This window comes from Lepeophtheirus salmonis, chromosome 8, assembly GCF_016086655.4.
Source record: "Lepeophtheirus salmonis chromosome 8, UVic_Lsal_1.4, whole genome shotgun sequence".
NCBI classification, from domain to species: domain Eukaryota; kingdom Metazoa; phylum Arthropoda; class Copepoda; order Siphonostomatoida; family Caligidae; genus Lepeophtheirus; species Lepeophtheirus salmonis.
Genome location: NC_052138.2, coordinates 16,773,105 through 16,917,283, shown reverse-complemented (window position 1 = coordinate 16,917,283; position 144,179 = coordinate 16,773,105). Strand labels below are relative to the sequence as shown.

At 30.6% G+C, this 144,179-nt stretch overlaps 9 protein-coding genes and 2 long non-coding RNA genes across 23 annotated transcripts in view; 7 read left to right on the top strand and 4 right to left on the bottom strand.

Moving 5' to 3' along the window:
- The first annotated feature begins 25,238 nt into the window (after positions 1-25,238).
- On the top strand, positions 25,239-39,480 carry LOC121121516 (outer dynein arm-docking complex subunit 4). Of its 8 annotated transcripts, none has more exons than XM_071890382.1 (9): positions 25,240-25,744; positions 25,811-25,882; positions 26,002-26,050; positions 26,217-26,486; positions 35,955-36,094; positions 36,173-36,273; positions 36,342-36,495; positions 37,747-38,067; positions 38,412-39,480. In XM_071890382.1, the coding sequence occupies exons 4-9, from the start codon at positions 26,396-26,398 to the stop codon at positions 38,487-38,489; spliced, it is 885 nt and encodes a 294-aa protein (XP_071746483.1). In that variant the 5' UTR covers positions 25,240-25,744; positions 25,811-25,882; positions 26,002-26,050; positions 26,217-26,395; the 3' UTR covers positions 38,490-39,480. The 8 variants fall into 8 exon arrangements, with proteins under 8 accessions (XP_040572402.1, XP_071746483.1, XP_071746484.1 ...); XM_071890383.1 differs by having other exon boundaries at positions 25,994-26,050; XM_040716472.2 differs by having other exon boundaries at positions 25,950-26,050.
- Positions 39,481-53,902: 14,422 nt separating this feature from the next.
- Positions 53,903-59,290, top strand: LOC121122048 (uncharacterized). Its single transcript, XM_040717056.2, has 3 exons — positions 53,903-54,356; positions 54,413-54,638; positions 58,391-59,290. The coding sequence occupies exons 1-3, from the start codon at positions 54,137-54,139 to the stop codon at positions 58,758-58,760; spliced, it is 816 nt and encodes a 271-aa protein (XP_040572990.1). The 5' UTR covers positions 53,903-54,136; the 3' UTR covers positions 58,761-59,290.
- A 9,517-nt stretch (positions 59,291-68,807) lies between these two features.
- On the bottom strand, positions 68,808-71,386 carry LOC121121714 (acyl-coenzyme A thioesterase 9, mitochondrial). The gene is made up of 4 exons (XM_071890349.1): positions 71,348-71,386; positions 70,515-71,130; positions 69,785-70,452; positions 68,808-69,714 (listed from the first exon to the last, which is right to left on the bottom strand). The coding sequence occupies exons 2-4, from the start codon at positions 70,717-70,719 to the stop codon at positions 69,514-69,516; spliced, it is 1,074 nt and encodes a 357-aa protein (XP_071746450.1). The 5' UTR covers positions 70,720-71,130; positions 71,348-71,386; the 3' UTR covers positions 68,808-69,513.
- A 1,076-nt stretch (positions 71,387-72,462) lies between these two features.
- On the top strand, positions 72,463-75,047 carry gol (ring finger protein goliath). 6 transcript variants are annotated; one of them, XM_071890755.1, is made up of 4 exons: positions 72,584-72,714; positions 72,794-72,982; positions 73,073-73,497; positions 73,566-75,047. In XM_071890755.1, the coding sequence occupies exons 3-4, from the start codon at positions 73,119-73,121 to the stop codon at positions 74,294-74,296; spliced, it is 1,110 nt and encodes a 369-aa protein (XP_071746856.1). In that variant the 5' UTR covers positions 72,584-72,714; positions 72,794-72,982; positions 73,073-73,118; the 3' UTR covers positions 74,297-75,047. The 6 variants fall into 6 exon arrangements, with proteins under 6 accessions (XP_071746855.1, XP_040572053.1, XP_071746854.1 ...); XM_071890754.1 differs by having other exon boundaries at positions 72,463-72,982; XM_040716119.2 differs by having other exon boundaries at positions 72,463-73,008; positions 73,069-73,497.
- Positions 75,048-76,041: 994 nt separating this feature from the next.
- On the top strand, positions 76,042-77,464 carry LOC121121235 (erlin-1). The gene has a single exon (XM_040716121.2). It carries the CDS (start codon positions 76,159-76,161, stop codon positions 77,143-77,145), a length of 987 nt encoding a protein of 328 aa, XP_040572055.1. The 5' UTR covers positions 76,042-76,158; the 3' UTR covers positions 77,146-77,464.
- Positions 77,465-78,484: 1,020 nt separating this feature from the next.
- Positions 78,485-79,934, bottom strand: LOC121122184 (uncharacterized). The gene is made up of 4 exons (XM_040717190.2): positions 79,795-79,934; positions 79,541-79,714; positions 78,995-79,476; positions 78,485-78,912 (listed from the first exon to the last, which is right to left on the bottom strand). The coding sequence occupies exons 1-4, from the start codon at positions 79,834-79,836 to the stop codon at positions 78,732-78,734; spliced, it is 879 nt and encodes a 292-aa protein (XP_040573124.1). The 5' UTR covers positions 79,837-79,934; the 3' UTR covers positions 78,485-78,731.
- A 14,026-nt stretch (positions 79,935-93,960) lies between these two features.
- On the bottom strand, positions 93,961-94,996 carry LOC121121524 (uncharacterized). Its single transcript, XM_040716481.2, has 3 exons — positions 94,708-94,996; positions 94,461-94,656; positions 93,961-94,399 (listed from the first exon to the last, which is right to left on the bottom strand). The coding sequence occupies exons 1-3, from the start codon at positions 94,972-94,974 to the stop codon at positions 94,080-94,082; spliced, it is 783 nt and encodes a 260-aa protein (XP_040572415.1). The 5' UTR covers positions 94,975-94,996; the 3' UTR covers positions 93,961-94,079.
- A 7,049-nt stretch (positions 94,997-102,045) lies between these two features.
- On the top strand, positions 102,046-103,486 carry LOC139906230 (uncharacterized). The gene is made up of 2 exons (XR_011781595.1): positions 102,046-103,200; positions 103,263-103,486. It is a non-coding gene; the product is annotated as an uncharacterized lncRNA (long non-coding RNA).
- A 2,800-nt stretch (positions 103,487-106,286) lies between these two features.
- On the bottom strand, positions 106,287-107,723 carry LOC121122147 (uncharacterized). The gene is made up of 3 exons (XM_040717152.1): positions 107,028-107,723; positions 106,781-106,976; positions 106,287-106,719 (listed from the first exon to the last, which is right to left on the bottom strand). The coding sequence occupies exons 1-3, from the start codon at positions 107,292-107,294 to the stop codon at positions 106,400-106,402; spliced, it is 783 nt and encodes a 260-aa protein (XP_040573086.1). The 5' UTR covers positions 107,295-107,723; the 3' UTR covers positions 106,287-106,399.
- Positions 107,724-117,185: 9,462 nt separating this feature from the next.
- Positions 117,186-120,102, top strand: LOC121122198 (uncharacterized). Its single transcript, XR_005865735.2, has 2 exons — positions 117,186-117,359; positions 117,422-120,102. It is a non-coding gene; the product is annotated as an uncharacterized lncRNA (long non-coding RNA).
- A 17,852-nt stretch (positions 120,103-137,954) lies between these two features.
- Positions 137,955-144,179, top strand: part of LOC121122256 (ionotropic receptor 21a) — a 16,343-nt gene continuing 10,118 nt past the window's right edge. Inside the window, exons 1-3 of the mRNA XM_071890551.1 lie at positions 137,955-138,118; positions 142,096-142,243; positions 142,299-142,422. Of these exons, the coding sequence (XP_071746652.1) occupies positions 138,034-138,118; positions 142,096-142,243; positions 142,299-142,422 (357 nt within the window). The 5' untranslated portion in view covers positions 137,955-138,033. The remainder of the gene's footprint in view (positions 138,119-142,095; positions 142,244-142,298; positions 142,423-144,179) is intronic.

Genomic DNA, 144,179 nt, shown 5'->3' with positions numbered 1-144,179 from the left:
CCTATTTTATATATATGTGGTTCATTACATTTTGAATGAGGGAAATAACGGGTTGTGAGTCTATGTATTTAACATGATCTCCCATAAATACCGTAAGCTGAGAGGAGGTCATTATTGCAAATATATTAGGCATAGTTGTAGAGGGTTCTATTGTTTAATTAATTATCTATGTATGTATTTTTACAGAGTGATTGTTCCATTCAAAGTGATGCTGAAAGAGATAACATTTTTTGCAATTGTGCAAATTGTTTGTGTAGCATCAACCTTTACAAAAGACCTAAATAATGTGTATGTGGAAGTTGATAGTTTCCATGCGTAGATTTTGAGGTTCGAGTGCCAAATTGTTGTATTCAAAAATCCCAAATATCTGTGTATTTGCTAGTATGTCATCTAGAGATCTAATATTTAATGATCATATTTTTTTTAAACAAAGAAATTGAACCTGAGGAAACGAATTTATCCGATACATTTTATTATAAAACACTATTATTCATAGTGATGCGTTAGTTCTCATTTAAGACTGCAGTCCCGTTCAATTCAGTCTCAGTCCAGTCCTGCATATAAGTCCTAAAACTTATAAAGTTTGGTCCTTGATGACGTCATTCAACTTTATTTCTTTTCTTAGTTATATCTGACAGTCCGTAGGACCTACAGTCTTAAGGATGGGTCCCAAAGACCGATATGACCAGTCTTAATACAGGATTGTACAGAATAAATAAGCACTGACAAAATACCATTATTCATTATGAAGGCATGGAGTTGTCAAACTCAGTTATGTAAAATAAATATTTGAGTTATTACAGTTTGGCCCTCACCATACGATTTGATTCTTATAAAATAATTATACAAGTATTGAGTCGAGGGATATACGGATATACAATTTGTCAGATTACTGATGACATTTGTATTTGTTATTTTTTTAGTAAATACCAAGTCCAGTTAAAACAAGTACAACCATTGTCTATTATAACTAGTGATGTCCAAATAATGCATAAAAGTGAAGCTAAATATGCAAAAAAAAAAAAAAAAAAAAAATGCAGGAAAAAAAATCCAAAATGCAAATAAATCCAGTAAATACATCAAATTATATATATTTTTTTAATTCTAGCAAGCTCTTATTCCACTGAATAATCATCTGATTCTTCATGTGGTCCTCCTTTAGCCTTATTAACTCTTATTGGGGGAAAGGTCCTTGAAAGAGAAATATTTGAGCTCCTTGTTGTTGATCTTGTCCAGAGGGATGTTTGCAGAGACCAAGGCTTTCACTAAGTCAGTATTAAAGATGTCATCGCTTTGTTTGTTGGAAAAAATGACGGTGAGCAGCTTCTGTGTAGCCTTGTCCCCCTTCATGGGCAAATCAACATTCTTTTTGTGCCTAGTACCAATAAGATACACTTCCTGTTGGCTTTGGTATAGTCAGACACTGTGTACTGTAATCTTAATATTTAATAAAAGACGGTAAAAAATGAAAAAAAAGGGTAAATAAAGATCGAAAATGCAAATAAATCTTATTTACATAATTTGGAAATTACTAGTTATAACACTGTAAAATCTCACTGACAGCATCAGTGAGATGCCAGCGGGGGGTGAGGAGTTGTGTGACCCTCCCCATAGAAAATCAGAGTCAGAAAAAAAAGAGGATATCACTTTGATTATCCCTGTAGTGACAAAATAGAAATGAAGGCCTGTTTGAAAAAAATAAAAAATACTTTTTTTCAAGAATATAGATAAAAATATCAATTTCTAACAAAATCATTAGACTAATTATCAAATTAGTCTGTACAAAATAATTCAAAAAGGGTAAAAAAAGGTCATTAAAAAATAAAAATCAACAATTACTCCTTAAAAAAAAGGTAATTCGATTAAAAATGAAATTATTTATCTAAAAGGTCTTTTATTATTTTAAACAAATATTGAAGGGGTATCTTTTTATTATTTTTTTAAAAGTCATTTCAAATCAGGGTCAGAAAAAATAAAATGTCTGTGGGAAATTTTGTTATAAATATTCAACTCCTCCCTTAAAAAAAAAAAGAATAATTACTATTATTGCAATGGCTCTGGGCAGCACTGACCTAGCCTTGCACATACTGCCTTATCCCTAACTACACTTCAATTAAATGAAATTATTACAATGTTTTTTATTATACATCATGTTAATAGATTCTCCTTAAAGTAAAGGCTCTAAATCAGTGCTATTTTTGTATGATTTTTCTGTTTCTTTTATTTTTAATATACCAGCAGGTGATATTTTATACAACTCTAAGTATCTTCCCTTGAATAAAGCGTTGTTGCATGACTTATTCTTCTAAAAGTTGACCATTTTGTAATACAGCATCTCACAAACACAAAAATAGGTTCTTAACCAGTAGTGGCTAAACTACAGCAAAAACTAAATTGGCTATATTTGCCGATTAATGAGCAAAGTAGCCAATTATTGATTACTCGATGCATCCCAAGTTCTGTCATTCTTGGTATTCTTATGGAAGAGAATTCAGAGAGTTCAAGGCATATTTAATGTTGTCATTGTAATTGGTGAATATTTTGATGCCGATACGTTCCATAAATTATTCATCTTATATAACAAACATGATGAACTCCCTCTGACCACCAAAGAATTGTTTTTTTTGTTTTTTTTGTGTTTGAGCTTTTTCACTTAAATGTCGTACAAAGTGACCACAAAATAACAGACAACTTTATTCAAAAATAATAATAATAAGGTGGGGGATGTCTTCAAATCAAGGTCATATTCTAATTTTTGGTATACATTAAATATGTATAATATCTATTTTATAAGAGTTCAATCATGGATCTAGAATTTGGTTACCATAATTTATGAGGGATATAGTATCATCGTATGATTGGTTCAATATGTACCTAAATAAATTTTGAAAACAATTATAGGACTTTAAATCAGGGAATACATATAATGTCGTATGGGCACAGGGATTGTATTGATCTCTATTCTTGTGACGGTCTGGATTCCTCAAAGTCTTGGACTTGATCCTTTAAATTCTTGCTGTCAAAATCAAGGCTAAATAAACCAAATCAATACTAAATCAATTCCTTGCCCCTTTGGTCTTGTATAAGATGGTCTTGACTATCAAAACATTAGGTAATGACTTAAAGCCAATCTTTTTATGGTAGATTTGATACTAAGTCATTCTAACAAAACTTGCATTAAAAGTAACCTAAGCATATGATTGGTCACCTGTTGTTTCATTATCTGATATTAAATTTATAATCATCAGCCAACCGTTATTATTTACCCATTTTAACACATAAAGTATTGAAGTCCGTGGCAGGATCAATAATGATTGATTGTTGAATTGAATTATAGTCAGAGTAATCTCCCAAGTCTAACATTAATATTTTGAAAGGTTAAATAAAATTATTTCAAATTTAAACTTGGAATAAAATAATCTGTTCAAAATATTTTATAAACCTAATTAATCTCTAAATTTATATAATTATGGGAATACATTATTATTATTAAATAAGCATTAAAAAAAAAATTGAAGCGCCTTTATATTTTTATATTTAGCTATTTCTTCACATCATCACTCCATGTATTTCATTTCTTTGGGCACTACCTTTGAGTTTGCTCATGAAAACCGGAAATTTATAACAATAATTTGTTGGGGAGTTACCTTCTATATTATAGAAGCCAAATTTGCAGCTATGGGCATGTACTAGTATTTAATAATAGAAAAATATATTAAAAATGATGATATAAATTAATGATGGCAAATAACTTTTATATAAAAAAGTAAAACATTTTAAAGCTTAGTTTCTAAAAATCCTTTCCTCTAACAAAAATATCATGTACTCAAATAATACTTTAAGTTTAGTCGATGATGTCTTATAAGTTATAACTGGCTATGAAGGGAGGAAGATTTATTAAAGGTTTCCATATAACAGTTGCGAAGAAATACAAAATGTGTGACCCAGCAGCACGCCTTGTTCCAAATGCTTTAACTTTATTTTGAAACGGATATTTTAATAAAAAAATAACGAGGAAAGCAACAATAGGAACACCAATTCCTTCTTATAATGCAATGGAAGACGCCAATGTCATGCAAATTCGACGGGAGGTAAAAAGAAAACATAAGAGAGATGGGGAATTTTGAATTTATTCAATGAACAATACTTAATTTCTTTATCAAATTTCAAAAATTAATGATATATGGATTTCAAACTATAAAAATTATTAAATGTTATCTCCATTGCGTTAGATTATGCATATCTTTTTTTAATAATAACTGTATTAATTTAGTCCATATACAGTCAAATCTGGATGAAGAACTTCCTTGACAGATGAAAAGTTAACTATATCCGTATTTTATTGTGAACGGAAAATTTCCCTTGAGAAAATTGCCACTGCAGAAATATTCTAATCATTTACTAACAAAATCACAATTCCTTGGCCCAAAACTTGCTTTGTGCAATGTCAGGGCCACCAAGCAGGCTAAAAATCCCCACTGCCACTTCACAAAGTATTTAATTCTCCCTCCAAATACTTCAAAATGAACCACAAGCCACAAGGTTGTTTCAGACTACGGCAGGTACACAATGTAGGTTTAAAACCACCGGCGCTGCTTCACAAAGTATATTTATCCATTGCAAAAGCTCCAAAACAAACCCCGTGTCCATAGTCTGATTAAGACTGCGGGAGTACCATCAAACAGGTTAAACCCCACAGCAACCACTACACAAAACATTTAGGGACCTTCCAAATGCTCCAAAGTGAATCCTTGCCACATGGTTAGATTAAGACTACGGCAGGGCCACCAAGCTGGTTAAAGTTATCTGCCAACACTTCACAAAGATTTTAGAGCCTCTCTAAATACTTGAAAATGAACCCCAAGCCCATGGGCTCATTAAAGCTACTGCAAAGATACCAAGCAATTTAAAAACTACCGCTAACTCTTTACGAAGCATTTAAGACCCTTCCAAATATTTAAAAATGAACCCCAGGTCCATGGTTTTTAACCTTTATGGGTTTTTGTCGTAGCCTTTATCAGCCCATGGGCTCGGGGTTTATTTTGGATCTTTTGGAAGGGATAAAGGTAATATGTATATACACTGTGAAGCAGCCGCGGGAGTTTTCACCCTGCATGGTGTATCTGCTATAGTCTTAAACAACCCATGGGCTCGGGGTTCATTTTGAAGTATTTGGAAGGGGGCCTAAATGCTGTGGGATGTGGCAAGGGGTTTTTTAACCTACTTGGTGGGCCTGCAACTGCACAAAACAAGTTTTGGAACGAGGTGTTGTGATTTTGTTCGTAAATATCGGTAAATTTTCCAAATGGCAATTTTGTCCAAACCATATTTTATTTATATTCGAAGTATATACAAAAACCACAATTTTTGGATACTTATGAAAATAGGAAATTTTGAAACTCCCTATTTCGAGGCAACAGGTGTTTGATTACACAGATCTTAATCATTTTATTTCATAAAGAAAATTTTAAACTTCCATAAACGGTCCCAGAGCTAATTACAACAACCTGGTCTAAATCAACTGCACCAATTTAAAATTATTGAATGACAGGAGATCATTATAGCATCAATTAATTATAGCACTTTAGCAACGTTTATTCTGGAGTTATTTGTGCAAAACCTATATGAACTATAATGTTCATTTATGTTTTTTAAACGTAATTGTCCTCTTGGTTTTTATTTATATAAATAAATTATTTTAATCAAAAAAACCTAAACAGTTAATCTTTCTAACGCGTATATCATTATATTTGCCAATGAGCATTTTTAGCCAACTTAGGTTTAGATTCTTCCAACAGAGTTATGTTTAGAACGAACCCAGTCCTTAGCTATAGCGTAAGGTAATAAGAAGGTTATTGGAGATATATTGGCGTTTTTCTACCTAGACAAGGTATTTTTTGAGACACTCTATTTTCTGATATATGTTTTACAAAACAGGGTGTATCTAAAACAGAAGATGGACAATTTGGGGAATGACCAGTTTGTTCCAGAATCGGAAGTTTTATAATTTTATAATATTCAAAGAAATACATCTGTTGACTTCCTTTGTCACTTTCTTCACAATTTTTTCGTAATTCTCTTTAATGGAACTTTCTTGGGATATCAAAGATACCGTCACTGTCTCTTCTCTCAAGGAGAGAGCTTAAACATGCGTACCAGAAAAAATAAAAATAAAATAAAATTACGTCTCAAGTTATTTTTTTTAGAGAGTTGACTAATTCTGCTTTAGTTATGTTTATTTTAAGGGTGATGCTCCATCGAATTCGGCAAGTTTATCCATAACGTTTTTAAGAAAAGTTTTATGATTAATTTTTGATGCGATATGTTGTAAAACTACCAGCAAACATCTGACATAATTTTTTACCTTCGTTCATACAGCTTATGCTCTCTTAAGAGTTATCTATCTCACAATAACTTAATTTTTTTCTCACAAAAAGAGAAGGTGAGGGGGGGTAAAGAAAGAACCATATAAGTAGTGATGAATATTGTATGTATTTTGGCATGTTTAAAAAAAGAAACAGAAAATCAATATGGTAACCCGAAAAGTTTGAAGAATGTTTTGTTTATTTGAGCAGCTTATTTGTCATGACGTTTCATTAGATCAGCTACAATCAGCTATGACGATGGCGAGAAGGAAATAAACAAAGTCATAGGCAAGAATTATGCTGATGTCGATCCTTCATTTTTATTCTGACTCCAATAAGGAGTTAAAATTATAACTCCACAAAAAATCATCAGGGTTACCTTCCGTCTTTTATCAGCATACGCAAATGTTGAATCAGGTTTCCCTCAGTAATTAAATAATAATTACAACAGCTTAGGAAAAGAAAATTCACACTTCAGTTTACATCACAAAAAAAACCAAAAAAAAACCCGTGGGAGCTACAAAATACACTCGATTTGGATCACTTTACGTAAGTCCATATGGGGGGGGTGATGACTACGTGTTTTATTAATATGACCGACTTATGCTTATTATAGGGTGTGTTTTTGATTTACTTTAAGCTATCAAGGTTCAATTTGTATTTATAGATTTAATTAAACCCACTGATCAAATCTTAGTAATAATTTGGAAATATTCAATTAATAACTATTACTAATTCAGTGGATTTTTATGTGTGCTGAGGTAGGAAAAGTCCTTATACTAAAAGGCCAAGTCCTTGAATATTTTCATTGAATTCTGTTCAAGTCATCAGAAAATAAAATATACTTTTAATCCATTGAAAAAGTTGAAATGACTTTCGAGTCCAATTCGAACCTTGAGTCCTTCACTGTATGATCAAGTCGATTCTCAAGTACAATTCCCCACCTCTGCCTGAAACCATACCTACATCAAAAAATCAAATTGGTGGGACGGAAACGAGTCTTAACCAATTATTGAAAGGATTTGATGTATTCTCTTGAATCATTTTCGAGGTTTCAATAAAAGATGGCATGGAGTGTATTATTAATGAGCTTTCTACATATATCGACCGAGTTTTTAATCAATAAAATAATTATATATGTTTAGTACTATAATTCAAGCAATTCTTTGTAAAGCATAAGCAAAACATGCAATAGAAAGAGTTTTACATGAAATAAATTTGAAAAAACCTGTAGAAATGGCGTGATTTCTCCACACATATAAGTATATATATTTTTTAATGTCTCTGCATAAAAAATATTTATGTGTATGCTTGTAATAATAATAATCACAATATTATAATTAGTAATACTTTTCTTGTCAAGGATAGTTTTCTACATAGACAGCAGCCAAATGACCAAAATATCCCCGTTAAATACTTCTTTAAGTGTCAAGTATAATTGACACGTTATTAATATATGTAAACATTTTCTGCCAAATTAAAGCCCATGGTAATTTTTCATAAATTAAGTATAATTTCTTCTCTATGTTAATGGTTCCCAAAGTGGGGGTTGCAACCCCTGTGGGGATAGTAGGACACATATGAGGGGTCACCAAATGATTTTTTCAAAAGTAAAAATATAATTTAAACTGGCATCAAAATTTAAATTATGATGAATGAGACCTATTTTTTATAAGTCTCTTTTGGGTCATTTAAAAATGTATTTCCAGAAGATAGTACTTCACAAAAACATAACTGAATACGCCCCTTTAATCCCCTGCTAATCATCTGTCATTTGACACGGAAGATACCTTTATCGAACTTCCATGAGATCCAGCACTAAAAACAGATTTCATTCTAAAACTTTTGAGGAATTTTGGATTTCTGTGATGAATAAGTACACACTGCTGGCTAAACCAACTTTGGATTTACTTATACAATTTGGCTCAACTTATTTATTTGAGAAAATAATTTCCGTATTAACTTAGTTCAAAAGTAAATAGAAATCACGGCTTAACGTGAAGGATGTTCTTTGATTTGTACAAAATTAAGCTTATAATAGAGCTGTTTATCACAATGCATAGTGTACATCCGTCAAATTAAGCCCTTGATTCGTTTATAAACCTATTATTACATCCACAGCCTGTAATGTTATTTACTTGTGAGTCTCAATTTTGACTTTATTTACCACAAAAAAGAGAATATATAGAATATAAATTATTTTAAGTACTGATTTTATACTTACAATATATTCGATTATTTCTTCGTAGTATTTCTTTCTTCTATTTTTCAATATATGAAGAATTAAAATCATATATATTTGATATGTCCCTTAAGTAATCTATTTGTATAAAATGATCTCCTAATTGTATATTCATTTCTCAATGAGAGGTGTAAGGGTTGCAAATTGTCTAGCCACATATTTTAAAAGGTCGAACTCAAATAAGTTTGGGAACCACTGTTCCATGTTTAAGTCAAAAATGGCCACTGTTGAATTTAATATCTATTACATTCATTCTTTAATATATTTTTACCTCTTCCACAAAGCGGAACAGAGGTTATGTTTTTGCCTCTGACTGTTTGTTAGTTTGTTTGTTGGTTACCAGGATTACGGCAAAAGTTACAAATCTATTTTGATCAAACTTAGTACGAAGATTTATATAACCATTACTTTGGAACAAATTGAGAATCACAACTCAATTTGATTTAAGGCAGAGGTTTTTTTTTTCCTCACAGAGTGTCCATTCTTGTATGTATATATATTGTGTGCCACAAAGAGATTATTTCAGCTCTGTATCTCAATTTATTCAAAAAGGACATCTCATCTTGATTTTGGATTTTTTTGCTATAATAAACATCTTTATTAAACTTATATAATGACAAGCTCTGTGCCTCAATATACTTCAAAGGTAGGGTCAATTATGTATTTTAAACGTTTTATTCTATCTTGACCTTGATTTTTGACTTTAACCTTTCAAAATTTAATAGCCCCTTACTTTGACCAAATCAATTGGGATCCAAATCGATCAGTAATTTTCACTGTAGTCGTGGTGACCAACAAATAAACATACAAAGGCAAAAAAATAACCTCCGTTCAACTTTGTTAGTAGAGGTAATGAACAAGTAATATAATTCTGAGATATTTGACACGTCGTAACCGTTATTGTATCTCGCAAATTATCCTCTGAAAATAATTAGAGTCCTCTGAATTCTTAAATATATAGGACTATAGTCATTCATTCGGGTCTATTATCGTTTTGTAATTTTTACCCTTAAAATAATCCCCAAATTAAAAGTAGGATTAATAAAACTTCTTAAAACAATATTCAATGTATAATTGAAAAAAAAGATCAATTTAGAAATGATGCATCTCTTTTGATTTTTTGTTCCATTTTGTATTTTTTAAGTGATCCCATTTCGAAATATTAAAATCATCTACTCATCGTCAATGGATCGCTTTATTGTTTCGATCTTGGTATCCCATTCCCAAGGAAGGAGTCCACTCTACTCCCTTATGAGTTGTGGTAGTTTTCATCGGATTAATTCTCCTACATGTTCCTCTTGGAATTCGGAATTTGAACATCCCCTGAGATTGATGATCAAGTTAGAAGTATCTTTCTTCCTTTGATTGCCTCGATATTTCCTTTACGAGGCATGACGTCATCAAACTGGCATTAAAATCGGGGGAAAAACATGATGATAATGTTAACCTTTTGTTAGTACACCCCCATAAAAAATGGATCACTACAAAACGGAACATAAATCCTTAGTGATGCATATTTTCTAAATTAATCTTTTTTTAAATTATACATTAAATATTTTTCTATAATATATGCTCTGATATTCTTCCTCACTATATATCATTAATAAGTTATAAGGGTCTAAAGAAGAAATTTTTCATCATTTCTCAGCCTATAAATGGAAATAAATCGAGTTCAGAACAAGATACAGAATCAATAAAAACACTTTTTAATCCTTATTACTAGTCTCTAATTACTATAATCCACGACATTTCATAATTCAGATGATTGAGAGAAAAACTGAGATCTGTTTTGGATTCTTCATTCATAGATTAATTCGGTAAATTTCTTCAATTCATTTGTACAAAATTCTCCACCTAATTATTCCCCTGTGGGAAATACTTCACGGTTAAAAAAGAGCAAATTTGAGTGCAGTCAATCAAGAGAAATAACACTGACAAGAGGAAAAGAAGCAGAAAAATCAACAGCCGACAACAAAATAGACAGTAATCCTTTTTTTTTAGTGTCGTAACAACATGTAAAATCCCATTATATTATAGTGTTGTCTTCCTAAGTAATATTAACATTGATGAATGTCTTCATTTCTGTTCAATGAACTACTTAAAATATTGTGCAAAAGATAGTTCTCAAAAATTACATCATTACACATTTATGATTGAAAATGAGCCTTAACATTACCAATGTTTATAATGTTAAAAAATCAAATAACATTTGAAAAATTCACCTCAAAATTGAATTTCACCAACTTATGATAAGAAAAGTATATAATCTTTCAGCAAACATTCCTAAAAACACAATGAAAAAAATAGGAGATAATCTTTTTAATTAAGAACTATTTCATAACTAGAGCTTAACTGATTAGGGTTGATAAATAACCAGAGTTTTGAAAACCTGTTTTGACCGAGTATGAAGCTTAAAAACTTTTTTTCAATTAATCCAATTGTGAAAGTGAATTGATGAATCGACTCTTTGACCTAGTCACGGAAATCCCTGTGTCTGCGACCAGCGGCAGAAGGTATTTTCAAGTGGGGATGCAAATTATATATTGGTAACTTCATCATATAATTGCATCTGCAGACTCTTTTTTTTAAGGGGAGGACTGGGCTATTGATTTTCTTTTTTTTTTTTCGTTTTGACATAATTTTTTTTTTTTTATAAATGCCAAATAATTTTTTGTAGATTTAAAATTAAAATCAGAAGAGTCCCAATTTGAACGACTAACAAATTTAAAAAAAAGAAATAAAAATGGTTGTTTCTTCGTGAAAATTATCCCATAATTTTTTTAATTGTGATAATTATAAAAGTTCTTCAAAAGTGAGGCGGAAAAACTAATAGCCCTTATTGTTGCGGAGCCAATGGTTCTGGGTTAGTTAAATATCTCAATAATGAAATACATTATTCGAGTTCCCCCAATCAATCTTCAGAATACGGATTAGGAGAAAAGAAACAGACTCATCCAACCCTAACAAAGTATAAAATGTAGTGTTAGTGAGATATAACGTAGTCGAAGATGGGTTCTTAAACATTGTATTTACATAATATATAATAGATAAGAATATTTTCCCGACAACTATGGTTTTATGTGACATGAATCGTTGCTTTAGTTATTATGTTTTGAAAGTACCAACATACTTAGGGGAAAAAACAACGAATAATAACTGGGTAAAAAAAATGAAAATAATAAGAGCTATGACAGTTTATGTACTTTGATCGCACGCTTCATGTATGTGGAACAAGACGTTTTATGAAGCTCGTAAAATGTAATATTATTACAATTATTGCATAAGGAAAAGGAGCTGTCATCCAATCCATATCAACAGAATTAAAAAGTTAACAAAGTATTTCAGGTAAGTTAAGTTATGCATGTATCTCCTAAAAACTCATGAAATAACAGAGTTGACCAATAATATTTTTTTCATAAATACATAAGCAAATTGAAAAAGTTGGTCATTGATTAGCAAAGATTTTTTGTTTTTTAAACAACAAACATAGATTATATATATATCCTTCATCACTCAGTGAATAATTTCAATGTTGCCTGGAATTACTTTAATGTACAGGCTAGTTACTTATTTCAAACCACACTGATTTAATAACTAATAGTTTATTTTAATTTGGTAAATACGTTAGAAGCTGTCATCCATATTGGAATGACACTCTTGACAATAAGGTGAATCAAGGACGCGATAGGAAAGTGTTGTTTGTTTAGAACCAAAGTTTTGATTTGTGTTTTGTTTTTGTACATACATAGATTTTGGAGTGTGTTGGATTTTGTTTCTCTAAGAGGAGTCTTGAAACTCGGTTCGCGACCGATATTATCAACACAATTCGTTTTTAGGAATTTTTTAAAGAGCATTTCGGACCGATATTTCTGTCTATATCAAAATTGAAACTGTGGACCAAAATTCAAACTGTAGAAAAAAATGTATATCGTTCACTGAAATTCAAACATTTGAACAATTAAAACCGTTGAGCAAAATTTTCCCAATTTACTTGTTGACCGAATTTTAATACGAAACCAGTTCAGACCAAAGTTGCACCGAATGAGTTTTAGTCTGAGGTATATAAATATGTTTGGAGCGGCTTTTTCTAGTTTGCAATCTGAAGAGGTTTTTTTATATATATATTTTTAAAAACTGATATCCTTATTATAATTAGTATAAACTAATAAGAGGTTCATGAAAGACAGAGAGTAAAATTGAGCTATGGAGCGAGATTTGTGTTTATTTCTTTTCTCTCACGACTGGGTTTATTATCAGTGTGACCACTTTAATTTCGCCTTCTTTTTTTCTTTTTTTTAACATGCAAGTTGATAATATTACTTTAATTTATAATCATTATTGTTACATTCTTGAGAAAGGAACATCTCAGTATAAAGTAATAACTAGTTCTGTGTGCTCATGAAAGACATTTACTCCATCTAACTTAGGAATCTTTTGGTGAATTCCATATCCATAACATATATTTATTTCACTATGAATCACCTGGGTGTGAACGTACACACAATGAATTCAAGAGAGTAACTTCTCCTTAGCGCGTTGTCCATGAGCTACGGCGATTTAATTTTAGGTTTATTTTATTTTTACATGCTGCTATGACATATTATATGCATGATAATTTTTTCTTCTTTTTGACACAATTTTTTTATTTGTAATATTTTTGTGGACTGGGTGTTATTTCTGAGCTTAAAACGTTCCATTATCTTATATTTTAAAAACTTGAAACTTCTTGATTGTTTTTTATTGAATAATCATCTTAAATTCCATGTGCTCTACCTTTCTCCACCAAAAAGAACAAATTTATTATTCATAAAATATATAATTCTATTAAATCTGGAAAGACCATGCTCAAAACTACGTCTACTCAATGTACAATAAATCAGCAAGGACGTATAAAAAGTGGGAAGAACAAAAAATGATCATTTTTTCTCAATATTGGTGTACAATAAATTATTTTGCTCTAAAACCAATTGACAAATGAAGGAGTTATTTATTTTCAAAGAAAATCCTTAATAATAGGCGGTTTTTTACCATTAAATTGCATGTTATCAGAATTGAATTAATTTTAGCAGATAATAAATGTACTTTTATTTGTATTATTGTTTTTTTATTACCCAAAAGTTGGGTGAAATCTATAAAAGGAGTAAATATACACAAAAAAATATGAATTAAAAAATATCGAAAACCATATTGAATACGAAAAAACTACAGATTCGTGATCAGCGGTTCAATTATTATTGTAATTGAAAATTGGAGCAATTATAAAATGATTATATGTAGATAATGTTGAAAATATATAATTATGAAAATATACTACATATTTAGATAAACACCAGGTTGTGTAATTTTGGAACGACATAATTTCTATATGTGGATCTACCAAATCAGTCCTTAATTATTAATTTTAAATATGGAGATAACATGGATCTTATATATGTGATAAAATAATTTAAAAACTGTCAAAAGAAGATTTAAAAAACAAAACCAAAAAAAACGTTAGTTTATCTGTTCTTCACACTAAACCTCCATTTTTTTTTTAAAGAAAGGATTTTTTAAGATGAAATCTAATTCTCTATAGATTGTCTCCATCAAAATAAATAAAGAATATCACGACATTAGCTTAAATAGGTGGAAACGCCTCTTACAAGTCACAAGAAATATGACTGTAATTAATGTAAGTAAATATGTGGAAATTCCAAATTTTCGTAGATTATTTTAAATAAAAAATATTTCTTTTTAAGTAATGACTTTTGTTTGAAGACGTATAAATTATTGATAGACTCGAATTCCATTGATCTAGTTGCTGTTATTATATTAAAAAGATTTCAAGGCTTTTTTGACTTAGAAATTCTAGCTTCTTTTAATATAAAAATTTATAAAAACAGTGAGTAATAATGAACAGTAGTTGGCAGGTTTGGACACGTGAGAGCTAGTGAAGACTTTTAATATTGAATAAATATAAGGATAATCAACAGTGATGAAAATCCTGTGTATAAATGGCGTGCAAAAAAGAAAGAAACTGAGAATCCACATGGTAAGCCTGACCATTTGTGGAATGTTTTGGAGGAGATCAGCATCAATCAGCTGTGACAAGGGAGGGAAATAAATACAAAAGGACATTAATTCATGACATGTTCAATATTGTTGGGACCCAATTTGAGACTGATTTTTTATCCATATTATATTTTTAACTTTCCTTCCATCAGTGAGATGAAGTTGCACAGATTATATATTAGTAAATATTAGAGTATTACAATTACTCCAACTGACCTAGGAATTTTCCTTGAATTCAATATACATATAACATAAGGATAGACAAAACGTAGAAAACAGTTCCTGTTTTAGGATTAAAAAAGGAAATACGGTTTTTTCTATTATTCTTTTTTCTATTTTGTTTATTCTAGAATATATTGTTGTGTCTATTAATTAGTGATGGGACGATTTAAAAAAAAACTCAATACCTATTCAGATGCAATTCTTGTAATAATTCCCTGATGCCGATTCTTTAATATTTTAATTAATAGTTGAAAAATACCATTTTGCTATAAATTTCTAAGAATTACAATTGATAAAATAAATCCTTTATTTAATATAAATAATATTTAGATTAAATAAAGGAAGGCGATTCCTTTGCCCGGCGAGTTTTTCCTAGGGCAATTAATCCCATGGCAAAATTTCAAAAGGCAAACTTTTATGGATCCTTTTTCCAAACTTATTCTTCTGAAATAATAATATTTGTACAAACTGCATGTGTTTAAAACACTTTTGGTACCGTTTAATTTTAATTCTTCATAGTTTTCGAAGAAAAAAAATTCATAAATTATTTTATTACAATATATATACTTAAAAAGTAAGAAATAGCTGAATACCAGTAATACAAAAAAAATGGGAATTGCAAATTAAGCATTATTTTACCGATTCCTGATTCCGATTAATTTCTTCTTCCTTTAAGATCCTCTTACCTACCGATGGTAAGCTCTGGCCACATAAATCATTTGAGCAATTAATTTGAAGTTGTATTGGTCTACTCTCTTTTGCAAGTTAAATTCTCTCCAGGCCTGTAGGGCTGAGAGTTTAGCATTACAAAGTTAGATAAATAAGGTTGATTTCTCTTCCATTTTATTCCCAAAATATTTGCACTTTCAGCTACCTTACATCCTCCAATCATTATGGGAGGCCCAGCGCACCACCTACCAATAGGAAGAATTGAAGTCATTTCCGCATTGATTTTCATCCCCGAAAATACATAAAATTTATCAAAATAGGAGAGTAAAATCTCGATTCTTTTCATTACATGTCTGTCCGAATTTCCCTCTAACATCAGTGTAAGGTCATCTGCATAAAGATCTATCAAATACTTTTTACTTCATATGGAAACACAAAAACCTCCATATTCCCGCCTAAGCATGCAACTTAATTGTTCCATTGCAGCCACAAATAGTAACGGAAATACAGGACATCCTTGTCTACAGGACTATATGGTTACTCTGTAATCCATCAATCACTGGTATTTGCTTTGTTAAGGCAACTATGACTTAATCTACATTTTTTGTTCATATTATATTTATTATTTAGTCTTCCACTTCTATTAGCTGAGTAGTGGGAGCAACAAATATAGATTGACTGCTTTCTGAATTATTAATTAATTTTGGGAGGGATATATATGGTTTTCCATATCTTCATAGAAATTGCTTACAAATAAAACTACTTTATAGAACATTTTTGACATTGCAGAGAGGACATCCTCCTCAACTAAATATTTTAAGGAATTCAACATTATGAGTTTCTTGGTGATAGAAGAATAAGTCTTATGGCTCCTAACTTTTCCAATGGCCTCTATCTCTTTATTTCTTCTTGAGATTCGATGGGAACATCCAGTTTTTTCCAACCCTGGTGGACCTGTTTTTTATCCTGGAGAATACCATGATATGGTAATCTCACTCAAATTAAAATTTAAAGATTAATCAATTTTAAGAGTGAAACAGCTATTAAAAATAATATATTAACTTATCGATTCATAATACTTCGTCAATAAAAAAGTACTCAAGATATTGTGTTGCAGTTGTCGATTCCCTCGTCTCAATTATACGTCATGAGTCATGGCTACTTCATAATTTATTATTTTTGATAGATAAATAAAGTAACAAGTTTTACCATACTTATGACCCTTTTTCAAAAGGACAGGAATATATGTAATTTCTTGTTGAGTCCTTGTGGTATATACCTATATTTATATTGCCCATCTTATTATTTCTATGAAGAAATTTTGACTATAGTATACAAATATAACGCAATATAATAATACAGTATCGAATTAAATACTATGTAGGATTTTGATATTATTAATTATATATATATATATTATTCATTTTAATTATTGTCGAGAAATAATATGACAATGATATTCTAGGAGAATTTCAGAGATAATTAGCAGTTGTTTATCTACCAGATGATTTACACCCTTTTGTCTATTTCTATTTTGGAGAAAAGGTTGCGTTATACAATAAAGCTAACGACGTGTCAAGAGAGTATGCATATTAAGTTAAGTTATAAAAGAAGAAGAGATATGACGACTAATGTAGAGGACAAAAAAAAATCTTTTGGTTGTTTCATCATTTTTTTAAGCTCAAGTTCTTAATTATGCTCATTCACCCTACTATTAACAAATCAAATGAACTCTTTATAAATTTGAACATTTGAAATCCACATACAATTAAATATTTAAGTACTTCTAAAAGAAAAAGAAACACGTACAATATTATTGATGCATAAAAATTACATGAATATGATTATTAAAAAAACAATTTCAACCCTCCCATGTTTAAAATTTTGCGTTTTGTGATTTGCCAAAATTTTAAGAGTCAGTATGTTGTTGTGTTTCTTTTTTTTTTTTTTTTTAGAAAATTGAGGATTGGGAAAAATACATTGCAATCTTTTTTTTATGAATGATAAAAAGTTTAAAGATTAATTAAATAATACTAATGTGAAATTTTTTTGCCTCAAATGATCTAAAAGTTTCATAAAAAAATTAATAGAATAAAATATGTTTCATTATGTTTTTTAACTTTTCATTACGAGAAATTGGAAAAATTATGTAAATAACTAATTGTAAGTTATTTATTTAATAAATTAGTAACTAATTGATTATTCATATATTTTAGTTGTATTATGTGGCATTAGCCGCATGTATTTTGTCTCCATATTTTTTTCGAGTAAAACTTCATATTTATAATAAAACAATTGACAAAAGATACTTGATCTAAAATTAAAGGTCTTCTTTCTCTAGTCTATTATAAATATATTATATATTAAAACTTGGAATAATATCTATCTTTAGGATTTTGTGTATATTGTTAAGAACTTTCATGAATAGTTCAAGATGCGTTATAAGGTTTATTTGGAATATTTTGTTGCAATTCAGATACATATTAATCCCTGACTTTTGATAACAATATTATCTAACATTTTCTATATAAATAATTGTTAATGGAAAAAAAGTACCGGTTGTGAAACTATGGTAGGATGACCATATTTTTGTCCGGATGTAAACAATTAGTTTCATAATTTATTCGTCATTCGTTAATTATTTAAAAAAATACCATTATATATATTTTTATGACCATTAATCAGGAATAAAACAATATTATTTTAAAAATATACTAAAAGAGAAAAAAAGGATCGAGGCTCAAAAATTGTTGTAAATCTTAAGGAACATATTAGAATTTTAAATAATCTGAGTGGGCATATCCTCGTTGCCAATAACGCCCATGATTATAAAAATGAATTATTACATTTATTGTATTATGTATAATCTAGAATTCTGTGGTATAATACAAAATAATTAAGGAATGTCCTTGAAATTATGTTTTAATAAACGGAAAGTTATAATAGATTTCAATCACTCAACTTCTTTTCCTTTCAACTGTACCATTTTCAATTCAAAATGAAAATAGTCTTGTTCAAAAGGGGAATAATCAATTTCAAAATATAACCATCCATTTTGAAATGAAAATGTTCCAATACAACATGGTAAAATCCAATTTATAATGGGAATAGTCCATTTTAAAATGGAAATTGTCCATTTCAAAATGGAATAGTCAGACTCAATTTGAGAAAGATCAAATTTAAAATGAAAACAGTCAAATCCAGCATATATATAATATTGCTTCTTAAATGTATAATAATCCAATCCCACTTATTGGAAATTATGGTGAGTCTGTTGCACTTGAAAACAATCATCCTTCTTGTCATTCGAAAGTGGAAGACATTTTAATGGGAAAATTCGTTTCATGTAAAATAATAATACTGATTGGACCAGTGCTATGCTCAATTCAATTAAAAGTATGTGATTCATTGTGAAGAGTCACATAAAGAGAGATCTTGCCAAGAAGCTTACAGAAATTTTAAACTCCAACCCCAAAATATAATCCAGAGCTGCTGCTGAAAGAACGTAGTTAGTAACTACGTCATTTCAGCTGTTGCAATTGCGATATATGACAAATAAGGACTAGTCCTAGAGTAGAAAAATTTTATTAGGACCGGACTGATAGGAATGCAGTATATTTAGTCTTTTTAGACTTATTCAACACTAATTGGGTGCTATCTATTTTACCACATACCCAGACTGCAAGGTTAGACCATCATGTAATCGGGCATGATGTATCATACCGACTGCTGGCCAAGATAGGCAGATTGTGATATAACACACAACTACTTATAGTCTATGATATAGTGTGGTGGAAGTCAAGCATGAGTCGTACTCACGTTATGGTTTAACTTTGTATTTATATTACCTTTCCACAGACTGTAGGAAAGGCCTTTCCATCACTTCCAACTACTCCTATTCTCATGGCTGATTGAAGATTATTTGACATTCCTATACATCTAGCACTTAGGAGACACCGGCGATGTAGCTGGTGCTCCTGGAGATGCTCACTAAGGCCACAGTAAATATTTTAAATAAAAATGTATTTTTTCTTCCGTAGCTCAGATATTTTAAAATATGTTGACATACATATGAGAATAATTATAGCAAACTATTAAAGCTCTTGAGTCGACAATACATTTTCATATATTTATTGTAAATAATTGATAGAATAAAGAAGTTATTGTTATTTCAAAAAGTGTACGAGCGATATTAAAACATAGTGTACTACTCTGATAAAAAATAAACCGTTATTTTCTAATTCCGAATTCAATTCTCATTAGGTTTTTATATTAATTTTTAGTATGTTATCACACATGTCCAGAACATATGTTGACAATATCAGCCATTTGGCATTGTTAGCTTGTTTTGATAGATTATAAGGTTCGAAGTCCTTTGGCGTACTCTATAATTTTCCCCTATTGAAAAAAATGAAAAGAAAAGATTCATTGAAGTTAAAATTCTTTCAAACTTTTGAAAGATTGTTTATTCTTCTAAAATAGTTATCTTTTTTACAAAATCCAAACTTTTGCGAATAAATAATCTATTAAAAATTTGTAAAGAATTTCCTATCCATTAATTGATTGTTTGTTTCCATTTCTTTTTCAATATTATAAACAAAAGACGTCTAAACTTTTTATGCTACACAGACAAAGTAACTGTGCAAACGTTGTAAACATGTGAACCGACATCATAAAAACGAAATTTGAGAATTGAATGCGGAATTAGAAAATTAACGGTTTCTTTTTGATCAAAAATCCTATGTATTTTATAATTACTCACTGAGGACATTTCACTCATAACTTATTAGTAATGTTCCTTTAAAAAAGTAAAAAACTACATATTTAAAATATCAATCATCTAAAGAAGAATATTATTTATTGCATTATTGTCATCACATGTCTACTCTAAATCATTCTTCATTTAAAATTATTCATCTCATTCTTTTGTTGCAACTTGCACAACTTGCTTATACAAGTCACAATTTTTCAGAACTTACAATGTAAACCTCAGTATGGATATTTATTACCTGGTACTATGCCCATTAAACATACTGACTGACTTTGATTTAGTAATGCCCAAACTTCCTCTTCCTAATTCTATTATCCTACGTATGATAATAAAAAAATATGATTTTAGTGGATTTATTTCCTTTAACTTGAATGCTTGTTTTTATCTGTATACTTATTGTATGTAGGTAGGTATACATTCTACCCCTTGGTGAAGAACCATGTCTGTAGTTATATAAATGACTGAAAGATATATCATAATTTATACACTTCCTTCATAACAATATGTTCCATTTTGCTACTTTGTTAAAGTTTACTTTTAACAGCACAAAGTAATAGAGGAAAGACAGTTTTTTAATAATACTTCTCCCTCTTACTTACACCCCCTTTCCCCCATAACATGTTTCTTCACATGATCAAGAACAGTGATTCCCAACCTTTTCATTTATGTGGAACCCCTAGTCGTATCTTTCTACTAATTTTGGTCGGAGATTTTTTAATGATCTTTTTTCAAAGACAATTGATAATTTTTGATAACGTTTGCAAAGAATAATGTTGGATCGATCCTACTAAAGGACTCAAGGGAAAGAGTGGCCACTCAGTAAAAGAAGAAAATGTTGTTTTCTCTTCTTTGCTGATTGGGTAAAATTGTCAGCTGTCAAAAGGTCTATATTAGACCTTGAAGGCAATTTATGTACTACTTCGTGTGCTTAAAGTAATTGTTTATCATAATTAGCCAATATTTATTAATTGCGATATATTTTTCGTAATGGTATCGTGTAGTGCAGTTTATTGTAATAATAGATCAACTTCGACTTCAAAGTCTCCTGGCTTATCGCCTAAGAAAATAATTATTTTTCTAAAATATATTAATCGAAAGAAGTTGTGGATGAATACAATCAAACGTGCGAATTAAACTCCTGAGAAAGATTCAAGAGTTTGACAAGTAATATAATCAACTATTTTTTTACTATGTGAGGAATATAAAATTAAATGAATGGGTTGTTTATAAGATTGTCATTGGGCCCCATACTCTAATTATTCATAACTTAATATTATTTGAAGAATCAAAGTTTCTGCAGAAATCTCCAGACGGACGCTGGTGTTTGGTACATAATGCAATTCCTACTTTAGTTGAACATTCTAAGATAAAAAATAAACTAAAGCTCCCGTTTAACCGAAACAGAGACGTTCAGAAGAACTTCAAAGGAAGCAAATAATTCTAATGTTAGAACATTCGTATGCTAAAACTCATGGAGCATCAAATAAGGAAGATTATCCTCATCACGAAGTTCAAACCCCACTCTCATTAGATATTTTTATCCGAGAAGTCCCTGGGATTGAAGTTTTAAAATGCGTACCCTGTTCTAATTGTACCAATTTATTAGCGGCAAATAAATGACTATCAGCAAAAATAGAACAATTTCAAGCAAAACTTCACAGGAAAAAGGTTTCAATAATTTAAGCTAAAAAAATCGAAAAAGATATCGAAAAATGTAGTATCTGTAAATTTTGCTCTATTTGAACTTTATATTTACTTTAAAAATTAAATTTTAATTGAATTCTCTAATAAAGATAATATAACAAAATGTTAACAATTATTTTATAAAAAAATAACCATTTTAATTCATGAATAATTATCAGATGTTAACACACCTCCTACTTTAAACTTGAAGTATCTTGTCTCTTAAAAAGAAGCTCTGATAAGACTTCAACAACTGATTTGACAAAGTTAGTAACTACGTCAAATTAGCTCTTAGAGTTACTCTAAAAGACCGATAAGGACCATTCCTAGGACTGACAAATTGTATTGGGAGCGGACTGATATTTTTATTTTAAGACAGATTCAACCCTAGAAAAGACACATTTCTTGATGACATTGATAATCTTGCAAAGCCTTAGATTATGCACTGGTCCCCGGTTGACAATCATGAATCTAGAGAGTAATTCATTTAAAGAAAATTACAAGCTATTTCAAAGTGTTACGTCACGAGTACAAAAATTTAGACAATATGCATTTTTTTGGACATTAGTTCATGTTTCTACTTCTTTCCCCCTTATAAATGTTTTGAATATTGATTGGTTGAATTCGAATTTGCTTGTATTAAGAATTTATAACTATTCCAAAGATGGGAAATATTTGCTTACTACCAACTGAATTTGGGGATTTTTCTGTTTCTTTTGAGAGGAACAATTGCAAGTTAAAATAAAGGTAATGGTGTGATTTACATATATTTTCTACTCAAAATCTCCAAGGAACTCGTAAGCATATCATTTCTTAACATAGGGTCCCTAAACGAATTTATAAATAGGGTAGAGGCTGTCCGTTTTATGGGCATTGTCTTTAGGCCCAAGGGATAAATAAATGGATCTTTTTATATAAAAATGTGAATTAAATTAATCTTATAGACTTATTTATTTATGTTTGCTATGTGTATACTCCAAAACTATTACAAGAACCACTCTAGTATAATTTTGAATGGTATAATTTATTTTTGACAGCTTCCCATATTATACATATTTTTTAAACCTCAAGTATTATCCTTTCAAAATGTAGATGTTGACAGGACATGTTTGATGCATCACTGGTGATAGATGTGGAAGTTCAACTTTAAGACGCTGGGGGCTTAAAAAATACAAATAAAAAGGGAACTGGTAATTCCGTCTTTTGTCCGTGATGTTGCCGATAATTATGGCGACTTATAAAATAGTATGTACATAGATTATATAAATAGGAGCATTGACTTCAAAAATAAATTCCATTATCATCGTTATGTAACTATTAGTTTATAATATGTTTTATGGACATGATTATACCTTTGTAAATGTCAGTGAACAACGAGATATACGAGTATATTATCCCCTTCCGATGAAGTGATATTATTTTATTACTATTACGTAAATTTTAATGCATTTCATTTTATTTCCCGCATGAGCTTCAATCTTTTATATATGTAGGATTCGGCACGACGTAATTGTAAATCATGTTCTTGTAAACTGAATCTCTCAAGGAAAGAGGCCTACATTAAGTTACGGACGATTAATAAGAGCTAATTAAAGTTCAACCAATCAATGTTCATTATACTAATGAGGGATATGACTAAAGAGTAATAGAAAAATCGTCAGCATACAAAAAAATACTGTGTATCGGATGCGTCATTAGTCGTTCAACACTTTAGACTTAGTTCAAAAAATGAATCATATGATACCGAAAATTTATTTTTATTAATATAATTCATGGGAGCAAATCTTACATTTTATTTTTCGAAAACTTCTCCTTTAGCCTCGAAGCATGCCTCCACTTGATGGCGGAAGGCCTTGCAAGATTTCTCAATCTGACTCCTTTTTTTATATTACTCTAATTTGTCAGAAGAAGTTGCACTGATTAAGTGTACGTATTTGCATTATAGTATTACAATTACTCCAACTGACCAAAGAATGGTCCTTTATGTCCATATATGGACATAATCTAATTTTCCTTCTGTATGAGCAACCGAGTATCAAACCTACGCACATTGAGTTCAAGAGAATAATTTCTTTCGATCGTGTTGTTTATTGAGCTACGCCCCTCTTTCATTCATGTCCTTCCTTCTCAACATATTTTTTCAGGGTTGAAATATTGCTGTGTCTGTTTCTTCAGGTTTTCTATTCGATTTTCGTCCATATTTAGTAGTCGAGAGAGTTTTTAGAAGAGTGATTACAAGATAAGATTGGCCACATTTCCTTCCTTCAAAATCTGCTAGATCCCAACTTTTTGCAGATCAATTCATGGGTAGCTATTGTAGGCAATTTTTGGATCTTGTATTTTTGTTAGAAAATGAATTTATGATCAGCTTCATAATTATTTTTTTGACGCCCTAATATGCCTGACTTTTAATTTTTCACTGTTTATCTGTTTTAAATATAATCCTTGAACGATTAGATTCATACAAAATTATTTCATCAGGAGGTATTAATAATTTATTAATATATCGGAGGCAGCTTCTGCAGAGGGCGGGGGAGTCTAAGTTGCACCCCTAAAAAAACAAATTGCGCTGTATATAACTGAATCAGCCAGTCAAAGACAAATAAAAAATAACAAAAAAATGCGGACGGCCTTGTCTTTTTAACTAACTAACTAACAGACCTTCTTTTAGTGTTAACATAATTGTTCAAAATAAGCCCCACAAAAATATATAGATATTTAAGTTAAAAGTAATGTGAAGTCAGCAAATAATATGTGGTTTTTTATTAATTTAAAAAAAATACTTAATTGTCAAGAGACTTATAAACAAAGACTAAACAAACTGTGAAGGAATGCATGGGAGGCAGGCATTTAAGGTTGAATGTAGCAAGGGGATAGGAAATTATTATGTTATATGTAAGTTGAGCAAACATTGTGTACCTAAATATAAAAATACATATATCCAACTTTTTCTTTTGTTCAAGCCGATCACATTCAAAAACATTATAATGATGTTTACTTTTCATTTATTTGAAGCTACCTTACAATTAATACAAATTATGTATGTATGTAGCGTTAATGGGTGGATATTTTGCTTGACTACATTATGTAGATATAAGCCGCTACTAAACAATGCATGCTTTTTTTTTTTTTTTTTTTTTTTGAGTGAGGGAAACGCGAATCTCTACACCTTTTTTCTCCTACGAATATTGCATGCTATAAGATTATTAAGGCACAATTCTGGATTTCTTATAGAATTAGTTTACTTTAGGCAGACTTTGTGAAAGGATGGGATTTCTATCATGAGTTATAAAGCTGTTTAATCGACTCTGAAAGGTAGTATTGGATCGATCCTAGGACTTGATTGCCTAATCAGTCTTTTACTTTATTGGTTCAATCTTTTTTACCATTCAACGGTCCTAAGGTCCGATAACTCATAACTAGAATTGAATAATACCATATAAGAAAGAAGAAAATAATAAATGATAGCCAGAACGTATAATAATATGTTTTAGCAAGACAACTTCTACTTTAAACTTCAGCTATCTCGTCTCTTGTAAGATGTTATGTTGAAGAGCTGAAAGGACATAATGAAGGACTCAGGGGAGTCCTTTGATACTGAGTAACTACGCCATTTTAGCTCTTGTTGTTACCTTAAAAGACGATAAGGACTAGTCCTAGGACTAACAAATTTTATTAGGACTGAACTGATAAGACTATTTAGTTGTTGTTTTTTTTAAACTGATCCAACACTACTGAAAGGTGAACTTCCCTCTTTTTCTTTGTTTTCTTTCACTGAATCAAACAAATTTAACCACCCTCTTTCAGTCATTCATGAGTCTTCCCTAATTTATTCTTCTTCCAATCCTCATCGATTAAACACATGGCTTAAAAAGACTGGTAAAAAAAAAATATATATATAACATTTTAAATGTGATTCCATGGGGATATTTGTTATAATTTTAAGTTTAGCAAGTGTAGAATACACATTTAAGGTTTATTGAGTTAAAGTTTCTTAGGAGTTCACATATCAAAATACATACAAACAGTCCGTAACTACATAAAACAGTATGGACCTCAATATGGGCCTCAATGCATTCCCTACATTATTTTGATCCTTTCAACTTAATGTTTTATTCATGATGCAATGATCTAGAATTTGTTTTTATTCCTCTCAAATTTGCAAGGATCATGGACATACTGTCGGGATATGCATTGACCAACTTTGAAATAGAATCCTATTCTACCTCTGAAGAGACTGCGGAGGAGGAAGAAGATCCAGATGAAGAGGGATTGAGTAGTTTCTCAAAATCAGAGTCTCGTCAGAAAAAAGTGGCATTTGAAAAGGAAAAGTCCAAAGTGGATCTAAGGAACACAAAGACGTTTATAAGAGTAGAAAAAGATATCAAGGACATGCATCGAAGGCGGAAAAGTCGCCAAAATGATCCAAAGGAAGCGCCAGCCATCTATGTGGATAAGGATCGGGCTATTTCAGTTGCTGGAGGTAAGTGTTTCATTTTGCTCTTTATTTACATGTACTTATTTAATGGTACTAGGAAAACTGCTCTCGGGAAAATTGCCCATGAAAGATTGCCATAGAGGAAAATCGCCAGTTGGGAAAATTGCGGGGAGAATATTGCCCATATTTTGTTCAAACTTCATGATGAATAATAACACATTATAAATTCGCTTTATATTATTCATGACAAATATCTAAACATATTTGTTTGTTGCATCCCCAAGGGAGTACCTTCAAGTGTGAGTAATATTATTGCAATTTTTTAAAATTCAATCATCTTCTAAGAAAAGGATCGCAAGGATAGGTCTTAAAATATGATTGAATACCCTCCGCCCTCTGATTGGCCCTTGGGGTAGTTAAGAGGGGTTCCTTAGATGTATACAATGCCTTGGCGGTGGTTTTTAGGGTCCAGGGGTACCCTCAAGTACCCCGCACAAAAAAAAATTGTTTGGAACTATTTTTTGATATTAGAGGGGATTCCTTGAATGTATGTGATGCTTTGGTGGTGGTTTTTAACTATACCACATTACCCCCCGGGACCCCGGCCAACTTAAGGGCTGTGAATTAGTTAATTTTGTTAGAGGGGTTCCTTAGATGTATTGGCCAGTACCTCCGGGACACTGGCCAATCCCATGATGGAGAGTATTCCACGATATTTTAAGAGGTCTTAAGCTTTTTATTCCCCCCACCCTCCTCCTCCTCCTCCTATTTTCCATAATAATACACACACTTGAACATACTCCCTTAGGGGATAGAAAAAAAAATATGTTAAGATATTTATCATAAATAATATTATGCTAATTTATAATGTGTTATTATTCCTTAGGAAGTTTAAACAAAATACGGGCCTGTTTTCCGCGCACGAAATTTAATGTAATATACAGCATGTGGCAACACAACTTCCTTTTTTATAATGCATGACAACCAATCTGTAGAAGTATTCGTGGGGTGAACGTGCCTTCATTCTTGAGGCGAGATCCTAAAGTTTTCTTGAAATACAGTCAGTCGCTATCATTAGTGTTGTGTCAGTCCTTATTTATTTGGTCCAGTCCATTCTTAGGATCGGTCCTTAGGACTGTTAATCATTGGGAACAGTCCTTGGGACCGGTCCTTAACTGTTGGTCCTTGGAATTAGTCATAAAATTATGGTTGGTTTATTGTGCCAAATAAGATATGAAATGTGTATTAAGATTATTTTTGCACATATCTTGATAAAATATTTTTTTTATTATTATACGAACATAGTATATTTTTACTTTGTTATATAAATTATACTTTTTTATAACAGAATAATTAAAAAAAGGAGAAACACTCTCATTGACGTCAGGAGAGATCGATTTTACCTAATTTAAGGACCAACAAGTGGGACAGACTGGACTGGACTGCTGTCCTCGTTCCTAAATAAGGAACAAGACAACAATAGCTGTTACCATGCGTTGGTAAAGTGAGGAACGTGCGTTTACCGTCGAAAATATATATTGCTAAAAAATGGTTCGACAAAATGTTTTATAAAATTAAACTAAATGAAATTCAGCAGCGAAGTTTTTATTAGTGCAATTTATGACATGAGTTAATTGCTTCAATTTTTAATTCTACAAAAATTGATTTTTCAATTCATTTTGCTAATTTAAAATTAGCAAAATTCCTTAAACGTAAATAACTCCCCGTATAATGATGCTGAATAGCTAAAACTAATGGTATCGAATCTGGTTTTGTACAAAAACTTTAAATTGGTTAGATTTGTCCTAATCGAGTAATTGAAAATGGATTTATTTAAATAAAAAAAAAGAATTTTTAAGAAACTTTGCAGGATCACCAATAACTAATAATTATCTAATCATATGAAATAAGATAACTTGTAATTTAAGTTTTATGTATCTTTTTGCGTAAAATTATAATCCCACTAAAAACTTTTCCCAAAAAGTTTGTTTGAAGAGAAATAAAAAAACGAAAAAGTTACACGTTATTAAAATAGGTACTGAAGTCCGGTTTATTCAGTGTATGGGCAAGGGACTACTATCTCATATGATTATCTAATCTTTGTAAAACATAATTGGCTTTTTTCATTATGAAATGAAAGAATTTTTTTTTGATTTATTAAACTTGTTTGATTGTCTATTGGAAAAAAGAAGTTATACTGACGTACTCATTGTATTATCAACCTCAATTCCCTTAGTTACAACAAAAACCATTCGCCTGGCATTTAAATTATGCCAACTTGTCATAGTTTATATAACTTTGTATTTAAACAAATTGAAATACTTTGAAAAATATTCAAATAATATTAATCAGTGGTTCTCAAACTGTAGGTTGTGAACTGCCAATATGTTTTATGTGTATGGGGGATACGATCCCCATGACAATATTATAAATACAGTTTTAAAATGGATCACATCTTAATTAATGCTTAATTAAAGATGTCATGAAATAAATACCGTGTCCTAAAAAAAGTTCATCCTAATTTTTTTTCCATAAAACTCTGTCAAAAAGTTATCCAATTTTTATAATGGCGTCAATTTGAGGCTTTGAAAGTTTTTCACGTGGTATAGAATGTAGAAAGATTAGGAACCACTTAAGTTGAAGATTGTATGTATATAATAAAAAAATACCCTATTTTCTATCTCCATAATAAACAAATTCATGCTTTGTAGTCAACCACATAATATCAATTGTAAGGACTTTGAAATGCAAGAATGCAACATCATTTTCTGATTCATCAAATTTAAAAAAAAAATCGAAATAATTATTCCTCTTTTTCCAAGAATATCAGATGATTTTGTACTTATATCAATTTAAATAAGAACTTACAATTGTGTCCAAAAATATTGTGACCAGTATTGTCTCAGTCCCCATTTCTTTGGTGCGGTCTAATCTTAGGATACATCCTTACAACAGTCAGTCCTTGATTTTATATTCTCAAAAGATGGACTGCATCTTACGTCAAAGAAGAGATTTCAGATATACATTAATGAATATTGGATAATGTACAATATATCTTGTAAAAAATTGCATTTTTTATTACTTAAGTATGTTAAGTACTAGCAGTAGTAACAACATTAACCGAAGTTATTAGGCGTCTACAAACAGACACACTTTACATAAAAAAAATAGTAGATAGCTCCGCAAAAAATCCTCGGTGTTACTCCCCATTTTCAAGAGCACACTCAAACGTAATTACTTAATATTTAGATGATCTCCCATTAAGAAGGAAATAATAATAATTATAGCTCGGGGAAAGAAGTATGACGTGATGAGCCAGTGAGTACTTTAGTCTCTAGAGTGCAAACCTGAATGAGCTTTAGCTCAAAACCCTTGTTGCCAAGCCTCATTTAAGGTCACCTTCAAAATTCTTATACTTCTTTTTTTAATACGAGCTTTAGCTAGTCAGGCTCGATGCTGAAGATGAATCTTCAACTCATATTTTTCTTAAATCAAGTATCTCCGCCGTCCTAAGATACACTCAAAAATGACTTTATAGATTACATAAATATATACGTACATACAGACAAACTTACAAAGGATACGTTATACCTTTTTTAAGAGCTGACAAGTGGGACTGGACTGCAGGTTTCGATCCTAAATAAGGCCCAATACAATACTAATTTGCTCCATCTGATATTTTTTACCATAAAGTTCCAACTTGAGTTTAAAAAAAGGAAAAGAAGTTTGAGTCCATTGGAAGCAATTTTAACTATATTTTCTCAGTCTCTATGACTAATTTATTAAACAGCTTTAACTATAACATCCAAAATATGATTCATATAAGTGAGAGAGACCGGAGACTGTTGCAACACGGAACGGTTGCAACAATTTCCTTTTTTAGACCATAAACAAAAAACTACAACCATTAAATTTACAATATAATTTTAATCCCCTTTTCTTTGAGGCATGGAATAAAAGCAATTTTTTGGAAGACCATTATTATTTTCTAATAATGCAGTCAGTTTTACATTGTTTTTCCTATGACTGATATAATTTGAGTTGTTAATTACTTTGTTATCAGTTGATATCATTTTATCAAAATTCCAAGGTCATTCAGTGAGGAGAAATTTGAGATATTGTAATACTTGGTGCAAGGGGGTAAGTTATAAGCAGGGTTATTTTTTTGATACTCAAACTCCAACTCGACTTATGTAAATTATTCGACTCTGACTCCAACCATTTATATTCATTCACTCCATTTTTTTGAAATCATTGTCCAATCCAATCAAGCAATATGGATTTTAATTATAGAATATAGTCGATCATTATGTAAGCACACCGACTCTGACTTTTAGCAAAAATGTTTGACTCTAACGACTCCACAAACCTGTAACAACAAGTGTAGCAATTTTCCTCTTATTCATTATTATTTTATATAATTGCACTTTACATCAAACATGTTTTTTAAGGCTACAAGTAGGTAACTAAAGAGTTTTTGAGAGTGAATTTCTCCAATCATTTAGAGTGATCTTAAAAGTGTACTAACTCAACGTGAAGATGACAGTGATCTTATTCACATCTATCAAGTATTTGTTGACAGTTACTCACCCATGTTTCAGCCATTTTAGACGCGCAGTTGTCATGTAACAGTCGTTTGAGTGAGTTAATGTGAGTTTTTTTGTAAAAATGGATAAAATCGAGTATGGAGCTATCTTTAAATATTTGTTGTATAAAATGGTTGAAACTTGGATGAGTAACTGTCAACAGATGTTAGATGTAAATAGCTGTTTCAGTTATTTTGGACAAGAAATATTTAATGACAGCTCCATACTCGATTATGTCCATTTTCACAAAAACTCTCACAGAAAAAAAGGTGCTTGATATCTCCACAGTTTTTATTTGCATGTAAAAAAATTGATGCCTTTTTCAATTGAAGAATTTTAGACCTCTAACGACCTGCCTGAGTTTATTAGGATCTAAAAAGTAGCTTCATTAGATTTAGATTTATCACTCATTATTTCCTTCTTAAATCAATAAAATTTTGCCTTCAGTTTCTAAAAATATAAGTTAATAAAACTCAAGCCTGTTGTTGCTAATTATTAAACGTATTGATTTTTGTACTTGATCAAAAATAAATCGAAATTGTTTAGAGAAAAGTTAAAAATATACATAAACAGTATATACATTTATACTCGTATATAAATATGATCAAGTAGTTATTAACAAGTGCAAAAATGAAGAAAAAAAGGAGGTGTGCAAAAACGGGAACCAAGTTGTACCTACTTAATAGGCATACATAAATGTGCATTAAAAAAAAACACAAGTATCAATAAGCAAAATAAGTATAACTAATATTTTAAGCATGAACACTTCTCTATATATACCTATACATTTAATCGGATAAAGTTGTTAGAGAAAGCGCTTTATTTATACACAGAGTGCACACTCGTCAGTTTTGAAATACTTTTCTTATTGTAAATAGGGTGTATTACATAATTAGGCCTTTGAGCTACGGATTATTTCCCCTCCAACGTCCTTACAATAATGATAAAAGGTAATTAAGCAATCTTTTTTTTTTGGTAAATTATATTTTGAAATAAATAAAAAAAAACCAACCATGATCTTTTTATCAATAAGTGGTTCTCAACCTTTTTTGCTTCCCACGTCTCTTGATAATAAAATTTAAAAAAAAAATGCATTGCCTCATAAAAAATCAAATTTCCCTCTTGTAGGGTCTTGGAAACTATTACTGTGCGTAGGGAAAGATAGATTTTTTTTTTGTGTTGACTAATAGATTATAGATCTAAGAAAATTTGTATTCCTAAAAATCATTTTTGATATTTGCATATAGTTGTAAATTCTAAGCATTTTTAGGGAGCAAGTTTTCCTGTCGTTGTACATCTGACATTATTTTTTTAATTTATAATGATGTTATGATTACTCTTTCATTATTGAGGAGAGAACAATTAAGCATAAAATAATAACTCATGAATGACCCGAGAGTAACACTGAGAACTTGTTTGGGAGTTATAAGTCTCTGTAGGACTTAGACGTGGAACTCTATTTGACCTAGAATATAGACGGTATTATTCCTTTTTTTTTTCCAAAAGAGTCATTTTTTTCTTTTATTACATACAATAGTAAAATAATGCCAGAATATATTATGTTTAATATTTTTAAAGTATCAAAAAACAAATTTTAGCAGAAATTGGTCTTCCTCACATTTTTTTAAATTACTAAGCTAGTATTTTGACAAAAAAATATTATTTTTAATTTTCAAAATTTTATACATATAAAAAATATAACGATGATCGTTTAATATGTTTATTTCCAAAGAAAAAAATGTATAAATACAAATTATGCATAGTGCTTGTATAAACTATATATATGTGAAAAAGGACCTATTACTCAAATGGGAAAAAAATGACGTCGATAGAATCCCAAATATCTAGAGTTTTATGACTCAGAGTAGAATTGAGGATTGAGAAAGGAGTAATTTTTGTTTATGTCTTTACTTGACACGGAGTAGTACTTGTTTTTATCTCATGCATCTCACAACCGCTCGCCGCTAATTTAATTAATCGTCTTGGCAACCGTACAAAGAACCGTAAACGTAGGATCCGGTAGTTATTTTTTAGGGAGGCAACTTCAACTGTCAATATTTGAGATTGGAATAGTTAAAAAAAAACATTTATTGATGATCTCTTTCTTTAAAAATGACAAATAATTTTTAGAGAGTTTTTTTTTCTAATTTTCAATTCCGACTTTTTCAAAAAATGTGTTGGTCCTTGTTCTGAACAATTTATGGAGACACCTCGTCACTCATTTGCACCTCTTACCAAGGTTGTGCCCTTATTTTTCTAGCGGTTACGTTTCTTGAACCTTTAAAATACAATATGTATATGTGTCGTGTGAGAGGATAAAATTAGTCCCGAATTACTTGTCTATATTATTGGCTTCAACCCAACCCGAGTGCACTTTTTCGACCAGTTAATAACTGCATATCAACGGTATATATTCGTGCAGTTGTAATATTTTTATTTTGTAACACTTGTCTACAGTTTTACTTTTGTACATAGTTCAATTTCATATTGGCGTAATACATTATTATATATTGGCTATGGATGTTACCTTTTTTAATTATTTATTATATTTGTAGAAGTATTTATATTTTCTCAGAATATACTAAGGCAATTAATATATTCAATTTTGTGTAACAGTATAATATTGAATATACATATTATTCGCTAATATTTTGTATAGGGCGCCAAATGGATTCGGATTGGCCCTATTCGATTGTACAGCTGATCACAATAGGTTATAAATGAAATTTAAATACAAGAAGCAAGAGTAGGGAGAAGCATCAAACGTCATCCATTCGCCTTTTTTTGATTTTTCAACTGGCTTTGCCTGAGGCCTACTGAGTTACTGATCCTAACTAACTCGAAAATAAAGCTATAAAATCAACTAGAAGTATGTACTCACAGACTCGCAACTGCGAATTATAGTTTAAGACAAATTATTTGAATGTAATATTGCAATAATAAATCCTCCACGGCTTACTAGGCCCATTAATCATGCTGTGTATGCTACTGGGCCTTAATTTTTTTTAAATATATTAACATAATTTATCCCTATCTTCAACACCGAGGGCTTTAAAATAGCTTTGAACTTCAAAAAAAGGCCACAAGACTATGAGAGAAAAAATAAGGGCATATTTGGAATCAGGGGATCAAACTCTATTAAATTGAGTATATACTGTTTTTGTAGCATTTTTGTTGTTGGACAGTGTTATTAGTGGGAAACTTCACAAATATACGACAGTTTGATTTCAGAGTGTTTTGGAGCTTCAGTAAATTAATTACCTTGAATTGGAGTTCACGATGAAAATCTATGTGTGTGTACCTAAGTGTAAATTATATATAATACCTTTCCAAAAAATGTTACCAAAATGACGATTTACAGAGAAAAAAAAAATACTTGCAGAAGGCGTGCACGGAAGTGTACGGAGTGTTTTGGGGATTCCCATAGAAATACTGGATTTTATAATTTTATTTATAATCAAATTATTGTCAATTACATTTAATGTAGATAGCTTAATATTTCACCTAGGCTAAAAAAAATTACAATTCATTGCTTTGTTTAATTGCATCATTCGCTGAAAAATAAGTCATCTCAAGATAGCCTTTAAAATTACAAATGAGGTGTGATGAACAAAATATAAGTTATAACGGACTTTAAAACATTTATTTATCTGGTATCTTGGAAAGTTGACAGTTAATTTGTTACTGAGACGTACATTAATTTTAACCCGACATTAGCACCTTTAATCTTTATTACTGTATGTATAACATGAAAGAAATTTATGTTAAATTTTTAACCTCTCTTTTTTTTTTAATAATTCTCATTTATTGTCCGAAGACCATGGGAAGATATTCGTATACTTGAATTTCCTACACCAAAATTTGTGATTTTCGATAAAACAATACAACTTTCTTAAACATCAAGAGAATTGAATTATATTTTCAGGAATTCCCGAGTACAATACTTTGTAAAAGTCAATATTTTTTTAATACCTGCAATTGAATTGTATAATATGAAATTCGATTATATGAATATCTTCCCCATCCTCTCCAGTCAATTAATTATATATATTGAAAAAAGGAGATGTTAAAAATTAAGACAAAATACTTTCATATTGCGCAGTAATAAAGATTGAAGGTGCTAATTTCCGGTTCAAATTTATATACTCCGGATGGACGGATTGAATAATTTTTTTACAAAATACTAGATAAACAAATGCATTAACGTCCATTATACCTTTTATTTGATCCATTACAACAAATTTGTGATTTGAAGGCTATCTTGAGATGACTTATTAACAATTAAACGAAGCAACGGATTAAAAAAAAAAGTCTAAATAAACTATATTTTAGCCACCATCAAAGATAATAGTTATAATTATACCCATAATCAAGAAAAAAAAGATGTAGTAATCTTCGGAAAAAAAATCAAAAAGCTACCTCTTACGGACAATAAGAAAATAAACGGCGTTCATATTTTTTCCCCATCCGTCGTTCATTCGTTCAAAAAATGAACGGAAAGAGGGAACACTGTCGTTTTTACATTCAATGTCCAAGCTTGGCCTACACTGTAATATTTTTTCTGAAAAAATGCATTTGCAATATTTCAAAATTGGATCTAAATTTAATGACATAAATTTGATGGAACTCTAATTCTGGACCACTCTGTAATTGATTTATGGGCCTATTTTTTTAATTGGTCGAAACTCCTTGGTTTTTTAGTCATATGGAAACACATATAATATTCTTAGGTATACACATTTATTTAGGGCCATCTCTCATAACTTACGAACTTTTCTCCAGCATTAGTCCCTTCTAAAAATCCTTTAGATATTTACATATGTTTGGAAAATTACCAATCTATGCAAAAGGGAAGGAACTTTGAGCTATTTATATCAAAACAGTCTCTTAGTCTTAAACAGATGACTGAATTATAAATATTTTTAAGGAGCTGAGGATTTGAAGGGTGACATATTAAAGCATCGAGGAAATTTGATCAAATCCAATCGAAGTGTAGAATGTGAAGCAGCAGAGCTACAAATCATTCTGGATCAAGCACATCATGAAATTCGTCGAGGGGATCCTTGGGTTTGATTCTTTTATTATTTATTCATTTTGATCCAACATTCATGTATTTTTTTATCTCTCTTGATTTTGGTTCCATAGAAGGCCATGTCTTATTTGGAACGTGCTTTTCAAACACGAAATGATGATGTGGAGTGTTTGCATCTTAAAGGGCAGTGTCTTGTTGCTTTAAATCGTCATCAGTAAGTAAAAAACAAATAATAACCATGATTCCCATCCATGTATCCTTATAACCAGTTTCCTACTTCAGAGAGGCTTTGGACACCATGGACTTGGTCTTACTTAAAGAGAGAACAAATCATTCAAGAGCATTTGGGATCAAAGGTGATGCTCTTTATAATTTGGGACAGTTTGAACATGCTCTTCTTAACTATCATCGAGGAATGAGGCATGCCACAGCCAAGGTATGATTTATTTTGTAATTTAACTACCCAGGAAGTCCTAACACATTAGTAGGGATGTTAATAATGGCTAAAGTGCGCTATACGTAAATTTAAAAAAAAGAAGTATATTTTGGTAATAGAAAAATATGAATTCTCTTTTTAATTATCCCTCGCTATTTGGAAAATTCCATCATATCAGCAAGTAAGGATCACTATAGTTTATAGGGATCTCTATCAGGAGATACGAGGGTGGTCTAAAAAGTTTCTGACCTCAACGTGAAGATTGAGGGACTGATAAATAAAAACAGATCACATCAATTTAGCATCTGTTGAGAGTTATTCACCAAAGTTTCGGCAATTTTGGACGTGTAGTTGTTATGTAAGAGTTGTTCAAGTGATTTCATGTGAGTGTATTTATGGAAATGAACAAAATCGATTATCATTCTGTTGGGGCAGTTTAGGCGCAATAAATCCGTGTTTTGGTGCCGATTAATTACTTTAGATGAAACTTGGATACACCATTATGTGTCCGAAACAAATATACTGTCCAAATAATGGACCGCAAAGATTTTTTGTCAATGAAGAACTTCCTGAATAATTATTTTGGAGAGAAAAATGCCGAGTACTATTTGGATGGGTTATAGAGATGGGATCATTTAGAAAAATATAAAATTTAGAAAAAATGTCTTGTACCTTTGTTAGTTTGGAACCTTTTTGGACCGCCCTCGTATGTCCAGAGATTCAAATAGTCTAAAACGCTGCTCAGCTGCCATGACGTTTCATTAAACTAGCTGAGAGCAGCTTTGAGATGAAGGAAATGAACACAAGCCCCACTGTGTGTATAGCAATGATATAGGTATGAATTTTCCGATGTGGAGCCTCAGTTCTACTCCAAGTCCAACAAGGATTTACACGCTGCAACAAATCCTCAGAGTTGCACGCACTAGAGGTTATTTTATATTTATTTCCCTCCCTTTAAGAATACTGAAGACAGCTTTGGTAAATAAAAAAATATTTTTATGTAGTAATAACAAAATGAGCAAATTTCCTTTTTTTAACCACCGGATGTGCCGTCTCTCAAATTGACGATATTTAGTATGATATTCTCTCAAGGGTAGTTTTTATATTAGCAGAAATTTAGCCAATATTCACATTCCTGCATATTAGCACCATTGATGAATGGATTCCAACACCTATGTAGTAGATGATAAACTATTGCCTTAGAGTGTAAGACAAAAATGACTCAATAATCAATTTATCCCATTAATACAGGAGAAAATCAATCTAAATCAAAAAATGAATCGAGTCGAAGCAGCCGTATGGAATGCCCTAGGAGAACCTTCTAATCGCCATTTCTTAAATTTAGAAAAAATATCCCAGACTGACATGAATGAACTTTTAGACCTCAAGGTGAAACAAACCCGATTCGGTCCAAACAAACGCTCTCGTCTTCAAAATAAAACAGTGGATAAGCCTTACAAAGATAAAAAGTTCCTTTCAGAGCTTGCAAAGGACAAAGCGTATTTAGGAGGGATTCTTCAAAAGATTGGACCGGGATGTGGGTCCTCTTACAAGTCCTTTATTCAACATCAAGTATGTTCCTAATACATGTGCTGAAAAGTCCCGGGCATCACACAAAGATGTCAATATTTTTTTTACTCTCCTCATTTTCAGTGTGTACCAACCTTCAAAAGACAGCTGTCCAAATTTCATGACAATCCGTTCTTAAGTTTTTTGAGTGATTCTGCTAGGTTTGACGCTACTTTTGTTACTTGGTAAACAATGAATCAAAAGCAATTTCCCTCTATAAAGATAACAGAAAAAAATGAAACTAAAAAAAACTTATTTTCTTTGTTAAGAACGGTACTTTTCAGCCCATGTGTTACTTATAAAATCTGAAAAACATTTTGCAAGCTCATTTTTCTTTCATTACATAGGCCAACGATGGAATTCAATTTCTAAAGGATCGAAGGGATTTTTGGGAGCAGCAACGTCCTGACTACACAACTTACTAAAAAAAATTGATATGATGGATCCTTTTAATTAAAACAAATTGTATTATAGAATGTTTTTCTTATATGAATCCTTTTTTATATTATATGTATAATAAATAGAACAAGGGAGAAAATATATTGGAGAAAGGGAGAGGAATCTCTGTACGTATGGTTGTTTGCAGAGCTTGAGTCAAAAACCATTAGTTCAAGCTGTTCACTCACATTTCTCCGCTCTTTTTTTACAAGAAAAGAAAAGCTTCAAATAAAACTCTTTCTTTAATAAACCTCCAGAGATATATATATATGTGTATGTATTTATACAAATATAATATTTGTACGTAACATTGTTTTACAAGTTTTAAGTCTATATGTATAACAATTATATTTATGAGCATAAATTATTTTATAAATATGTAGCTTTCAAATTATACATATGTTAAATAAATGGATTCAACTCTATTCAATATATTAGTGTTCAAGCATTACAGAAACTAATATATCTGGAATTAACTGATGCTAACGCAACTGATGGCTGGCTACTATCACCTGGACAGACTGGAGGCTGCTTTGTATTCGTGCAAACGGGTAAGCTATTGTCATCACAAACACATCTATTGTTACGAACGGATTTAACAATCATTCCATTAGAAATAACAGTTCCATCCAGACAGCTCAACTCTCTTGGGTCTTTTGTGGATTCCCCATTGGGTCCACAGCCAGGGATTCCACCATTGGAGCAACCAAAATCTCTCACAGGCTCTTTTTTTCCTGATTTGCAAGTACACTCTTTAGGGAAGCAGGATCGAACAATAAAGAGTGGATTAAAAGGTGGCTTAACTTCTTTGTTGATCCGTGTACATTCACAACTCTGAATTCCACCCTCACTTTGACAAAGATTTAAATTTAATCCAACGCCGGAGTCAGTCAATCCACTTCTTTGAGCCCATGTGGATGATGCTGCTAGAAAGATGAGAGGAAGAATTATAGACTTCATTTTCAATGCAAAACAAAATACGAATTAAGCAATGTTTAAGGTTTTTACATTGGTTTTTATAGGTGTTGTGTATCTACGCACAGAGTAAATATAGCGCTCCAAAGTCAAAGACCGGTTGTAAATTCAAGTGCCTTCTTGTAGTTATTTGCAAATTCAATCTATAAAAAATTATATATGTACTCAACCATTTTATATATATATATATATTGGCGTATATAATTTCACAGTTTATCTACAAAATAGATATTGATGAAATAACATAATTTAATCATAACTTGTCGTGAAGTAATGAGTTAGTTGGTTGGTAACTATACAGCTGATTGAGAGCCAATCTATTTTATTATCCCTCTCATAATAGTTTAGTTTTTTTGTACAAGGTTTGGTGTTTGGGTCTTAAATTAAGTCATAAATTATAGACAATTATTTCATAAAATTACATAATTATAAATATTAGTTAAATAAAATTATTAGAAAGGGGAAATAATTGTGAGCTTATTAAAACCTTAATTTAGAATCTTATAATTATTTGTCAAAGATTTTATGATACATGAGTAACCAAGGCTTGGTTGTACTGGATGTGGTTTGAAAAATTATTTTTAATATTAAGCAATATAGGCCTGGGAATAAATAGTTCCAAAATAAAAAAAACAAAAAAAGTGATATAAAATATAAACAGATTATATAATACTATTATTCATGATTTTTTTGATTTTTTTTTTTTTGCAAAAAGGTAAGCAAGACCGCTTAGCAGTCATAATATCGCCACCTGTCGAAAAAATAACTTGGAAACAGGGGGAAATTCATTTAAATTGTCCCTCTACCATACCACGGGGTTTTCGTCAACTGGGATGTATTTTATCAACTTGTATGTCATTATCTTTTTTTTTGTATAAACAAATACATTTATTATTTCTTATAGATTAGGATGCTTATAATCCTAACTCACTATTTAAATCTATTGATTTAAAAAAAAAAAATAACCAAAATTTTATAATAGCCAAATATTTAATATGTGATTATATATATATATATTTGTACGTACCGCACCGACTGTAAAAAAAGAACCGTACAGTGATACAACCCCGTACCATACCATCCCTTGTACAATATTAATTACACAAGTCTACAAAAAAAAAAAATCTTTTAAGTACCAGATTCAATTTCAGTAGTAGATCTGTAATCTGTATAAAAATTTGGTTTTTGAAGAATATTGATTTGAAACTTTTGAGTATTTTTACCCTTCTTATAGGTTTCATAAAAATTTTGGCCATGAAAAGATCAATAATTTACATAATTTTATGCTGATACATTTGATACTACTATATTTTAGGGGTTTTGTTTGGAAAAGAATAACTCCTCGATTTTTTAGTTGTTTTTTTTACATCCAAGGAGTTCATTTGAAGCATACATAAATAAGATTTTATTTCTAAAAAATAATTGGATTCTAAAAGGTTTAGTTCTGCTGCAATATTGATTTGTTTTTAATTTTTTTTACAATTTAACACATGTTGATGAAATTTTTCATTTTCAAAAACATTTTTTTGTGAAAATGTACAAAATTGAAGATCAAACTGTCATTAAATAATTGTTGTCCAAAATGGCTGAAACAACCAGTCACATCTATTTAGCATCTCTTGATAGTTACTCGCCAAAGTTTCAGCCATTTTATACTCGATTTTGTCCATTTTCATAAAAACAATCACATTAATTCACTCAAACGACTGTTGCATAACAAGTACGCCTCCAAAATGGCTGAAACTTTTGGAAGTAACTGTCAACAGATGTTAGATACATGTGACTAGCTTTTATTTACGGGTGCTGCCATCTTCACTTGGAGGTCAGAAACTTTTCAGACAACCCCCATATATACCAATAGAATAATGAAACATCTAATTGGAGTTGGATATTTTGATGTCCATATGCATTATTTTATCTTTGGGAGGGGGAGGGGGGTACACGGGAGAATGTTTCTATAGTACTGGAACATCCCAATGAACATTTATTCCTCCGAGGATATCTAGGTACTTCCAGCTGGGAGCCCAATGTACAAGGTTTAAAAAAAATTTGAAATTTGAAGATGTAATTGCTACATGAAAATAATTCATTTTTAATTATTCTCGTATTCTTGAAGAGATAAAAATAAGTACAAAATAATCACTACTACGTAAAACACGAAGATTAACCCTCATGATTTGTTGTGTTATAAGTGTAACAACTCCTTTTTGGATTCGGAGTGTAATTGAGAATGAACATCGGAGTAATTGCTGGCCATATCATTTCTAGACACAGAGTGGGGTTTGGTTTATTTCTTTCCTCTCAAGCTGCAGCTAATTTAATGAAGCGTTATAACGCCTTAGCTACTCTCCTCTCCTACTAAACATTCTTCAAATTGTCACAACGTTAATTTTCTGGTTTTTTTTGGTTTTTTTCTTTACATACCGGCATTTTATATCATTTGAATCATCGCCAGTGTATACTTATCTCTCTTGCAGAATCAATCGAGATGATTCCTCTTTTTTCTTTAATACTAACAATCATTCTTGAAGTATATCATAATCAATCTTCCCCTTTAATTACTTCTCAAATCTAATCCACCCCCCAAAAAAGATCAGCAGTTAGCTTATGATGAATGGAGTCTTTCCGCCCCATTTTTATTTTTGATAGAATAAATTACTCCATTTTCACACTCTATTATCTTCGCACGTGCATCTATTTTCATACAACCAATTCATTTGCAGATCCCTCAATGTCGATTATCAACGGTTTATTAGTGTGGAGGGAGTCAAACTTATGTTGACACAACTTGCGGCCAATACTATGTTATACATATATGTACATATTTAGATCCATATTTATCCCAGGGTGTCGGCTGGAGGGGCATTCCCCAAAATTAAGGTAATATACTTTTTTTAGTAGAAAATTTAATTTTTGAAAAGAGCTATGAATTTTTATTTATGAAAATATATTTTAATATTTGGATTTTTTTTCAAAAAAAAATCAAAAAACCAACCCTACCAAAAAAATATATATATAATCCTGCGTACGCCCCTAGATCCATACATATTATTTAGGCACTATTGTTCCAATAAAGGGCCTCCTATTTCTTGTTATTGACAATTAGATCATGTTTAGTAGGGTATATTAATTAATTACGTTATAAAATCTTCATATCTGTTGAATCCGGACAAAGCAATGTATTTAGTATCCATGAATAATGAACAAATCCCGCAGGCCTCACTCGACAGTATGATTCAAGAATCAAATGCTGAGTTTACGATATAATATGTAGGTAATCATACATTTATCTTGCAAAAGTTATTATTAGTACGTAAAGGGAGCTACGGAGATGGGGAGCTGAAAAAGTTCCACCCGAAAGACCTAGAAACTTTTATTTAGTTATATATTTTTTCTAAATCCTTTTCATATGTTTTTTTTTAATTTAATACAAACTTTTGCATTTAATTTTGAAGTTTTTTTTTTTTTTTTTTTTTTTTTTGAGGATCTTTCTTCATCTTTAATAGTTGTTGTCTTTTTGGAAAGGAAAAAAAGAGGAACAAAGAGAGAGAGAGAGAGAGAAAAGGGAGAAAACGGGGGAGGATCGACATAGCAGAAGAGAAGAAAAAGAATAATATACATAAATATTATATGTAAAAGCAAAAGTGGGAACACGCTTTCCCGATTATATTATTTTATTATTTCTTACATATTATTTTATGAAACAATAATGCTAGAAGAAATGAGCTACGATGTGTAGCTCACTACTAGGACTAGGGAGAGAAAGAAAATCCGTCATGGTCATCTGTTCAACAGAGCAACATCATGATGAGGGGTAGAACAGCGATTATGAAATAAAAAGAGACGGAATATACAATGAGGGATTAATAGAATAACAACAAAAACAACACAGTTAAAAAGTCAATCCCCCCTTCACATTGCAGAGTAATGGAGATAAATTGAATTATGAGTGTTTGGTGGTGGTGGGTAGCGGTAGGTAGCTCAGTACTGTTGATCACATCATTAAAATCTGGTTCGTTTTTAAAATTGAAATAAAGCGGATCATTAATTAGGTTTGTTGTCAAAAGTTTATTTATTAACTATTAAAATACCAGGCTAAGTATTTTATCATCATGGATCCCCTCATAGAAAAAACCATTAATAGTAACAAACTTCCTGCGTTTGTGGACTGCCCTACTACCTACTTTGGTCAATATTTTATATCCATCAACCAAAAAAGGTTGATGAAGTGGGAACCGAAATATATTAGATTTGTTTTTTTTTGCTTTTTTTTATAATTTCAAAGAAGAATTTTGAAGCTCATGCTGTAACAAGGGCCCGTGTATTTGCAATTCTTAATTGTAAAGCCCTCATCACCAGTAGACTAACTACCTGTCAGCATATTCTGGAAGATATGTCTCTTTCGCAAATAAAATTCCGAAATCAGGATGTGAGTCATGGAATTGTGCAGGAGAAGAAATCCGGTACCTCGCATCGACGTCCCGTAATCATAGAAATATTTAAAAAAGGGTTTTAACAAATATTTATTGTGGTTGTAAATTTGCTTGTTTTTTGTCTACTTTTGTTTTTAATATTGATTTTTAGAATATTAGTTGAAATTCTACCCCAGAGCAATAAATGTAAACTATAATATGTATTTATGTAATTGTTACGCAATCTCTCTGGTATATTTATATATACAATATACATGTTCTGTATAATATACGAGTATAAACCAGATAAAGAATTAAAAAAAAAAAATACCAGATTATTTATTGGACGTTTATTGAATCACCTGTGTCCATTGGACACATACCTACTCATCGAAACCGTTTTATGCCTTCAATGCAAATGGGTTTTATTACAAGGAACCTTCCCTATAAAAGCATAATCCATAATAAAGTCGATTATATATACGAGTATGTGGATTAACTTATTTATATTCAGAAAAACCAAAAAATTGGGTTATAATTGAATATTCTTTGTTAAGTAGCTAATCAATTAATTGTTGGAGCAGCAAAATCGAAATTAGCTTTTGGAGCTGATTTGAACGACAAAGGTTTAAATTAATTAATCCGTATTCTTTGTAAATATTGGAACATTTAGAGCTCTACGTATTCAATTATAATATGTTTTAGTTCGGTAATAAATAAATAAGCTTTAAATGGGTTCATTTTATCAATTGGTATTATTTTTTTTCACTAGCAAAGGGTATAGATGTGAAATCCATTTATTAAATTTCCAAATCAAAATTTGCCAACAAAAATTTGCACAATTTTTTTGAAAAAGATATCTAATAGAATATTTTTAGAGGAACACAAAACTATCAAGGTTTTTTTCGTACTTGTAAAAGCAAAAAAGTTAGGGAGAATAATGCCATCGAAAAAATAACCTTCGATAACTATGTACTTCATTTGTGCAAGTATTGCAAAATTTATAAAATAAATATATTTTTGATAATAATAAGGTTTTAAATTTTTTTAATCCAAAAGGCAATGTTTTGTGGAATTTCTTCTTAAAAATTGAAAATTAGCTTTTTATGAAAAAAAAAAAAAAAAAAAAAAATATTCGGAAAATGACAGATTTAACTTAAAATCAATTTTTGTGTGTTCAAATTTATATTCAAACAAATTTCTAGACACATTTCTACAAACTTTATTTCATTTACAAATCCAATATTCCATTGGAAATCCATTTTTTTGCACACGAAAAAAACAAAAAACGAAAGTGGAATTTTCACCGATTTCTTATTTTGTCCATAACTTTGTTGATTTGGAATAAAGGTAGGAAACGTCATTTTACTTTTAGTTGTTTTTTGTGAGGCCAGTTACTTTTTTATTTATAATTCAACACCCTATCTAGTCTTCTTGACCTCCAAAAAACAATTGTTGTGCTTTGGTTATAGAATAAGCTCTCCTTAACTTTACCAGGTCCAAAAGTGCCATGCATGAAAAGTTTCAGCCTCATAGCCCAACAGTGCAGACACCCATAAAAAAGGTACACATTGAATTTTATATTTATAAGATTATTTATTATCAATATGTAGAATATGACAAAATGAAGTATAAACTTATGTTTTTTGAGAGAGTAACAATTGGACCAACCAACGTGAGCCTTTTTACATTCCATTGAATAATAAAAAAATGCGCCAATATTTGGAATTATGGGATCAAACTCGGTTTTTTTTAAACCGTCTTACTATACTTAAAACTGATACTACTATAATGTAAAAATATTTTATTACTTTTGAAAATACAATAAGTGTATATAAACTTATTTAGTCAGAAGCAAACAAAGAAAAACAAATCCATAAATCTAGTATCTCATGAAAATAATTTTTTTTATATAATCTCTATTTTTTTATAAAAAAAAGATATCAAAACTTGGCAAAAATAATGACACAAAATAATATGTAATGAATATAATTCCTGAACTTCACCACAAACTCCCTGTTGAATAATAAAAAATATCGGTTTCCCCTTACAAAATCTAAAAGACATCATTTACATTCATTAAGCATTGGCGCTTAAAGATGAGGATTTCGCTTTCATGTGCTGATATATCGTAAGAAAATTGAAACTGCCAGAGTCTTGGGATAACACGATAGGGAATTCTTTGTGTAGAGTTGTCGAAGCAAAAAAATTTAAGTCTCAGTTACAAATTTCCACAGACTGAAATGTTTACTACGATCCCTGTAAAGTTTGTGGAAAGCTTATTAATACTACTTTACAGCGTTTGTCGTATTTTGATGTATTTTTTAATTGAATTTTTTTCACTAAATGTAGGGGGAAACATTAATACCTTAAAGGCAACAATTTTGTTTGGCTTGCCTACAATGCAAAGACGAAAAAGTACAGAAAATCGGGCAATACATAACGCTTTTTTGAGCGTCATAGCTCTTATTGACAATAAATATGTATGTAGAGAACCAATTCTTACAGAAAACTTAAAGAGCAATAGTTTTTTCCTCTGCAGCAAGATATTGTGCTTTCGCATTGAAATACCAAGGATAACTTGGTTATTTTTCGTTAAAGTTACAATAATTTCTTGCTAATACTAAGACTATGATTACTCAAAAATTTACCATTGAAATTTTTTACCTCATATCTTATCTGAACTCTCAACTTATGATATTTTAAACGGCATATGTCAATCCTCTCGAACAATTATGTAACTCAAATGCGAAAATGAACCAGAGCAGACCTAAATGTTGTTAAGTTATGAATAGGATCAGCAGTCAATGCAATTTTGCGACGAAAGCAATGTACAGTGTCGTAACTCTTAAGGTAAGTTACCACACGTATTAGACATGTACAAAACACGATGTGTGGAGAAATATGTTTTTGAACTGTTGGAAATAAAATTCTAAGAAATATACATTTGTAAACTACGACGTTACAATATAAAAACTTGTTGTCAACTGTCTATTTTTTTACTTCTTTTACAAACAAAATTGCCTGAATTTGAAATAACTTTTACTAGAGTATGAGTAATTCACTTTTCGGTTGTGGGTGTGTCTAAGACAGTCTCATAAGGTGTTTGATTACTACAGAGGGAAGACCCAAAACTTGCAGTAAGATGACTAAACCACGAAAAACGTGTTTTTTATGAAATCAAGTCAAGACAACTCAAAACCAATTTGTGATATGTTTAAACACTATATTTTTCTAATAATATTATTTTAATGGGGGTGTGAAGTGTAAACAACGTGATTCAAAATAATTCAAGAGATGTCGCGTTATAATTGGGCTCTAGAAAACTGAATACATATGTCATAAAAATAATATATTCATGAAGAAAGTGTAAATACTATTTTGTTAATCATTGCTATAGAGTAGATTTGAAATAAATTTTATTATTATATATTCAAATTGTTAATAGATGTTACCTTTTATAAGTTGTTCCTATGTATAAATAAAGAATCCAACGTTTCAGTACCACATAGAAAAAATATTTGCATAGTTCCAAAAGCATGAACAATCATATTGATATTCTTATTAATAATAGGATTTTTAAGCGTAAGAATTCAAATATTGATTTTGAATATCTTGTCTATTAAACAGATGTTACGAAAAATGGAACCTCTAAAAATACATTTTTAGTTAAGAAACATAGCTTGAATAACTTTATGATACAGAAAATAGATATATAATTAATATCTTTAACAATAAAATGCACTGAATCATTGCTTATTTCGATACAAATGACAATTTGAAGTAAAAATTACTCGTTTTTTTGAGAATAATTGAACCTTTTAATACTTAGATTTAACTAAAATTTGTTACATGGTTTGTCAATAATCCCGTATGAAGTATTATGTATCACTCTTATTTTTAATTACTTTTACTAAGTTGTCGTAGCGAATCTTTTGAATCATTAATGCACCTTTTACCTATAATTCTTATTTGTATTGATCTTTATTATTCTATGAGTACGTACATATTTTACATTATAGTCCCTTAGAAATATATTTCAATAGTGTATGCTTGTACCCTCAATGAAGTAGTCATTATGGAAAAAATTTCTTCGGTCGTTTCTCTACAATTTTAGGAACACTACATCAAGTAATCTTATATTCATTTTAATTTCTTTTCAAAAACACCGCCATAAATGAGCAACTCTACTATTCAACCTCCAGGAGAAGTATATTGTAATTACTTAAATAAGTATTACTATTTATAAATAAAACAGAAATTATCCATAATTTGATATATTATGGATAAAAAAAATTTCTAGTGGGACAATAAATGAACTCAAGCGAGAACTCGTAAAATAAGGTGCTAGGACTCATCGAGAAAATTACTTCTGATTGAGCGTCTCCAATCATATGATAGAAATGATGATTTTTGAGGCTCAGTAGTTCAGATTCCTGATCTGATTCCGATGGCAAATTGGGAAAATTGAAGACAATTGTTTAATCTGACAAACCGTGTATTGCCCCCCAGTGACGAAGGCCCACATTGTCTAGGAACGACCAAGAATCGAATATACCCAACTTTAATTCAACGAAATAATTTCTCCCGAGCGCATTTCCAAGAGCTACGTCGTTTCATAGGAATTTTGTATGGAATATGTCCTCCTTCTCAAGCAATAGCAACCTCGACACGCTCCCGAACAGATCGGCCATGAATGGCGTATTCATGGCGTATCATAGCGAAGCGAATCCGAATTTGGATTAAAGATGTGACAGACATTCTTCTTCAAGACACTCCAAACTGCAAAGTTTGGAGTCAGGGCTGGATGAGGGATATACAGAGGCAGGCTAGAAGTCAGCCATATTGTTACTGCAGAAGTTTTGGTTCTTCTTGGCAGTAAACACCTTTGACAGGATTCCCATCCTAAGTAGAATTCTTAATGTTGTAGTCAGTCCGATCAGTTTGAACCTTCTCAGCACTAACACCGGTGCAGAGGAGATTGCACACGTTTTACCTTTTTTGTAGTTCCTCCCACATTTGTACACTTACAGACATGGTATAAGAACAAAACTTGTATATTTTTGTTTCACCTGTCGTTTGGTTGCATAATGAAACCTCATAAGTAAAAATAACAGGAATAAAATTGTAGTTAAAAACTACTGTCAGTTTTGGGTTCTAACTCTGTAGAGTAGTGAAAATTTTCACATTTTCACTTCTTTAGGGATTGCCTATTTATCATTGGCATATTGTAGGTATATAATTAGATTAGTATCGGTATCTTAACTCTGGATCTTGAATATAAAAAGAGTCGATATTAGGAACGCAATGTTGATTTTATTAGGTAACTTATAAGAAATCAACTTACAGGTGGATGTTAAATGTTATTGGCAAACTGTTTTTGTTCTGTTTTCTAATGACCATGAAGTTTAAATTAGATTATACATACATATTCTTATAGGAGATTGAAACTGAATGATGTGGAAGCATTGAGCATATGTACTCGTATGTACGTACATATTCATACAAATTCAGGATGGTTCATTTGAATAATCATCCTCTTTTCATACTTTTTACAGACAATGAAAGAAATATGAAAGTTATTTTTTTCATCCTATGTATGTATATGTGTATTTTTGTTTTGTTTTGACTTATCAAAAGAGAGATGAGAGAGGATTAATTTTTGCATCTTTTTAGTGTGTATGTAGAAGGATACAGACAGAAGATATGTACACATAAATACCCATCCCTTACACCCCATCGCATCCTTCAATCTGGAAATTAAAATAAGATTAAGGATCCGATTCATCCACTCCCCAATTGCAGTTTTGATACTTTATTGGGATTTAATCATAATCATATGTAGTAGATATGAAACAAAGGTTTCGTGATTAATTTATTTGTCTTCTTTTTTATTTCAACCCTTGATTCCGTTTGACAAAAAAAAGTAAATAATTAATTAAATTATATTCTAATAACGTACATTTTCCCTTTCTATATTCTTTTTAATCCTTTAACAAAATGGTTACAGATTATCTTCTTCTTTTTTTTTTGTCTCCATTATTTAATGGTGTTTGACAACCCCTCTCTCCCTATCCCTTCTTCTTATGACAAAACATTGAATTTTAAATTTGACAGAATCTTATCACTGAGATTCTCCACACTCCCTTCTCTGGAATTTGAAAAACATTTTTTTTATGTATTCAGGACTTCTACTATTGCTGCTTAAATAAAATTAGTTTCTGTTAAAATATTTTTTAAATAATAAAAATATTACAAAATGTCTTAAAAAAGTGTTTGCTTTTTTAGGGTACAAAAGGCTGAAAATAAGAATTGAGAACAGCTTACTGAAACCATTGCACTCAAGTACACGCCTATAGGTTTTTATGAATGTTTTTCACACTATTTCTACAGAGTGGGGACTCAAAACTTGTATTAGTATCACTAAATTAAAAAAACGTAATTTGTATGGAATCAAGAAAAGACAACTCTAAACCAATTTGTGATATGTTTAAATAATACATTTATGTTATGTATGGTATTGTTTGAATCGATTTAAAGTTTACATTTCGAGAAAAAAAAAAATATTTAATGACAGCTACATACTCGATTTTGCCCATTTTTAGAAAATACGCACATCAACTCACTCAAACGCTTGTTTGTACATCTTTACGTACAAAATTGCTCAAATTTTAGCGAGTAACTGTCAACAGATACTAAATATGTAGATGTGACTAGCTTTTTATTTACGAGTGTTGTCATCTTCATGTTGAGGTCGGAAACTTTTCAGACCATCCTCGAAAGTGTGTCAACTAGCCCCCTCTCCCTATATGTGTCAGTCTATTTGTAAATTATAGTCTTATGTTAGTGGTTCCATGTAGTAGGAATATTTCCCGAGGAAGGAGATTACTATTACAAATGTATAATTTTTCATAAATAAGGGTTGAATTTGAATCAGTTTTAAATCTTATATCTTATTACAATTGTGTCATTTGAAGCCTTAAACCATGAATTATTCACAAACTCATTTCTTCAAAACCTTCCTTGTGACTAAAGGCAGGTTACTACTATTGCAACATCAAACCAATTAATTTTAATGAACACCTTTGAATCTATTTTAGCTTTTTTTTTTTAAATATATTATTCAGTACTCTCTCAGATTACAACTGTGTTAACTCCGTCTTGTTTCATTCCTTTTTGTCCGTCTTCGTCACATTTAGTCTGGTTTTTTTTTAACCAAGAAAATAAAATATTTTAGTCAGATGAAACAATAGAAAAAATTATTTTGCTTTCGTGATCGTCATACAAAAAACATAGGAGGATTTTTTCATTAGGGACGCTTCAATTATGCCATATATATTTTCTTCCTTTGACATTTTGAAACTTCATTAGTATACATTTCATCATGGAGTGATATACACTTGATCAGCGATTGCAAATTAGTTCAATTGTCGCAACTTTATTGATGGCTTTGTTGATAAGGAAATTATGAATTATTAGTCAGATAGCAATCCACAAGAGCTTCACAAGACATGATTGCATCCCGAAAAAATTACTGTTTGGTGTAGACTACATGCTGGAGGGTTCATTGGGCCATATTTTTTTCGTATAATGATGATAATTGCCCCGTTAAATAAATGGAAATCGCTATTGCACCATGATAACTTCTTTTTTTTTTGTCCCACTTGGAAAACATGTGGTTTCAACAAGACTTGTGACACAGCAAACGATCTAATCGATGTTTTGTAAAGCAACTTTGATGAGCGTGATATCTCGAGAAATGGACCATTTGATTGACCACCTCCATAGTGCGATTTAACACCTTTTCACGGTAAGTCATTGGTCTACACCAATAAGCCGGCGACCTTAGAAGAGCTCAGAGAAAATATAAAATTTAAATTGTAGCAATATTGTTCCATTTAATGGAAAAAGTAGTAGAAAATTTAGTTGACCAACTAGACTTCTATAAGTGCTTGTGGTCGTCACGCTAAAGAAATCGATTTTTTTAAATAAACCAATATGTTTATGACTTGCTCAGAAGAAAAATAAATTTAGCAAAATTCTTAACCGTTTGTGTTTTATCAATAAAAAAAGTTGAAGCGCGCTTAATGAAAAACCCCTTTATTTTGTCTAGTTATTGCTGATGATATTAACAGTAGATTACAAATATCATAAGTTTCAGAGAAGTGTTCATTAAACAACAACAAAATTATAAAACTCTTACTATAAAGTAAATTACCTATTAATGTAAAAAAAAAAAAAAAGACTGGTTTTCGTATCTATATCCTAGTCTAATACTGGGGTTATTTGACCCCCCATAATTTGTATAAGTTATCTCGAAAATGTTAAAAATTGCATCATTTATACACCAAAAAAGCCATTTTTTAAACAACATTTGCTCAAAGATGTTCTCATGATGCCAATGATTAATATTAACTTAATGCCAGTGTTTCTATTTTTACATTTAAGCTTTGGGCTCGAAAATTTATCTGTAGGGATCATCTAAATCCAGTTCTAGGTGTTGACGGATGAGGTGAGACTGATTGACCTAAAACATAGAAATTTCCTATCAATGAATCAATACATTACTCATTATCTTAATTACATCAATGCACTTCTTTGTAGACCAAATTCCCACTCATAAAATATATCGCATTAAGAGGTATTATTGTAAATAAAACTTTCATATTTTTAATCTTTTTTATAATTTATTAAAAAGAATCAGTTAATTTGGTATGTTCCCAAAAATTAAAAAAATATAGGTTTTTTTTTACTCCAGAAGTAAACTTTCTGGAACTTTTTATTCTTTTTTTTTAAACATAACTGAGAAAAAAGAGTTTAATATGAGTATTAACTCATATTGATAATTAATAGAAGTTATTAATAAGCCTTTAAAATTGATTTTATTTTCGTTAAAATGAGACAAAAAGATGTGTTACTAGAACATAAAGCTGACCAGTGGTAAATAAGTTAAAAAAGAAGAAAAATTGACTTTTACTTTGATGAAATAATTATGCACCATCTTTAATCTAAAATATTCAATGCAAACGACGTAAATGTTCATGTCCACTTTAAAGGCTTTACAACACTATTGAATTGAATTTTCATTGCAATTAATTTTTACAATTATTGATTCGATGCTGTTATAATTAAAACTTATCACGGTATTTATTATATTTTGTGAAATCAATTATATATTATACAAAATGAGCTACATTTATGAATTGATTTTAAAGAATAGAAATATTACAACTTAGAACTTCGTAGCGTAAATATCGTTTATTTATCTTTTCCGAACAAACACAAAACACAAAAACCGAAAAAAATAATAAATATATTTGAGCATGATTCATTCTCCAATATTATGTAATTATGATTCCTATCAGACAAATTTTAGATGATAAAATGTTCAATTATTGGCCACGAACGGCAATTCTTAAGTAATCATTAATTAATGATTGATTCATTGTGTTATAAGGATGCTTCAACAGTTGACTACAACCACTATTATAACAAAAATTAGGACAACCATCAAGTAATTAAATAAATAAATTAGAAAGACATGTTTAAAGATAAGAAGGAGGCACTAAATCAATCAATGAATCGCATGTGTTAGAGCTCCTGTGTTCTTGGTCAAGTTTTAATTGACATTCCTCAATTTCAAAGTTGTCTTTGAATCTAAAAATGATCAAGATGGGTTTTTCATTGGAATAATCTTGGTAATAATTACATAGTATTGTAGTATTAATCATCATCAAATATATTTATTATTATTTTTGGCAAAGTATTCGTTCGGTAAAGTGGTCCTTCGGTAATTTGTCAGTTCGGCAAACTGGCTTACAGCAATAAAGTTTTTCGGCAAAGTGATCAAACATCATACTTTTTGCTTTAACTATGAGAATAAGCCATAAAACTTGCATATCTGCTTTTTGGTTCCTAAGAAAGTTCAATTTTTATAAGTATATTCCCTTGGTCAGTTTTATATTGAGTACCACATATTTAAAAATATTTATTCAGACTTATCAAAAGGCGGAGTTAAAAAAAAAATAAGGATCCTCAAACTCTCTACGGCGATGCTTTCTAAAATGTATGTTGATACATCCAATAGGAAGTGAAGTTTTTAGGGAAAGGGAGAAACATTGGGAAGGGAGATTTTATTATATCACACTCCGCCAAAGAAAAAAAAAATACAAATAAACCATCCGAAAATATGGCTCATCTTTTAAAACGGAAATCATTTGATCGCTCGGTCTTAACAACTCATCATTATGTCCTCTGCAAACAGTTCAAACGATCGAAGCGTTCAAAGCTCCACCGTTTGCTCTTCCACAACCCCTTCCATTCTCGAATCCTCAAATAACAACAACAACAACAATTACCCAGCACAACATAATGGCAGCGGGAATAACTCTAATGGGCATCCACTATGGGATATAGCATCCCAAGGATCCTCAGAGCTTCCCTATGAACTAGCAGCCTCCTCTGCAGGTATGAATCCTCTATTTAAAAATGTACCAAAAAAAACAACAAATATATATTTATAGCTTGGGGCGTGCATGGAAGTCTGTTGGCAGCGGAGCATCAACGACTCTGGGATCAGCATCAAGCTGCTGCGGCAGCATCTCATCACCACCATCATTATCAGGAGTCCTTCCTCTCGGGTCTTGGGAGTTCTTCTCACTCTGATTTTTGGACTGCTTCCAGTACTTCCATGGGAGCATCTTCCAGTCCGAGTACCACAACGCCCTCTCCAACATCCAAAATGGGAAGGTAAGGCGTACAAATTGTGCAATAGTTGTAATTGGATATAAAACTTGTGTAAAAATAGGGATGAGTGAAAAAAAAAATTAGATAAATAATTTATTAACCCTACAAAATATATTAAAAATATTTGGTGCTAGGTAAATTCGTGGTAAATTTTTTCCATGTCTTTTCATTCCTGGAGATTTCCTTCCCAGTAAATTAATTTCCTGACATTTAATTCCCATATTGAAAAGGTACATTTCCTGATGTCATACGGTTAAAAGGGAGTATGCTTGTTGATTGATGTAAAAGACCAAGAGTAGTAATCAGGGGCGTTAACGGGGGTGCGCTGGAGACCTGTAGCCCCCCCAGAAAAAAATAAGGAAATTTTCCTCTTAACTAGAAAATTGAACATTTCATCATTTTTTTTTTTTTCAAATATTAAATTTTTCGAATTTATATTCCAAAAAATTTGATTCTCTGTGATTAGCATTTGATTTTTGAAATTTTACTCCAAAAATTTTGACATTTGAATTTCCTAATCTAATAAAACGTCATCACAGTTAAACTGTGCCTCAAACGGTATTGGTTACCATATTGATTTTAGACTTCTTTTTTTAGTATTCTCTAAATATACCGCGACAAACTCTATTATGCAAATGTCTCCCATGCATAGGAGACATTGTAAATCATCTTCCTCGAGGCCTCAGTTTGCTCTTAGAAGGCCTTCTGGGATAATCCCGCACGGAGGAGCTCGGCTATCTCAATCCTCTTCTTGTACTGTGTGCTCACGGTGGCGACTAGTCCAATGTTTTCTTAGCAATTGACAGCTAGTTATGTGTTCTACAACCTTTCTCATAGTAAAATTGTAAAAAACAATGACTCTTAACCTCTCAAAATTTGCATAATAGATGAGTAAATAATAACGGTTGGCCTGGTAAGAAAGTACTGCAATTTTATTACTAACACTCCTTGGTTACTCACATTTATTTGATGGGCTAAGTGTGATGACTTGAGATTTTTATAGCTTCATGTTTTCAAAAAAAAATCGTAGGTACATCATGGAATGACGATGTATTTATTAAAAGGGAAAATATAATTCAAAACCCACGAATTTATTTATTTAATTTCCTTGTTAAAAATCCACACATCACCTTAAGAAATAAAATATTAAACAGGTATTTTCTTTCATATTGAGTCCTATTATCTTATCTGAATATTTTTTATTCAAGTATCAAATTTTTAACTAGATTTGAAAAACAAAACAAAAATATTTAACATCACCAAAGAATCATCAAGAAAAAACTTATTTTTACTTAATTTTACCTCACATACAAAATCATACGTGTATTTAAAATTATTAGTAAATTTCATATAATATAAATCCCATTTTGGGTGTTACATGTCATCATTCGTAAAAAAGATTAAAAACAAGGTATAGTTCCGAATTCAATAAATGTAAGAAAATTGTTGAAAATCATACTTCTTAAAAATACGTATATAAACAATTAATTACCTCCACAATGAAGCCATGTTTTTGTCTCTGTTTGTTTGTTACTCACCAGGATTACGGCATAAGTTATAGATCGGTTTTGATCAAACTGGGTGCAAATTCATTTTTGGAGGGGGAGGGGAAGGGCCAATCATACACAAATATGTAGAATAGGGTGGGTTTTTTCATCTGTATTTCAAATTTTGATCATGGCTAGTTCGCAAAAGTTGTCATCTGGTAAGAAAGTAACCCATGCAAAATTTCATTTTTCTTCGATGTCATCTTTAGTTTGCACATCTTGATCAAACTATTTTAAAATACATTTATATAACTTATAAAAAGTATTAATAAGTTTTTACTTTGGTAAAGTAAACCTATGGAGCAAAAAGGAAAGGATATCGTAAGGAAATTTTGATGATGTGCGATGAGTGCACATCTACTTTTTCATTTTAATAAACTAAAGATCGAAATATTGATCAACATTTCCTTATGTAATTTACTCTTTTTATTCCATCGCTGGTGACTTTAGAGGATAAATTTATTAATATTTTAGAAATTACTGATGAATAGGGCGCAAGTATTTTTTACTTATATAAGACTGTAAACAGTGCGAAAGAGAACACCGCCATCTTGCGGTAAAATAAACCAACTCCTTGAATGAGTATGTGTATGTGTATAAATTATTCTAAGCATATACCATTTTTTGAAACAACAAACTACGGACTACCAATATTCCTTGCAGATAATATACATATTTTTGGGTTTGATCATGCTCTATTGGTTCTTTTTCATAGAGTTAAAAGTCGACGTCGTCGTAGTTGACCAAATCCTTCAAATTGTATTAGTAATAAATAAATGTGTTAACAACATAGAAGGCGTTTCAAATATATTTATGATCCATCCTCACTGTATTTCATATTTGATAATATTTTTATAGTAGTATAGAAAGATCTCATTCAAGATTTGGGGGGATTGATGTATAAATAAATATATTTTTAATTTTTTTGGTCAACTAACTTTCTGCTTCAAAAAATTTCACTTGTTTATACTCAACGAAAGCTCTTTATGTATTTTATAGCACTTAAATTTTCAAAATAGCCAATAATTGACTGAATGAAAAATAACTCAGATGATAGGAATATAAAAGGAGTGATTGGTTGAAAAGAAGAGCCTACTTCATTATTTTCTTTACAAGAATAACCCCTTTGGTGCCCTCTATCCATTCAAAGCCTGAACGAAACTAAAATTTTAAAAACTCAGAGAATGTTGAATTTCTGAGGGCAAAATTTAAAATTAATCCGGGTTCTCATTTTCTTTTTAGATATACCTTGCATTGAGTTTGAATTTTTTATACTTCATCTTATTTTGAGTCATACTTATTGTTTAAAATTCTATTGGGTTTTTCCCATTAGCGCTTTGCCTCTGCAAACAAGTCTTACAGGACGTTAAACACTCCCTATGGTGATCCCTAGTACAAACCATATCTGAGAGAATGTCATTAAAACTTGATTACTCTAAGGTACGACATATCTGCAGAAAGACTGCGTATGGATATACGTAAATAGACATGCTGCGTTAAATTTTGACGTGCCTCCGTTAAAGTAGGCCAGAGTAAATGAGAAAAAAAGTTTTGCAACTGTCTCTGGTCCTCCTACATCATCTTAGAAAGTGACATAAGTCTTAGTGTATTCTTTTAGCACTCTCTGATGTGATTTGTAATAATAATGTCTTAGTATAAAACCGTTTCATTTCCCCTCATAATTAATTATCAAATTGAATTATTATTTTAGATCTGTTAATTTAGTGTAAATTTCAAGTGAATTAATGAGACAATATTATTTAAAAAGTGTGCACTAGTATTATATATTCAAAGATCAGGGCCATTTTTAGCGTGAGCAGGGAACTTTTCTTTAATTCCTTTTTAGAAAATAAAATTGAGAGACCCTTCTTTTTCAAATGACGTTTTTTTTTCTTCTAATAAATTTTTTGACAGATCTTTTTTAATTTATTTTTTCCAATATATATCTTATCACAGTGTTTTCTATAAAAGAAGCCAAACCTTCTTATAGTCTTTTTTAAATATTTCCATATTTCAGCTGGGATGTTTTATAAAATATTTGTTTATATTTTTAAAGAATACTGTTTTTATGGTTTTTATATCCAACAAGGAGCCTCCAGTAAAAAGAGACTGAGGCATATACTCCGAGGCCCCCCTAAATCGGCCCTGTATACATAATATCTACATATTTAACGTCTATAAACATTTCTGTTTTATTTATTTATATAGATCAAAATCCGCCAAAAAGCGCAGACGAATTGCATCTATAGCGCAACGTAGAGCAGCCAACATTCGAGAAAGACGTCGAATGTATAATTTGAACGAGGCATTTGATCGACTACGTACCAAAGTACCAACCTTTGCCTATGAAAAACGTCTGAGTAGAATTGAGACACTTCGACTTGCAATCACATACATTTCATTCATGGATGAAATCCTCTCAGGGGATGGAAGAGTCAACAACAATAATAATATCAATAAAGGCCCTTCGCGAAATGGTCTTTCCAATATTAGTAATACAGTATCTCAACTTGGACTTCGATCCTCATCAAGTGCACAGTACATGTATCCCACCTTACATCACAATGTGTGCCACTGAGTCCTTACAATAGCCAATAGGATCAAGTTTGATGACGTTACAACAAAGGGAGGGTTGTTGAGTAAGGAGGGATTCAACCAAGGCAAATTATACTAAATAATGTGAAGCTCCAGTGACATCATTAATAACTGTGATATTATATTCATTTTCCTCCTTCTTTTTTCTCTTTTCTTATCAAATAATACTTACATATCATTCGTAGAGTAGAGCCTCAGATAGGGAACAAAATGGGTTCGCAGACTTTGTTCATAGACCAAATCATTAGTAAATTAAATCTTTCCCAAATGTAGCCCACTGGTTTCCTTATTATACTGATAAAACAACTATTGTGCGATCAATAAATGAGATAAAGAGTACTTTCATAAGTATTCCATTAATTGAGGTTTTACTGTACATACGTTCAAAATTACCAATCCAAATCGTTAGTATATTATGTCTACAGAAATATTGTATACAGTTGTATTAAAATTAATTATTCTTATCCAGTTATTTAAATGATGAATTATAATGATAATATAAATAGTAACTGATGATATAAGTCTTTGTAAATAATCTTTAATTGAAGGGTTTTGTAGAATCATACTTTTTCACATTGATCATGACGTTTTTAAGTGTTTTCCTTTGCCAATTATATTTATTAGATTAATTGGTTAGAAACTGAAACTGATATACATACTTCCAAGTAATTGAAAAACCCTTGATAGTAGGTTTAGCTGAAGAATTTTTTGGTATGAGTTTGAAAGGGCAGATTTTAGAAGGGGGGCATTGGGCTCAAGCTACCAACTCCATAATTAATTGGTTAAAAAAATAGAGACGAAATAAAAAAAGAGGTGGTAAATTGGAAAATGCAATAGGGTGAAGAAATTATTATCTTGCATTCAAAGTTCCTAGGTCCGATATTTGTTGTTCCTTGAGAAGGAAATATACTTATTGTTACATATGGGATTTGTGTAAGAGCGCAAGGAGAAGAGGGGGGGGGGAGACATATGTTGTTACTGAATTATCATTTCCCTATTATATTATTTTGGGGAGAGAAAAATAATTACTGGTATAAAGAAGAGAACCTTTTACATTTAAAATAGCATTAGTACAAGGAAAATATTATAATTACATTTAAATTCATTTGATTATGCTTTTTTTTTAAATAATTTAAGCCAAAGATAGGCGAGAACGCTTACTTCAGAGGGAAAAGTGAACACCACGACGGCCGATTAAATAACGAAAAAAGAAAAAAAAGAGCATTCGCATCAACCGTTTTTCCTTTTCTAATCGCTATACTTAGTTATTTATTTACTCGGATGCCTTCTTTACTAATTGGACATATATAGACTTCAAAAACAATTCTTAGGTCAGATGATATCATTATAATACTCAAGGTGAACAGATATACAAGGTTAGACCATCATATAATCGGGCTTGCTATAGTGTTCAATTTGATGTATCATACCCACTGCTGGGCGAGACAAAATTTTTTTGACAAAACGCGCAACCACTCATACACTATGACGTCACTATTTAATGAATCTTACCAACTGCTGGGTAAGAAAAATAGATTTGACAACAAACACCACCACTCATCTACTATGGCGTCCATATTAAAAGCCTGGTGGAAGTCAAACATCAGTCTTATACACATTATGGTATAACCTTGTATTTCTATTAACTTTTGTAATACTATAATGTTTACTTATACTAAATCATTGTAACTCCATCTGACTAATTAAAGGAATGTTTAAAAAAATTACATTCAAAAAATACCCCCACAGAAAACATTTTTTTAAATAAGCCTTTTCTAAAAAAATCGAAATTAAATACAGCAATAAAAAATGGCCCCGTACATTTATCTTTCCCCTGGGCCCCACTCACTGTAAAATCGGCCCTGAAAATCGTAAGAGAGAGTGAGGAACATATAGTATTATTTATAATACTCAATTTTTTTCAAAGATAACAGTTTTTATAGTTCAATACATTTATCAATAATACATAATAGTGGAAGAGATCGGAAGATCAAAACTTTTCATTTCGACCTTTAATAATAAAAAAATAGTCGATTTAAAAAGTATAGAGCTCAGATTAAAAGTTAAAAGCCTAATTTCAATACTATTAAATTGTTAAAATTTTCCTGGTCTTGCAAAGAGAGTGGGTGGATAATATTCAAATACAAGTTTTTATTGGATGGCAATTTTAACTATTATTGAAAATTGTATATTATTGAATTTTAAGTACATCAAGGATATCCCGTCATAATTTGTGGAGGCCATTGTGTTATTTTTTGTTCCATCAATCGTAAAATGTAGGTCCAAAACATAAATTAAAAGTGGTTCGGCACATTGACAACGCAGACAAAAATTTAGCGTATCTGTCAAATTTGAATAAAGCGTTTTTACTTTATATTTATTGAATAACCTTTAATGTTCCTATCTTGTATTTTACTGCGTCCATCAGACTTTGAACTGGAATATATTTCCTTAAAAAAATATGGCAGCAATAATTGCCTGCAAAAAAAAATCGTTTTTTGATCCAAAAAGTTGTAATTTGAGGATAATGAATCTAACAATTTTTCAAAGTTGCATATCAGTTTTCCAAAGTATTGGTCTCGAATAAGGTAGTCTCAACCAAAGGGAGAGTGACAAGGAGCTTATGACTCTGTGAAGCTGGAACCAAAGGGCCCAATGCCCCTCCCTCTCACTTTTACAGAATTTTTATAGTTATCATCATAAAAACATTTCCTCTAGTACAAAAAAACTTAAAATATCTTCCTTTTTGAGAAAAAATATCAATTTTCCTTTATTTTAAACTTTTTTGTCTCTACTAAAAATATATTCAAAAAATTGGGAATATATAAAAAATAAACTTTTTCTGGTCAATGTTGTCTAAAAAATCCCAACAAGGATAAAAAATTGTTAAGGAGGTGGGTGGGGGGGAGTATTAATCAAATTTTCCTTAAATTTATTTTATTGTATCACAAAACCTTTCATACAAAAAGAAATAGGCAAAGGGGCCTAAAAGTAGTTGGTAGTTAGCCAATTTGGCCGGTTTTCCCCGCCCATTGAATTATTATTCAATAATTATTGAGAATTGTTCACAGCTAAACAAGAGCTCATTCTAATTCAACCAATCTATGTTCAGACCACAGATAAGGGGAAAAAAAAGAAAAAAACATTGATAACTGACAACAAAATACTCTGTATATCTTTGTGTTATTGAGGGAACACCGTGTATAATATACTTTGAAGGGACGTCTAATCGAAAGAAGATCTGTAATTGCTTTTTTTGTAATGCAATAATTGACGGGCACATTAAATATTATTAAAAAAATACAAAGAAAAAAAAGTAATTTAATCAAGTTGGACGGATACGCTAATTTTTTACCTACGTTACCATGGTTTTATACCACTTTTATTTTATGTTTATAACCTACAGTTTACAGGTGATTGAACAAAAAATATTAATTTGAAACAAGAATATTATCCAGGTCCTCGACTTTTAAAAAACGCTATTAGCAACAGTAGTAAAAATTTCTTTTTAATACCATTAGGAAAAAAAAATGTTATTCATGAAAAATCCAGCGTGTTAAAAATATATATTAGCATTTTTGTTTATGCAAGATTTTAAACGATATGATTTTTCCCTTTTTTTTTTTTTTTTTTTTTTTGAAGTGTTCAACAATAATATTGAAAGATCTATTGAGTATATAATAACTGAATATGTATTGAATTTTACATGGCTTATCAAACCCCATGTTACATTGTTTTCCATTCTATTCAAAAATAAAGGGAAAACCGTGAGTAAAAATAATTTAGAAACACTGAAATGTTATGGTGAAAAACTACATATTGATTGCTTTTCTTAAAATGCTAATAAATCTATTTTAATAATTACCACGCCAAATTTTTCAGGTATAATAGCTCAGCATCGGGTTTTCCCCGAGAGAGACTGTTGCTATAGGAATTTTAAAAAATGGGGAAAGTCCAGTGTTTCACAAAGAAACCACGTTTTTTTTTCTCGTTCAATTGTTTGTTTTTTGTTTATTCGCTTTATGGAGTGGAGTGTCCATAACTTTTTCAAGACATTGCCTAGCATGAACATTTAAAATACAATTTTTTTTTGATCCATTGTTTGGAAATATCAAAAATAGCGTCATACCATGCATAATATCTCAACTGTCTTTTGAAGGTTGGTACCATCTAAAAATGAGGGGAATAAAAAAAAAATAGTGCCATCTATGTGTAAAGTCAGGGACTTTCAGTTCATGTGTTTTGTAGTAGCTAGAATAATTTTTGATTAATATAAGTCAACATTTATTTGACTGTATTGAATAACCAAAGAGTAAACCTCTTTGTAAATTCGGAACTTGTTTTGAGGTAAATGTCAATACATCCGAGAACATTTGAAATGTTCATAACTCTTGCTGCGGATCAAATTAAACCCTGAAATTTTAAACTTTGACTATTATCGCAGCTTAATTATAATTTCATCCAAATTTGTGACATTGGGTGTCTAAGGATATTATTTCAAAAAATGAAATTACCATAGAGATAAAATGCATATTAATGATGTGAAGAAGTAGTTGACGCCATCAAAAAAGAAGAAATATTTAGTTGACCAAAACATTTGAATTAAAATATAGAGGGCGCTTCGAATTTCTTTATTTTTTAAATATTTTTGTAATATAATAATTTATAAGACTATAATTCAATATGAAAATGAATAATTATTTATTCTTAAATTGAATTAGATTCGTTAGTATTCTACGAACTTTGGTCCATTGAATCATCTCATTTTTCCAAATAACATTTTGAAATATATTTTATTAGTGTGAATATATGGTTTGATTCAGGAAATGAATCAAAGACATGATCATTATAGATTGAAAGACCCTCTTTTTTCTTAAAAAGAATATTTTTAACAACAGTTATATTAATACTATCAAATTATTGGACTTTATAGAGAGTAATACTACAACTATGTTTTCGATTGTTTAGATCTGCGGTCGTTCTCGTCTGCTCTCGCGATGTTAAAGAATTTCCCTTCCTATTGCAATAAATGATATATACAATATGTATTTTATCTGTATATGAAAATTATCCTTACTTAAATGTAACATTCAATTGTTATCAACAACTTTCTCAAGTAAGTAGTACCTTAGCAAATCCATAGTAACTAAAAAATAAAATAAAAACTCAAATAGAAATTTCAAATTTCAGAATGAGTATTCAAAAAGTATATCAGTGGTTTTCTATTAAGTTAAAATTAATTTTTCATTAGAAGTTCATTTTTCATTTTGAAATGAAAATGACATTTTATACAATAAATTTATACAAAATAGTACCTATTTTATTAGCTAAAAATTCAGTGCACAACTTATATTAAAACAAAAGAAATTATCTAATATTTTTTCATTTTGAAATACTGACTTCATACAATATCAGACTCCTCAGATAATTTTGAGGGTGATTGGATCTAAATTTTATAAGATTTATCTTAATGTTTCAGTTTGAAAGTGATGGAAGTTCTGTTCTTATTGGAACTTCATGTAATAGGCTGATTATATATGTATATCTGCTTCCCATCGCTTCACGCCCAATATACATATTTTTTCTTCGGTATTGATGCCGATATTCATCCCTAATCCAAATACATGGCCGTGTTCAGAGTTATGTAGAATACTCCGTGTCGATTTAACGCAAGGGCTAATCTTGCGTAAAGTCCAGAGTCCTCCTAAGTTAGGGGTACACTGATTAGCTGAAGGGTTGTATTTTTTTGCTTTTTATCCCCTCGTAGGCCCTACAAACCTTCTCATTCCCAAGACAGGGAGCGCTCTAGAGAAGGAGTATGCACTCTTTTTGATATTTTACAAGTTGTCATACAAAAAATATTAATCCAGTTCATTCGATGTATTTCAATTTTATCGGATTGAATAAAAGCAGAATATATTATATATATTCATATAATTATACTTTGATAAATTATCAATTAAGGGATCTTATATTCAAAATCCTTTTAAAATGATGGGGGGAAAAATATTCATATTTGCCCCAGTGCAAATTTTCAAATTTTTTTATAATAATTTTGTATGCCTTCGAAATTTCGTCTTCCCATCTTTTGAAAATGACAAAATTACTTTTATTTCTATTAAACTTACTTTTACCGCAAAATTAGAGGGCATTAAACCTATCTTTAAAAAGGAAATAAGTATGGGCATCAAATACACGCATAAATTAACTAATCAAGTAATTCATTCACATCCTATAGAAAAAACAAAAGTTAACTTATCACTAAAAAATTTATGAATCAACAAAAGAGGCTTTAAATCATTATGGTAAAAATTACAGTGAATGGCAAAGTTATATCGAAACATTTTTATATCAAATTAAGGGATGAAAGTAGAAAAAAAACCAACAAAAAACCAGCAGATGACATGTACTTGACTACAATTAATCTTTATCAAATATTACAAAATTTCTTTTTGTATATACTATAAAAAACATATTATTTACATTTAAGAATCCAAAACATGCATTTGCTGTTACTGTAAATACTTTAATTTAAAAAGAAGAACATATGTCTTGGATAATAACAGCAAAATGTAAAATAATCACAAATTTAATAACTTTTTAGGTAACTTTTTTTAAATAATCTAATTTTTTCCTTAAATTTGGTCAATAAGTTTCATTGTAAATCATAAATATTCACACGCAAAATATCATCATTTATTAGCTATGTTTCTTGGATTATTTCAAAAAATGGTGATCTCCTTTGGCGATAATAGAAATATTCAGAAGTTGATGATTGAATCACTCCCATACTTAATTAATATCTTGGGTTCTAATTTTTATTTTTATTTTTTGCTTAAGATTAGTATATTATAATATACGGAGTAATACTAAAAGTACAATACCACATTAAATGACATCGTCATGGATAGATAATCATAATCTGGACGCGGCGCAAATATGATCCAATAGCCTTAGAAAGTTAAATACTATGGAATTGACGTTAATCCATCTTTGTTAAGTATTATATTTAATAAACAAATATAATTTATGATAATAATGATGAAAAATGACCTACAGAGGAAAAAATAAGTATTTGATGGCTTTTTGTTAGTTTGCCCACTGACATAGAAAAAAACGGTTCCTAATTTAAATGGTGGGTTTATTTTAATAGTGAGGGACATTTCATTATATGATCAGAACGAAAGTGTTTGGAGAATGAAAAATCCCCACTTTTAAGCATGGGGGTGGAACCATTATGTTTTGGGAGTGTTTCTCTGCGAAGCAGAGATAATAACTTCACCACATCGAAGGGAGGATGGGCCATCCTCGCGGAAATCTTGGGTGACAACCTCCTTACATCAGGGTAGGGAACTGAATATGGATTTTCTAGCCAAAGAATCTGAATCTTTGAACTAGAATAAATAAATACAGTACCTCTAATGAAGAAAAAAGTTTCTGTGCACCAATACATTTTTGAGCTATTGATCACGTGATTCCTCGTTTCGCTATTTCGTTTAATGCTTTAATTTTATCAAGATGTTTTTTTACCTATTTGCAGATTTGGACCCGGTCACCCCTTTTCCGTTCTTTCGTTCGTTTTTGAACTGTGACAAAGACAAAAAAACAAGGAAGAATAAAGTTTTGTAGGAACCATAAATACTTCTGTTCCACGACATGGCAAAAAATCTAGTAGTCAGAATTTGTCAATATAAGTTTAATAGAAGGAGTACCCAGCATTGTCAGAGTTATCAAGCCTGGATAAACTTTGCTTTAAAAATGTAGATATGTACTCTTTTTTCGTTTTTTTTAAATATGATATGCTGGGCATTAGATACACAAGCTCTTTGCAAAACCTGATATACAGTCACATTCTTTATTTTTTAGATTTTATATATGTGGCCCGTCAAACTAGACTGAATTTTCTAAAATTTGAGTGTGGATTACATTTATTTTTATTACAAATTATCGTCAATTTTTATCAACAAATTATTTTTATTAACTTTATGGGTGTGCCCCAAATAGTACTTAAAGTAGCCTAAAGTGGTTTTCATAATTTAAAGGAATGATAAATTGATAGATTTAGAAAGACCATATCGGGGCCAAAATGAGCCTTTTGATTCAAATTAAGGTTCTAAACTATATTTCCAATTCTTGGGTGTTTTAACTCATCTCACAAATTTGAATACAATGCCTACAATAGAGTCATATATTATATTTATGTCTATAAAATATTGGGATTTATCATTTTCAAGATTGTTTTTATGTTGACACACCAAATATAAACTTCGTTTTTCTTTTTTAAGGCTTTAGCTAAAAGACTCAGCTTCAGCAATACACGTTCGTCAAAAGGTATCCTCCACAATCAGATAGACAGACAAACTTTTCTTAATTTTAATATAGATAGCAAGATAGAAACCTTGTTATAGGTTTTCCCTCAAAATATATATATTTGCGTATAGGGCCCCTGAAGGGCCCCTGAAGTTGAGAGTCCTGTTCATAATGAGTAAGACTTGAAAGTTTAAATTTATATGATATGTTTACTGAAATTGTATAAATTCCCACATAATAAGGCACTTCTATAAATATTAATGATTATCATTACTTAAGAAGAACTTTGCAGTAACTTCTACTTTTTAATTGATTTGGGCTCCCTTATTTAAAAAAAAAATCCTGTCTTTATAAGCTATCACTGATGTCAAATCATTATCAATTAAAAAAACTGGTTGGCTATGTCCACAACTTAAGTCTTTATAAAAGTAAATAGTGTAAAAACTTTAGTTCAGACTTCAGAGGCACTTAAATAAGATCGAAAGTAAAGGAACCAAAAATAATCTATCACATTATTTAAAATTTTGAGACCTTACTTATTACGCCCTAATTGGTCCTAACATCATTACTCTGGTGATACATAATGATGATCTGTGACCAATCACTTCGGGCACCAAAAAATTGCTACCTTACATATTTACAAGCATCTTGTAATGTATCTGATTTTACACAAGATTCAGCATCTTGTCTTAAATAAAATTCAAATGTTATTAAAATATTTAGCAATAAAATTATGAAATGAATATGTATTTAGAAAATTGCACTATAATCCAACCTAGAATATCTATTTCATATACGACTATTCTATAGTCCAGTAATTTGCAAATGGTGTACTGTGAGACATTTCTTAGAAATTTATCAATGTACAGATTAATTAACAATTATTGTACACACAAAATTAGATCCATAATTTTTCATGATATATCTATATTATTTTAGGTAAAAAGAAATTAAAATTATCCACAAAAGTTCACCCATTTCATTTGAAGGGATCAATTCTACCCAATTCTTGAAAAAACAATATTTTAAATAAGGGGCAAATAACAAAGTTTGTGCCCAAGATTTTGGCTTGGCATTTTTGCCCCCCTCAATGTTCACTTGGTATTATTAGAGTTGCACAAAATATGATTTTAACGCGTGCTCTTCTAGTTCGCAACCTGAAGCAGGGAACACATTAGTATTCTTTGGCTTGCTACCTACGTACGTACTTTGAACATAGCTCCATTTCAATATATTTATATGGTTAATTACCATTACATTAAGTCATAATGTTATCCCAAAAAATTCTTCTCTTAATTAGAATTTCAAAAGTATTTAATCGTAATTAATTAACTTCATGTACTTGCATAATGATAATCTTGCAAGATATATTACATTTGTCTCATTACTAGGTGTTAAATATAATTCATTTCCGTTTTTTGAAATAGAATGCTCTAAGGTAGTTAAAAATTGAGGATAAATAGTTGATTATGCCAAAAAATCATTTGAGCTAAATCCTTAAAGCAGTCCCGTTATTAGAACAGGATTGGTATTCCAAATTCTAAGGGGGGTAAGACCGCGAATAGCATTATAACTTCTTTTTTTTCGGATTTAAACAATTAAAATGACATTTATTAATTCTTTAATGACTTTAAAAAAAATCAATTATGCCAAATTATACAGTACGATTATAATCCTTGTTCGAAAGCCTTAAATCAAATAAAATAATCTTTTACGACTATTTATGCAAGAAATATTTTATTAACTTAATTAAATACATTATTTTCATAAAGAATTTGGCTTTGATTTTTCTTACTCTGAAATATATAATTTTGGATATTAAATAAATCTGAACTATTTTTCAAATACCGAACAACAAATGAAGACATTACAGTTTAATTATGAATCCACCATACGAAGAAGAAACACACTATAGGAAACATGTAGCAAATAATTTAATTGTAACATGAACAAACGTTATTAGGATCAAATTAGTAATAAACTGAACAGATGTTTGGTACTTTATCTAGTCTTATAAATAGATAATAAAAATACCAATGATACCAAATAATAGGTAGCATAAAATGTAATTATTTTTTTTCAGTTTTGAAAAAGAACGTTAATAGAATTAATTAAATAGTTATATTTTTTCTTGCTGATTTTTAGTCCTAATAAAAAAACAACGGAGTTAGAAAACTCCTAATTGATAATAAATAGAGGATTAAAGAGCTATTTGTAAGAGTTAAGTAAGTCAAATTATGTTAATGGTTAAAACAATGTGGAAAATGTGAATCCATACAAGCACCAAAAGGAGAATATTAGTCTTTTTTTTTTTTACAAAAAATAAAAAGTGTATCAAGAATTGAAAAGCAAAGCATTTCAATTTTGTTTTGACTAGACATAAAGTGATGCATTGACAAGAAGCATAAATATATAATGTACATATCTTAAAAAATGGAAAGAAAGTGTCGTCTAGCATTTATAAACATAATGGCTTCCTGATATGTCTTGGGCATAACCATAGGAACATCATAATTATTTTTGAAAGTGAATTCAAATACGTTGGAAATGCTGTTTTTCTTCGTTTCAGGATTAAAAATTTCTGCAGAAACACGGATTTGTACAAAGTTTTCATGGGTAAAGCAAACCTGAAAGAGAGTAAAGCCCTTTTATTTCACGAAAAAAAACAAAAAACATACGTTTTAAGAGTAGTCTAACCTGTGAGTTCATGTACATGATGGATCCAATTTCCACGGGTTTCCTAAAGATAATGTCATCAATATGGTAAAAGGAAGGCACTTGACCACTGTATGTATAAGCGTTCATCCAAGCAAGCTCCGCAGCTTCGCGCATAATGAAACCTCCAAATATTTTATTAAAACGATTTCTATTTTCGGGTTGACACAATTTAACTGTTTTTAATTTCGCATCCTCCATCCAAATGGAGTTTGGAGGAATAACACGAGATTTAAAGGATAAGGATGAATTATCAAGAGTTTTGACAAACATATCATGCACAAGTTGTCCTTCCTCTTGTTTTGGTGCCTTGTCAAACAACCCTTCCTTCTTATCATTCAGTCTTGCCCTTTTATTATTTGCACCTTGTTGAAATAAAGCTTTTTCTTCAGGAGTATCGAGTTGAAGCTTGTTCACATAGGACTTTCCTGTATTTGACGGATTTCTGCTAGCGAGTAGAAATGTGGCATCCACACATTTGTGCCAATTCGAGCCTTTCCCTTGATGTATTTCTATGGATGCCTCAAGAGAGGAACTTCCACTCCAAGTAACTTGTCCAGACATTCGAATATCTTCTTCTATACTTAAATTCGAAATAATTTTTAAACGATCCACTAAAGCCGTCACAACCGTAAAAGGGGAAATGGCACCTTAAAAAATGTATAAATGAAGACTTTTCTTGGGTTGGGATAAAAAGTTGAAAGTGAGTTACCCTGGTTGGGGTGGTGCAAGTGCTTGTAACATAGATACACCGAAAATACATCCATATCTTCGAGAAGGCGACCGTAGCGCACTTGCCCCAAGGACGTTGTGTAACGATCTCGTAGCTTCAAATCCTTTGAGAGAGGAATCACAGCTCTTTCAAAGCTATCTATCATCCTACGAAGAGGGAGTTCTTCCTGGGACTTTGGAATCATCTCATCCGATATGGAATCTCGAATAAAAGTTCCACTCGGATTGAAATAGGAGTTTTTCCCGACAGACTTTTCAGTGAAGATGTTAATGATGTCGGTTGAACTGAGAAACGCATCTTCCCATACTCAGGAGGGCAAATCAGTCCGCGCGTCCAGACTAAACTCGAATGTAGGGTCTGAGAGGCCCTTTGACAAAGTCGTAATGGCAACACTAACATACCAAAGGCAATTTACTAAATTCGATATTATTTTATATTTTGACTTGTTAATAATAATTAAATTAAATTATTTATATCGATGTCAAATGAATGAGGTAACATGGACGCTAAAACAAAAATACAAAAAAGTATTGTGCAAAACCTTAATATTTTGTTGTCAGCTGTCGATCCCCTCGTATCTTTCGAAACGTCATGGCTATTTCATAATTTATTATTTTAGAAAAATAAACGAAGTAATTAGTTATATTATATTTATGCTCCGTTTTCAAAAGCTCAGTAATACAATTTCAACCTTGTATAAACCCGATCTGAAGTTTATAATTTATTTTTGAAGGGCAAATTCATCATTTTAAATGATTAAACTAATAATGTTTTTAAAGTTTACTTTAGAAGACCCTTAAAAATATATCTACTTTGATTTTGAGTAATAAACAATTAAGTCAATCTATCATTCTTTGGTCAAAAACAATTTTTTAGTATTTCAAATATTATCACAAATGGAAGAGTTGCTTCAAATACCACGTGATATTGATATAAAATTACAATTACGACAAATATTATAGCCTTATAGCTGTACAAAGTTCATATGAGTTCACCAAGTGGAATTTATCATCAAAAATTATGTTTTACACCATAGCAAGTTGTGTGATTGGAGCTTATGCTCCTCCAAATAGGATAGGACAATGAGTTCGATAAGTTATACTATATGGAGGAGCACAAGCTCCAACCACGCAACCTGTTGTGGTGATAAACATCATTTTATATGAAAAGTTTCTCGAGATAATTTAACATATCCCTCGAAATTTATTTTAGAACTGGTTACAATACTAGAAGTATTATTCAAAAAAATAATGAATAACTAGATTTGTAAAAACATAATTTTAAAATCTTCTGCACCAAGAAAACTTTTTTGGAAAAATATCCTTTGAATATTTAAAAGTTGACACCCGAAGGAAGTTTCCTATCGGCTCCAGTTCCACACCCAACATAAACACACTTCTTTACCATAATGAATGAATTATTTTATTATTACAAGATTAAATCTATTAAATGAAAATAATATCATTTGAATGAAACTGATACTACATAATCTTGTACAAACACGAACTGAGGCTGATACTTTATTTTTGAAGGGTAAATGTATCCCTTTAAATTATTAGTTCAATTATTTTTTGACGATTTACTTCAGAAAACCTTTTAAAAAATATCTACTTTGATTTTGAGCTGTGAACGTGAAGTGAGTCCATCAATTTCACCTCAAAAACTATTTTCGGGGATTTAAGATGCTAACCCAAAATGGAAGAGTTAAATAAAACACCACGTGATGTTGTTAAAAAACTACAACAACGACAAATTTTTATTCTTTTATATGAGTTTACCAAAAGAATTTGTCATAAAAAATGATGTTTATCACCACAACAGGTTGCGTGATTGGAGCTTGTGCTCTTCCAGATAGTATAAGAGCTCATTGGATAAGAACTCATTTGTAAAATTTTAGAAAGAGAAAAAATACCCTTGCTGCTGGTGCTGGGCATAGAAAAAAAAGAAAGGCGACAAGGAGCTTACTTCTCAAGATTAGAATATTTATTTTCTTTTTCTGCCTAAGTAAGCCAATATTCTAATCTTGAGAAGTTGAACGCAGCTGTTGTGTTTGGTCTACTAAAAGATAATAGTATTTTATTATTATGTTAAAAGTCCAGAGTTAAAAAATCAATCAGAGAATTCCGAGAATAGTCCCTGTCGTAAAAAATGAATGTGTGTTTCGGCAAAAAACTATCCCGTAAGCATACCAAAGTCAACAGCTACAGGCAATGTAACAATAGTATATTTTATACCTTTTCACCTATTTATTGCTGCAGTTACAACGCTGACTGCGCTGCGCTGGTACTTTGTGAATACAGTAAAAAATAATAGTAATAATAAGCATACTAAATCTGTGCACACAGCTGAGGGCCCCTTCCGTCATTCTACCAAGTTTTTACAAGTCTTTGCATGAACTTACATATTACAAACATGATAATTTAATAGAAGGAACAAAAGATGAGAGTGTGAGTTGTGAGCGGAGCTGTTGGGGGTTTGACTTTTAGTTTCTGGGCTTGTAATGAAGCACTAACTTGAAACTTGTATCTCGTAGACAGTGCGAGTGTGCGGCCTTGAAAGACTTATGTCTGTTGGGTGTAGAGGATGACTCCCGGAGCCGTACCCCTAGTGGTCTCGTTCCTTTGCCTCCTGGCCCTCACTCTGGTGGCCGTGGTTGTGCAAGGGGATCTGGAGGAGGAGGAGGAGGAAGCTTATTGGACTGCCTTCATTGACATTTCCTACCAAGTGGGAGGGGATCTCCACAAGGACATCTCCGAAACGGGGCAATACTCCCCATGGAACTCTCAAAGTGTGGAGGGACTCCCTGGAGAACTCGTCAACATGAATGGGAGTCGCAAAGGCTGCTTCCCACCCTTCAATACAACCTACTTCCCCTCGGGATCCCAACATCAGCCCTGGATCGCACTCCTGGAAAGAGGGGAGTGTCTCTTCAACCAGAAGATCGAGAACGCCATCGCTCATGGTGAGTTGAACATCAGCTCCCATCTCATCTCAAATCAATAGCAATTATAAAACCCTTTTCATTTTCAGGTGCGTCCGGAGTTCTTATGTATGACGATCGCGAACAACTACGTTTAGAATCCATGAAAATACGTAGTGATCTTCAAATACCATCCGTATTTACCTATCGATGGAAAGGTCTGGAACTTTTGAGTCTCATGCAACGGGTATCTCGTATTCGTCTCTCCTTTCGTCGAGGATCCCATTGTAGAGTAACGGATAACACCACATCACGCTTCTATTGCAAACAAGCAGGATCCCCATGGCATGAACTCCAAGGAATTTACGTTCCAAGAGATCCTTACAATCGAACTATAACTTCATTTAGTGTCGAAAAACGAACATCTGTACTATTCGTCTCCATTTCTTTCATTGTTTTAATGATTATTTCCCTTGCTTGGCTCATATTCTACTACGTTCAAAGGTTTAGATATATGCATGCCAAGGATCGACTTGAAAGAAAGCTCTGTTCCAGAGCCAAAAGAGCTCTGGCTATCATTTCCACTGCTGTTGTCAAAAATGACGACCCACTTTGCTCAGAAGAGGATACTTGCGCCGTTTGCATTGAAACTTTCAAGGTAGCCGACGTCGTTAGAATCCTACCTTGTAAACATCAATTTCACAAAACATGTATTGATCAGTGGCTCCTCGCAAAACGAACTTGTCCTATGTGTAAAATGGACATTTTGAAATATTATGGGTTCTTAGGGGAAGAAACGGATGAACTAGACTCAAGAGAAGAAACTGCTCTAAGCATTTGATCCATGCGTTGCTCTTTTGGCCTTTCTTAGCTCATTTACATACTTAACTAAAGGTATAAGGAATTTATGCTCAATTTTTTCATCTCTGTTCATCATTGTTAGATCTGAAATATCATCAGTGTTAGATAATCATCATTATTGTTAAAATTTAAAATCATCAAACTCTCTTGATGAGGAATCAACTAAACTGTAGAGAACATTTTTTTTTTTTTTTTTTTTGTTAATTTATTCGTATTTGTGGTTTGTTTTTCATTTTTATACATGCATCCCTTTTTTCATTCACAATAACCCTATCCAATCCTTGTGAATGACAAGTCACATTTACTACATATACCTACCATTTCATTCTTAACTGAATCCTTGTATGGAATCGAGGAATCATACTTGAGCTGTTCTATGTTTTTTTTATAATTCATATATATCTATAATCTATATATTTTGCAACATTACTAAAGTCATTCATACCGACCCCTTACATATATATAACTATTATTATTATTGAAGCAACCTTTGACTGTCTTAATGGTTCCTTTAGAAGGAAGTCCTTTTGGATCCCTCATTCGATTTTAGTTTTTATTAAATATGTATTTACTTATTATCGTAGAAAAGGTTAAATTATTCAAAATTGCCATAGTCCTATCTGAAAGTGTTTTCACTACTTTGTTTTATTTTATTTTAACGTATTTATTAATTTATATTAATAGTATTGAATATTACCCACGTCTGGAAGATGTACCATTTACTTATCTTATGAATTTGTCTTGTTTACTTATTATTTATTTACAATTAAGAAATTAGGAGTAAAAGGATAAAAAGTTAAGTTCTACTTTCTATGAAATATTGCTGTTTTTTAACTAGAGTTTACTTCAAAACTGTATACATAGACCACATTTCCATTATCTTAATAGTTACATAACAAAAATGAGAGCATATTTTTTTTTAAGTAAAAGATGTCCCTGCCAATGTTCCAACTGATAGTATATATTGATGAAACGTGGATCACTATCTGTAAATTGAAGATGTTATTCCTTCAACTGTAGCAAGTTAAATTCCGAGTGCTGGTTGGAATTTTGTATGAACTGACTAAAGTTTCTTCAAATAAATTGTACAATTTGAAAACGTAAATGAGGCGATGAATCTACAGTATCTATAATAAGTGTAATAATGTTTTTATTAAAATTTGATTAGATGTTTGATATAATATCAGAGTAATTTTTTACTAATTAATTATGAGTACTCTGTGGCATTTTATAAAGTGTATACCCACTAGCTTTATTATTCAATGAATAAGCAAATTGAAATTATATTCCCTGTAAATAGTTGTTCAGTATGGTTCCTGTTATTATAATTAAATGAGGCATTATAAGACGAATAGATTTTAACATGTGCACAACATAGTTTAGGTTTACCAAACAAACTCATTTACTCGGGCATGTCATCTTTTATTAATATATAAGGTCGGAGTACTTATTATAAATTCATGAAATCTCCGACTTTATGAAGCTCTATGTTGAATTTCAATAAATTCTTCAACTACTAATTTTTATGTAATAGTTCGATTGAATTGTGAAATAAACTCAATTTTATCTTCAGTGTTCAAGTGAACATGAAATGATAATTGTTGAATTTTTCGAACAAGATATGTAATTATTTTTTGAAGGGTGTAAGATATTATGATAATATTATTTTGCACTCCAGTCAAAATAAGGTCGCGTAGAAAAAAGGTATCTTTGCATTTTAGTGTTCCTCTTGAGCACCCAACCTCTCATGACGCACGACACTATATCTTGTAATGCTCGGTATCATACTAGTAACTTTAGTATCACTATCTACAAAATAGACTATCAGTTATTACTGAATATATGCTCATCAATCCCTTATCGATGTCCGGATTTAATCCCATCATAGTACCCGGCCTCATGGTCCTCATTGGAGGACTCATTAACATGAGTCTTCATCGTATAGAGGAGGGTCATATCGGAGTATATTTTCGTGGTGGAGCTCTTCTTCAAAAAACGGCGAACCCTGGATTTCACATGATGGTCCCTCTCATCACGTCCTTCAAGTCCATTCAAATCACTTTACAAACGGATGAAATTAAAAACGTTCCTTGTGGTACTTCAGGTGGGGTTATGATCTATTTTGATCGTATTGAAGTGGTCAACATTCTAGAAAACGAGGCGGTCTATGATATGGTGAGGAAATTTACGGTGGACTACGACAAACCCCTCATCTTTGACAAGGTTCACCATGAACTCAATCAGTTCTGCTCCGTTCATAATTTACATGAGGTCTATATCGATCTCTTTGATCAAATTGATGAAAATTTGAAGAACGCAATTCAAAAGGAACTGAGTGACATGGCTCCTGGTTTGAGGGTTTTGTCAGTTCGAGTCACTAAGCCTAAGATTCCAGAAGCGATTAGAAAAAACTATGAGTTAATGGAGTCCGAGAAGACCAAGTTGCTTATATCTGTACAAAGACAGAAGGTTGTAGAAAAGGAGGCAGAAACCGATAGGAAAAAAGCTGTTATTGAAGCTGAAAAAGAATCCATTGTAGCCAAGATTAAACTCGAGAAACAAATCTTAGAGAAGGAGTCTGAGCAAAAGATGGCTCATATTCAAGATTCTATGCATTTAGCTAAGGAAAAATTTAAAGCAGATGCTGAGTTCTATAAAATCCATAAAGAAGCCGAATCCAATAAACTTTTATTAACAAAAGAGTTTCTCGAATTAAAACGATACGAAGCCATCTCCAACAACCAGAAAATGTACTTTGGGCCTGATGTACCTAACATGTTTTTCATAAATGATGAATTCACCAAAAAGGATCGTCAAACTGTTACATGAGCTTTTTTCACATTTAAGTTACATTTATTTATGATCTCTTAGTCAATTTATGTCATTTATTTACAATGGGACTCTAGGTATACTTATCATAATTAGGACTTGATATACTAGCTCGTTTTATTATTTTTTAATTCGTTAATTATTTGAATTATAAACCTGCCATTATTTAAACATGTGAAAAAAGTGTAATATGGTAATCCATCATCCATCATTTTAAAGTGTTAGTTCTTATTTGTACATCAATTTCGTGTATTTTGTATCATAAATCCTTCAAATACTTATGAAGGGGCACAAATTTGAAATACATTCCAGAAAGATATTAGTAAGGAATTATTTTGACTCATAATATAAGTATCTACTTGGACTTAATGTTTCAAAATCTGTTTCCAGAGTGAGGAAACATAATTTTTGGAGTGAAAATTGAATGTAATTATTATGTACGTTGTTAGCATAATTCTCTCTATTCCATACGTTGATAATTAATCCTTTATCAATAAAAAGATCACTACTTCAAAAATGAGTCCTAAAGGAGATAATTAATTATCTTATTTACGCATAACTTGAAATTGGATATGATAAATCAAATACTCAGACTTGCATAGTAATTAGTATAGGAGTCCTCTTGGAATTATTTTTATTTGGATTTAAATATACCCCCTTTTTTTGTGATGGACTAAACGGATTTCCTTCGTTCTACCTCGTAGCTAGGTATATAAATAGTGAAAAATCCTGTTTAATATGACAAAAATCTACCTGGATATTTTCAAAATTGAGCACAATTTAGCATTGAATGCTGAATTATATTTGTTAATTTATATCGCTTAAGTAAAGTAGTATAAATTTAAGTATCGAATATAATTCTTTTGCAATCAAAACTAAAATTATTTATATCAAATACTACATGTATGTACTTTATCTACTAAGAACTGTAGTTCTCAGGTTTGGACTCCGACTCGGAAAAGAAGGACTCTAATACAGCTTTGGCCAGGGATTGCAAACATTTTAATGAATAAAAACCCGCGGCTTAGTACATATTTGATTTAAATTAACTGAGGCTTCGTGACTAAAATGTAAAAACTTTCAAGTCTTTTTAATTAGGTTTACATAGATATATATGAAAAATGGTAAATAACTTAAAATTTATGAGGAAAAATTATTTTATTTAAAGAACAAGAAACATTGGTATGGCATTTATCAAGCCCCTAAGAAATAGGCTCCGTACAACGGTTAATGTCTTAATTGTAAATTGAAGTTTAATTTTTACAATTTTGATAAAGCATGGCTTGAATACTTTTGCCTCTTGAAAATCAATTTAAAGTGTAGGGAAATAAAACGACTATTTTTAGTAGTATACCATATATATATATCGATATTATATTCTAGTTCAATAATCGAAATACACATAACACAATTTCTGTCAGATTAGAAGACAAAGTTACTCATACATCTTGATTAGGTAATGGAAAAGAAATAATAATTGAAAATACGATTTCTGAGGTTATTGATTGATTAAGTTATATTTCACAGTTATTATGAGGATGTATCATAATTGATGAGTTGATCAAGTAAATTGTGATATTTCCGAACTATTTTTTAAAAAAGGTATCTTTTTTGTAAGAATTGACTTTTGGAGAATTCCTTGGAGCACAATTTGTACTAATAGTTATCGTTTTTTTGTCTTTAATTATACTTGGTTCTAAGAACAACTTTCCTTTAATATTCTGAGTAAAACTCAACTTCATTTTCTTGCTTAGGCACTTAGGATCACTGTTTAAAAAAAAAGTTATATACTTACACGAATAAATTGTAAGTACCTAAAAATTTAAATCAAAATAAAACGTATTGTTACTTGTCACTTTTATCCTTCGCGTAATTATTTGTATGAGATTGTAGTAAACTATGAGGCTTGAACAATGTTGGGCAATTAGAGCCAGGATTTTCAGTACTTAAGAAAGGATCTTCTTTTAAACTAGAATCCCTTTTCACCAATTCTTTCAACAATGAAACTTTTGGAGGGCAAAATATTTTCTTATCATTCAATAATACGATACTATCATATTCGGATAGATTATAATTTGTAAATATCTTAGTGTTTGAATGATGTCGTGGTGTTTTTGTATTACCCCAAGGATCGACCAAATCCGTATTGTCATGTACAGGAATATACTCTAATGAGATTTTGTTTATATTCGAGATACCAAGAGTACGGCATAGATCACAAAAACTATCCATGAGTTTTAAATTAGTATGACCATAGTAAAAGTACGAAATTAAAGCTTCAACTGCAATGGATTTAAATCCGATAAGTGTAATTACAACTGGCTCAGATATCTGAAAATAATAAAAATAATATTTTAAATAAACTCAACATAGGAGCACTTTATGGAAATGTTACTCCGTGTTTTCCTTTAACTTCATAGCATAATTTGCGAAGTAAATTAGATTTGGGAATAAATATAAACTGATGAGCTAAGATGCGACTCTCTAATCCCTTAGAATTATAGACTAAAAAATGCAGGTCAGAGTTTCTTGTATCATTTCGAAGATTCTCCAAACTTTCTCCAATATTCTGCAATGGAAATACAATTTAATAAACAGTATTTGTTGCAATTCAATTATGCAAATTACGTAGAAGCAAAAAATGATTACCTTCCAGTGACTTCCAAGACATTTCAGGTTAACATATTTCATTTTTCACGGAATCCAGTAAAGAAAGAATTCTTAGAAAATATAAATTAATGAGAGCTGAGCATGGAACTTGAATATACGTACTATTTGAATGTTACGTACTTTTATAATAAAAAAATTAGCTACAAAGAAATATGTCCTTATTTACTGGAAAATAAGTCATTTGACCTGTCAAATCGTAGATTAGAAAAGGAAAAAGGTTTTTTTTTTTTTTAGTTCAATGCCGATTTACGAAGAGAAAAAAAACTTGCAGAAGATGGGCACGAAAGTCTATAAGTGTTTGAGGGTTCCCATAGAAAGGCTAGAATGTCAATAGTTAAATACGGAAATCAATTTAACGTCATTTATATTTAAGGTCGACAAATTAATAATCTTTTAGCCAGTTTAATTTTTTTTTTCCCATTTGTTGCTTTGTTTAACCGCAGCATTTGTTGGAAAATTAGCCATTTCAAGATAGCTTTCAAAATAATAGATTAAGTGTAATGGATAAAAGAGTAGATATAATGGACGTTAATAAACTTGTCTAACTAGTATTAAGTAAAGTTACAAATTAATTTGTTTATGCGCAATAACTAAATTTTAACAAGACAATAGCACCTTCAATTTTTATTACTGCACAATATGAAAGTACTGTGACTTAATTTTTTTTCAATTATTATCATTTATTGTCTGAAGAGCGTGGGAAGATATTGATAAACTTGAATTTCGTTTTACAGAATACAATTGCTGGTATTTTTAAAGTATTATCTTTAGCACAATTATTATTGTAATTCAATTCTCTAGATACTTAAGAAAGTTGTGTTTTTTTTTTAATATTACATTTTATTATGTATTATGTATAACTTATAACTAAAGTTGATAATCCTGTAGATAAAACATGTGCAAGGAGAAGGAGGGGAGACTTATGAGTTATGGTATTATCAGCTGCCTGCTATATTATGATTTTTGAAGGTATAACGAAAGTATTTATTAGCAAAATGTTTAATAAAGATATTCTACGTATAATTGACTTATACGTTTTTTATCCGTTACAGTAGATTTGAAAACGTCACACTCCTTGAAATTATAATTTATTATGAACCATAATCTCAGAATAATAACTAATGAAACGACAATGTAGAGTATTTCGAAATATATTTGAAGATCCAAGTTTAAAAAAGGAAGGCTTAAATTAAATATAATCTACATACTAAAAATTAAAATGTTCAAAATTAAATAATTAGAATCATATAACTAATAATAACAATAAATTATAAATACAGAATATTGAAATAATAGATTTATCCAAATAATATTTTCTTGGTCTGACATCGGAATTCAGTTAAATATGTCATAACTTTAGGTTGAAAAAAACAAGCCAGACGTAGAGTTAAATCAAAAAGACCCTTTTTTCTTCATGTGGAAGTTGTTATATACAATTGTGCACAGGATAGATATATCTCTACCGATGAGATCCAAATAATTATTAATAATAAAGTAAATGTCAAAATCATAAAATTAGACAATATATATACTAATATAATTTTTTTTAGAATTATACCCATCGTAAGGATTTAGAGCAAAAGCTAATTATGTAGTAATGTCCGAAGATATTACTCCTTATTAAGAGCATCAAAAAATATTTTTCCCCCCGTTATTTATACTTGTATAACAACATACTATTATCATGAAGGATACACACAATTGTTAATTATAATGCTACACTCAATGCAACTACCCCCGTTGTTGTGACAATTTGAGCAATTATTTTTGCCTTTTATGAGTTTTCTGAACATCATTTCTTAGAGCTTATCAACCATAACTAATCTTTAAGTTATAAAAAAGTAATATTTATTGACTATGTAATGTTGGAAAACCTAATTATCATACCCAAGTCTTTAAGTGAAGAAACTAGTGTCAGACAAACTAGTTGCGAGCCATCCAAAGCTACTACCCCCATTGTTGTGACCATTTAAGCAGTTGTTTTTGCAATTTAATGAGTTGCGTATAATAATTCTTGATATTTTTAGCTAAAATAGAATCATATTTTATGGCTAGATTTAAAAAAAATGAATACTTACTGTTAGATGGTATAAAATTCAGATATAAATTTCGAAATTAGTAAATATTTTATACTTTTTACTGATAACTTTGATCGTAATTTGGTGTGGATGACTCAAAACATGCTGAAAATTTCATAAACTTCACAATTTACAATGGGGGTATTTCTATAAATGACATCCTTACCAACATCCTCAATTAATTTAATGATGGTTCCTCTGGAAGGGACGTGTTTACCAGTGTATTTCATCATAAATTTTTTAAACGTAGGATGATTAGTAATGGATAAGAGTATATTACATGCATTAAACATCTTTGTGAGATCAGAGTTAAAGTATGACTTGGCATCATTAACTTGATTTTATAGATTAATATCCATGCTCTTGATATGAGATGAGGATAATGAGTGGCGTTTAATTCTAGACGGGGGACTTAAGACAAATTTATATCAACACATCCGAAAAGCCATCTGTTTCTCGTCCGGTAAGTATTTTCAAATTCTTGGACCTCCATTTCCAGAAATCGAGACAGAAGGAGACATTATTTCAGGCATTTTATTCAGTTTTCTATCGACTGTCAGTATCTAATATTATATTAATATTGAATAATAAAGGCGGGAATTGATAACGTTCTTGATAGAAGAAGATGTTTATTATTTTAATCAGTGATACCATAGGTATTTATTCCCTTCTCCTCGCACGCTTTTGTATCAGGAATTTGTAAAATACTTACCGGGCGAGAAACAGATTATGTCGATATAAATGTAAAGTCAAAATCATAAAATTACACGCCACTCATTATATCATCTCATAAAAAATGTTATTAAAACCAAAATTATCAACCTTGCTTATAAGATAGTTGATGTCATATTTGGAGCCCAATACATATAAAAATGTTTTTAAGTAATATTGATTGTTATCATCTGCCTGGAATTATGATTTTGTACTATCTCAAGTATTTATTAGCAAAATTCAGAGTTTTTTTTTAAATATAACCGTAACATATGACTTCTATTTTTTCTATAAATGACATTACAGTAGATTATGAAACGTCAACTCCAGAAATTGTAATTCATTATGAACCTTATTCTTAGAATGGTCAGCAATGAAAGGGGGTAGAGTATTTGAAAAATTATTTGCAACTCAAAGTTTCTCTGAGAACTTAAATTAAATATAATTACATACTAAAAAATGGGTATCATATTCATTTTATTATTAAACAATAAATTAATCAATAATATTAAATAATAACAATCCAAATTTTTATGACTAAAGAATAGCTTTATGGTTGATGGGCTCCAATTAAATCAATAAACCTTTTTTCTTTGTTTTACATGTTCAGTTAAAACTCATAAAAGGCAAAACAACGAACTGTTTAAATGGTCACAACAACGAGGGTTCTTACATTGGGTGTTGCATTATAATTAACAATTGTGTATATCCATCATGATAATAGTATGTTGTTATATAAGCATACCTAAATTTCTTAATAGGGAGTAATATCGCTGGACATTACTACATCAAAATTAGCTTTTTGCTCTAAATCTTTAACGATGAATTTATTTATAACAATTTTTTTATTAGTAATATTTATTGTCTAATTTTATTATTTTTGACATTTTTTATTATTAATAATTAGTTAGATCACCATAGCTCGGATAGAATAATATTTAATGACTATGTACAATTGTATAATTAGCATACCCCAGTCATGAAGAAAGGGGTGATTATCTTTTTGATTAAACATCCAACGCTCTCCCTTGTTATTGTATTGCAAACCATTTAAAGTTTTGAATTTTAACTATTTTAATAATTCTTGATATGTTTAGCTAAAATAGAAAATTATCTGGATTTTCAATCTATTATTTCAATATTCTGTATTTATAATTTAATATTATTAATGTTATATGATTTTAATTGTTTAATTTTGTATATTTAACTATAAATGTTTAATCATTTAATGATGGTTCCTCTGGAATTTAATGTTTACCTCATTTTTTAGTATTTAGATTATATTTAATTAAATTTTTCTTTTTTAAACTTTGAGCTTCAAATAAATTACTTTGAACGTTTCATTAGCTAATGGAATAAGGTTCATAATGAATTACAATTTAAGCATCCTTGTGAAATCAGAGTTTTCAAATCTACTGTAACGCATCATTAATTGATTTTATAGAAATACGTCGATATGAGATGAGGATAATAGTAGTTTATCTTCACTTAAACATTTTTTGCTAATAAATGCATTCGTTATACCCTCAAAAATCATAATAAAGCAGGCAGATGATAATCATCGATCAGTATCTAATATTATATTTTAATAAACAATGATACCTTGATAGAAGAAGATGTTTATTATTTAATTTACCCCTCCTCCTTGCACGCTTTTGTTTTCTTACAAAATTATCAACTAGTTACTTATAAGTAACACAAACAGTACGGAAAAAAGTCGTAAGATTTCGATGATTCTTTAATGTCGAAGCTAGAGACATGATTTTGGTATCAAAATGTATTTTTTACCATTATCTATTAGATAAAAAAAAATGAATTAAAATTTTTGTAACATTCTTACAAAATAGTGCTAGGAATTGTTATTTCTTTTAGTTAATTTAATCACTAGAATCATTTCACTAAAAAGATTTGTTCACTAAATCAGTTCAAATATAACCTCCCCTCCAATATAATTATTTAGATAGCATTTGGAGAGAATGATTCAAACTGATATTAAATACAATTTAAAAAACCTGTATTGAATCACTATAATTTTTTTTTAGGAAAAAATTTTAACGAAAAAATTGTAAACTATTAGATATAAATTTATTTCATAGTAGGACGTACCCGTATTATATATTTATATTTTGAATTATTTCATTAAGGCGTTAAGTAACTCCAGAATTTAGTAAAACTTGTCGATAGACAACGTTTGAAGTTTTTCCATCCTTTTGGCCATTATAATTACAAATATTTTCCTCCATCAACCATATTAAGACTAACTCGCTACCCTCTTCCTAATTTCATTTCTTTTATTCGTATTCAATTTACGTTCTCCATTTTTTGTATAACGCAAAATTCCCTCCAAAACAAACAGAAAAAAGGATAGAAATCATTTGGTAATTGACTATCACTGTAATATTATTTCTTCACAATTTTTAAAATGAATTACATATATACGTTTATTTCGAAGTAACATAGTATTTATTCGATACTGTATTGATATTGCTTAGTAATATTTTATTAAAAGCGTAGCTAAACATTAGTATTTGTCAAGTTTTAGTTCCCCTTTTTTAATCGTTTAGTTCACTTTAATCGTTCACATTTTAACGACTTAACGATTATATTACTTGGCAAAACTCGCCTGAACAACCTGTGGTTCGAAGTGTATTATAGCATATTATGAAAGGGTTAAAATGCTTATAAAAGCGACAGCCTTGGACTTTAAACTGCATTAGGGCCCAGTGGGCTTCACCTGTAAAACATGTGGGCTGGGGATATTAAATGAGAAGTGTCTTCATCATTCAATAATTTTATCGTCCGGAAATAATATAAATTGCAACAAAGTTGCACACGATAATAATGTCTTTCTATGAAATTACTCACAATCATATTGCTTACACTGTGATGTTGCTTCAAGATGATATTACCAAAAAACATTTTTGCCTCACAATGACAATGTAACGACAATTTTACCACGCAACGGTAACCTCTTTACAACAATCATATTACAGTGAACCCCTACTGTGATGTGCTTATATAATGTTTATTAATGAATATAAAATATTTTTCTGAAAAATAACACTCAATATTTACCTAGCATATAAACAATACCTATATATCATAATATAGTTTTAAATTGAATTAAAATATGCAATCTTATACAAAAGTAAATTTAATCATTTTTGGGCAAGTTGCCCTTCATCGAAGTGTCATTCGGCAAAAAAAAATCGACTAAAATTCCGCCGAGGGATTGAATCTATTTAGTAAAGGGTTTTTACTTCTCAGGAGTTAAAAAATAATGAGAACTGCTTAGGAAAAGATCCTTCTTCAGATTACCAATTCCAAAAAAACAGTGTAGCTAAAAACACACAGGATTTTTATTACTGAAGATGATTGTTTATGTTTATAACATTTATCAATATTTAAAGCTGGGCGGTTTGGTCAAATAAATTACTGTTTTGAGATTAGAAAAGGAAAACAGTTGGTAGAATTTCCCTTTTTTCTTATTTATTCATTCTTTCTCGAATTATTGTTGCGCCAACATCTCCTCAAAGAATCTATTGTTCGCCGAGTACCTTTGAGTTTGTACAATAAAATTAGTGAAATGCCGGGAAAAATTCTTCCTACGGCTGGTTTGAAATTAATGGAGGCATGCCATTTGGAGGTACCTACGGGACGACAACAAAATATTTTGTCGAATATGTCGGTGTAAGTACTCTTACATCCCCCCCCCATCCAGAGTCAAACGGCACTTAATGTCCTCGTCCCATAAAAACAATATGAATACATACGAACAATATTTGACTCATGCTGATTCTGACAATCTAACCACTTTAAGATACTAGTTTCCTGTAATATACGTTTTTTTCACCGTGGAGAACCCCATTTTCTCAAAGTTTAGGAAGACATATACCAATACAACCGTCCTTATTAGAAGGACTCAACATAGATTAATGAAGGTTGTCAGCAAGGATGTAATCTCCAAAATTAAAGGGAAAATTGGAGATAAGGATATTTTCATAGCTGTTGATGAGACTAAAGACAACTGGGAACGATCAATGACAGTAATATTGATGGGTCCTTTGGATGGCCGTTTCTTGGGTCTTCCTTATCTAATCAACAGTATATTTGCTAATGTCGTTAATGTTGCTAATTTTGTCGTTCAGAGTATTCGACTAAATCTTGGTTTGGACTTTGATGAAAACAAGTTAAAAGTGTTCATCACGGATGGAGCTTTCTACTTTCAAAAAGTGGGTGAAGACCTCAAAAGAAGCTAACCCCTAATTGAAACATACTATTTGTGTAGTTCATGGACTCCATAACGTGGCTGAACTTGCACGTAAAGAATTTCCAAAGACAAACGAGCTCATTTCAGAAATAAAAAAATATTTTTGAATACTTGGCTAAGAAAACAAAACTTTACTGGTTCTTACCAAATTTCCTTACCTCCATCACCTATCGTCACACGCTAGGGAACTTGGTTGAAAGAAGTTGGTTACTATTTCAATAACTTCTAAGTAATCAGGGAATATTTAAACAACCTTAATGAATGGTCGTTAAAGATAAATGATGATTTCATTTATGAAGAATTGTCAATAATTAATCATAATCTCAACCCAATTACCAAGGCCATTACCGTGTTAGAAGGGAGACTCCCTTTAGTTGTGAGATTGACTATTGTCGGAGATTTACGCGTCGATATCAAGCTAGAGCAATTCAAAACAAAATTTAATATATTTTTAGATGAAAATCCAGCGTACAACGATTTGCAAGACCTAGCAAATTCTGAGGAGACAATTTACAGAAACACACCTACTGTAAATTTTGACAAAGAGAGGATTTTCAGCAAATTGAGAGCCATTCATACAAAAAATAAGACCCTGTTTATCAGGAAAAAGGGTCAGGAACAAGCTAATTATAAAATAAAATATTGCAATATTTTTTTCCTTTATTCGCAAGAGTAAGTATTTATCAAATAACTTATTAAGAATAAATTACATTTATTCCTAAATACAGTAATATGGTCAAGAACAACAGCATGAATGGTGTCAAAGGGGATATTAGCTTCAAATAGCTTAAAAATAGTTTGTCTAACATCAGTTTCTTCTTGTTAAGACTTGGGTAAGTTATTATTGATGTATTTAAATATTCAAAAATTAATTAAATATATACAAATATGTGCAAATAGTTTGTCTAATATCAGTTTCATCGGATTAAGATTTGGGTACGCTCCTTGGATTCCAACATGTTGAAGTACAATTTATTTAAGGTCGTATAAGTCGTTTTAAATACTAAAAATATTAATTTGCTTTTTCTTTTCTTAGCTTTACAAATTACTTAGATGACGAAAAAATAGGATTGCACATATAATTTGAAGTATGATAGGAAAAAGACGGATTTTATTTTTACTCATAATTAGTATATTTTTTTCTTTATAAAAATGTCTCATTATTTTTGTTTATATATAATTTAGATTTGTCCCTAATAATTTGTTGAATCCATTTGTAATATTTAGTGTCGTTTGTTATTATTAATTTGTTTCACTTTCTGTGTATATTAATATTAAAATTTTTAATAAATATTTTTTGTTATAATTAATCTTTTTTTATTTTACACGTACTTCTTTAACTTAATATCACAAATATACTTTAATTTATATATTTAATAGTAATTAATTTTTAAAAAAAAACCATTTATTGCTACACTTCATATAAAACATACAATCAGTACGGGTACATGTAAAAATATTTTTTTTTCAAAAAAATTATATAAAATGGGTCAAAATACAAAAAAATCAAAATCAAAAGTTCTTAACTTTTGGGGGCCTCACAATAGTCTTGCCAGATTAGGCATCCTAATGCAGTCCGTCCTGAAGGTGTTCTAGGGATGGTGCATTGTTTAGCCTGCCCTCGATATCAAAATTCATTAAAAAACTAGAGAGACTGAAGACGGAATGTCTCCATTTACTAGTAATCTACTGCTACTGGTTAAGTTATAATCATAGCTTTTTGACTACTCATTGTATGTCATATCATATTGCGACTTTTATTAACATTTGTTAATAAATCTATAATATAGAAATTTGGAAGTTTTTTTTCATGATTTTCACGAAGTAAATCAGGTTTGTTAATTCTTCCCTAGTATAACTATGGAAGAATTACTCAATAAATATCGGAAATTGTTGATAGCTCTTCTTAGAAAGTATTCAAATTCAAGCAATCCACGTTAAAAATACTTATATGGGACAATAAGTAGACAAATCTAAAGCTGATTATAAAATACTGTGTTGTTTTTATATAAGCAGATAACGCCGTGATAAAAAATGAAAGGCTAACCAGAGTTAGTTGAATGCAACAAAAATAGTATGAAAAAGATTTGATGACAAAAATTCCATTTTATGTGAATATTTTAAATTATTATTTCAAATAACTCATCTCCATTCTATTAAAACATAATATTATTAAATTCCTATTGTAATATGGATAATTCATTCATTCATTGACATAAAATATAAATTTTATAATAAATATTTTAAATAAATTTTATATAAAATGTATATTTTAATGAAAATAAAGTAGAAACTGAACTTGTATTGAAGTATGATTAAAATACAAATAATTACCAGGTTAAGAACGACGGTAAAAAAAATCAACACAAACATAATTAGTAATTATTTATGTGGCATAAAAGATATAGCTAGACATTCAACTAATTAGTCAATAATTCTCTTTGTACATTTAAGTCCCATCCAGTCCTTTCCACACAAAACAAGGGGTTTGACTTCATTGAAGATATAAAGTGTGGTTTTATTACTGTTATTTTCTTTTGCTGGATTCGATAGAGAGACTATGATGCTTCCAAGGCAGTTTAATATAGATCCATTGGCAAATTTATATGGATTTAAAGACGAAGGAAAAATGGACTCTGGATATTTTTTCAAAAATTCTGACCCACAAATGGATATATCTGCGAATTCATCGAAAATAGCATTGCATTCAATTGTTTTTCCTGAAACAAGATCTGTGAGATTCACAAGCCTTGTTGTTTCCTTTAATGAATAATCCAACCTTTTATTCAAAACATTCACAGGAGCCAAAATGGTTGATTCTACTTTATTGTGTTTAAGTCCCATCCAGTCCTTTCCGCACAAAACAAGGACTTTAACTTCATTGAAGATATAAAGTGTTGTTACGTTACTATTATTTACTTTTGTTGGATTAGATATGGTAACTTTGATGCTTCCGAGGCATTTTAATATATATCCATTGGCAAAATAATAAGGATTAAACGAAGGAGGAGAAATAGATTTAGAATATGTTTCCAAAGGTCCACATATAGATATATCAGCAAATTCGTCAAAAATGGCTTCGCATATAACTTTTTTCCCAGATAAGACGTCTGTGAGATTCACAGACCTTGTTGTCTCTTTTAATGAATGATCCAACCTTCTATTCTGAACTTTGAAAGGCTCGGTCCCTTCTTGGTATAACTGTGACTCAATTGTTGATTCTATTTTAGCCTGAAAATTCGGCTTTAAATATTCTAATTTATGCTTGAGTGATGAATCATCGTTTTTCAGTCTATTTGCCAAATTTTTAGAGTCACTCTTTTTCTCATTCTCCTCCAAAGTCTTTATTCTTGCTCTTAAACGGATATTCTCTTCCTGAGTAGTTAAACTAACGTAGAAAAAGGAGCGTTCTTCACCAAAAGGAACCATTTGATTCCGCAAATTCTTAATCTCTTCTATCAATCCACATAGATTGTCATAGAGTGAGTCCAGCCTATCTGAGTATAATGCTTCATGGGAATTACTTTCTTTGAATGTTGACTCATTCTTCAGCCTCATCATTGAGCATACTTGACACACCATCTCTTTATATTTTTCGAACCCTTTAAAATCTTCCATTTTCCCTCAGTATTTACTTTTCTGACACGCAGAGGATGACTGCAGTTCTGTAGGAATCTTTAGAATTTTGAAATCATTTTTTGACTGAACTAATTACAATTATTGGTCTGACCAAGGAGTACTGAAATGAGTATGTAACGCACTGCTTTTTATACTTATTGGGAGTGAAAAAGTAATGTCTAGACTTGAAATTTTTGTAAGGGAAAAAGAGCTCAATGAGAAGGCGGGAGCGAGACATATGAAGGGGCGTCCGGAGGAGGTGGAGGGGCAGTATTTTGAAGGATTTTTTTTTCTTTTGAAAAATTACCGTATTGAAAGGAACATTTTTTAAGGATTTCTTTTCTTAAAAAAGGACATTCGATCAAATAATGTAGCAGAGGAAAAATTCAAAATTTTAAACATATGTATATATAATTCTGCGGACGTTCCTGATATGGTACTACTAATCCCTTCTTAATATCAGATGCCTCTTATATGATTTTGAGGGAGAAAATGAATTACTGCTATAGACATTTAAAGTAGCATTAGTAGAGGGGAAATATTGAAATTACTATTAAAATAACATATATATATTTATTTGATTATTCAAAATTTAAAATAAAAATACACCAAAAATATGTGAGGATGCTTACTTCAGAGAGAGAAGTTAATACCACGACAAGCTATTAAATAGTGAACCAAAAAAAAAAAAAAAAAAAAAACACAGGCAAGAACTGTTTTTCTTTTTCTAATTTTCAAAGTAGATTTCATTACAAATATGTCAACATTGGGAATGTCCCATAATTAGAGAAGGAAAATGAAAGCATTCGGCATGTAACAACTAACTACTCTTCTTGATGAAATCAAAAATGACATGGTAGTCTTGAAAGTCATCTTATTTGCTGTTTACAAAACGCTATGAATGTGATGGCTATTAAGTTTGCATACATAGAGAACAGAAAATATGACTTGCCGATTTGACAAAAAAAAAACAGAAGAAGAAAAGAAACTGCAAAATGATATAGAAACTCTGACAATTTGAAAAATGTTTGGGAGAAGAGGTCTCATGAGGTTTTATTATGTTAAATAACTAAATAAAACTCCAATCCGACAACGTATCTAGCAAAAATAAAAACAAAAATAGGAATTACTGGAATTTTGATCCTCAATTCAATTTTGAGTCCAAGGCTGAGTAAAACGGTGGTGGTCCGTAAATGTTTAATGATGTTGGTATTTTATTATACAAAATGAATATCGTAAAGAAATGGTATGGTAAAAAAAAATATAAACAGTGGCCCATGTCGTAAATCCCCCCCCCCATCTCAAAATGTATTTATACGGCCCAGCAGTCCAATAAGGATTTGACACTTCTAAATCTCCAATAATCAGCACATCGTTAATTTTATTATATATCACGCAATCTCTAATAAGAAAAGAAACAGAAAATGGCTAAAATAGTTCGTAGTAAGTCAATTCTTCCCCTTTATGGAATTATTATTCAATAATTGTTGATAACTGTTCACAGTTTAAAAAGAGCTTATTCTCATTCAACCAATCAACGTTCAGAATACCGATTAGGACAAAAGAAGCAGAAACATCGCCACCTAAAAAAACATACGGTGTTCATTTTGGTGTTAGTGAGGTAACGTCGTGATAAGTTCAATTTCTATTGCAATACATGTTTTTTTGTTTTTTTTTAGGGGGGCAATACGAGATATGCAAGCTAACAAAACATTTATAACCACCAGATGGTGCAGATAGTCTAAATCTAGTATACAAACCCACCAAGTAAACAACACTCTTTGTTGATAAGTTTGTTTTTGGGTTACTGAGATAGAGGCATTTATGATTAATTATAGTTTGTCTGCAACATAATTATTATCTAATAGTTGTTTTTGTTTTTTTTGAAAAAACATACAGATTTCTTCAACAACAAGTGAAATACTAAACTAACTTGTGTATGTCGAACATAAGTCAATAAAAAAAAGTGTTTACTTGACGAATGTTTTATAAATACTAAGGGTAATGTCAGTGTGATATTTTGTGTATTTGCTTGACGTTTTTGCATAAATATGCGTCTAGGGTTTTGATAACAAGACAATTGACATTTCCACTTTCATAAAAATTGAGTTAAATTTGTCAATATTTTTTGAACGTCCATATTACGAGAACGGAATCGTTGGAACCACTGCATTACTGCTGCATTCGATACCTTATTATGGCAGCTTGCTCCGCCTTTTCACCTTGGTTGTAGTGGTACAGAAGAATGTTTCGAATTTTCTCTTTTTTTCTTCCATTTTGGAACGCTGTAGCTCACAACTGGCTACACCAAACACAAAACTTTAAATGCACTTTTTTTTAAAGTGTAGCTTAATTTTTTAGCTTTTTTTGATACATTGTATTAATTCTGAGATATAGCTCACTAAATACATCTAGCGAAAAACGCTAAGAAATGTTTACTTAACCTAATATAATATATATTTAAAAACCAAGGACTACTAAAAATCCTTGAATAAACCAATTTGTATAAATAATTGATTACAGTGTTGATAATTTTTTGGGCTAGCCTCCCCCCCAATGATGAAAGCTAGTAGTACCCCTGGTCATAAGTGTTGTGACAATACCAATATTTATAGCTTGGTTTTCGTATTAAATTTATAAAACAAAACTAAGGCTATATGTAATTCACATAAACTTAAATGAACATCTCCAGGGTAACGTCATTGGCAGAAAAAAATATTTATAAATGATGTGATGGCTTTACAAGAACCGGTTCCCATACCAATTCAGTGTAGTACCATTTCAGCGCGCGTCAGTCCCTCCATACCACAATAGTATCAGTGCACAGAACAACATATTTGCATCCAATTTCGTCTCATCTCATTTTATTTTGTCCAGAAGAGATAACATTTTGATATAAATACCAGAGGTTTCTGCAGGATAGGGGTAGATGGAATGTAGCCCCCTTCAAATCGAGAATTTTTTTATCGCTACTATAATATAAAATCATATATTTGTCGAAAGGTAATTTCTTTCAAGAAAATGGTTATTTGTTCAAATTCAGTCTCTTCCAAAAAGTTTAAATTCTCAAATTTTTCAAAAAGTTTTTATCTTTTCTACAAAAAACCTACGAGGCCCCTTCATACATATATTTGTAAAAAAAAATATAGAATATGTAAAAATTCAATTTACTGAAGATATTTATTTTCTAGTTAATATCTGAAAAAAAAATCATTTCGTCACATTTTGTTTCGTCTTTTTTTGTTAAGAAGAGAAATTTCATTTAAATTTCATTTAATCGAACGAAATAGAAAAAAATTGTTAAAAAGTTTGGCTATTCTATAAAAAAAATCCTCAATACATTTATTTAAAAATTGAAATTTGATTTTTTTGTTACTGTCTGTCTGTCTGTCGAAATTAACGCTGTATAAATAAACTGATTTTTTGAAACAAAAATAAATTATTCTTGTCAATTAGTTCATTCAAGTCTAAACATAAATTATTATAATTTATTGATTTAAATACAAAGCTAAAATAATATTTAATCGTAAGAGTAAGAAAACTTGTATTTACATATAGTGTAATCATCTTAGTAACGAATATTTATTTTAATTTTTGTGCAAGATTTGATCTATCCAATTCCTACTATCTGGAATACTAATTGCATAATTGACTGAGGCGTGACAATTATCAGTAGCATCACTTAAGATTCCAACCAAATAGCAGCGTTTACTCCAACCTTTGTATACTATTGGGGCCCCAATATCCTTTTTACAAACACGTCCTTTTTTCGTCTTAACACACATTTCCGAGTACAGTGGCTCTCTATCAAATTCTTTCTTCGCTTCTGAGCATTCATTTCTGTATTTGGAGAGGTATTCAAGGATCGCTGACTGGTTATTTGGAGTTCCGTCACCCCATTCGCTCACTAGAATAAACATTTAAGCAATAATCAACTACATCGTTGTACAAAATTAGAAATATTTTACTTGTCAAGGAAACTGATTTAAAAGAGGACACCGATCTATGTGGCAAACATACAGGCTCTACAAGGTGAGGGATTAGTTTTACTTCGACATTAAGTACTCCGATGGCTAAGCGTTCATGAAAATCCCATTCATTCCCACCCTCGATGTACCATTTTTGCACTTTATATTCCTTTCCCGCTTTTCCTCCAAGACGAACCTATTGCACTAAGTTAATTAATCCTTGATTTAATTATTTCATCGATCTCACTGAAGAAGTAACTCCAGGATAATGTGATACGCATCTAGATGTTGACATAATGTGGTGCTGACTAACCAGGACGGCCTCACAATGATATTTGTATTCTTTACCAGAAGGTGATTTGTATGTCAATATTAGATCAGCTTGCCAGGGAACTGTGGCGTTTCCTAGCCTACCATTACAAGCTCCAGCAGTAGATCCACAAAACTTATTTGCCAAAGTTATATTAGTCGTGACAATTAAAATATAAGCAACTAATATCAAAATGACCTTCATTCTGAGGACTAAAGAACTGATACATATTGAAGTACTTCAACTCTTTTATACTTAGTAGGATATATACAAACAATTGTTTCAATTCTATTATTATTGAATACTTAATATGAGTATTTAAGTTATTTTTTCTTTCTTTCTTGTTAAATAAGATCCAAACGGTTTACATGTAGGTCGAATTTTAATTGCATTTATGAATATAATGTGTTGTATTACAAAACAAATACAAATACGACGCCTATTGAAACTGGGTCAATCATGTATAGAGTAGGACCTCTCGGTATGCAAAGAAAATACATGACGTAGTAATACTGAACATTTGTAGAATCTTCGGAAGAAGATCAAGTTAGTCATCATGACGTTTTATTAAATTTATTAACTACAATCAGCAATGAAACGATTGAAATAAACACAAATCCCACTCCGTATCTCGTAAATATATAGAGAAGAATTACTCCCATATCAATTCTACTCGGAGTTTAACATGGACTTGGAAATAGATCTTGAATTTTTAAGCCATCGTTGCTCAGTTATTTATTTTGGCCTGTTTTGTTTGAAAAATGCTCCTTTTTCTAAACTGATATGAAAAAAGTAGAGAAAACTTTGATTTTAGTTTGATTACAACACAGCTTTTAATGATGTTTTTCAACAGAAAATCCACTTTCAAAAAGCTTCCTTCATTAACTTCTCTTTTTGGATGTAAAACTATGCATATGATGCAATATGGGGTATGATTACATGATCAGATATGTGAGGGAGCCAGAGTCCGATAATAGCCAAGTGGAAATTTGCTGATAAATTGACTGTTGAATAATCCCTTAAATCTTTCAACAAAGGCGTAGTACTTTTTGTGCCAAATTACGAAATTCCTGATCTTCCATTAATGCAAAAGGTTGGACATATCATCCGTGGTGATGATGATAACACACTTCCATCTAATAAATCTAAGATCTCATCAATTTCAAATTTGTTTCATATCGATGAGGGACTAATGATTCCCTTTTGAACATAATACATATATATAAATGACCTTTTCACTCGTTCAGTCCAAAAATACAACTCCTTTATTTTTGGTAGTACATTAATAAATTAATATTAATAAGGAACAAGAATCAGATCAACACATACATGTAAACTCCAGGAAGTAATAAGATGAAAAATAATATTTAAGAAAGATTAGAAGCACCACATACTTCCCCCCTTAGATTAATTTTGGCTTTAAATTATAGACTGATATTGACTTTGATTTTCCAACGATTTCTACAACAAAAGGTTTTCGTAATGTTCTTATTACTTTGAATGGTCCGCTATAATGAAGATTTAATGAAGGACGAATTGGTGGGTTTAATACATATACTTGAATTGATATTTGAAGTCTTCTATAAATCGAATTAGGTAATTCATTTTATTATTGTGTTGGGTATTAATTTTTGTTTAATTATTTTATAACAGGAAAAAACTGTCCCAGATGACTGAATTTCTTTCCCGAATACCATTTTTGCTGGTGAAGCCTTTTCTCCAGATTTAGTTGTTGTCCTCAAGTCCAATAATATGCGGGTAATAGTTCTACTCAATTGACACTTGACTCTAATATTGGGCTACGAATGACTTCCTTTTAAGTTCGATGCTCTCTATCAATAAGACCATTGCTTTCAGGGTAGTAGGGACTTGTTTTTATGATGTCGCTGTTGAAGTTTTTCATTAATTTTTCTCATTTTATGGAGCCCAACTGTCCACCTTGATCTTTCCTTATATACTTAGGATATCCAAATATTGCAAACTAATTAGTAGTTAATTATTTTATGATATTTTCAGTAGTAGCACTGGACATGGGATACACTTCAAGCCATTCGGTGACCCTATCAATTACAGTAAGGGTCATTGTTTTATTTTTGGAAATTGACCTATGTTTATCTGATAAAATTTTTTACATCGTGATTTTATCTATTCGTAGTATATATTTGGTGATTTTGATTTCTTAAATTTATCACATATTTCACATTGTTTAATATAATTTTTTATATCTTAATTAATAGATTTCCACCAATATTGACTTTGAATTTTTTTAATCGAGTTTTTAATTCCTATGTGAGATTCATTATGAATTGTTTGTATCAAATTACTGACCTGTTTTGTAGGTACGATAGGCCTTGGATGTAATATCAGGAACCAGGAATATAACTAGTAAGCGTTATTACCAAATCCATACTGAGTTTAAACTTTTTAAAAGCTCGATCTAATTCTGGAGACTATGAAATCGTAGCATTATTTTTTATTCTTGATAGCTTTATAGAATTGACTTATTAATTCACAGGACGAGGAATAATTAACCATACCAATCTATTTGTTGAAAATTTCCAAAGTCTGAGGTCTTGTTAACTGTTTCAAATCAGACATTTTACTATATATTAGTCTAACACCTTTTTAAGAAACAGTGAAGCCAAGAAAGTAATCTTCCGTTTTGCAAAATTGACTTTTTTCAATGTTCAAACTCAATTTATTACGTTGTAAGAGCTTTAAAAACTCATTTCTAAGTTTATGATGCTCATTTTTTGTCTTTGAAAACAAAAGAATATCATACTTTCCAACACTCTGTCAATCATCCTTTGAAAGGAACTTGTGGCATTTTTAGACCAAATGACATCCTCAAATATTGATAAAATCCATATGGAGTTGATATGGTTGCCTTCTCTTTGTCAATTGCTAACATGGGAACTTGATAATATTTCTTAATTAAATCCAACTTGGTAAAAAAATATGATTTATTAATTCTTTCATTAAAGCTTTGGATTTGGAAAACATTATGTAATTATCAGCCTATACTGTACGACTCTCTCTCGACTATATTAATTTCTTAAAGAAAATTTTCTTCCTCACTATCTGGCAAAGAACTAATTGCTAGAGTACTCTTATTAAACATTTTTTACTCCATCTTAGCACACACGATAAATTTCTCGTATGAGAGTTTTTCAAATCATTGATGCAAATGTTGCAGTGAAGAAGAGGGGAGGCAATTGAGAACCAATTTATTAAAGTATCCTTAATCTTGGTGCCATCCTTCATAATTTCGTCAATCACATCACATGCTTTTGCTTCCATTTCTCCAAAACAAATTTTCCTTTTGTTAGTCATCAGATTTACTATGTCATTGACTAATTGTTGTTTTGACCCAAACCACTGTCGAATGAGGAAAGGTTTTAACATTGAATACGGATTATCATCTTTTTGGCACTTATTAAGAGAATATTCTTAAGTTTCATAAAGAATGTTTTCAGGGATCACACTAAGCAGATGATTGTATTTTGTTCGCTCTTGAGTGATTAAAACCAGTAGAAATTGGGCCTCTATTCTCACAAAATATATTGAGAGTCGAAATGCAGTGAAAGTTGGTAATTGCAATGACAACTGACTGATTTCACACTTCTTTTCTGACTCCTTGTCGTCTACTAATGTAATGATTCTTTTTGTCAGTTTCACGAATGTAGTGTCTTACGACACTCTACTAATAATTCCTTTTGAACATAATATATATAAATAACCTTTCATTCGTTCAGTACAAAAAACACAACTCCTACATTTTTTAGTAGTACATTTATAAATTAATAATAAAAAGGAACAAGAATCAGATCAACACATAAAAGTAAACTCCAGAAAGTAGTTAGATAAATATAAATAATTAATAAAGATTGGAAGCACCACAAGGACGTCTTTTAGATTTTATAAAAACTACCAATACTGACAGAAGGCAAAAATTAACGGTAGAAGATCTTTCTAAAATCTTGTTTTGTCGATATAATATAGCAAAATTTGTGAATACATTATAATAAATACAAAACAATACTAATTAACTTATATTATCCTTATAGAACTGTATTTTTATTTAAATATAAATTGCTCAATTTTGATATTTTGGGAGCTCATTTTTTCATAATTTTAGCGGGGTTTTTTTGCTCATTTTTTCATAATTTTAGCGGTGTTTTTTTTGCTCATTTTGGTCAAAAAAACTCAAAAATACTAATTCTACTGATAAGGGGTAACTTTATCAGTTTGAAAATTTTATCCCATAGAAATAAGGTTTAATTCTTCAAGAGTGTCTTGTATTAGATTATTGACAGGAATAAGAATTATAATTTATACTTTATTTTTAATAGGGTGAAGCCCAAATTGTTTTTATTCTTATATCGGAGGAGTGCGAGGGGTGGCTCAGATGATCTCGTACGAAGTTGTATTTACAATTTTAGTGTTTATAGCAATCCTATTTTGCCGTAGATTCGGTATTGTGTTTGTAAAGTTACATTACATGTAATGTGGTAAGCAAAGAAAGCTCATTAGAGACGTTTTCTCTTTAGAGTATTGTAGGAAATAATTTTTAATTCTTAAATGAGTTTTAGTTAATAAAAAAGAAAATAACAAATTTTCCTATTCACAAGGAGAAAACTTGTTTAGGTCATTTATATAAAATACTCATTTGACGGGTGAGAAATGCAATTAGCTCTAAAAAAATGCAACCTTCATTACAGTTTAGACTTCAAAATGCTTCTTCTCCAGTCATAGCAGAGTTGTTTTGTTCTATAACATTATTTTGAATAGTCTTAAGCCTATTTTAGTTTACCTAGGCGCCATTCTAAGTGTACCTTTAAGTAAGCTGCTGAAGTTTCTGCTTCTTTCCTCTATATTTCTGAACGTTTATTGGTTGAATTAGAATTAGTTCTTGTTAATTTGAAAAAATTCCCCAGAATCATTGAACAATAATTCCAAAGCTTGGAGATAATTGGCTAAGTACCAAATGATTTTGGGGTGTTTTTTTTTGTTTTTGTTTTTTGAGAAAAGGTGCCATATTATAATAAAGGTGTAAGGACGTGTTGGATACGGGAGGGGATGCGAGTTTATTTCCTTCATCTCCTAGTTACTTGCAGCTAATTTAATGGGGATTCATGATAACTAAGCTGATCTTCCTCAAAATATTCTTCAACCAAAAGGTATGTACTCAAAAGCGTAGGAGTCGGAAATGCAATTGCACACCCCCTCCCTCTTCAATTAGGCAGAAATAACAATATTTGGGGAATTAATTTGACCTTGGAGGAATATTTCGTATGCATCCACCGTACATTTCGGATCTGGCATCAAGTAACTACCACCTGTTCCTGTCTATGGCCAACGCGCTTGGGAGTTCAAATTTTGCCTCAATTAAGGTCTGTGAAATTTTTTTGTCCGAGTTTTTGCCAATAGGAACAAGGGCTTCTACGGAAAAGGCATTATGAAGTTGGTATTTCGTTGGGGAAAAAAGTTGTTTAATTGAACGGGCATACTTTGCTTAAATTGGATGATTATAACACTTAAATAGGTTTGGGGAAAATACAAAATTACTTTTCGCCCAACCTATTATAATTAATCTGATGAAAATACAACAGTAAAGTTCGAACCGATAAAATAAAAAGGCAGCGAATATATTATGTGACAAAATCCCCTCGAGACAAAATTACTAGTGCCAAAAATGTAGGCTGCAAATTACGAGATGGGAAAATGTTCCCGGCAATAAAGGTCTATAACTTTTTCTGCAATCCTCCTTACAAACCAACTCTAGGAGGAGTTAAAAAAGTTCTTATAACTATAAATAGTAACTTTTATATTCAGTAAATAAATTGAAATAACCATATGGACTTCTGTGATGGGAAATTAATATTGTAATTAATATTCATTTATTGGTTTTAAATTATGTGATAAAAAAGTTTTTTAACTATTAATTATGCTCTTGTAATTAGTGGGAACGGGAGTTAAATTATTTTTTATCATGAAGTATCGTAGCCAGGATTTTGGGGTACTTTTTGACTTCTCTATGGGCTAAACAAATATCCAGCCCATAAAAAGTGAGCTTTTACACTATTGAAACTTTTTGCTTATAAATTCATAGTGAAACTGTGTTGCTCAAATCCCTGTTTTGATGTAAGTTTTAAATTAAATATCACAAAAGATATAAACATATTTTAATTTTCATAAAAAAAAATAATAATAATAATGTATTTTTCAAATATGGCAATGAATAAGTAACCAACTCTTGGCTTTTTCAAGAATATGTGAACTTGTTCAACTGAATAAAAATGTTTTTTTATCTCACTCTATGTATTCTAGCATAAAAATAATGTTCAGTTAGAAATAATTACATCGATTAAACTTTTGACTGTCACTTTTTTTTATTAAAACTAGCTTAATCCTCAGCATTGTAATCAGACGTATCTCACTGTCCAATGTTTCTATTCCACTTTTTAATGCAAATGTTTCAGCCAGGTTTTATGTCTGCCGTTAGAAATTGTAGATATAAGCCAGTCTTAATTATTTTCAGGGCTGAGAATATTTTCTCATGGGGAGTATTGGGTAGTAGCACGTTAACTTGTAATAATGTTACTTTTCTAGTAACTAATAGTATAAAAAATTAGTTACTATTGCGAAAAAGAAATAAGTAATACTTATATAACATAATTATTTTTTATTTTAGTTATATGGAATAATTTATCTCGTTGAATAAATGGATGCCTATTTTATATGCAGTGGTGTTTCTAAGTTTGATCATTTGGGGGGAGGGGGCTTAAGAAAGTTAAGGCTAGAGCCTAGTGATGGTCCTGGTTATATGTGATAACTAATTATATATAACTTTATTGAATTACGTTATTAATTAAGTTATTAATAAAATGTGTAAATCCGATCTGAAGACGAGCGGCAAAAAAGTCAAATACTGTCACTATGTTATCAGGGGCTATAAGTTTTGTATCATGAGTTTTTGTTTCAAACTCTTTGCCACATGACATTTTGTCATACAGTATATTTCGTCTTAAATAAATGATATTTATATGTCGTTATCTTATATTTGATTGTAAATGTTCCCTTTTAATTTTTAAATCAAAATATGTAACGTATTTTACTATAAAAAGCAGTAAATGGGATTTTCTTTGGAATAGTTAGAGTATGTTCCTTCAAAATTTCGAAGAATAATATCAAAATCTCACTATATAATGAGTTCGAACCAGAGACAAAATAGTCTATATAATTAAAAATGTAAAAAATAAAATAAACAAAAACGATGGCGATTTGAATGGAGGACGTGCTAAGGGCTTCTACAGTCTCCGTTATCAATTATCAAAAGATTTTTCAAAAGAAGAGGGAGCTTGTTAATTATAATTTATAACTAAGATTGTTGGAATCGTTGAAAAAGAACGAATTTGATTGTTTGAAAGAGATTATATAAAAAGAGGAATAAAACACGTTGGTACACTTCCATCTTCTTAACAAATTTTCCTCAGTTCTATACTAATCATGAGCAATGCAACTTCCCCTTACTGCTCTCTCACCTGCATCATCATCATCCCGAAGAAAACGTGCCTTTTTTTCATGGGTTTCTAACAACGGTGGTACTGATGTGTGGAATTATGATTTGGGAAATAAAAGTATATCTTGCCGTTTTTACTGTTTCTCGTGCCCATCTCGTTCTTTATGACAAGTAATCCGCCACTCCAGAACCTCCCATCACATCAACAACTTAAAAGTCTTCAAGAAACACAAGATTCAAGGAGATGAAGGGTAATTAAACTGTTCATAGTTCAATTTGGACGTAGCAAAGTTATTTGTGTCGTGTAACATCCCTTTAAATGTTCTGGACCATCCCAAAGATAATATTTACTCCTTCGTACGAAATTACCCTCCCTCCATCACTAATTATAACAAGATAGAGAACTTGGTTAAAAGCAGTGGAGTACTAATACCATCACTTCGACATCTTCAGAGAGTATTTTAACAGCCTTGATGAAGATTTGGCAGTAACTAGAAGAACACAAGAAGTAATTAATAATTATTCCTTAAGAGAAGATGTCGTATTTATACAGGAAAATTTTCGTCAAATACCTTTGGCAAAAACTGCGCTGGAGGAAATATTGCCTCTTCTTACCAGTCTAACCATAGTAGAAAATCTGACTCATGATTTGAAGGAAGAGCCATTCAAGACCAAGTTAAAAGAAGTGCTTCAAAAGAATCCTGGATACACAAAACTAAAGGAACTCTCAACAAGTGAAAACCTTGAATACAAAAATACTCCAATTGTCAATTGTGATGCTGAGAGAGTCTTTAGTATGATTAATATCATCAATACGAAAAGGACATCCAAACTAAGTACTAAGAAATTGAGGGACTTGTTTATCACCAAATGGAATGAATGTTTTGTTATCATTCAATTGTCAACACGTAGATATTAACAATATTTTTTAAATAATGTGTTACTTAATTGTCTCATTTCTATTCTTTAGATTTCGTGCCAAAGTTATCTATTCATCCTTTATGGTCAGTGGTCACTAATAAATTACGAGTACACTTTCTGTAATGATTGGTTTGATGTTCTCTAACTAACAATATATTTTGTCTTGCATAAATTTACAGAATATCTTATACATTTATAAAGTTATATATTAATAATATACAACAATCCCTCTTCCTTCATGTGTAAATAAATAAATAATTTAAGTTAAAGATATATTCTAAACAATACTCTTTTATTTGGGTTGGAATCGATATTTACTTAGAACTCTTGATCCAGGGACAGATACAATTGCACCACTGTCATATGTAGCTATGATATTTTTGAAGTAATTTCCATGGACATTCAATACATCGATGGGTAATTTATTCAGTTCAAATTTTTGAATAGAGTTGATCGAAATAGAGCTTTCTTTTAGACACTTCCATAGTGGCCTCTCTTACCACAATGTCTAAACAATCTTTTTGGCTCTTGTTCCACGATCTCCTACAGCTTTGACTTCTTCGATATATATTGAATCCACATGACTTTGTATTTGCGTTAACAGCCTTTGATACTATATCATTTAGACTATTTAGATTATTCTCCATTGATATATACTTCACATATTTTGTTTGCATCATCAAATAATCTTAATTCTGCTTCTCTATACTTACATACCAAAGTTTTATATTATAGCAATTAATATTTAATACTATTTGTATCATACAATAAATTATAACTAACATTACGACATTTTCTGGATAATATTATTTTGATTAAATAGCACCATGTAAAGCTATATTTTGGTGAAGGAAAGATATGTAGTAAATTTTCAGATAAGTTGTAATGTTAGAAAAATCATAATTGAGATATCTTATAATATGTTTAAAAATTACCCATTGGCCATCAAGTATGATTTATGAATATAGGTTTGTTTATGTCCGAAAGAAAATAGAGGAACCAGATAGTTGATGTTGTATTTGAAGGCACGAGTGCGCAAAACACGATTCCCATAACCCTAATTATAAGTTATAACCCATCCTTTGAGTGGCTCCCTGAATCCTCTCTATAGTTTGCCTCACAACAGACAACACCATCTTCTTCTGACACATTTTAGATCATAATGAAGTGGAAATCACTGCTCTTTCCTCATAACAACAATTCAATGTTTTTTAATGTAATAAATAAATCATGTTTTGATTTAAAAATTCAAAGGAAACATGAATTTCAACAAAACTAGGAAATAAAAATGTATAAATATCATTTATTTACATATTATATTATGGCTAAACATCCTTGAGGCAAATTGGCTTGAAGGCAAATAACCTAAAACAAAATGGTGTAAGAAAAATAGTTTAAAGCGAAAGTACCTAGGGTCCTTACCACACAAAACAAGGACTTTAACTTCATGGAAGATATATAAGATTAATTATAACACTATGCAACAACTCAATAAGCAATCAAAAATGTTGCGTAAAAAAGTTCCGAAATCAAAAATAAACAACTCGATTAGATTAAATGAACACTAATGTAATACATCCTAGATATATGAATCATAATTAAATTAGGGTTACTCTCCTTGCCACTAAAATATTAATTGCTTATTACAATTAGTCAAATAATCGACTTAATTATATTCAATTTTGGAACATTTTCAAGCAACCTTAGAATGTTAATTTTTTATTGCTTAATTTTCCCAATATTTAAATTTAAACTGAAAAAAACAATCATAATCGAACTTCTATTTTTGATAGCAAATATTTGGAGGCAATTGAAAAAAATATGAAGAAAAAAAAAGCTTCTCTATATATGGTCCTTCATTTTATTAGATTTTTGTATAATTAGGCACATTTTGTAGGAATTGTATTTAAGATAACTAAAAAATATATTTTTTTTCTAATGTTGGAATGTTATTTATTAATTGCTATTATCTTAAATTTTCATATATGTATAGTTATTTCACATTGAGATATACTTCTGAATCGTAACTATATGCTAAAATATTGATTTTTAAAAAGAGGCTCTAAAGGCCGAAACTATTGAGATTGAGGTTTTTAATTGTCATTTTTGTGTTCTACGGCTTAAATAACAACATTATATGTAGATTTTAGCCAACACACGTTCCATAACCTGAATTTTGTTGTATAGTGTTAGTGGTTTCCATTACATTTATCTAATAAATTGTCTTCGAACAAAAGTAAAGACCGTTTCAAAAAAAATAAAAAAACGAGTGAAACACTTTAAATAATATATACAAACTTATGTATGTAGGACATAAGTCAATAAAAAAATAGTTTTATAAATACAAGTGGTAATGTGAGTGGGACATTTGTGTATTTGCTTTACGTTCGCATGAATATGCATATTATTTTTGATAACATTTACGAAGACAATTCCAATTTTATATAAGTATTGTTAATTTTGTCAGTATTTTGTCTTCAAGGGTTGTCAAGATACCAAACTGGTTCTGGATTCCAAAGTTATCATCGGGGTTTGATATTTTTGATACTTATTTGACGAAAAAATTATAAAGAAAGGGCAATTCAAATGATCCAACGAAAAAGTCCGCTGGGTACATTGGGAGGTAAATTTGTTCACATATGATATAATCGTGCTGCAAGAACCGGTTTAAAAATCAATTCAGTATAGTACAGCTATACAGGACAACACAGGTTTTGTCACATTTCGGTTTCATCTCGTTTTGTGTCATCAAAAAAATTATTTTGTTAAACATAGGGTCAGGCGGGGGGAGGGGGAGCCCCTCAAAAAATAATTGAGAAACTTTTATCTCTGCCTTTATATCAAATTATTGTTTCTCTATAAATTAAAAATTCTTATTCGTTCAAATTTAGTCTTTTCCAAAAAGTTTAAAAAGTTTGGCTCTTCTATAAAAAAAAATCCTCGATACATTTATTTAAAAATTGAAATTTGATTTTTTTGTTACTGTCTGTCGAAATTAACGCTGTATAAATAAACTGATTTTTTGAAACAAAAATAAATTATTCTTGTCAATTAGTTCATTCAAGCCTAAACATAAATTATTATAATTTATTGATTTAAATACAAAGCTAAAATAATATTTAATCGTAAGAGTAAGAAAACTTGTATTTACATATAGTGTAATCATCTTAGTAACGAATATTTATTTTAATTTTTGTGCAAGATTTGATCTATCCAATTCCTACTATCTGGAATACTAATTGCATAATTGACTGAGGCGTGACAATTATCAGTAGCATCACTTAAGATTCCAACCAAATAGCAGCGTTTACTCCAACCTTTGTATACTATTGGGGCCCCAATATCCTTTTTACAAACACGTCCTTTTTTCGTCTTAACACACATTTCCGAGTACAGTGGCTCTCTATCAAATTCTTTCTTCGCTTCTGAGCATTCATTTCTGTATTTGGAGAGGTATTCAAGGATCGCTGACTGGTTATTTGGAGTTCCGTCACCCCATTCGCTCACTAGAATAAACATTTAAGCAATAATCAACTACATCGTTGTACAAAATTAGAAATATTTTACTTGTCAAGGAAACTGATTTAAAAGAGGACACCGATCTATGTGGCAAACATACAGGCTCTACAAGGTGAGGGATTAGTTTTACTTCGACATTAAGTACTCCGATGGCTAAGCGTTCATGAAAATCCCATTCATTCCCACCCTCGATGTACCATTTTTGCACTTTATATTCCTTTCCCGCTTTTCCTCCAAGACGAACCTATTGCACTAAGTTAATTAATCCTTGATTTAATTATTTCATCGATCTCACTGAAGAAGTAACTCCAGGATAATGTGATACGCATCTAGATGTTGACATAATGTGGTGCTGACTAACCAGGACGGCCTCACAATGATATTTGTATTCTTTACCAGAAGGTGATTTGTATGTCAATATTAGATCAGCTTGCCAGGGAACTGTGGCGTTTCCTAGCCTACCATTACAAGCTCCAGCAGTAGATCCACAAAACTTATTTGCCAAAGTTATATTAGTCGTGACAATTAAAATATAAGCAACTAATATCAAAATGACCTTCATTCTGAGGACTAAAGAACTGATACATATTGAACTCTTTTATACTTAGTAGGATATATACAAACAATTGTTTCAATTCTATTATTATTGAATACTTAATATGAGTATTTGAGTCCCTTTTTTGTAAAATGATACCCAAACGGTTAAAATGTAGGTCAAATTTTACCTACACTTGTGAATAAAATACATTACGGGCAGTGTTGGGAAAGGTACTTCCAAAATGTAATAATGTTCATACTACTAGTTACTTGCATTTGAAAGTAATTCGTTTCTTTATAATATTGCCTTCTGTATAGAGTAATAAGTTACTGATTATCCGGATTCCCAACAGCACATAAACTTTACATTACTTGGAGGTTCTTGTGTATTTCTCCGATAAATTGAAAATAATGCAAGTATAAAGTTGAACTATCATTCGTTGTTGCCATCTTGAAACTGAATTTGGGGCTAACGGCGGATTTGAGGGACCCCAAATTTATGGGGCGATTTATGGGTTTTTTTTGACAGAGGAAGATATAAATTCTTAAAATATATACGGCCCATATTCTACCCTGTTTTACCCCAAAACTTAAGTAGGGTTATCTCAGCACTGGGTGGACGGATTTTGGCCCAACCAGGATCATTGGCGGCCTTTGGACAAGGCCTAGCCGAGGCCAAAAGTATACCCCAATAGTTTCGAGACTACCGGAAGAGCAATGCAACTTGGCCCATAAAAAGTTTGAAACATTGCTTTATTAGTACTATGATTATAGTTGAAATTTGAAACCTGAAATATTGATTTTAGCGACTCAACATTGAAGCAAAAGTTTAGTTAGTTTATCCTTTTGATTTCAAAATTGGATTATTTGTCTGGATCGGATAATTGGAACCGGATTTAATTTGAAGTAAAATTATAATCAGTATTTGGAAATTCCTAAATTTAACTTTAGCAAAGAAATATTGTAATAGAAGTTGTAGAACATAAAATTTTGAGCAAAAAGTATTAAAATATCTTATAAATCTGACAATTGCAATTTGCATAATATCAATAGCATCATTTCATTCATTATCCCGCCAAATTTTAAAAATTTGCTAAATATTAACTTTAGAAAAATGATGTTGAAACAAAACTTGTTCATTTTAGTCTTTTGATTCCAAAACTGGAAAAAACGTTCATATCCGTCTGATAGTTTCTTCTATAAAAGGTCCTAAAGTTCAACCCACTTTTTCGAAAATAGGCCTCCGAGAATAAAATATCATTAATAAAACTTGTAGGCCTTCTTAAAAAAGAGTGCTCCCTTTAAAAAATTTGAAAATTGGTTTAAAATTACCTGTCCAAATGTGGATTTATATGAAATTATAAAAAAATGAAGATAATCTTAGAATATCTTTGTATCGCCAATAACTTTTGATTCAATGGTCCGATTTTTATAATTTTTAAATATAAAAACTTGCAAGAAAATTTACAACAAAGTCAATTTTATAAAATTCCCTGTACAACTTCTTTTTGCAACCCTTATTTAGTAAACTCTAATTTTAAGAAACTTAATGAACTAGATGTTAATATATAGACTAAATACATAATATAACAAGTAGATACTTATTGGGGAGAAATATGAAAAATTAAAACTATGTATATTAACTTTAGCATATATGCATTGAAATACAAAGTTGTTTAGTTTAGTCTCGTGAGTTCAAAAAGGTAAAATTTGTACGGATCAATCCGGTGGATCCGAAAATATAAAGATATGAATTTTGAACGGAAAAATAAAAATTCTTAATTTCAACTTTAGAATAAACTTTGTAACACAAAAGATGATCAAATTTATTTGATGATTTCAAAAAGGTATTATACCGTCATATTGGATAATATGATCGGGTAAAAAATTGGGTTTTTCAAAAAATTTCAAATTTCAAATTTAATTTTGGTAATATTAAATGTAGGCATTGTTCAGCTGATTCTAACAAGGTGCAACATGTTCATATTAGACGGATAGTTTCTTTTATAGAAGATGCTAAAGTTAAATGTAAAATTTCTTATATTGGAAAATAGGCTTCTGAGAATATAAATGTATAAATAGAACTTGTAGGTCTAATTAAAAAAGAGTTTCCTCATTTCACAACTTTGAAAATCGGTTTATAATAACCTGACCAAATCTTGATTTATATCTTTGTAGCTCCAATAACTTTTGATACAATTACCTGATTAATTGTTTAAAAAAAAACACTTGCCATAAAATTTACAACAATTTTTATTTTATAAAATTTTCTGTACGACTATTTTTAACAGACAATATTTGCTATTAAAAAATCTCATTGGAAAATATTCAGCCAACATTCTGCCCAAATTCTGCCCGTATATAAATTTTTGGGTTATTATGAGGGAGAATACCTTTTATTATCTATGGAGGTAGTCCAAACTTCAACCCGGAGTATCTCAGCAATGGTTGGGTGGATTTTCACCGGACTAAGTTCATTAGGTTACTTAGAGCAACCCCTAGCAGCTGTTTAAAGTTGACCGGAATTTTTTCGAGACTGCCGGAAGGGCGATAATACTTTGACCCTTGAGATACTTTTTCGAGATAATAATATTTACTTCCGTGATAATTCGGTGAAAAATGGGAATCTTCGAGAGAAATTTAAATATATGGATCAATATAGAAAGAGCTTTATATATTTATAAAACACAAATGTAAAATTGTTAATCGAAAAATCGAAAAAAAAATCGAAAATAAAAATAATGTATTAAAACCTTCATAAGTCATTTAAATTTTGAAAAAAAATAAAATATTTTTTGATAATCCTCTTTATATTTTTAATGCCTATAATATATATTTATTGCTCAACTCTCTCAACCTATTTCTTCTTGACAAAAAATAGCCTATTGAAAAATCTTTGTACCTAAATAACTTTTGTGATTACCGTGCTAACTGAACTAAACTTGCTACTAATGGAGATCCTTATAAGAGGTACCGTATTTTGGAATTATATATAATATTATATGGCCAAACAAAAAGTTATTCATCTATTTAAAATGACTAAATTTCTAAGCTTAATATATCCAAATTCTGATAAATAAAGCTAAATTTTAGCAAATAAAGAAAAGTTACATAATGATCTTGACAATATATTTTGATTTCATAAGTTAACCCTATCTTTTGTTGATTTAGAGTCATAAATATTTGCAATTGAAGCCTCCTTTTTTTAATAAGTAAATAGACTACTGTTGACGATTGATTTGAAATTTAAAAAAAATTTAATTATAAGAACCACTTAGTTTTGAAATTACTATTGAAATACATCCCCATTAAAAAAATTTTATTTCTCCAAAAATGTTTATTTACTATCTGAAATATTTATTCTGTAATATATACTAGGAAGAAGGAGTAAATCCCAAAATGAATAAATAACTTATATATAATATATAAATATCTATATATTGTATTTTTGGTATTTTTGTATATTTCTCTTATTTTCCCATATAATTTTTTTCGAAAGCACTTCCGTCTAATGACAAATGAAAGACAACCCAAGAAGTTCGATTCAATTCAACTAGATACATAACAAGTTCAATAATAAATATTTAAAAAAATTTTTAATTTGAACAAGTCTATTGTTATCAATTTTTTTTTAAATTTAGTAACTTTCTAAAGTTATTGAAGCTAGAATTATTAAAACCCCTATATCTCAGGTAATAATGAACCGATTCTTAAAAAAAATTTAAATGCATTCTTATAATGACCAAACACAGTTTTTTATTATAACAACATTGTCCTATGGATTCTCCTTGATTTATTGACGCACTAAATTTCAGAAAATTTTTTTTTTGTCTTTGGGGTTATCCAAAAAAAAAAACATATTTGGAAGTTTTAGGATCATTAAATACTGCACACAAAATTTCATTGTTCTAACGTTATTCCTTGATGGTGCTATAGAAGTAAATTTGAGTCTCCAAAAAATTTAGTAAAAAAAAATTGCGTCTTGATGCACTGATTCCGAATATGTAATTTATTTTAAAATCAAATAGTATTTACCGAAGTAATTGACGGAAGTAAAATCATCAATTTGGCACGGTTAACATAATAACCCCCTTCAATATCTCCGGACTGGATTGTAGTAAAAACTCGAAACATACCTCGTTGGAAAGCTGAGGATAAGGCAAACTTACGTTTTGACCTTCACTTTAATCTGATCACGTGTCTCGGAGTTATTTAGCCAGATGTGCAGATGTAACACAGGTCGACTTGGCCAAAAACAACATTTTGGGCCATTTGGCCCACTTGGCATCAAGATATCCCAAATTTGACGGAATTATTAGATTCCTCATCCAAAGCTGGAGGATATGTATTATTACGTTTTTCCAGATTGTATCCGGTTCGGACTTTGAGGTGACTTATGAAATATTTATTGAATATATGAAAAAAAATATAGTAAAGTGTCTTCTCTGAAAAAAACTTTTTTTTGGCATAAAATTTCGCTAAAAATGGTACCAATCGATCAGAAATTTTAACAATCTGTGCTGGCTCAAACCTGCGTTGCTCGATCCGAGCAAAACTGAAGGAGCTAGAGCCGATTTAGTGAAATCATGTTTATTTAACTAAAGTTTGTCATTTTTCAAAATTTTTGAAAAAATAGTGCGCAGGAACCTCCGGACGGCAATTTTACATTATTTGCAATATCTAACTTTTTTGTTGAGGCTGCCTTAACCAATGTTATACACACATATGTAAATGTAATACATTTTCCACTGTTAAAACCTTAACCACTCGGTTGTTGCGCCTGTTTTGTTTTTTCGATCGCGCCTCGCCTCGCCTGTGAGACACCTCGGATTGTAACGCACGTTACCGGACTCAGTAAATGTAAATGTTACCTTAATATATTTAGTAGCGCGTCATATTACTCTGTTACTACCTAATGTAATCAATTACAGTAACGCCTTGCTTTTGTAACGCGTTACACCCAACACTGATTACGAGTATATTAATAAAAAATTAATTATGTATAGGGCTATGAAAAATATAGGCTCCCGGTATCGAAAGAAAAATAGAAACTGGAAAATGACAGGGTAATTCTTAGCAAATCAATCACTTAAAACCAGCAACATCTCCGATTTTTTTCTTCAAATTAGGTGCAAATTTTAATATTAGTTAAGCACTCCAAAATCCAAAAAAATTAGCCCAGTTTTGTCCTCCATTACTCTGATTTAGCTGCAAAATATTAGAAATTGAATATTTTATATATCTTACCAGGAATAAGTCAAAGGATTCTGATGATGATTCTTCCAAGTCTCGACTATTTAATTTAAACATTTTAAGCCAAAAAGTTATTAACAAGCAATAAAGTATTACAAATACTCACAGTAAATATTAAAAAGTGTAACAAATTCTTGATTAATAGCAATACTTACTATGTCTATGTTCATTCAAAATTATTTATTTGTGTTCCTATAGCCTATTATAATATATGTATGATGGCGAAACTGTAGAGGGCGTAACTTCCGGTCACGGGGGGATACATATCTCAAAAATATAAAAAGGGAAGTAAAAACTATAATTGGTGAATTTGATTCTCTTTTTCAATCTTGAAAAACACTAAAGGCAGTGAAGGATCCAACGTATTTTCTATAAACTGGCGATATACTGTTTCGACATTAAATGTGTTCTAGGGAAAGAGCAACAAATATCCGATGCCTTATTACGTTCTCCAGTATTTAATCCTGAAAATGATGATACTCAGGATATTTCTGTTTTTTGCATTAAGTGCTTCAGAGCCAGGAGTTTTAATAATGAAAATTTAATTAATGCCTTCGATGATGATATATCATATGAACATCAACTTTTATGAAAAAATGAATCTTAAACAACTTTTTCATCATTCTCACACAGCTAGATTATTCTCAAAACAGTGGGATCTTCTCAGCATAGCTAAAAGTACGAACTTATTAGTTTATAACAGACATCGTATTGTGGTTCCCTCTTCAAGCCGCCAAGACATCCTCAGAGAGCTCCATTCATCACACCAAGGCATTCGAAGAACTCGTGATAGAGCTGAAGCTTTATATTTTTGGCCTGGAATGTCAAATAAAATCAAGCAGTTGATATCAAACTGTAATTCATGCCAAGAACTAGGCTATTCATTACCTCTAGAATCACTGCAATAATCTTCAGCGTCAAGAATCTGTGTCTTCCGACCTAAGAGAGGTCAACAAGAAAACATATCTCGTTATCGTGGACCAATATTCAGGGTGGCCCCTCATAAGTCAGTTAAGAAAGACTTCAACCAAGTCAGTCACTGACATTATGTTGACGTAGTTTGAAGATTAGGGGCTTCCAATGCATATTCGAACGGACGGTGGACCATAATTCCGGATGGAATTTGGGGACTTCTACAAAGATTTAGGTACTAAACATGAGATCGCATTCCCAAACTCACCCAATCCAATGGGCATGCAGAGGGTCCAGTCAAATTCATGAAGATCATCCTCAAAAAAAAATCTAATGACTGGGCTTCATTTCGTTCATCACTCCTGGAATGGAGAAACACACCCAGATCTGACAACCAGAATGCCTTCATAAACGACTTACATAATATTAGTATTGCATAATTATCTGTCAGTGTTGTATATTAATGTTTTGTGAAGTGTATTATTATTATGTGCTAGTTATGTTAATATATTATGGTATTTGTTGTCTTGGGGGGAGATGTGAGGTCATCAGTCATCACATAGAAAGATTAAACCTGTGTATATAATATTAGAATGTACCTTTGTATAAAATATATTTGTATTAGTATCTATCAATAGAAACGTCTTAAGTTGATAACTCAACAATGTCCATTTTCAATTTCACTCAAATTTTTCTATGTTAATTTGTAATGTCAAAAACATATAAAATAAGTTTTTAGATATGCATTCGATTCCACTTAAATACCAAAGATGAAAATATGTGCGGGGGTAGAGCAAATTTTTGAATATATATATATATATATGTATATACTAAATATTATAGTCAAGTTTTTGTAATATATATAGTTGGTTTTTAGCATGTAGTAATTAAGTGGAATCGAATTAAGGAGCGTCCGCAGGGGTGTCCGCAAGATTATATATGTATTTTTTGTTTTTTTTGTTTTGTTAGACTGTTCTTGAATTAATGGTAAATAAAGGGTTGGGCTGCAAAAAGTGGACTCTCATGCATCCTGGCCTTCATGACCTCTGTCAGAAGGTAGCGTAGGGTTCTTGTATCTAAGGATAATACCAAGTCACCTTTCATGGGCCTCCTGATGGTCTTCCTTGATCTTCCTCTCCAAGCTGGACAGGAACTCCAGATCCCTCTTTAAATTGTCCCCTCCACTTCCTTCCTTTTTCCTTTTCCATTATTATTCATCTAGACCACGTTGAAAACCAGGCTCCTGGAGCACATTACTCAACGTCCATAACCCTTGCCACCTCAACTTCAGCTTCTATGAGTATTGAGATGTACTGTCTTTTGGCTTTTTGGTCACTCATGATGACGAAATGTTTTTTTATAATTTGTTTATGCATAAAGTATGGCAGAACCAGAATGTAATAAATAATAACTAAACCTTCCTATACATATTAATGAGAAAATTAATATTCTTTATCAGTCCATGATTTGCTGACAAACCCTGTATGTATATTCAAAATTTAAAAAAATATATAAGGGAGAGTTGGGATAAATGGCGCACAGGGCAATTTGGCGAGTCGTGCTCTGCATTTTTAGTAGAATAACCATAGTCAGTTATTAGTGCTGCGTTAGCTACGACTCTTATAGGGTGGTGAGTACATCCAATCCTGAGATGTGGCTCATAATCCGAAATTATAACCTCAGAGTAATTTTTTTACGTTTATTTATCAAAACAAAATTATAAGCTTAAATTGAGTTTTTACTTTATGGGATTTTTACGTTTGTACTTTATTGAAGTATCTACAAATCCGACAGTGGGTTTATTAGTCACAAAACTAAGACTAAAATAAAATGTATTCTTAAATATTTATTACTTATGTGTCTATTTTGTAAAACTTCATTCATAAATATAAATGTATCTGTATTGATATGCTAGATCATGAAATTATAGATAAATGAAAGTCTATCGAACCCATTTTTTCTCACTTGAGTTATGTACCCTTCTTCCTTTTTAACATTATATAATTATATTGAATAGTAAATAAATGGTAATTAAATACATTTTTCGTTCGTAATTCTTTGGAAATAAATACATTCAACGATATCTGTATTAGGTAATGTTTTGTTTTTTTTAATTTCAAAAATTGATTTTTGTAAAAAATAATTGTTAAGATTAACATTTTTTAATAGACTAGTGAGGTTATGAAGATGATCTTTGTTGTAATTTATTGTGTATTGACATTTGAGAAATGTTCAATGCAAATATGACTAGCCCTTATTATAATGATATTTATTATTGTTCACATAAACGAACAATTGACTCATATGGGAATAGTAAAAATGTTGTCTTTATTTCAGATATCTAGAATTCAATGGCTAGATTATTATCATCAATGAAAAAGTAGGAAATAACATATTGAGTGTTAATTTCGTCACACAAGACTAGGCTTAAAGGTTTTATTCATGACGAGGACGTCACAAAACATCACAAACCAATTATCTTTCTGTTTTGTCTCAATAATGAAATAATTTTTATTTATTTCATTCCTAAAAACTTGTAATGGGACGATTCCAAAAAAATCCCGATGCCGATTCCGATGTCATTCTAGTAAAAATTCCCAATACCCAAATTGAATATTTTAAAGAAATAGTTAAACAATACCTTTTTTCTATCGTTAGCGTCCACAGGATTATATTTAATGGAGGGGGAAGGATTGGAATTTTGTAAAAAAAATTAATTTTTGAAGAAAAGTATTAAAATTCTATAGCTGTTTACATCAAAATAAAAAATTTTGGAAAAAAATTCACAGCTGTTCCCAAAAATTATTTTTTTTGGAATAAAATTTAAAAAATTTAATTTTACTTTTTGAAAAAACAAAAAATCAAATATTAAATTTTGTAGTAAAAAGGAAAAATTCCTTCATTAATGTGGGACTATTCTTTTCATAACTTAGAAAAGTAATAAAGTGCTAAATACCACTAATAAATAGGAATCGGAATCACAAATTAAACATTATTTTCCCAATGACGAATCTGATTCCAGAATAAACATCCGATTCTCTGATTCACATTTCCGATTCATCGTCCCATCACTTCTCAGAAGTACTCTATTGTAGTTCATATATATTGTGAAACCATAAAAAAAAAGATTAGTTAGAATAGCATGTTCTTACACCTACTATTTGAATTTTTACAATTCTAGAATCCGTAGCGTACAATTATAAATGGTTTTTTAGCCATACAGATATTTTCACATAAATAATTTTACGATTATTTGAGAAGTATTCAAACTTTTTTCCTTTCTGCTCAAAATTTATTTAATGGACTCCAGTATCTATACATTGAAATTACATATTTATAGCATACTATGCATACTTAATTTTCCTTAAAAATCCATTACCTTTTACTATTAAGAATCTCGCATCAATAAAAGGTTTTGAATAACAAGAAATTCCTTCAACGACTCAGCGTTTTCAGTCAGAAATTGATTTAAAACCTTGATTCTTTTTAAGGTTATTTGCAAATCTATGAGTATGTATATCAACATACCTTTCAAGTTAGACAAGGAACAAATAAATTTTAAGTCTAGCTATCTTTAAAATAGAATTATAATCCTTATAAAAAATTACCTCTTTGAAAAATTATCAATTAATAGATACATTGTTCCCCTACAAGTCCTTTAACGTTCAATAAAATAACTAACTAAAGTATAATCATCACACGTTGAAAAAAATAAAAGAAAATTTCCGTTATGAGGCTATTGTTTTCCCTCGTGTGTTCATACCCAACAGCGTATTTAGTATATACTTAATACAGCTTTGTTCATCATAATTAAAACGTGCGTTGCTGACAACAATCTAAGTTAATTAATATAATTTTTGCTTATTTAAATAAAGCTTGTGATTGTGTGCTTTTCTATCTCTTCTACGATCTACTTTTGAGCACAGTAAGTAAAATATCCTGTAGCACTTGTGGATATGGGATTAATAATTTATCTATATATTTCAGATCATGCCTAATAAGTGCTCCTCCGGATATGATGGACATAGCAAAGTTATCGCTCCATTCTTTTCCAATGGATGAATCCTCAAAAGGTGCCTGGCTTAGAGCCAGTCCACGGGACAGCAATGGGACTTAGGCACCTTCTAAGTATTCAAGGGTCTGTTCTCTCCATTTTCACGAGGATGACTTTGTACATGAGAGCGCAGACCACAAGCGGAAATATCGATCTTATGGAGTTGAAGATAATAAGCTCCAAAAACGTTATTTGAAACCCTCTGCAGTGCCTAGTATTTTCCCCAATCTTCCGAAATACTTATCATCCGTCAAAAGTCAACGCCCTACATCGAGAGCTACCACATCAGCCAGGATTTCTAAGGAAAATGAAGCTATCGTTGAAGCTCAACGGTCATTATTCCTTCATGATTCTGTTATTGACTTATAGTGATTTGTGTCTTAAGTGTGGAGATGAAAAATTCCCGACGAATGTTCATTGGAGGAGGACGGAGGATTTAATTTAGTTTTACGGTCTCTCTGAACTGTGTTCTGATTTTGTCGAAATCGAATTCTCAGTGATGATAAATAGTGATTTGACATTCAATTTATACCACAAGAACGTCAACCTAGATCGGAGCTACGTGAATCACCTCAGTAAGCTTCTCCAGAACATCCTTGCTCATATGAAGAGTATTCCTTTTCCTCCAATGAAAGATAAGACTAATCACTTAATCAATGAAGTTGAGAGTATCGTTGAAAATCTATATACTACAGATATATACTCTCACAAACGGAAAAAGTTGATTTTCATAAGAGAGCAACATGCTTTGATAAACTCTACACCGAAACAGAAGCAATACTCTACCGTATTATTAGCTACTTCTCTATTATGTCATAACACCAAGCCCAGCTTTATATCGTCAATTATCTCAGGATGGTTTGACTCTTCCTTCCCTAAGTCACTTAAAAAAATTGTCATCTGCATTTACCATGAATGTTGGCTTTTCATCTTCGTCCGTTGACTACTTGTCCGTAAGACTCAATTTATTGTCACACAATAAAAAGAAGGATATTCTAATGGTTGATGAAGTATATACAGCCCAAAGAGTAGAATATTTTGGAGGAAGGATGACGGGACAAGAAGGAGGAAGTATAACAAAGACACACCTTGTGTTCATGATCAAGTCTGTGTGCTCAAAGTATCAGGACACAGTTGCGATGTATCCTATTGTATGCCTCAATTCGTCTGTACTGCATGATCTACTATTGCAAATTAATAATGAACTCTTTAAAATCGGATTTGACGTCGTAGCAATCTCCATGGATAATGCAAGTCCTAATCGGAAATGTTTGTTGGTAAATGTGTGGAGGATCCTGGAAGGGATAGTGACTTAAATCCTACAAGGCCAGAACAGGAACTATTCCTCCTTTTTGATAGTACAAAGAAAAGAAAAATTAATGAGCCCTAACTTTCAGTTGTTAAAACCGAATTTCCAGCATATTCTTGATATTTTTGAAATGGAGAAGGACAAGACTATTAAAATTGATTATAAGCTCACGACAAAATCTTTGTATCCCACGTCTATTGAAAAAACCCAATGTACTTTTAGCAGATAGCACAATTGCGGCCGAAATTATTATTCTAATCAAAAACTTAATTGGAAAATAACTGCAAATTTTTTGTCCATCATTAGAAAATACTGGAATATTCTAAATTGCAAAACGCCTTCCGTAGGACGGAGAAAGAGAGACTCATCGAGGGAGCTTCTATCATTAAATCACGAGAATTTTCAATTTCTTCAAGATTTCTATGTGTGGTTAAATTTATGGAAGTGTGAATCTACCTCTCACAAAATGGGCCTCACTAAAGAAACTTTTGCTGCAGTGAACCAAACTACAGATGCTAAGTTACAAAACTTGCAACATTTCTTCTAAAAGATTGTGGCTTCGAATACTTCCTTCCAGGGCAGGTACAAAGTGGTTTTATCGAAGCTCGATTTAGTTGGTACCGTCAATTGTCTGGTGCAAACTATTTTGTATCCGTGCGCCAAGTAATGGAGGCAGAAAAAAAAATTAGGATTTCTTCCCTTGTAAAATTTGATGGCTTTGATCTGAGGTACATAAAAAATATTCATTCTGACTCTGATAAAAACAAGATTTAAACCAAGAAGAAAAGATTGATATTGATAAAATTTGGTCGACTTTACAATCCAGAGTTTAGTTTTGAATTAGAGGATGACGAAAAATCGATTTTATTATTTGTTTCAGGCTATATAGCCAAATCTAAATCCTTAAAGTTAAAATGTAATTTATGAGAAGCCAAACTTGTGTTCTCAAAAAGTTTTCCTCTAGTTAATTTGGACAAATCAATTGAGGAGTGTCCGAAAAGCAAGCTCCTAGATCAAATTAATAGAGTAGGACTGGTCACTCCAAGCGATGACTTATTTTCGATTGTCACACAAATTTATTGTTTATATAACTTTATTATTTCAAGTGAAAATGCAAAATCTATTTTTTTTCAGTGCATCAATTTAAGAAAAGTAATTACAAAAATATGTTGTGAGATGATAGATCACGAACTAATTATAATTAATCAAAATTGTTCTAATGGTCATATTTTGAAAGATTTATTTTTTTAGCATTTGTAGCCAAGTTTTCAATATTATGACCAAGAACTTGTCTAAAAAAATAAAGGATAAATTAATTTGAAAAGGTTGCACGGTAATGTAAAATCTTGTAAACAGAATAAAAAAATTGTTAAACTTACTTCCCAATATATATGTATGATGTGTCTTGTTGTTATATTATGATAGTTGTCAATAATTCCTAATTTATTTAAAATAATAAATAATAGTTGTTAAAATTTTACCACGTCTTCTTTTTTGTTAATTTTGTTCCCTTTTTATATGCGTCAGACTCATGCTGGAATGAGTAAAAAAGCGTGAGCGTTCCATGTTCTAGATTTCCATGAGTATGCCTAGCTTTTGAACAATAAATTTTCAAATTTAAATATTTGTGTTAAAACGCTGAGTAAAAAATTACTAATTATAAGCTAACAATTGAATGCGAAACTTATAAAAATATTAATTATAATATAAGTAAAGACTAAATAACGCTGACACATAGCTGTAAAAACGCATTACCACCATGCAAGCATATAACTGATGTTGCTTTGCACTCTAATTGTATATATGTATTGTTTATGTCAACGATTTGTTGCCTGAGATACAGGCTCTTCCGTCTAAAATGCATAACTTTTTAATTTAATATAAATTGTTATATTTCAAAAAATATCATCAAATTGAATTCATAATTACAATCAGGGGCACCTTATTAACATTCTTAATCAATATAGCCGCCTTTACCTTAATGACCAGTTCCAGCCTTGTGTGGAACTTTGCACTTTACAAAGCTCAGCTGTAGGTAAGCTCAAGCAGTGATTATGGCGGTCTTCAGTCGGTCCTTTGTTGTGTCCTGAAAGCTTCTCCTTGAGGTACCCAAAAATGCCAAAGTTAAGGGGGAACAGCCGGGGCTGTAGGAAGGCTAAGAGATTTACTTTTCTATCTATACTGCGGATGATTTTCCATCTTGTCAAACTCTTTATTCGATCCAAATGCAACTAATCCTGACGAGGAGGTGTCTTTAACTGCCTCAACCAATTATTTAGGCATCTTTGGCCCTGATATGGACCTTGTGAAAGCTTGTGATGTGCCTCTCGCGATCACCTGGTACACAGTAGAGTGGCTACATCCCAGCACTTTAGAGATCTCTGATGGTGATTTTCCACGCACAGATAGCACAGAATTGCAACTCTGCGTTGCTCTATGTTTCTAGCAATGACCCTCATATTGCTCGATTGACTTTGTTGATTTTTTTTTACCGTTTCTTTAGACAAATATTTACAATATTAGGGTTAAACATTCAAATATAAAAATAAGACAAAGGCCATTTAAAAAAGTGGTGTATATGTCAACAACAATATAGAAATAATTGTTGGGGTTTTAATGTCTTATAATTATTTTTTCAATCAGCAACAGCATATTTTTATGTAATATTTCGTTGATTGAATGTTTGAAATGACACTTTATGTATTTACAAGGAATAATTAATTAAAACTATCTACCATTGTAGTTATTGTAAGGGACGTGGAGATAATTATTATCGAACATTCATTTACAATATTATGTTCATAGAACATACTTTTACACTATTAGTCTTAGTAATTATGAAAATGATGTGTGTCAAGTGTTTATTTTCAAGTCCTAAATGAATGTTGTACATTTAGGCAACTTTTGTTTTTTTAAACATTTTTTGACATTTGAACAGCTCTTCAAATTTTTTTACAAAAATTCTTAAACATTGATTTCAAATGTGCATTATTTTATGACAGAGGTTGTGTGATTATTATATAATATGATTGTTTCTAAAATGTAAGCAAATGTAAAGTTACATTAAATGTTAGTCAAGTTTGAAGTACAAATATATATGATAAGAAGAATTTCTTTTTCATTAAGAATAGCGTTTAACGTAAATTTCTTAAACTCAACAAATCAGATAATCACTTAGAGGGCCAAAAAACCCAGTTATTCCTATATTCTGAATTATCTATTACAATTTTAAAATATGTGAAAATAAAGTGTTTATATTCAAATTCATATATATTTATTGTATTAAGCATTTTAAAACAATTTACAACTAGATAGGCGAAAATGCTTCCTTTAGAGAGGTATGCTAACAAACTTTCAACTTATTAAAAAATGAACAAAAAAGAGGAAAGAGCACACGTGTCAACCGTTTGTACGGTCTTTTCTTATCCCTATTCTTAGTTTTTTGCTTAACACAAATCCCTTCTTTTGTCATTTCACATTTGTTATTATTACAGTTCAATGTTTTGGGCAAGTACTTCTATAATTTTCACGGCGTCAATAACTCTTTACGCCATTATATATTTAATATCTTCATGACCTACATACATACATTTATTTTTCTAGTAAAATAGCGCCACAAGTAACACTTGTTGCACTTAAGCAATATATCTTGCAAAAGTGTCACTAACAATATATATTATTTTAATAATGAAGAAGACATTATTATCATTCTATCTAAATTTACGTATACATATGTAGATTGATATTCAACTACCTAGAAATTATATATAAAAAGTTTGTATTTAACATGACCTTATAGAAGAATGATACAATTTTATGTACGTATTTTTCCAAATCTTAAAACAGTAATATAAAGCTGTGGCATTGTTTTTCCAGACAATAAACAGTTTTTCAAGGACAAAAAAATAAATAAGATTGAAGTCTTTAGTTAATAGAAAGACTTCAATCTTATTTAATATCTTAATATAAAAGGTAACTCCCTAACAAATCTTCCATTTTACTCTCTGTTTTTCAAGGGCATACTTACACGTAGCTACACAATACTTATATCAGTTTATATATATTTTTTTTTCCGGCAAGAATAATAATAAAATGCTCAGAAAAAATAATGATGAGATACGCCATTTTATTTTCACAGAGCGCTCAGTGGCTGTGTTTTAGCTACGTACACACGTTGCTAAACCTCATAACATTTCACATTCAGTTTTTTTTATTTTATAGAACAAAATAATGCAAAAACAGTCCCCAATGTAGAAATAATTTTCTTGAACTCAATGTGCGTAGGTTCGATTCACGTTCGCATATAGAGAAGGATTATATACTAAGAATATGGACCTCAAATACAATTCGTAGGTCAGATGGAGAAAATAGTATGGTCAGTAATTTTTCGTAATATGTCGCTTTTCCTATTACGTCATTCCTTTATTTATACTGAAGAAAATAACACGGTTTTATCTATATTCTAGTCTTTATAAATATTTATACGGTAAAGTTGAGTTAATTATTATTATTTTTTTTTGATTTGGCCTATTATATGATTTTGGATGGATAAAATATAAAACTGATATATGTAGAAGTGAGCCTTTAATATTTAAAATAGCATTATTGCAGGGAAAATATTGTATAACTACGTTTAAAAATAACTTCAGTTTTCCTAAAGGCAATAAAACAAGTTTTATAAATCGGATAAGTTTTATTTTTGTTTTATAATGATAGTACAGATTTAAAATTAAAATTTGGAAAATTATAAAAAATAGGTGACGTTCCTTTGTTCTTTCACTGCTGAATAAATCAAACTTGGGTATATTAATACCCAGTAATTTTTTAATTTTTTGTTTTTTTTATCTTTTTTCCAGTAATTCATTTTGGTATCCTTAACGTTTCGAAACTTGGTCTAACTCTAGAGGTACATGCGTTCCAAATACTTCAGATCCATCTAGAAAAAATAATTTAAATCCAAATTGAAAAAAAAAAAGATATCAGGTCGATTTTCTACTCAAATTCGTTCCTTAATATACATACCCAAATAATAGTTATTGATTCCATAATTACTTGCTCCTTTAATCACTATTAAATTGGCGTTGTCTGACCGTGCATATTTTATTCATTACTTTGCCTCTATAAATGAATTGATAAAGGGAATAATTGATTGTACTAGAATACTTTTATAGAAAAAGAAACAATAAACAGATAAAATATTCATATGTCACGCAATATCTTCAAACATACTAGGAATATGGAATTTGTTCAATACAAATAATCAAATCAACTTCTTTAGATGTAAATATGTATTTTTTGAATTTTTGATCAAACTACTTTCAACTTTCATTTATGGAGCCTATGTATGTACAAGCATTGTTTGTATGTATTTTTATTAATTACTTCAAATATGAATAATTTAGCTACAATTCTCATACACATAATATTTGTACTTTACGAAATTTCTATATTTTCCATCCGCCATAAATTACTTTCAAGCCATATTATATTATTTAAAGAATTTTTTGAAAGAAAAGTTTTATTAAACCAACCTTTTTCGGGACAAGAAAAAAGACTTTTTTCTTTTCATTGCCAGGGAAAAATATAAAATATTTATATTTCCTTAGTAAACTAAATGCAATAATTACAAATTTGTAATTACTTTTTTTCATATCAAATCAGGTTGTCCAGAATTTTCAATTTGAATTTTTTGAGTATTTCTATCCTTTTAAGAGGTTGGAGCGAAATTTTGAAAGGTGTTAGGTAATTTTGCACAAGGACATATTTATTCCTATAAAATGCATTAAATGTCTGTCTTCTGTTGGAAAAAAATTATATTTATATTCACTTTATTAATTTAGATTTGTAATTATTTATTTTAGAATTCATGGCTAATTTTAAATTTATTGATAACTTGTTTGAATGTTATAATATTAGCAAAGATTAGGGATAGGGATATCGACGTTAGTTTTAATTTCTACACTATTAATATAATTTCATCATTTAGGAAGATTAAATGCATTAGAAAAGGGATTATGAGAATTCCAGCAGTTCAACAGATATCAGTTTGGCCTTTAAAACCTTTTTTTTTTAATCAAGTTTTTAGGGTATAACTACGATTCATTGATTTTTTTCGAAATGAAAGAACTATATGGATAAAAATAAAAGTAAATAATAAATTGATACAAACATTTCAGTATTTGAAAAATGAATTATTTATTACTTCATCTTGATTACAATTAATAAAATGTATATAACCGCCAAAAAGTCGAGTAAAGTGAAGCACTTTACTCAGAAGCTAATATTGTTTTTATTTTCTATTCAAGTGATATAGTTTACAATAAATTTTATGGAAAAAAAATGAATCGGTTATTATTTTTTATCATTCTAAATAAATATTAAAAACTAAATTGACCAAAGGTCAATCAAAATCGACCTTTTTTTAAAGACATTTTTTTTAGATTTAAATATAAAGTCTATTTTATAACTTCAAGTAGGATATAAATCACTTGAATAGAAAATAAAATCGATATTGGCTTCTAAGTAAAGTCCTTCATTTTACTCGATTTTTTGGTGAATGTATATATTTCGTGTTCTACGGCTTAAATAACGATAATAAGTGTGGGGTTCAGCCTGCGGGCAAAAATGCTGTTGCATGTTGTTATAAAGGGGGGAAAATCAGAACTTAATCTCTAGAAATTTCTACTTCCATTCAAATCAAATCCATATTACTGCTAAACTATACCTTGTAGAACCAAGAACTCTTTTATAAATAAATTTTTGATTATTTATCCTTTAAGCAAGCTCCTTTGGCGTAAAATTTATTTAAAATCAGATGCATTATTTAATTTCAAACAAAATCCATAAAATATGGTAGTTTTTTAACCTTTAAAATAAATTTCGTCAGAATTAGACGATTGCATATAAATAAGAAGGAGATACATATATAAAACTTTTTGTTAAGATTTTTCTTTTCATATTTATAAGGGTACACGCCAATATTTGCTTAAACTTGTTTTTCTCTGGATATTTTGCCTTAAAACCATTTTAGCTCAAGGATATTTTGACTAAATATATAAATAAATGAGATTTATCCGTTGTTATTATTTATTTTTGATTCAAATTGATATTCCCTTGGAATTTTTAATTAAAAAATGTAAACATAGTAAAAAATAGTTGATTATGTTACTTTACAAAATCTAAAGCCTCTGACTGTATTCAAGCAGCACGTTTGATGGCCTTGCTCCACAACTATCTTCTATTCATGTCTTTTGGAACGATAACATTTTGATGAACGAGAAGCACAGATACTTTGTATCGGTAGCTGATCTATTTTTTTAATGCACATTTACGATTACCATAATGAAAAATATTTTGCAATTATTGGTTAATTAAAATAAATAATTAAATTAAGCCAACAAAATAGTAAATAAAATCCATCCAAGACCTTTCAAGTATATCTTATGGCAGGTGACAATTTTAAGCCAATCAGCAACGAGAAGGAAAAAATATGGTCTTCTTCTACTGAATGTCCGCTCTAATCCTTTAATAACACCCAAAAAATCTTTGGTGGTACCTTCTGTTGTTCATAAGCACACTCAGACTTTGCTACTCACTCAATACTAAGACATACTCTCCTCAAGAATAATAAAAAATAACAATAACCGATAAACACAAAAACAAAAATATGAATTGATGGGCCCGTACTTTAGCTCGTTGCTGAATCTCATCTAAACCACATTTATTTTAGAAAAATATAAATTTATATTACCTCATGCCTTTTCGTTTTTTATATGAGATTAACGCCTAAACGCCTGCGGTATTAATTCATTTTAATTAGTGCTCCCTGTATGTTGTATTCGGGTTTTTTTCTTTACACTGTATTAGTATATGAATCAGGGAGTACTATATACAGTTTACTCGCTGCCGTATTTTCATAAATCATTTTTTATTCACTAGATGGCTCCTATTAATGTGACTTTTTATAGACTTTTTCATGACAATTAGTAAGATTTTGTCAAAAAGACCAGATTTCTCAAATCAATTCTGTCAAATTGAATACTGAATACTCAAATTGTATCTTATGGTCACATAACCAAATGCCTTAATTCCCTTCATGGAATATCCTTTTAGATTGGGAGAAGCAAGAGTTGATGTTATTTATTATGTATTGGTACCTTTAGTGAAAATAAGTAGTAGTATAATCCCATTCTCGTCGGGATCTCCCATATTGACTCAACCTTGATAATTTAAGTAATCAAATGGATGTTCCCGATTAAGAAGTAAGATAAAGACTTAAAGAACGATCATAGATAAAAAATGTCGTACTCAATTATTTACTGGAGCAGAAGATATATTAATATGAAGTATAAAGGCATGAATAGGTCAAAAGACACAAAATTATTATAAATACCCATAAGTGGAACTTGTTTTATTAATTAAGAACATTATCTCTTATTATTGTATTCCTCTATAAAATTGGAAATATATCAATAATCCGGCTAATCTTGATATTTTAGAGTAGAAAACTTTTGAATGCACGGGGGTGAATAAATTATAAGCTTTCTCCTAGGACATATTGGGCTTCCAATATGTACTAAAAAGCTATAAATTGAATATCACACTCGGGTTTCAAAACTATTATATTGAAAAAAATAAAAAATATACACTCCACAATTACTCCGTTTTAAGCAAAATGCTAAGGAAGAATTGAATTGTCTAGTAAATAAATCAGGTATGGGCAAACTACAGCTCGGGGGCTGCATTTGGTACGGCAAATACTTATTGTGCCCATCAATAAGATATCATGATTTTTACATGCAATTTGAATTTATTTCTAAAAAGATAATGAAAAAAGTACCTAAATTTATATAGAAGCTATCCAATTATTCCCAAGAGTGGGAGTTTCCTTCAATTTGTTCTCAGTTTAACAAGAGCTAATACAAGTTGAATCAATTAACATGCAGAATAGATAAGGAATAAGGAAAGTAGAAGATTGAGAATTGACAAAAAAACACAGAAGGTCCTGACTATTTTTGATTGATCGATTGTTTTTCCTTATAAATTTTGATTTTATATTGAATATTTTAACGAAGGTGGAAGCGAAAATATAACAGACTTCATATTAATAAAAGTATGGGAGTGATGACAGTGATGACTCGTAAAACACAAGAAAATAAAATCACTAATCAAAAGTTGCTTGAAACCTTTCCAACTATTTTTTAATAAATAAAAATTGATGACTTTTTCAATATGATATGACCTCTAATGGCTTTTTTGGGATCATTTAGATATATATATTTAGTTCATTCGAATTATAATTATCCAATATTTCATTTTTCATTTATAAATCTTTTAGTTTATTAATACAAAAAAAAAGAAAAAGGTCAAAAAACAAAGATATCTCGCTATTTTATGAGTTTATTGGAGACAAAAAGACAATTTTTTTAACATATTACTTAAAACACAATTAAGTACTGACTTGGCAAATTTCCGTCTGATTGGTTTGTACGTTTGCTAGTTCATACCCAAGAACGAAACTGTTGATTCATATGATGATTTTTTTTTAATGGAGTTGTACTAATTAAGTTAAGTAAATATTTTAGTATTACTTTTACTCAATTTATTCTAGGAATCTTCTTTGAAGTCTATATACGTGAATCATATTTCCTTCTCAAGGAATGATCGGGTCGATAACCTACGCAAATTGAGTTCAATAGAATAATTTCCCCTGAAATTGATAGATTTCTCATTTACTGAATTATTAGACTCAATAAATCGTCACGCAAACTATATTTTTTTTACTTTCAATTACTGTTTCCACCAAGGAATTTGAACGTATGTTATGTTTTTTCCCCGGTTTGTTTGTTAGTCACCAAGATTTCAGCAAAAGTTACGGATCGATTTTGATCAAACTAGGTACGAAGATTACATATAGTCAGAGTAAGAGGCCATTATATTTTGAGAGGTCAAGATAAGACAAAATGTAAAAAAATGGATGATAGATCATAACTTTGCAACAATTAAGAAACATAACTCAATTTAATTTTAAGCGGAGGTTTTTGCACTCTACCGAGTTCTCATTATAGTCCCTTTTCATTTAATATTATCTGACATCCTACAAAGTTAAAATATTTATTATTATATATACGTACAGGGTAGGATGAGGCATTGAAGATGATAATTTCTTCAAAAATGAACCACAAACATATAATGCTCCTAGAAATCAAATCAGTAACCCAATTTTATTCACTTTTGATCATTTAGAAATATTAGGATTAGTTAATATGAGATTCATCAAGAAACACGCCTCTCCAATAGAAATAAATATGATGAACTACGACGAAACTCACAATTTCGTTACTATGTCATGTATATTCCCTCAAAAAATGTCTTCCTTTGATGAGGTTTAATATGATGTACTTCTAATAAAGGCGATGTGAAATTAGAAGTTAGATTTAAAAGGGATGAAAGGAAATCCAAATAGCCTATCCAGACATAATATTATTTTGCCAAATTCTTGAAAAATTAGGATAATATATTATTCAATGTACATAATTTGAAAACAGCATAATTTTCTGATCACATCGATTAATTTTTAGAGGAGAAAGGAGTTGTTGACAAGTCGTTCTGCCTCTACAAAGAAAACCGATTCACTCAACTTGGTTACCATCAAGCTGGTCATGACTCCCTTCCATATTTCAAAAAGGTCGTAGAGAAAACACACTTAAACAATCTTCTTGTTTGAGCATGCAGAATATACCTGGAGAATAATTTCATAACAACAACATTTAAGACTCTTGTCATTTTAACATAAAACCTTACAATGTCATTTATTAACTGTATTGAAATTTCCAATCACAAATTACAGTCCAAATATCTTCAGAAATTGCTTAAAGACTTAGAGAAGGGTAAGATGGAAATACTTAAAGAATCTCATGTAGAATGGAAGTATGTAGACATGGCAAATAAACAAGGTGAATTAATAGTGTAGCACGGGATACTGTGAGAACGGAAAGGATAATGAGATAGCTACACATATTCATAAATTGTCCAGTAAACAACGGGAACATCTGCTAACCAATAATCTCAACTGTGAGAGATACTTCGGTAATTTTGGGTATTTGGCTTTTTTTTTTAAACAAAGATAACTGCATGTTTACCTTTCATACCTCAGAAGTAATTGAAAAGAGGTCCATGAAATAATGGAGGTATTGATTTTGATTATGAATAATGCTTCAAATGAAATTATCTTTAGGCAAGAGCTCCAGCACCTATAAGTGACCAATCTGAGAGATGTGATGGCTAGATTTGGACTGTATAAGGTCATAAAATTCACTGATGCCACAATGAGATACAACAGCATCACCATGTTGGATGCCGTATTTGAAGAAACAGAACCCATCACAATTCTGACCAAGGATGAAATAATGGGTAAGGCGAACATTTTTGGTTCTATAGATGCAGAAGAACCAAAAGCCAATGAAGAACAACATGACTCAATTACCTTTTCTCAAAATGGCATTGTGAGACACTTGTGATCAACTTCAGTGGTATTTAGGGTTTTACTTGGATGAAAACAGAGATGTGAAGCGTAGATCATTTGGTTAGGATTCAGATTGGGAATGATGGGAAATGGAATAAGCCTAATATTAATGAGATTAAAACGATGTTCATGACAAACATATATTAACAGTAATCAAGATTCTAGTAGATTGTGATTATACAGTTATGGATTTTGTCAAATAATTATGATATTGTTGATATTTTCAATTTCATTTTTGTGTCTTTTCATGTATACAGGGCGAGGACTCAAAAGTTAGATTTCTTTTCGAGGCCGTCAAGCCACAATTCTCAAAGTCAGATAATTTGCACTTAGTGCAATTCGAAAGAGCTAACAAAAAGCAACAATTTGATCTTTGATTGTGTTTTTGTGCGATCAAAAATGTTCGAGCAACATGTAAAACAGCATATAAGTACAAGTCGATCTCCGACACTAAGATCTTCACAATGGATGCTGTTCTAAACAGGAAAAATCATTGCTTCTTGGCTGAATCAAGAACTCAGGGTTAGAGAACCTTCAGAACCAAATATTCAGCTCAGGCGATGGTCCTCAGCGTCGTGGCGTTCGAAAGCAGCAAGATGTCTTCCTATTTCTTTAATACCAACAAGAAAGTCAACACGGATGTCTACTACAAGGTCTTCAGGTACCATATCTAGCCATGGTTGAAGAGCACGTGCCCAGGGACAACTATTTGTTTAACTAAGACGGCGCCCTGGCACACACGTGGCTTCGTCCTCGCCCCATGTGAAACCCCTGGACTTCACTGTTTGAAGTATCTTGGAGGACAAGACAAACAAGACTTCTCACCACTTGTCCTCAGACTTCATCAAGGACAGCTGTGACTCTGTTCGTCCCTGTATTGAAGCCATAATTCAGAATGGAGGGCGACATATTGAATAAAAAATGTAGAAAATTGTTGAATTACCAACTTTTGATTAACAAAAAAGCTATTAAAATGGGACAAAACAAAAATATGTAGAAGTGAAAACGGTTCTTAAAATTTTCTAATTTTTGAGTCCTTACCCTATATATAAAATATTTTTTATCATTTTATCTATAATTACAATTTATAATCTTAGTGAGTAATTCCTATCTATTTACTAAAATATTGGAAACTTCTACATCTAAATGTGTCTTAAAATAGGGGTCCAAAATGGTGTTTTTTTTGTCTAATTTCTATACTAAAATTGGATTCAAGTATTCCAAAATGTGTCTAGAACCTACCTCTAAAAATACACATAAAAATTTGATATTTTATTTTTTTTAAAACTTAATACTTGAAATTTCATTATCTGTAAGAAGCTATTTTATTTAAAAAAATTAATTTTGCACATCCAAGGAAAAAAAAGAGTTGAATTTTTTGTGGACTAGCATTATTTTGTTCTGATTTCTTTAATTTAACAATATAATTTAAGCATTATTTGAGCAAAACATGTGCATATCAATTTTATTATTCAGATTCAAATTAATAATTTTAATTAGTATCTAATGAAACAAGTTTCTTATTATAAAGCTATGAAATAGGTCTTAATAAAAACAAAAATCTGAATCATAATAATGCATTATGTTTAATTATGGTGTCATATTTTTTCTCCCTTAATGATTATGAGGACAAAATAACATTATAGAGGACATTTGTCGTTATATTTTTTAAAGTTTAATTTCTCAATTAAAAAAAGTCACAAAATATATATGTCAATGTATGCGAATATTTATATATTTACATATTTTGATCTCAGAAATAATAATGTCGTTATATTAGTGATGTATTGGAGGCGTATGTTTATAGCATGGTGTGTACAGAGTGCATTATAGTGTACTTCTTGATGTATATTATATATAGTATATACATATTTTTGATCTAAGAAATAATAATCTAATCGTATTAATGAAATATTTCAGGTGTGTGCACTGTGCAAGTAGCTTCAAATATATAGCATTGTTATTACTCTTAGGTATTAACTTAAGATTTGAATAAAGTATAAACTTTGTATGTAAAAATGAATCAACTCTCGTAGATATTTTGTATCTAGCGTACTGGGTTGTGTGTTTGAAGTTAACACTCTGGAGTACTAAAGTACTCATTGGTCATCCATTTTCTCAAAGGTTTATTATCAATGACTGAGTGCAAGGTTGATAATCCTGTAGAGAAAAATGCGTGCAAGGAGAAGGGGGGGGGGGAGGGGAGAAAGACTTACGGTATCATTGTTTAAAATACTGATCTGATAATCAGGTACCTGCTTTATCATGATTTTTGAGGGTATAATGAAAGTATTTATAAGCAAAATGTTTAATGACGATATACTACGAGACCTAGATGTTTTTTATCCGTTACAGTAGATATGAAAACGTCACACTCCATAAAATTGTAATTCATTATGAACCCTATTCTCAGAATAATAACTAATGAAACGACAAAGTAGAGTATTTCGAAATATATTTGAAGTTCCAAGTTTAAAAAAGAAGGCTTAAATTAAATATAATCTACATACTAAAAAAATAAAATATCATACATTTATGTTAAATATACAAAATTAAACAATTCTAATCATATAACTAATAATAACAATAAATTATAAATACAGAATATTGAAATAATAGATTTATCCAAATAATATTTTCTTGGTCAGACATCGGAATCCAGTTAAATATTTCAAAACTTTAGGTTACAAAAAACAAGCTAGACGTTGAGTTTAATCAAAAAGATAATCACCCTTTTTTCTTCATGTGGAAGTTGCTATATACAATTGGGCACAGGATAGATATATCTCTACCGATGAGATCTAACTAACTATTAATAATAAAGTAAATGTCAAAATCATAAAATTAGACAATAAATATAGAAATAAAAAATGTTAGAATTAAATCCATCATAAAGATTTAGAACAAAAGTTAATTATCTAGTAATGTCCGACGATGTTACTCCTTATTAAGAGCATCAAAAAAGATTTTTTCCCGGTTATGTATGCTTATATAACAACATTCTATTATCATGAAGGATATACACTATTGCTAATTATAATGCTACACCCAATGTTGTTGTGACCATTTAAACAGTTGTTTTTGCCTTTTATGAGTTTTCTGAACACCATTTCTTGGAGTTTATCAACCATAGATAATCTTTAAGTTATAAAAAAGTAATATTTATTGGCTATGTAATATTGGAAAACCCAATGATCATACCCAAGTCTTTAAGTGAAGAAACTAGTGTCAGACAAATTAGTTGCGAACCATCCAAAGCTACCACCCCCGTTGCTGTGACCATTTAAGCAGTTTTTTTGCCATTTAATGATTTGTGTATCATAATTCTTGATATTTTTAGCTAAAATAGAATCATATTTTATGGTTAGATTTAAAAAAAAAATGAATACTTACTGTTAGATGGTACAAAATTCAGATTTGAATTTCGAAATTAGTAAATATTTTATACTTTTTACTGATAACTTTGATCTTAATTTGGTGTGGATAACTCAAAACATGCTGAAAATTATCTCAATTTTACAATTTACAATGGGGGTATTTCTATAAATGACATCATTACCAACATTCTCCAATAATTTAATGATGGTTCCTCGGGAAGGGAAGAATTTACCCGTGTATTTCTCCATAAATTTTTTGAACGTAGGATGATTAGCAAAGGGTATATTACATGCAATAAGCATCTTTGTGAGATCATAGTTAAAGTATGACTTGATGTAGTCATCATTAACTTGATTTTATAGATTAATATTCATGCTCTTGATATGAGATGAGGATAATGAGTGGCGGTTAATTTTAGACAGGGGACTAAAGACACATTCATATCAACAAATCCAACAAGCCATCTGTTTCTCGTCCAGTAAGTATTTTCAAATTCCTGGGCCTCCGAGAAATCGAGACAGAAGGAGACGTTATTATGACCAATTTATTTAGTTCTTTATCGACTATCAGTATCTAATATTATATTAATATTGAATAATAAGGGCGGGAATTGATAACGTTTTTGATAGAGGAAGATATTTATTATTTTAGTCAATGGACAATGATACCATTTGTATTTATTCCCTTCTCTTCGCACGCTTTTGTATCCTTACCAAAATTATCAATCTTATCAATGAGTACTTCCGGTGTTTTTTTAGTTGGACCATTAATTTTTAATTAGTAATATAAATAATGAATTTTCTTTTCCTTAGCAACTGTCATTATTAATTAATTCCCGAGAACTGAACATCCTTTCCCAAATAGATTCAATTACGTTCAACTTTGAGATTGAACGTTGATGTGTGCTCATAAAAGACTGAACGGATTTGTTAGGGAGTTATAATTATAAGTTCTTATGGTGATCGACGTCGAAGTAATTCTAGCAAATGTCCTTGTTTATATCCATTTCTCCTTCCTCTCTTGTCATAGCTGATTTAATGTAACGTACTAATCATTATTCTTTATCTCCATCAAAACATTCTTCAAATTGTCAGGGTTACCATTTTGACTTTCGGTTTCTTTTATTTTAACATGCCATTCTACGCTGGATTTTCATCATTACTTATTATTATTCTTTCATTCTTGAGGACAGAACATATATGAATTGATAAAAGTATTGAGTAGTTCCATGTTAGTGTGTGCTCACGAAAAACGAAGAGTAACCCTACGTGGTTATCTTCTATGTTATTAAAGCAAAATTTGTCTTTTAGTCGACGCCTAATTATTCGGGGCAGTACAGGGTGCTACAACTAATATTCGCCCTTCTGGTTTCGGTGCTATTGGTTGTACCACAAAGTTATAATAATTGATATATTATTACATGTCTCAAAAGAAAGCTACATAATTTGTTTTTGAGCATTAACATTTTTGATATAAAGTACCTATAGCAATAGGATTCCTACGCTTCTGAATATTTAATTACCTCACGCTTTAATAGCAAATTGGTTATTATTTTTAGCAAAAAATAGCTCTTCGTGACAAAATATTAATTGCTCATAACATACTCCACGAAGAGGAGGAAACCTTTGAATTTTGTTTAAACTTTTAATCTTCAAAGTTTGAATGCACATTATATTTTTCTTGGTTCAAATCAAATTGGTTTTTATTCATAACATATTTCTTGGACTCAATAATTTCTAATCATAGGTTTTTTTATTTTTTGAAGGACAAAACTTATGAATCATAATATTGACAAAATAGAATATACGAGCATTTTATTATTATTACTTTGGGTACAATAAATTACGTCATCATTTCTTTTTCTCCCCCTTTGAAGGGCCATAATAAGACAAAGATAAATAAGTTGAATGTTGTTTCTCCCCTTCTTTAAAATGTGATATTTTCAAAAACTAAGTAGTTCCTAAGATCAGATGTAATTCAAGTGGTTTCAGATTTTAAGTTTCGAACAAGATGGAACTAACTCCCTGTCATGCAAGCTAAAAGACTCAAAAATATATAGAGTTTAACCTTGAGGCTTTTTGGTCAAAGAACATGTGTCCTCCTTGTTCCCCTCAACTTAATATTTTGGATTATTATCTTAACGTGGATTTATTATCTAGACAACGGTCAAAGGAGCTGCCTGCACCAATCCTCACAGGTCTGTGAGATCTTTGAGGTCTGCTATTATGGCAGTAAGGGCTGACTTGTCAGAAGACTACACAAGGTTTGTGTGACAAATATAGTTATACCCTGCAACTTGTTTTTTTAAAAGGCCTAACCAATATCCGTTGGAAGTTTTAAGGGGCATACTCGTGTTCTACGGTTTAAATAACAATAATAGATGTAGATTTCATCATGTTTTTGTTGAATAGGGTTATTTTTGTTAAAACCATAAAATAAAAAATGACCATGTTATGTAACTGGTGTGGTCAGTGTCTCTATATTTTATTCATTACTTGCCCTCAATAAATGAATTGATTGTATTGAGATACTTTGAAGGAGGAAAAAAAAGAAGCAATACAGAGACAATATGTTCATAAGTCACGCAGTCTCTTCAAACACACTCAGAATATGAATTGAGTTCAATACAAATAATCAAATCAACTTCTGCATATGTATATTTGTATTTTCTGAATTTTTGATCAAACTACCTTCAACTTTCAGATCTTATATAATTATATATGTACAAGGTTTGTTTGCTTGTATTCGTATGCTATTGGGTAAATATGAATAATTTAGCTAGAATTCTCCTTCATCTAATATTTGTATTTTGATCATTTTTATCCCTTCCGTCCAGCATAAATTGCTTTCAAGGCATACAAATTGATTTAAAAATTTTTTGAGAGAAAAATAATACTAGCCTAGGTCTGTCAACTAAAACCCTGCTGGCGAGGACTTTATACTTGGATTCGTCAATTTAAATAAGAATAATTTTTTCCTATGGGCCGAATTTTTCTATGAGACCGATATAGACTGAACTTTTTTAAAAGACCGAATTAGATCATTCTAACATAAGTCATAACTGTCTCAGACTGGTTTAGGATTTCCAGATCGAAACCCAAAGCTGCTAACCGGGCTCTTCCAAACAGATCCTCCTGGTGGCGGGCTTATACTTGGCGAAAATAAGTTTGAGACAAACCGATGTTACATGATAAAATTCATTTATTCTTAATTAGATTACATTTATAACACCTGGGAAAAAGTACAATTTTTGAACCCCCTTCTCCCCTGTCTGTGTTAGTCCAAAATTTGATACCCTCCTCAGGACTTTGGACGTACTTAAAATTACCCTCTCCAACTGTATGTATTTGTAAATAAAATATATTTGTTATCAAGTATATCAGGATTGTATTTTTTGGGGGCTATATATAATTTTTTCAAATATAACATATAAATTCCTTTGTTTGAAACAGTGATCAGCTTTCAATGTAGTGTACCCAAAATATCCTATATCCCTTGCCTACCTCTCATCCTAAATCTATTTAAATCGGTACCCCCCCAATCAACTGGACGTTATAAATGTATAACGCCTTATTATAGAGAGTTTCTCTTTCTAAAAGGAAATTTTAGCGTTCTGTTCCAAGAGTAATGACAAATTTTGAAATCATAGTTTATATATTTTTTTAATTTTAAATATAATTTAAAGGGCTGGCGAAGCAAAGGCGACCCCTTGGAAGACCTATTTTTGGTAGTGGCACAGGGGGGGGCTGAGAGGGGAATTTTTGATGGCTCTAATTGAGTATGAAATTTTCTAGTACAATAGCTTAATTCGAACATATTAACTTGACCATTTCAATCATTCTAAATCAAGGCCCGAGCCTCATCATTTAGGCAAATACTTACGGATTATTGTGTTAAAAATTTTGAAATTTAGTTCTCAAATGAGGCCTCCCTGATCTTATCAAAGTGGAAGTCACAATTTGATGTGGCACAGTGTATATATTACTACCTTATGATCGGAACGCGGAACGGAGATAATGGCTGAACGCGGAACGAAAAAAAAGATTGAATGGAACGCCAAAATAGTGGAACGCTTACCTGCCTTCATATTTTATTGTACGTCTCGAAAGAAAGCTACAAAATTTGTTTTAGAGCATTCATATTTTTAACATAAAGTACCTATAGCAATAGCTACACTTCTAAATATTTAATTACTTCACGCTTTAATAGCAAATTTGTTATTATTTTTGGCAAAAAAAAAATATACATGAAAAAAAATTTAATTGCTCTTAACATAGCCATAAGTGGAGACCCACGTTTTTTTTAAATCTTCAAGGCTTGCACATCAATCAAACATGATATTTTCCCTGGTTCAACTCATGCTTTTATTCACATCATATCTTTTGGGGTCAACCATGTCCGAAATAATTATCGCAAGGAGTAAGCTATTTTTAGTTTATTTTTTAGGAAAAAATTTAAAAATGATAGTATTAAAAAAATATATAAAATCCGTGCATTTTATTATTATTACTCAAGTCATCCCATAGATAAATTGTGGTTACAATTCACACCATTTCAACAGCTTTAATCTTTGTGTAATTTGGATCATTCATAAATACCGTCATCATTTCCTCCTTCCCTTTTTCCAGGGCTCGTTTTGGCTTGAGCGTGGCCGTGGTTAAAGAAAATTTGATTTTTTTAAAAAAACAACTAATTTCACTTCTTAAAAAAAGTGGAACGTTCTTTTGTTTAAAACGATTTTTCATAAAATACATTCATTTTATTTTCTCAAACAGTCTTTTTTAATAAATGGTGTGCATATTTTATCAAATGACGTATTTTCAGATTTTTATCAATTTCTTCTCAGTGTATATGATTAAATTTTTACAAAAAATATCCAGTGCAGGAATACCAATGTCTGGAGCAAATGTGGTATTGTATCTTGCCTAATTCAGCAATTGTTAACCGTTCTATACCTTTCAATTGTCATTTATTCACCCCAAATAAAAATAAATAAGAATGGAAAGTTATGTGACATTTTTGTCATCCATTTATGTTCTATATTAATAAAGCAAAGTTTTTCTTTATGTATTTTTTTCATTATAACATACATACATTCATAAGAGTATTCGTTTTAATGAAATTTTGCGGGCGTATTGAGTATATCAAAGAGCGTGAGTAGGAATGACACATCCAGACTAAAGTACTCCCTATATCCCGTCATATTTTTTTTTTTCTCAAGCTGTTATCATAATTATTTCATTCTGAGGAGAGAACAACTATGTCTGAACTAGTAACGTGTGAGTGTGCTCCAGAAATACATTGAGTAGCACTGTGAATTTCTTGAGGATTTATCTTCTCTATTTTTAGGTAAAGTTTGTCTCTTGGACTACGCCCTTTCACTCCAGGCATATCAGGTACTATCTATGTACATGTTGTCTATTCTTTATTAAATAATGTCGACAACGTTTTATCAATTCTATTTTTCGCACACTAAATAATAAATATTAATCTAATCTCTTGAAAAGAATAGTAAAAATAATATAAACAAAAGCAAATTAAGTAATGAGCCGGCTTGATTCGTATTCACTACAGTATTCACCCCCAGTATACTGGATAATTAATCTTTAAGTCTGGAGGAAAACTTTACTCGACGACCAGGTGATGTTGTTTTGCTTAAAGTCTTCGCATTGATCGTTAATAAGTTCCGATGGCATGAATGCTATTTTGACACGATCGATGCTGATGGTTTCATGCTTCCCATCTTTGTTGATCTTAACAGTTTTGTGGGTGCGTTCAATAACCTTGAACATATATAGATAGGGTGAGTCCCGTTTTGGTAATAGGAGGAGATCTAATAATATCAGTAACAGTGTGTGTAGTCGAATTTCCAAAGAATTGGTCAGGAAGATGTAAGGATGTTCTGTAAACAAGTTGGCTTGCTGAGTAGCTGATGTCTTCTTTTAGCGTAGAGTCCCAGTAAGACATGTGGCAGAGATTGCCTTCAGTTGGCGATGAAATTGCACCACCGTGCCATTTGCTGTGGGATGGTAAGCTGTCGTCTTGAAGAGCTGACCACCCATAAGATGGTTAAGCTTGTTTTAGAGATGAGACTAAAATTTTTGTCCGGGATTTCGTGACTTTGTGGGGCGAACCATCTTTTATTTTTGGTATTGTAAGCATTCATTCCATCATTACCTGATGTCTTTCTTCATGGTAGGTAGTGACAGGTAACGATCCGTGACTAATTTGATCGTTGGTGATATTCCTGGATGTGAGAGTTCGTAGAGAGATTCGAAAATGTTAAGTTTCATCCCTGTGGACTCAAAAGGTCGTGCTGTACCCGAAGAGACATCCAAAGTACTAATCGAGTTCCTTGAAAGACTTGAAAGTAACAACTCTTTTAACCTTGCCAGGGCAACTAAATCAACTTTGGTAACTGCATGAAGAGACAGCCTCGAAAGGTAATCGGTTACCTTGGTTGCTACACCTTGGACGTGTAAATGTCGCTTGTGAATTCAGATATCAAAATGAAGTGCCTGATTTCATACAGTAAATTCCTATCAGACGTAGACATGAGTGCATATGTCAACTGTTATCACATGAAATTGCCACTCAATTTGAATTTACAATTTGAAGAGGGCACGAGTAAGGACTAGAAGATGGGCGTATAATTCCCAATTCTAACTTGTGGTTAAATTCCTCTTTTGCAGCTTTAAATTTATCTGGAGGAAATTTATATATAGTGGTAAACGTCGAGTGTAATATCTGCAGTAAACGTTGCAGGTCTGAACAGCGAAGTACATTTTCTGAAAAGGCCTGGCAATGCAGTCAGCAGAAGCAGGAAAAGCAGTGATGATAACATACAAAATTGAAGCAGGTATCCTTATAGCACAAAGTTTGGTCAAACCACCAATAGGTCGATTTCTTCGTACGTCCTGCAACAAGTCTAAACAACACAGAAAATCGACTCCTTTGATGGAATATGAGAAATTAACGATAGTGAATATCGATCAAAACATGCAGTGAAGACTTTTATTGAGTTGCAGTGAACGCTGACCAAATGTAGCAATATGTGAAGAGTTTGCTGCCTTCAAATATTCTGCTCTTTGGAATTGTTTCTGATCTGCTGGAGTATCCTTTATAACACATAATTCAGCTACAGTATCCACTAGAAATTGTTTCTTGTATAATATGTTGCTGATAAAGAATGGGACACTACCAGTTGAAGACAGAATGTCTGTCGCCATTACATCGCCCTATTGCCGTTTTCCGACCCAGAGCATAGGTTTTTACACTTGCTAGCTTTTTAAACCAAAGGATTCCTGATAAAAACATTGTTCAGATGAGTGTGTGAATAACATGCTCCAACCCTGTAATCTTATTTTCAAGTAGTTCGAACTCCATAGATGCAGATGTACTAACCGTGGAAATGCTAGGTGTATATACCTCCATCACCTTGTCCGCGAGTGCAGATATCTCTTCCAAATTAGTTGACGATGTCGAAATAACTATCACGACTGCGGTAGGTAAATTGAACAGGTCATTAAACTACTGTCGTCGATGGAGGTCGTGCCCCACAGCTGACGCATCCTACGGAGTTGTTGGGAAGGTTTTTTCTTTCCTAATTCCTCCATTAATAGGAATTGTTGTAGTCGTCGGTGCTCGGATGCTGAAAGACGATCTATGAGAGTCCCACATAAAAACTCTATCAGATTCAGATCTTGCGAGTTTGGAAGCCCAAAGCCGGCGAGATGAAGCCGTAAAAATTGTATTGGAGTAATTTGAAACTTTTTTCGAGGTGTGGCAGGGAGCTGAGTCCTTTTACCACATTTGAGGCCTCCCATTAGCAACCATGGCGATCCAGGGCTTTTGCTTGGTCTCTAGCACATTCAAGTAGGCATAAGTGTTGACTCTGAGATCTTGGAGGAACACATGAGGAAGCATAATGTAGTTCTAGAGTTACCGTCGGAACACCAGAGGCAATTCAAGTTTCATTTCTTTGACTTACGAACTCAAGTACTGGAACGAATTAAAATCCTATGTATTACTGTAAATATTTTTATTTCTGGGTATAAAGGTTATGATTTCAACGTCAGCGGAAGAAAATAAGTTAATTGGTTAACTTTTTATTACACCCACAGTGTTAAATATCATTTTTCTAGTTGGAATTGCTAAAAATTAATATTATAGCCCTTTTGTCAGCTGGTACTTTTACATAGTCATTTCCTTATCTGATGCCTAATGCCCCCCTCATCAAACTATGGGCGTCTACGATGATCTTTAATGAATTACTATTTTCGAATGTTTTAGTTTTTAATTTTCATTAAACTGATATGATTAACATTACCTTAATATTTTAATTAATTATGTCTTATTATAACTGTTTGCACTGATGCTGTTTTTTCATCTTGTAGGAACAAATGAAATAGAGTTAAATAAATTTCTACCCGCACTTATTAATAGTTATCCTTCTTCGAATCATGTGATTTATTTGGAATTGGATGACGATTTTAAAGATGTTAACTCCCAGGAACTATCAAAAATATTTCATGAGGATGATAAGTAAAAATTTAGATATAAAAATTTAACTACATGTATTGTTATTTTGTTTTTCAAGACAAATCTCTGTATATGTATCTGTTGAGAAGTGGATCAACGATTTGAATAAAATATTGATCAAACCAAATACTCTAAAACTTATTTTTGGAAGATTTGAGTCATTGAAAACGTTTTTAAAAATAGTAAGTATTTGGTTTTTGAAGGTGTTGTATAGATGTATTAGAATCAGATGGGCAGGAATATGTGTTTTTTGAAGTTTTGAAATCCACTCAATACTGCCGATTCCACTTATACCTACGCATACTTATTGATTACGGTAGTGGGTATCACGGGAGTCCAAAATTGAGCTATCACGCATTCTGACCCCCAAAAGTTACCCCTCCCCCCTAACCTTTTTTTCTCCGAAAAAGTTATAGTATGACGTTAAAAAAAAATTATCAAATAAACTTGTTTTTTCTTATTTATAAAAAAGCTTTATGTGCTTAAAAAAATGATATTGCACGATATGTAATTTTTTGCTAAAGTTAAATCCCTTACTTCTACAACGAGATAAACTTTGCATGCCCCCAGTTTTAGTGCGAAAATAGACAGAAAAGATCAAAATTACATATGAAAAGGAGAAAATTCTGCCAATTTTTTTTTTTTTTTTATTCTAAATAAGTTAGTATATAATAATGTAGATAGCATAAATATTAAATATTTGTAAAGTAAATTTACTTTGTACATTTGGAACAAAGAAATCAAAATTTAACATTCTTTATTATTACCTCTTTGTATTTTGAAAAATAGACTTATTAACATGTTTCTTTTATACAACAACTTCAAATCGAACCATTGTTCAAGAGTACTTAATTATAAATGCGATGCGAGTGATTTTTCACAATGTAGTATTCAAACAGAAACAGCAATTGCTATACAAGAAGTTAAACTCTGCATTTCCCTTTTGGTCAGCCCAGTGAGCCTAATCCAACAATTGTCTCATCTATAATCAATAAATGAAGATTTACAAAAATGCCAGTCGTCAATTTCAGGCCAGTTGTAGAAAAAGTTAAAAAAATAATGAAAATAATTTGGCAGATTTAAGTAATGGCCAACGCTACCTTTATGACTGTGACCAGTATTTTTGTCCCTAACATTTTCGTCCCCTACATTTCTTTCTGCTGGTAATTTTTCATTGAGGAGATTTTGTCGCATGACATCTTTCTCGCCTTTTTATATTTTTCTATTATCGGTCCGAACTTTACTTTTGTATCTCGATCAGATTAATTATAAAGCTTGGGGAAGAAGAAAAAAGGAATAATGATAAAAATACATTGATGGATGATTAACTAAAGGAATGTTCGTTTAAGTCTCATTCAATAAAGTCTTAACTAAATAATAAAAGTTTCCTCCATTTAAGGATTGGTTTAAGGATTATGTGTTTACTATTATTAAAAAAAAACATTATATTTTATAATTTTACAGACCTATTCAATTAGAGAATAATAATCACGTTGCATACAAAAAATGTAGTAATTACGTGTATATCAGAATATGTGTATACCCATTTAAAACATATCAAATTATTGTAACATTTTACCATGCTATTTTAATATATTTATTTCAAATATATGGAGCTAAATTAATATTCACTTTTAATTTGATTTAAGCTATAATTTTCGTGATATACATTTTTTAAAAGGCTCTTTTCTTTGACGAATGTACTTGACTATTAATTTCCAAGAGTTGATTTTTGGTAAACAAATTAAACATTTGTAGGAATTTTATCCAAGAAGTTACTGAAATAGTGACCGTTTTCACATTTAAATTTCCTTATCCGCGTTACATTGTCTTGATCTTTGATAACTGTATCCATTGTGCAGAAAACATCCAGCAAAAATCCACATATTTAGGAATTGGAGGCACGAGAAATAAGTTCTACTTTAGCCTCATAAACTTT

What these genes read in the sequence shown, in the direction of transcription:
- LOC121121524 (XM_040716481.2), bottom strand. Translation starts at nt 94,974, where the DNA reads ATGAAGGTCATTTTGATATTAGTTGCTTATATTTTAATTGTCACGACT. An exon ending in ATCCTGGAGTTACTTCTTCA is followed by an intron (nt 94,657 to 94,707) that starts GTGAGATCGATG and finishes TTAGTGCAATAG; the next exon opens with GTTCGTCTTGGAGGAAAAGC. An exon ending in TAAATCAGTTTCCTTGACAA is followed by an intron (nt 94,400 to 94,460) that starts GTAAAATATTTC and finishes TGTTTATTCTAG; the next exon opens with TGAGCGAATGGGGTGACGGA.
- LOC121122184 (XM_040717190.2), bottom strand. Translation starts at nt 79,836, where the DNA reads ATGAAATATGTTAACCTGAAATGTCTTGGAAGTCACTGGAAG. An exon ending in GTCTTGGAAGTCACTGGAAG is followed by an intron (nt 79,715 to 79,794) that starts GTAATCATTTTT and finishes TTTCCATTGCAG; the next exon opens with AATATTGGAGAAAGTTTGGA. An exon ending in AAGTTAAAGGAAAACACGGA is followed by an intron (nt 79,477 to 79,540) that starts GTAACATTTCCA and finishes TATTATTTTCAG; the next exon opens with ATATCTGAGCCAGTTGTAAT.
- LOC121122147 (XM_040717152.1), bottom strand. Translation starts at nt 107,294, where the DNA reads ATGAAGGTCATTTTGATATTAGTTGCTTATATTTTAATTGTCACGACT. An exon ending in ATCCTGGAGTTACTTCTTCA is followed by an intron (nt 106,977 to 107,027) that starts GTGAGATCGATG and finishes TTAGTGCAATAG; the next exon opens with GTTCGTCTTGGAGGAAAAGC. An exon ending in TAAATCAGTTTCCTTGACAA is followed by an intron (nt 106,720 to 106,780) that starts GTAAAATATTTC and finishes TGTTTATTCTAG; the next exon opens with TGAGCGAATGGGGTGACGGA.
- LOC121121516 (XM_040716468.2), top strand. Translation starts at nt 26,174, where the DNA reads ATGGACATACTGTCGGGATATGCATTGACCAACTTTGAAATAGAATCC. An exon ending in GGCTATTTCAGTTGCTGGAG is followed by an intron (nt 26,487 to 35,954) that starts GTAAGTGTTTCA and finishes AATATTTTTAAG; the next exon opens with GAGCTGAGGATTTGAAGGGT. An exon ending in AGTCCTTTATTCAACATCAA is followed by an intron (nt 38,068 to 38,411) that starts GTATGTTCCTAA and finishes TTCATTACATAG; the next exon opens with GCCAACGATGGAATTCAATT.
- LOC121121235 (XM_040716121.2), top strand. Translation starts at nt 76,159, where the DNA reads ATGCTCATCAATCCCTTATCGATGTCCGGATTTAATCCCATCATAGTA.
- gol (XM_071890754.1), top strand. Translation starts at nt 73,119, where the DNA reads ATGACTCCCGGAGCCGTACCCCTAGTGGTCTCGTTCCTTTGCCTCCTG. An exon ending in CGAGAACGCCATCGCTCATG is followed by an intron (nt 73,498 to 73,565) that starts GTGAGTTGAACA and finishes TTTCATTTTCAG; the next exon opens with GTGCGTCCGGAGTTCTTATG.
- LOC121122048 (XM_040717056.2), top strand. Translation starts at nt 54,137, where the DNA reads ATGTCCTCTGCAAACAGTTCAAACGATCGAAGCGTTCAAAGCTCCACC. An exon ending in ACTAGCAGCCTCCTCTGCAG is followed by an intron (nt 54,357 to 54,412) that starts GTATGAATCCTC and finishes ATATATTTATAG; the next exon opens with CTTGGGGCGTGCATGGAAGT. An exon ending in CCAACATCCAAAATGGGAAG is followed by an intron (nt 54,639 to 58,390) that starts GTAAGGCGTACA and finishes TTATTTATATAG; the next exon opens with ATCAAAATCCGCCAAAAAGC.
- LOC121121714 (XM_071890349.1), bottom strand. Translation starts at nt 70,719, where the DNA reads ATGATTCCAAAGTCCCAGGAAGAACTCCCTCTTCGTAGGATGATAGAT. An exon ending in CTTGCACCACCCCAACCAGG is followed by an intron (nt 70,453 to 70,514) that starts GTAACTCACTTT and finishes ACATTTTTTAAG; the next exon opens with GTGCCATTTCCCCTTTTACG. An exon ending in TCATGTACATGAACTCACAG is followed by an intron (nt 69,715 to 69,784) that starts GTTAGACTACTC and finishes ACTCTCTTTCAG; the next exon opens with GTTTGCTTTACCCATGAAAA.